The sequence below is a fragment of the Meriones unguiculatus genome, chromosome 10, assembly GCF_030254825.1.
Source record: "Meriones unguiculatus strain TT.TT164.6M chromosome 10, Bangor_MerUng_6.1, whole genome shotgun sequence".
Taxonomy (NCBI): Eukaryota; Metazoa; Chordata; class Mammalia; order Rodentia; family Muridae; genus Meriones; species Meriones unguiculatus.
Genome location: NC_083358.1, coordinates 8,220,223 through 8,361,589, shown reverse-complemented (window position 1 = coordinate 8,361,589; position 141,367 = coordinate 8,220,223). Strand labels below are relative to the sequence as shown.

The following is a 141,367-nucleotide window of genomic DNA, read 5'->3' as shown; positions in this document are numbered from 1 at the left end:
TCTGTGCGGCGAGAAGATGGCGGCGACGGGGGACGCGGCGTGAGGAGCCGGAGCAGCGCCGAGCCTCATTGAGACGGGTCGCCATGGCCCTCCACAATCCTCAGGTAGCGCGGGCTGCGTCCAGGTCGGGAGGTCTGGGCCTCTGGACTGCCTCGGGGCGGCGGGCGCGAAGTGCGCGCCGGGCGGGCGGTGGGGGAGGCGCCGGCACGCTGCCGGCCTAGGCCCGCGCCGCGCCCCTTAGCGCCGTGCTTCCCAGCGTCCGACGCCTCCCGAACTGCCCCGAGAGTGCCCGAGGCGCCCCGAGAGCGCCCGAGCCAGCCCGAGAGCCCTCGAGGCCGCAGGGAAGGCCTCCGCGTGCCGGGCCGGCAGCCGCCGAGTCCCGGGCGACGCTCCGGCCCAGCGGCTCGCGTGGCTGGTGCGCTGTGGCGCCGCGGGGACCCAGCCCTTGCCTCATGGACTCTGTAGCAAAGGAAACTGGGAACCACTAGGGGGGCACACTGTCTCGGCCGGGGACTGACACCTCTTGCAAGGAGGCGTCCCAGCCCGGGCTGGGTCGGGCCCCCGCAGGCCGGAGCGCCTTCTGCGTCTTCCACGGTGCCGGAGCTGCTCCCGCAGAGCTCCTGATGAGACGCACTTAGGAGAAGTGAGAAGTCAGCACGTGCTGCCATTTGGTGCTGCTTCTCTGGGCTGTTTTCAACCATGCGTTTGTTGAGGTCACAGCCCTAGACTAGAAATTGTCTCCTTTTATAATCCTCTCTGATATTTTCCTGCCAGACTGAGAAATAAAGTGACTCTTGGGAAACTGGTGGGGAGTAAACTCACTGCCTTTCTGAGGATGGTGGGTGCGTGTGTATACAGGCAGGCGAGGTCGATCTGGTTAGACCATTTTTTATTTTGGGGCAGAGTCTTTCTCTGTAGTCCAGGCTGGTCTCTAACTTGAGGTTTCTGTCTCAACCTCATGGGTTGCTGCAGACATGAGTCACCACGTGCTTTTGAACGATTGTTTTAATAACGGTTGCAATGAAGGTATGATGTGGGATTTAAACCTCGAAACCCCTTTTAATGAAAGGTTTGATCCTAGGAGAAACTGCCGTCCTATTAGGTGTTTCATAGATCAAGTCAGAACTTTGCCTGTTTGACCTTTCCCCTCCTTTTGTAAATTTACTTTTGTGTTTGGTGTAGTGAAATAGAAAGGCAATTCATAACTGTTGAATGTGTTTTTTGGACAAATGTGCTTCTAACTTTTTTTATTAGTTTTTTTTTATTTTTTTTAACGTTTTAGATATGTCTTCATTCTTTATTATACAGCCTTGCCTGGCTTGGAATTTAGACAGCTGCCTGCCTCTGCCTCCAAGGTGCCAGGGATTCGGGGTATTTACCGCCACAGCTGGCTCTATTCAGACTTTTATTTTTTAAGTTTTATGTGAATGAATGCGTTGCTTCATGTATGTGTGTTCCTGGTACCATTGAAATGAGAAAAAGGACATTGGATCTCCTGGAACTGGAATTTGAATGGTTGTCAGCCTCCGTATGATCCGTTGCAAGAGCAACCTCTTTGAGCTGGCTGTCCAGCCCCTCCTCGGAGATTTTAGCCTCTTGCTTAATTCAAATACGCCTTTAATCCCAGCACAAGGGAGGTAGAGGCAGGCAGATCGCTGTGAAATTGAGGCCAGCCTGGTCTACATAATGACAGCTAGAGGTACATAGATAAACATTGTCTCAAACAAACAAACAAACAAACAAACAAACAAAAAACCTGGTTGGCTACCTTGTTTTCTTTTTGGTCTGTAGGTTTCATTCTGAACTGAGCTGTAATGTAAATGCTATTTTTTGTGTGTGGCTTTCAGATGAAGAAAACGTGCTTAAGCGTAATTCGTGTTCTCAATCACCAGTAACAATATCAAGTTGATAAAAGTGCTAGTGATTCTTTGTAATTTCACTTGGGTCCATTGTCCTGGCATCTGTGTTTTGCAGGACATGATAGCATGTGCACATCTTCAGAAGTCAGACTAATTAGCAGTGCCTTGGGCATTGTAGTGATAGAATGGGGCAAAGCGATAGTTTGAGTCCTGTTTTATTTTAGTAGTGAAATAGTTGTGCAAGGCGGAGCATACCTGTAACCCTGGCATGGGAGAGGCTGGAGGCAGGAGGATCAGGAGTCCAAGATCAAACCCAGGCTACCCAGTAAGTTTTAGGCCAACTAGGTTATGAGAGGCAGTTTCTCTGTCTGTCTCTGTCTCTCCCTCACACATTAGAGATAAGCACACACAGAAAGAAGAAAGAAGACAGGATTTCATTCCTGGATCTGGCTTGAGTTCTGAGTATTTTAACACTTTGTTCATTTATTCATGAAATGCCAGCAGCTCACCATGTGCCGTGGTGTTCGTAGTGGTTGATGTTTGACTTTGCTTGGATTTGTTTTTGGAGACAGGGTCACTGTGAAGTCCAGGTTAGCTTTAGGCTCAGTTTTCTTGCCCCAGGCTCTCAGGGACTGGGATTTCAGGGCCTCCATAACTTTAGGTTTTTGTTGAAGTAACAGTCACAAGTTAACAGTTAAGGTTCAGTTGTCAGGGGACTTGCAGAGGTTACAGGTTAACTCTTTCATATAGATTGTAGCTTTTCTATGTTTTGGACTGTGCGCTTGAACCCTGTTTTGTGGAGTGCAGGAGAGCGGTGAACTTGGAAACACTCTGGGTGTGGGGTGTTTTCCTGTCCACCAGCTGAACCAGTTTAGAGATGTTCTCACCTGAGGTGGAAGTGGATCTGGCATCTGTGCTGTCAGAACTGGCGCAGTGAGCTGAGCAGATTAATTTGAAGCAACCAGCCTGCCTTATACTTAAAGGAAAGTTGGTTTTGAGGCTGCAGTGTTGTTTCTGTACCCAGGTGGATAGCATGCTGTTGCTGGTTTCTGTTGTCCTTTACACAGACCCCCACAGTTTTACATGCTGGGATTTTTGTTCGATTTTTTTTTTTAAGCACATGGCATAGTGTTATACTGTTTGGAAGTACACTTGTAACTGATGGCTAGGTTAGGGCAATTCTTTAAAAAAGATCATTTTTGGGGACAGTGTTTCAGTATGTAGCCCCTACTTGGCAGTCTCAGACTTCCTACTATTAGAATTCCTGCCTCAGTCTCCTGAGCGACCTTAGCCTGCTGCAAGATCAGAATCTTATAGGGCTTATGGGACTGAAGTAAACAACAGTTTTAAAGTAGCTGTGGGATATTTGGAGATATTTTTTTGTGCATAACAACAGTAAAACATTTCAGTCAACTCTTAAGACTGTATATTTAATGTGAAGAATAGGAGCAGGTAGTCCTCTGAGTGTTTATTACCGTATTTAGGGACTCACCCTCCTGTTCTTTCAGCTTACCTGTTGGGAACTCAGCACCCAAAGTCAGTGGACAGTCAGTGGACAGACTGGATTCTGGACTCTTCTCTAAGGTTTACAGTACAGTAGGTATTCTAGTTTAAATTAATTGTGTAAGAGAGTGATTTGAACAGTAGTGCACACAGGAAAATTGAAAGGACAAAGACATGCCGTAATTTGGTGACTGCCTCATGCAGGTTAGATTTTCAAGAATAGGGAAAAGCGGTCATCTTCATTGGGATGAGGTGTATCAAGTCATTATAGTTTTGCAAATTAAAAGTACTTCCGAGCAATGGATCAGGTTTTCAGGGTGCACTAGATGGGGCTGGGAGACACTTCTCATTGATAATTTACCAAAGTTCAGGAAATGGTTAGCAGAGCTTGCTTTTGAGTTGTCATTAGGGTAGAGCATTGCAGTTGACTGGCACACATGAAGTCACCGTCACAGAGCAGACACATGCATCTGCAGTGGAATTTGCTGGCCACGGGATGTTGGATTAGTGTCGTTTGTCTCTTAGTGCCACTTCAGCAGGGAACTATTCATTTCTAAGACTTGCATGTGCTTGGACTGCAGTTTTTCTGTCTGTGGAAGTGATCTCTCAAAAGGCCCTGTGTGACCATCCTGTCCCAGCAGGCTGGATTAAGAACTAGTGTTGGGGGCTGGAGAGATGCTTCTGTGGATAAGAGCACTTGCTGCTCTTGCAGAGAAGCTGGGTTTGATCCCACATGGTGGCTTGTCTGGAACTCCAGTCCCAGGATATTTGGCACCTTTTTCTGGCATTCTCAGGCACTGAATGCACACAAAACACATTCATAAAATTAAAGACAGAAAGAAGAAGAAAAAAGTAGCCAGGTGATGGTGGTACACGCCTTAATCCCAGTACTAGGGAAGCAGAGGCAGGTGGATTGCTGTGAGTTTTTTGAGGCCAACATGGTCTGCACAGACCAGGACAGTCCAGGCTACACAGAGAAACTCTGCCTCAACCCCTCCCCTCCCCAAAGAAAAGAAAAGAAAAGAAAAGAAAAGAAAAGAAAAGAAAAGGTCTTGTTTTTATTAAGCTCTGGGCTGGCTGGTTCAACTCAACTGTTTTGGCCCAGCTGACTTATTCAGTCTGGCTTTTCTCTTGGCCCCTGAATTGCTCTCTACTTGGCCTCAAACTAAGTCCAGCAATCTGCTCTAATTTCCTGGCTCCTTCTCTGGCTCATTTGGTCTTCAGCTGAGTTCTCTCTCTGCAACCTGTCTATTACTGTTCCTGGTAGAACTGCTTCTTTCCCTCTCTGCGTTGCATTTTTTTTTTTTAAATTTGCTTTCTTTTCCTCTATCCTCTATCTGTGTAGTCAGGGCTACATAGCAAAATCCTGTCTGAAGAAAAAAAAAAACAAAATGAACATAAATTAGAACATAAAGGTAGCCCACATGGCAAGTTTATGTATTTGTTTCAAAGATCAGAAAAATGTGTTTTTTTTAATTTTTTTCATAAGAAAAATGTGTTTTATAGTGAGTCTGGCTCTTCAGATTGTAGCTGCTCAAGCGTTGGTTATTTTGTTAGTATTGGAAACTCAGGCTTGATGCTGCTGTCATCTGAAAACCTAGGGGGAAATGAAAAGCTGTGCACCCCTGCCCTGCCCCTCTCACACCTACTGTGCCTCTCCTCAGTTACTCTTCTGGGAACGGGGCAGGCGAGCTGCTGGGACAGACGGGTGCAGGGTGGGACTGCTGTCAGAAGACTCAAGAACCTCTTTCTGGAGCTTACAGGGGAGTTGAGAGTATGCACAGGAGCACATGGGAATGGGGCTGCTCCCCAGTGTGTAGGTAGCTGCACGCATATGTGCATGGGGAGACTGGAGAATGACACCTGGGTGCTTCTCTGCCTCAGTCCCCTGAGGTGGGGTTTCTCACTGAAGCCAAAACTCTTGTTCCAGTTAGGCTGGCTTGATAAAGCTAGCCCAGATAGTCTTTTACACACCCCAAAGGTCATTACCTGGCTTCAAAATGCTTTTTTAAAACTTTCCTTTGCTTGGCAATGGTGGTGCACATCTTTAATCCCAGTGCTCAGAAGGCAGAAGTAGGCAAATCTCTGAGTTCAAGGCCAGCCTGTCTACAGTTTCGGGACAGCCAGGGCTACACAGAGAAACCTTCTCTCACAACACCCCTCCTCCCGTTACTATTATTTTTTTCTGTGTATTGGCTGCAGACACCGTTGTTTTTTTTTTTCTGCAGAGTTTGTGAGTGTGCATGCTTGTGTGCATGACTTTAAATGTAGCTAGGGTTGTCTCCGACCTTGCTACATAGGCAGGGATGACTTTTGAACTTACTATTTCTATCTTTCCAGTGCTGAGATCACAGAAGTGTGCTGTCGTGTGGTTTATGTGATTCTGGAGACCCAATCCAGAGCTTTGTGCATACACCAGTTGCCATCTAAGTGCTCCACAAAAAACTAGCTGGGCTGTGCTAGCGCATGCCTTTAATCCTAGCGCTCAGGAGGCAGAGCAGGTGGATCTTTTTGAATTAGGCCATCTTGGTCTACAAGAGATCCAGGACAGCCAAAGCCTTTACGCAGAGAAACCCTGTTTCAAAAACAATAGCCTGCAACATTAGCCATGCTGTAGGCCAGTTTGGGTGGGTGACCTGGCTGGGGTGGAAGACGCTGCCTGGTGAGGAGTGCCTGCTGAGGAGTGTAAGGACCCTGAGTCCTTACTTGGGGCTTTTAGTTGGGTGGCACATGGTTGGTACGGTTCAGTGTTCACTCACAGAGACAGAATTTGGAAGCCTAAGGTCTTGCTGTGGCACAGCTGCTGGCTAGGAACTTGTCCTCCTGAGTGCTGTGATCAGAGGTGTACACCATGCCCTGCAAAATTCATATTTATGTCTTAACATACACAGAATAAGGCTGAATTAATAGGGATTACATTTTGCAAGCCATGGACCTTGTCACCTAGACTGCCAAAGAGCATTTAATGGAATCCATTAGAAAACCTGCAATCACCGTTTGCAAAGGATCTGTGGATGCACTGCCGAGCTCTTGCACTAACACACTAGTGCCCCTGCTGGGATGGAAGCCATCCTCTTTGGCTCCATCACTTTCATCTGAGTGTTGTCAACCTGTTAGCTTATGGATTTATTGGTATTCTAGCAGCTGTCAAAAGGCTTTCTAGCATTTCTTTCTTTTTGTCTGCTGCATTAGGCAGCTTATCTCAGGAGAAGTAAAGCTAGGGCTTTACTTCTTCAGGTCTTCATCTTACATGTGTGAGGTGTGTTGGGGTTGGTTGTGTGTGGAAGCCAGAGGATAACTCTGTGGGGTCAGCTCTCCCCCCAAGACAGGGTTTCTCTGTATAGCCCTGGCTGCCCTGGAACTCACTCTGTAGACCGTGCTGGCCGCGAACTCCACAGAGATCCATCTGCTTCTTCCTCCAAAGTGCTGAGATTAAAGTAATGTATCATCGTATCTGGCTGTTTGTTTTTTTTTTTTTTTTCCTCTTTCAGAGTAGTTTTAGAGCTGGGTGTGGTGGTATACCCTTATAAACCCAGCACCCAGGGGAGGCAGAGGCAGGCAGATCTTTGAGTTCAAGGCTGGCTCAGTCTACAAAGCAAGTCCAGAACAGCCAAGGCAACACAGAGAAATCCTGTCTCTAAAGACAAAAACCAAAACAAACAAAAAAGTAGTTTTAGAATCACAACAAAATCAAGACAGTAAAGACATCTTGGTATTTTAAATAATGATTTTCTTTAGGTAGGTGCTAAGCCCATTTCTATTTAAGACCCAAAATAGGCTTCTTGGGTAGGTGTGATCATCGGCTAGGAAAGAGTTTACAGTATAATACTTAGCTTTGATGAGACATTGCAGTGGCTGGACACCGTGGTTTGTGTGGTCCCTACCTGGGTCTATGTGTCCTGTGTCAGTTGTCACATACTATTATCACCATCCCACACACATCATAGAAGAGAGGCAGGGCTAGGGCTGTAGGTCAGGGGGCTGATAAGACAGTGTTTAGGGACCACTGAGTTTTTCTACTTTGTGGAATTGTTTTTATAGAGGGTGTTAGGCCAGGGCCTGATGTCCACAGAGGGATGTTTATAGAGTTTCTCAAATGAAAGTTAGAATGAAGGAATGGACAGGACAGAGCTGGGCATGCTTGCAGGTGTGATTAATGTGTGGGGTATGTTTTGATAACAAAGACATGTGATTTTCTAAGCTATTTATCTCCTGCAAAGGATATGGGAAATTTAAAGTTAAAATAAAAGTCTCCTTGATTCTTCACTTTGTCATCTGAATGTTTTTGGTTAGACCTTTTTTTGTTTTGTTGTCTCTGAGTTGGCAGCCTGGGTAACTCAATGGATTTGGAAGGCGCTTTGTTGCCTAAACACAGGGGTCAGCGACTGGAGCTGCCACACTCCGTGGGCACACTCCTTGTGTGTGTGTGTGTGTGTACACATGCGAGTGTGCGGTTGATCTCTAGGAACTGGAGTTACAGATAGTTGTGAGCCACCGTGTGGGTGCTGGGAATTGAAGCTGAGTCTACTGGAAAAGTAGCCAGTGTTCTTAGTGGCTAAGCCATTTCTCCAGCCACATGTTCCACTCTTAACTGTAGCTCTGTGCTCCAGCTTTTTTTATACTATAAAAGAGGCGATTTTCCGTTCTTGTTGGTCTAGTACCTCTCCTAGGGGGTCCTGGAGGACAAACCCTTCATGGTTATGGTTTGGAAAGAGTGGTAAGTCATCTGCCTGAGTGACTAGAGAACACTCTGCTAGTTAATCTAAGTTGTTTCTTAAACATTGTTTTAAACATTTTTCCTTTATATTTATGGTTTTGCTTACACGTATATCTGTGCATATGTGCTGGTGGAGGCCAGAAGAGGGAGGTAGCGTGGGACTGAGCTACAGGCAGTCGTGAGCTACCTATGGGTCCTGGGAATGGAGCCCTGGCAGTCTGGGAAAGCAGCAGTTGCTCTCACCTGATGATCCATCTCCAGTCTCTTAACTCGAAGTGTTTCTGTCTTCTCTACTGTCATCTTCCTTTCTCTCTACCAGTGTCCTGCAGTGGTCAGATAAATAAAACACTCCTTACCATCCAAGTCTCAACTTTTTTTCCAGACTGGTACATTTACTCCTGACTCTAATAAAATGCAAAACTAGGGCTTCTGTCCCCACTGTGTAGCCCTGGCTACCCTAGAAGTCACTTTGTAGACTGGGCTGGCCTTAAGCTCACAGAGATGCAAAGCCACACAGTGGTGGTGTGGCTAATCTAATCCTAGCACTCTGGAGGCAGAGGCAGGTGGATCTCTGTGAGTTCAAGGACAGCCTGGTCTATAGAGTGAGTTCCAGGATAGACAGGGCTACACAGAGAAACTCTCTGGAAAAGGAACACACACACACACACACACACACACACACACACACACGCACCTGCTTTCGTCTCATGTGCTAGGATTAGAGCTGAGTGCCACCATCCTGTTTCAATGCCTGCAGTCTAGGGTGGGTATAAAAACACAGGCTTGTCCCCTCAGTGCTCCTGCCCACTTAGCAGTAGAGGAACTGGCCTGGAGGAGCTTGTAGTGTTGCCATTGAAGGTCTGTCTGTATGTTGGATCTCCAGAGTAGAATCTCAGTTTTATTTGTGGGTCATTATGTGACTGATATCCTTTGGCAAACATTTAACCAGGTTTGTTTTCTTTACTCTGTCTTTGTTGGGGTTCATTTGTTATAATCATAGGTGTCCTCCAGAGCCATGGCTGCTTCAGATCCTGTGTTAGGACCTCTGACACCGTGTTAACTGAACATGACTGCTTGAATTTGAAGCCACTGGGCTGGAATCACTCTGGAATTGCACAAAGCCTTGAGGGAGAGTCGTAGAGCCTGGGTAGCTCCTGGTCTGGGATGTTGTCTCTGGATTTTTACAGGTTGATGCTTCTGGTTCCTCTTCACTTCCTGACGGGCTTCTCCTGCTCCAGCATATTATGTCTTCAGCATCTGACATTTTGAATCTTAAAACTGTTTTCTCCAGATTTGGCTAGCTCCATTCCTGAGTTTGAGTTGCAGTCCATGCACTGTGTGTTAGCAGTGGCTGGTTGGAAGCCAATGGCTGGTGCTGTGTGTGGAGAAAATGGATACATGTACCTCTAGCTCTGTAGACCCTATGGACTATGATTCCTCTCTGCCCTGCATTCCCCCAGAAGCATTGAGCTCATGCAGGCCCTTTGCTGAGCTCATTGGAAGGACTTGGCCTGCCAAGTGGATTGTGTGTATAAGTGAAGGAAATGTGGTAGATGAATGGGGTGGTTACTGTCTTGATGGACTGATTAGGGTTCAGGAATATGTTTTGAAGATTTTCTTTTAGATGTGTGTGTGTGTGTGTGTGTGTGTGTGTGTGTATATGTATGTGTATGTTTGCCCACATGTATGTATGTGCCCAATCCCCATGGAGGGCTTTAGATCCCTTGGAACTGGAATTATGGAAAGGTGTGAGCTGCCATGTAGGTGGTGGAAATTGAACTTAGGTCCTTTGCAAAGACAACAAGTGCTATTTTAAACACTGAACTATCTAGTCCAAGATTGGTCTTTAAATATTTTTATTATACAGAGTTATATAAAGCCTTTTTTTTTTCAAGTGGATAATATGTGCTGAGCCTATCTCTTTGGCTCCCACTGCCTCCCCTTCTCCTTTGCCTTCCCATTAGGTGCCTTGTTTTCTAGTTTTTCTTCTTCCATCCTGTATCTGTAATGCTAGGGTCCACCAGTGAGCGAGAATGTGTGGTGTTTGTCTTTCTGAGATTGGCTTTATATGGTCTCCAGTAGCGTCCATTTCCCTGCAAGTGACATAGTTTTGTTCTTCCTCGTGGCTGAAGGATGTTCACTGTGTTTGTACACACTTTCTCTGTTTCTGCTGTGGGTACCTCGGTTGGTTTTTGCTTTTGAGGTAGCCCAGGTAGCTTTGAACTGTGCCTGAGAATGACCTTGAGTTTTTGACCAGTAGTGCTGGTATGGGCAGCCAAGTCCTGTTCTGTAGTGCTAAGGGTGGAACTCAGGACTTCCTGAATGTTATGCAAAGTCTCTCTACTTTACTGGGCTACATCCTCAGCTCCATGATTTTGTTGAGATAGGTCATAGCTCAGGCTGACCTTGAACTCCAAATCCTACTGTCTCACTTCCCAAATGTGTCACCATATCTGCCCTTTCCTTTTTTAAAATAAAAAAAATTTTTTTTGAGAGAGGGTCTCTGTGTAGTCCAGGCTGTACTGGAACTGTATTGACGATGCACAGAGATCCTCCTGCCTCTACTAGGATCAAAGGGGTACACCACCACTTCCAGCTCTGTTTTTAAGATGCACTTTCTCTTGTTTCTGTAGGCCAGGTAATAAGTGTCAGTATGTCATACTGCAGTTACTGTGTCATATTCCTCCTGTAGTCTCTGACAAGTGCAGTCCTGAGGGCTGGGTGAAAGACAGCACCCCCATAGTGCCAGCAAATGCAAGTGCTTGTTAGTGAGCATGCCAGTTCTTCTGTTGGCCTAGCTGGAGTAAAGGCAGTTGTCCCTGAAGCCTTAGGACCATGGGCTTTGTCCTTCCCAGTTAGAAAGAGCACTTCAGTTATCCATTTTCCCACACTGTCAGTGGTCCTGTTTTCTGAGTCTTTCTGACCACACCCTCCTCAACAGTGGCCTGGCTTTGGCTTTGTCTCCAGTATCTACCACCTTTTAATACCCATAGATCTGATATGGATGCTTTGCTCATTTTCTGTCTCTGTAAGCCTTGGGCAGGGGACATTTACTTATTCACCACCATGTCCTGGAGTCTACAGCATGGGACATTCAGTGAGTATGGCTAGGTTAGTGAGTGGAAGACATACTGTGACCTATGCTGGAAGCCTGGGGTCAAGTGTGGAGAAAGGCTCTGCAGATCAGCTACTCACACCTAGACGTGAGGGGTGCTGTCCCAAGAGGTGGTAGGACAAGATTCAGAAAGGGCTGCTAGGAGAACAGTTCACAGAGATCATTTCTACAGTGTCAAGAGTGACCCAGGCCGGAGGGTCCCAAGAGAAGGTCCAGCCTGTGCGGTGTGTGCAGGAGCAGGAGGCTGGAGTGTGGAGAGGCTCTGGAGCAGGGGCCTGGGTACACAGTGAGTCTGGTGGACAGCTCTTGAGAGCGTTTGTAGAATCACTGACCATCCTGAGAAGAGTTTTCCCAGGGAACCGCATGCACACTGGGAGAAAGAAAGCACTGTGTTGGACATGTGAAGTTTGAGGGTTGAAAGGCAAGTTTTTACAGAGACCCAGTGGAGAAGCACCAGAGACCCACAATGTTGGAAGTGAAGGCTCCCTGCAGAGGAGCTGGCGTCCTTGTAGCGGTGCCTGTGTGCAGTGATAGCCATTTTATTTCAATTTTTATTTTCATGGTCTTTTATTTGTTGGAAGGAATCTCAACTCTGTAGGTCAGGCCAACCAGAACTTTGTGTAGCCCAGGCTGGCTTTATCATCCCTCATTGGCCCCTCTGGCTTCCTGAATGAGGTGGCTGCTGTCTACCAGAGAGAACAGGGTCTGTCGGATCTGTTGCGGCCTCCCTTCCCAGCAGCACTTTTCTCCCTTTCTGAGTTTTTCCATTACTCTGCCTCCTGGCCTCCTCAGACTAGTCTTTTGTCCTTTCTCCTTTGTACAGCTCCTTGAAGCTCTCTGCTCCTTTACCTGTCTTACCTGGCAGGTGCTGCATAATTGTTCTGCCTTGAGGTCCCACCCCCTGCTGATCCTGTCCCTCCCATTTTCTTTACATCTTTATCAGTCCGTCCTATCAGATGCTAAAAGTTGTGCTTAAGCCTTAAGCTGTGAAACTTAGGTCTGAAACACATGGGCAGATCCCATAGGTGCTCGCACCATGAGGTGTGAGCAGTGCCTTCCCAGAAGTAGGTCTGAGAACCTCTCCAGGGATGTGTTGGTTGGGTGGGACCTTGAAGGTCAAGTGGAAATTCATCAGAAGAGCAAGGGGTGGGGGGGCGTCTGTATGAGGGATATAAGCAGAAGAGGTTTCTGAGCTACAAGGCTGGGTGGGTAGGTACAGGGGTAGCTCTCTACATCAAGCTCACTTCTTTATGCCCGACAGAGTGGTCATGGTGCCCTGCTTTGCAGCTTTCCACTACATTTAGTAACCTTTCTTTCACTTTGAAGTGTACTTTGACTAAATCAGATTGTTTAGAGGGATGGAGGTAGTTCTTTGTAGCAGAGTGCAGAGTAGTGCTTCTTTATAGTAAGGCCACAGAGCTGCACAGGCTTCGCCCAACAGGGCTGCTTCTGAGGTAAACAACCATTACTGTGCGCACCTAGACTCAGTAGGTCGTAGTTGGGCCCCAGAGCTGCATACATTTCTGCGTGAGGCCGACACTGCTGGCCCGTGAGTGTCTCCTTGAGTATCTGGTCAGGTAGAGCTCTGGGAACAGAAGAGGGTCTACACAGTTCTTGAAATCATGTGCCAAATGTGTGTATGTGTGTTCTTCAGGTAATGGACCTGGTGGCCTTATATTGGTTTCAGTGAGCGGGAACCATGTTTTAGTCACTAAGTATACTGCCCGTGCAAGTATGAGGACCTAGGGTCGGTCTCCAGCAGCTAAGTACAAAAAAGCTAGATGTGGCAGTGATTGCCTATAATCCCAGCTCTAGGGAGGTGGGTAGGAGTTCACTGGCTCTCCAGTCTAGCCAGCTCAGCATGCTCCAAGTTCAGTTAGAGTCCCTGTCCTAGGATGCCTGCCTCGGCTTCTTGAGTTCTGGGATTAGAGGTGTAGCACACCTACCATTATTTTGTAATTGATTACTTAATGACAGGGTCTCGCTGTTGGCCCAGACTGTCCTCAAACTCAACCATATAACCCAAACCCAAACTGGCCTGAAATTTAGCAGTCCTTTTGCTTCACCCTTCTACTTGCTGGGGTAAAAGGCCCTTGCCACTATACCTAGTTTTTAAAAAGTTTTTCCCCCCCATCTTTGTTAATGATCAAGAGGACTCAAAGATTCAGTTGGTGGGTCCATCCATTCATTGAATAAGTGGGCCAGATAACTATACAAAGAAGTAACCCTCCTTCCTTCCTGTTTCTATTTTGTTTTTCCCACTCAGTCAGGGACTGACAGTAGTAGAGATTTTTCTCAGGCTCTGGGATCACCCCCATTCGGAGACTCAGAATTCAAGAAAGTCAGATTCAGTCAGCACAGTGTGCTTAGAAGCAGGAATGAGGGTTGGACTCTACCCAACTGATCTAGTTGTTACAGGAATGGCCTAGTGTGCCCCAGTCTAAGAGGGGCTGGTTTCTTGCTTCTGTGCAGGAAGCAGCGCTGATGGCCAATTGGATCCTTCATTTTGAATGTTTGGGCCCCATATACTCCCTCTAGAGACTTCTTGAGGTTTCAGGTTACATTTTCTATGAAAAAATACTTTATATGTGTGGATGTTTTGTCTTCGTATTTGTCTGTGCACCATATGTGTGCCTGGTACTCTCTGAGGTCAGAAGAGGACATCCATGTACTCCCTGGAATAGAGTAGAGTCATGGGTGGCTGGTTGTGGGGCATCATGTTAGTGCTGGGAATTGAACTTGGGTTCTTTAAGAACAGCTAGTGATAATAACCATGGAGTCATATCTGCAGCCCCTTAAAAGAAAAAAAAATTTTTTTAAACATTCACTTATTTGCACCAGGGTGCTCAAAGGACAGCCTTGGGAGTTAGTTCCCTCCCTCTACTAGAAAGGTTAGGGAGGATTGAACTCAGGTTGTCAGGTGTGGCCACAAGGACCCCTAACTGCTGAGCTTTTGCCACCTCCACTGGGGAGATTCTATTTCGACTTCCTTCTTTCAGTGAGAAGAGGTGTGTACAGCCCACCCTGTGCTTCTTACTCAGCTGCTCTAAATTCTTGGGGTGTTTAAACAGACCTTTGGGGGGGAAGCTAGCAAGCTAGATCAGTTACCACCTTTGCCCTTCAAATGAAGGTTTATTGGTGTGACTTCCTAGCAAGCTGACTCAGCTGTTGAGTCGTTTGGTTCTAGCAATTCCTTTCAATGGGGAATCCTGTAGAACACAGGACACCTGCAAGTTTCTGCTTGTGCAGAATCAATTTCATGGTTTTGTTCAGCATGGTCAGTAGTTGTGAGGTATTGGCCTTGGGCTAGGGTAGGGATTTCAAGGAGAGCAGGTCACCACTGTAAACTAGCTAACAGCAAGTGCTAAGACACTGTCCCCTGTTGTTTTCCATTATTTATTTACACGCCTCTTCCATTTAGTTCTCCTTTCTTTTAAGATTAGCTCAAAAATAACTTGCAGTTAGGAAAATGAGTGGAACTTGCTTCCCAGCTTGTCCACTTTCGTGTTTGTTAACCGTTCTGGTATGAAGAGTGTGCCTTGTGAGTTTGTTCTATAGACAAGGAAAGCTGCTAACAGGGATTTTGTTACATGAATCATGGTTTCTAATTTTGAGATTGCATCTGTAGCAACAACTAAGCTCAATTTTTGAATGGAAGTACCAAGTACCAACAGCCAGCCTGTTGAAAGCCTGACAAATTTTAGTAGTTAGAATAAAATATGCAAACAAAGTAGACACCGAACTGAAACGCCACTTTCCAAAGCTGGGAGATGCTATCTGTGAGTGGCTTTGTAATGCTATTGGCTTTGTTCTCTTGTGCTCAGGAAAGCAAAGCAGGATTACTGCAGCTCAGTCAGGGAAGTTCCCCCAGCTCATCAGGCTGCAGTTAGCTTGCATTGTGACAACCTGTGAATGTTGTGATGTCCTGAGTCCTCAGTATCTGCTCAGGTCCTCAGTCTTACACAGTTAGTTCACCAGGGGTATCAATGAAACTCCTGGTTTTCATGGACTGAGCAGTGTCACCTTCAGGTGCCCCCAAGCAACCATAACACTCTCAGAGTGTGCTTTGTCTAGTGTGTTCATTGAAGCCAGCTAGCATAGACCTGGAAATGTACCAGTGCTTTCCCTTGGGAACAACTCAGCCTGAGTTTTACATCTGCTTAGAGGCTCATTGCAGCCTCTTGTGTGACAGTGATGTGACACTGTTCTGGAGGCATACATACACCACTACAAACCTTACACCAAGCAGTGGTTGCCCTGAATTGCTCCCTTTCTCTCTCCCTGGGAAGCCTGTCTACAATCTGTGTGCCAGTTCTGGACATACCATGTGAGTGGAGTCAGACAGGCAGTCAGCCTTGCTGTCTGGCTTTTTTCAGCTTTTGTTTTTGGGTTTTTTCCCGTCATACGGTCATTTTATTAATTTTTTTCCTCCTCCCAGATCCTCTCCATCTTCCTACGCAACGCACCCAACATCATGTTTGCTCCTTCTTTGTCTGTGCCCTAAACTAAAAAATTAAGTAAAAAAGAAAGAAAAGGAAAAGGAAAAAAAAGTTGACAAAAAACCAGACCAGTTTTGTGCTGGCCAAGTACTTCTGGACATGGGGAGTGAACAGTTTGTGATTGATAAAGCCACTGACACTCCATGGAGAAAACTGACTCTCCCTTTCCCAGCAGGTATCAATTGCAAATAGCTTCTTGGTTCAGGATGGAACTTAGCATCTTCTTCCCCTTTTTTCTTTTGCAGCTTTTTGAGGCAGGGTTTCTGTCCTGGCCCTCTTAGAACTCACTCTGTAGACCAGGCTGGCCTCAAACTCAGAGATTTGCCTGCCTCTGCCTCTCTGGTGCCAGTATTAAATGAGCCACTGTGCCTGTGGCTCATTTCCCTTTTTCGGTGCTGTGTTGTGTTTTTTGTTTGTTTGTTTGTTTGTTTCAGGTAAGGTCCAGAATGTTGAGCATGTAGGTGTTGGTATGTTTCCAGGTCCATGTTCCCCCTCCTTTCTGTTTTTTCCTTGTTTTGTTTTGTGTTTGCCATGCTTGGGGCACAGGTCAGAGCCTCACAAATGCCAAGCACACCCCGCCCCAGTCCTACTCATGGCTTAACTCTGGTGAGGTCCTGGAGCTCTTCCAGTTAGTGAAAGGTCTGCAGCTATGTGGCCCAGCTCATCCTCTGCAGAGAGGATGAGCTACAGATGCTCTCTCACAGCATCTGTTGCTTCGAAGGATGGTCCAACCCCCCAGGTAGCAGAAAGGCTGGCTCTCCTCTCCTGTGTTGGCTGTGGCACAGTTGTGCACTGCAGTGGGAGACTGTCCTCAGAGCTTGGTGTCTGCCCATCTCTCTCCCTTGAAATTGAGAGGTACTGAACAAAGCAAAGCATTAGCTGATTACCTGTTATCTCTCAAGTTACCAGGAACCCTTTCAAAAGGCCGAGAGCATTAATTTGGAGGCAGTAGACATACTCACTTTGAATTTCTAGAGATGAAGTCTTTGGAAGCTTAGGGGCTTAGAATGCTGATCTCCAGCGCCCTCTAGTGCCACGCAGTAATGGCAGTCCTTAAGTCTCCTGTGATACTGGGCTGTGCTCCTGCAGGTGAGCCTGGAGCATCTTCTTTACCTTCAGCGAGCTGAAACTTTCTGAGCAGGATGTCTCCCCTCCCCCCCACCCCTCGCTCTTCCTTTTCTTATATTTGTAACTTGTGTGCGCCACTCCCTGGAGCTTGGCATATTGTAATTTCCCTTTTCACCTTCTTGTAAGTGTAAACTGTTTTCAAGTTTGCTGTGTAAGCAGCACTCTGCAATAGTGTTAGTGATAAATATTTTCAACGTGACTCAAGTTTTTATTTCTGAGGTAGATTTTTAAATTCTTTTTTGTTTTTTTTTTTTTTGGCCTTTCAAGACAGGGTTTCTGTGTGTAATCTTTGTAGACCAGATTGGCATCAAGCTCACAGTGATCTGCCTGCCTCTGCCTCCCGGAGTGCAGGGATTACAGGCGAGTGTCACCATGCCTGGCTGTGACTCAAAAGTTTTTAATTTTTTTTATATATGTGGGTATTTTGCCTACATGTGTCTGTGGGCCATGTGCTTTTCAGGGGTCAGAAGAAGTAAAATCCCTTGGAACTAGGATTACAGATGCTTGTGAGCCGAAATGGGCTTGCTGGCAGTTGACCTCCATGTCTCTAGAAGAGCAGCCAGTGCTCTTACTTGCTGAGCCATCTCTAGAACGACTTTTTGAATGTGCACATGGTTGTAAAGCCCTTAAAGGGGGGTGACGTGTGATCTTTGTGCTTAACATGATTGTTGCATCATCCGGGGCAATTTTACATTTTAATATTTGTTTTATGTGTATGAGTGTTTTGCCTGCGTGCATATATGCACACCAAATATCTGCCTGGTACCTTCGGAGGCCAGAAGAAGAAGGCATTGGATTGCTTGGAAGTGGAGCTCCAGGTGGTTGTGAACTATCATGTGGATACTGGGAATGGAACTCAAGTTTTTTGGAAGAGCTGCAAGTGCGCTTTACCCCTGGGCTTCCTAGGGGATGTTTAACTGGCTACTTCGATTAGACAGATATATTTATGTATTCAGTACAATTATAGCCTTCACCCCCTATTTTTAATGAGTCCCCTGGCCTCAGATCTCAGTTTCGCATCTTTCCTGACATTTGACAGTGACTTCTCAAGCATCAAGGGTTCCGTTACACATTGGTACTGGGTCCCAGTAGATTGGTTTCTGTGTGAAGAAAACTGCATAGGAAAGGCCTATATGGATGCATTCACTATAGGAGGCAGAAACTCTGACTCGGGCTCCTCGAGTGATGCTGTGTGCTGATGTCAGAACCTCTTCTGCTGGTTTCAGCCACAAAACTGAAACAGGACTTACATACGGTGGTATAATGGTTCCCTTTCAAAACCTCATGAATATAGATTGCATTATAGCAGGAGGATTACTTTGTGTGTCTTGATGGAGCTGTTCATTGCTGTATGTGAACTCTAGTAGGAAGGGTGTCAGGATGGAGTTGCAAACAGCCCTGGCTATCCATTTATCAGTTGTTAAATGGTGTTTGTTGACACTCAGCTGCTAGTTGACAGTTCTCATGGTGTCCTTAGATGGATTCAGTGTCCGCAGTGTCAGCTGCGTAAGATCTTCACCCATGCACTGTAGGTGCCTGTGCAGTGGTAGATCTGAGCATGACCTGTGAATTCTGCTCTTATACCAACACGTCTTTGTTTTTTTTTTTTTTTGTTGTTGTTGTTTTGTTTTGCTTGTTTGTTTTTGTTTTTGAGATCGGTTCTCTATATATCCTGGCTGTCCTGGAACTCACCTTGTAGGCCAGGCTGACTTCAAACTCATAGAGATCCATCTGCCTCTGCCTTCCAAGTGTTATACTGACATATAATTAGTTTCAGTTTTGCCTACACACATGTCTCTGTAACATGAATATACTTGGTGCCTATGGAGGCCAGAAGAATGTATAGGATCCCCTGGACCTGAGGTTAGACAGTTGTATACCACTATGTGCGTTTTGGGAATTGAACCTAGGATGTTGGGAGTTGAACCTAGGTTCTTTACAAGAGCAGCCAGTGCTCTTAACCACGAAACCATCTTTCCAGCCCCTAATTAGTTTCTTGAATAAAACATGAAAAGAAAAATCGTGGGCCTGTAGAGATGGCTGAGTGGTTAAGAGCACTGTCTGTTCTTCCAAATGGACCCAGGTTCAATTCCCAGCACCCACATGGCAGCTCACAACTGTCTGTAATGCCAGTTCCAAAAGAACTGACACCTTCACACTGATGCACATAAAATGAAAATTATTTTTAAAAAGAGAGAAATCCTAAATAATACACCCTAATAACCCCACTCTGTCCCCCCCCACCCCCAGTCAACTGAACACCTCTATAGATCTCTATTGGACCAAACTGGGTCATAGGTTCAGAGCCTCTGTGAACAAAAATGCATTTTTATTTCTCATCACCATGGGGTAAGGGGGCTCCTTTGTTCAGCCTTATGTGGCTATCTGTCTGTCTGTAACAGGCCCTCTTGTCTGGCCTGAACTCAGAGATAGCTCATGCCTGTCTGCCTCGCCAGTGCTGGGATTAAAGGCATGTGCTACCACGTCCAGGTATGAATTTGTAAGAAAAACACTCGAGCAGACTTTTTCAAATGATACTGGACAAAAGATTAACTAAGTGAAAGTACCAGGAGAGATTTCACTGGGATCTTACTCAGTTAACCACCTATTTAAAAAAATTATTGTATACAGACACATTAGAAAGTGTGTTTAGAAGTGTAATTTAAATGAACATTTCTAGGCTGGAGAGATGGTTCAGTGGTTAGAAGGCTGCTCTTCCAGGTTTAGCTCCAGCAGCTAAGGCAGCTCACAGACACCCATGACTCCTTGCCTGAGAAGATCCAACATTGTTACATTGATTCAGTTCTCACCCATACATATCCTTCCGACATTGTGAGTCTACAGTCTGTCTTATTCCTAAGAAGATACAAAAGGGGATGGCTTTCTGAGTATCTCTTCTCCTGAGATGGATGTGTGCTTCTTCTCACTAGTTTCTCTGTGTTCCACGGACTCCTGCTTCCGTATCCTCCCTGTTTAGTTAATGGAATTTACAGACTGCACATAGATGTCAGGATGGTACCAGTTGATGTTGAACCCAGGCCTTATCTACTGTGCCACTGAACCACCACATCCCTGGTGCCTAAGAATGTTATATACCTTGTCCACTTGAGTAGAATATTTATAGGATGGGATTCTGTGGAAATGAATACCCTACCAGTCTAGGGAAAAGTACTCTCGTGAGTTTTCAAAACTGCCCTGTTGCTGTATACATCAGTTCTGCCACCAAAAACCAGTTGAGTTTTGAATTAGTAATTTGAATTTAGTGTAGTTTTCACTCCATTCTGTTCTCTGATAAGACAATTCCTTTTTTATTGTGGTTCTTCTGTTTCCTTTCCACTTTCCCGTGTTGTGAGCAATTGGTTTAATGTAGCAGTTGGTAAGAGGTTGAATTCCAGAGTGTTTTGCGGGAAGACTCCAAACCATCTGTGTGTCCACCATGACTGTCAGTCAGTCCACTGTCTCCTTGTGGACTTGGTCAGGGAGATGTGAGCATTATGTGCGGAGAGCCTTGTTTTCAGTGGCCTTTTGCATAATAAAGAGTATTATCTACTGTAATACTTAGTTATAGAACACAGGTTTGTAAAACTTCCCTGAAAGTCATTTCTAGATTTTAAGCAGCAGTAGAGCTGAAGACATAGCTCTCTTATACTCTGACCCTCAGTCCTGAGTTTTACATGTAGCACGGTACTGACTGACTGACTGAGGAAATCCCATGATGACATTTGTTAGTGGCAAACTTCTTGAAGCTCCTAGGAATTAGTGGCCACTTGGCAGGCTCACTTGTAGCTGTACCAGATCCTGTCAGCAAAGGTCACACCCAGCACTCTATGAAGCTAGAGGGCTGTGTCTGTGATGCGTGTTTGTGAGCCCTGTTCTAGTTTGTATTTATAATAAATGACACCTGTCTTTAAAGATTGTTAGTCAGGTTCATTGCCATTTTTATTTGGATTTTTCTGTAGTTTGCCAGGGAAAAATGAAATGGAGATAGGTGATGACATGACTCAGCAGAAAGCTAAATGGAGGTGAAAAGGTGAACCAGGAAGTTTTCCCAAAGGCAGGAGCCTACATGCCCTGTGACCACACTTGACTTGCTTCAAAATAAGCTTTTTCAACCTGTGTTGGACAATTTACAGAAAAGAGTAGGTGGCGTTTTCTTGCATGTCATGGGAAAATACTGGCTGCCCCTAGGAACCTTAGCTTGCAGCTTAAGGGCCCTCATTGTTTACTTGAAAAGGAGTTGGAAAATTTTAGTATAAATGTTTCATAAGACAAACACTGTAAAATATGTGGCTTTTAAAAAAATAAGCAATGTGTATATTGTATGTAATCAAATGTTCTTATTGTTTTCAGTATATTTTTGGCGATTTCAGCCCTGATGAATTCAATCAGTTTTTTGTGACTCCCCGCTCTTCAGTTGAGGTAAGCAAAATTGTTGTCATGTACATATTTCATTTTATTCTTTAAATTTTTAATTAATTAATTACAATTTATTCATTTTGTATCCTGGCTGTAGCCCCCTCCTTCTACTCTAACCTACCCTCCCTCTTTTCCCCCTGTGCCCCATCCTCAGTCCACTGATAGGAGAGGACCTCCTCCCCTTCTATCTGACTCTAGTCTATCAGGTCTCATCAGGGCTGGCTGCATCATTTTTCTCTGGCTGGTAAGGCTGTACCCCCAGGGGGAGGTGATCAAAGAGCTGGCCACTGAGTTTATGTCAGAGACAGCCTCTGCCCCCTTATTTGGGAACCCATTTGGAAACTGAGCAGCCTATGGGCTTCCTCTGAGCAGGGGGTTCTAGGTCCTCTTCACTTTCATTTTAATCAAGAATCCTAATTTGTAGATGAGTAAAGACTATACTGGGAGTGCGCTTTACCACACTTTTTGGCTCTTGTATTTATTTGCTTAGACTTTGAAGAAGAAGGTATAGTTGCACACACAGCTGAACTTGTATTGCTTCCTTCTTCCTGCTGGCCTTTCTCAGAGGTGCTGACTCTGGGTGGGCGGCACAGTCTGTCCCCGGAAGTATTGGGTGCCTTAAGTCATCCCTTTGCAGGTTACTCTAAGCTGATGCTGTATTCTCCGTGTTTGTGCATATTTGTTTTTGTTATTGTTATCATTTTTAAAGATTTGTTTTATGTGTATGAGTATTTTGCCTGTTACGTCTGTGCACCCCTTGCATGTCCATGGAGGTCAGAAGAGAGCATCAAATGCTGTGGTGCCTGAGTTATAGATGGTTATGAACCATGTTGTGAGTGCCCTCTGCAAGAACAGTAAGTGCTGAGCCAACCAGTTTTCTGATTTTTAATTGTTCCGTACAGTCCATCACACTGTAATTTATTTACTGTGCTATATTAGTGTGTGTGTGTTTAAAGATTTATTTATTTTTATTATATATACCATGTTCTGCCAGCATGTACACCTACCAGAAGAGGGCACTAGATCTCATGGTAGATGGTTGTGAGCCACATTGTGGTTGCTGGGAACTGAACTAGGACCTTTGGAAGAACAGCCAGTGCTCTTAACGTCTGAGCCATCTCTCCAGCCCGTGTATTTATTTTTGAGTGTTTAGGGGCTCTTTGGCTGGCTTAGTGGGTACCTGAGGAAGTATGTGGTGGTATCTCACTTCTATGGCCCTCTATTTTATAGATCCCATACATACACACACTTTTATTGAGTCAGAGTTTCACTGTGGCTTGGAAATTGTTAAGTAGACCAGGTTGGCCTTGAACTCACAGAGATCAACTTGTGTCTGCCTCCCTGTTCTGGGATTAAAGGCATGAGCCAGTACACACACTTTCATGTAGAATGCTGTACATGGTTCTGCCTATGGCTGTGGTGTAGCTTAGGATCTGGCTCTATTCTCTATATGCTGTGGGGATATTAAACATGCAGTGAAGCGCTTTCTTCTCTATCTGAGGTCAGGAGCTGAGGGCAGAAGGGGAGAGTGTTAGGGGTAAGCATTACAGCTGAGAGCTTTTGTGCCCATCTTAGGTCCTTGCTTATAGACTTGCTCCAGTAAGGTCAGTAGGGCACCAGGGAGAAGCAAACAGGTGAGTTCTCTGTATGATCTTAAATATTTGTTATTGTTGGTTTTTTGAGACAGGATTTCTCTGTGTAGCCTTGCTTGTCCTGGACTGGCTGTGTAGACCAGACTGGCTTTGAACTCACAGAGATTCACCTGCCTCTGCCTCCGGAAAGCTGGGATTACAGGTGTGTGCCACTGCACTGCACCCACGTGTGATCTTCATGTATTTGTAAGGATTGCTGATACTGCCAGGACTGGGCTCTAGTTTACAAGCAGTGGCTTGAAAATGGATCTCTGGTGGAGAACAGTAAGGTAATTTAATTGGTGTGTTTGAGCCCCAATTATAATCTTTTTACTGGTGCTTGGAAAATGATAATTCATTCCAAAGCTACTCAGTCAGATCTTAGTATTGGAAGCAACACACACATCAAGCTTTGCTGAAGAGATCACTCCTAGCAACATAACTCAGACTGTAGGTACAGGTGCAAATTTCTGATTTTGTTGTTGTCTTTTTTTTTTTTTTTTATGGTATTTTTTGGGGAAGGTGGTGGCCACAGATAAGGGTCTTAGTTGTCATTTAAGGGTTTGTTTTGAAACAGGGTCTCACTATGTACCTCTAAGTGTCCTGGTTGGCCTTGAACTCACGGAGATCCACCTGACTCTGCCTTCCAAGTGCTGAGATTAAAGTCATGCACCACTACACCTGGCCTTTAGGTTAATTTTTAATTACATGTGTATGTCTGCATGTGGTTTGTGTACTTGTGTGTACAGTGCCCACCGATGTAGTAGGTGTCAGGTCCCCTGGAGCTCGAGTTATAGGCTGTTGTGAACTGACTGATAGTGCGTCCCCTGCAAGACACCCTTAGTTGGTGTATTGGTGCTGGCGTTCAGATTATAGAGGCCTGCCTTTTAAGGCCTTTTGACTGAGTGGAGAGAAAGCTGGAAACATTACCCTGGACAGGGCCCAGACTTACACAGTTCACAGTGTAAGCTGATCCTGTTTGTGTTCAGCACACCTAGATTCTCGACTTTTTACATCTGTGTGGGGAGTTATAGTTTTGCTTTGATGTATAAGAGAAAAAAATTTGCTTCCTAGCCTAGGCTGGCCTGAAACTACTGTGTGTTTCAAATTGGGTTGGAGCTTGCTGTGATCCTCTTGCCTTAGCCTCTTGGCTGCTGGGATTCCAGGTGTAGACACTAAGTGCAGTAGTTTTTGTATTGTCACCAGCTGTATAATTGGGAACTTTGATCCATGTGGATAGTTCTCCTATTGTGCTTACTACATCGGCCAAGGGAAGGTCTTAATCAGGCCTCAGTTTAATTGGGTGAAAGGTGCCGCACGCCTGTAGAGCAAAAGTAATTAAGTTTTTGCCATGCTGGAGCACATCCTGGCTACAGTCATTCCACAGTTGTGATAGAAATGTATTACTATGTGCATATATAGTTTATTTTTAAAATCTCACTCTATAGTGAAAGCTGCCCTCAAATTCATAACAATCCTCCTGCCTCCCCAGAGTTTTTGCCTTTTGGATTCAGACGGTTTCTCAGTGTTGACAGTGATTTTTGTGTGAATGGATTGATTTATTATGTCTTTTTATGCTTCCAGACTATATAGATTTCTATCTGTCTACAGGGACCTCCCTGGTGCCATTGACAGAGCAGACATTCTGTGTAATTACCTTTCTTTTGTGACTAGAGACAGGCCTTTGCTGAGAAGCTTCCTTGATTTTGCTGCATCATACTTCTTCTGTGTGCTGTGAATAATGGCACGTGGAAGGGTTTGCCTGTGCGTCAAGGTGCTAAGTACTGGGCTGCCTCTTGGCACCAGGTCCCTCCTGAATGGTTGGGCTCTGTTCCAGTTACTGTGCTTGTCCTTGCTGTTTGTCATTACCATCCAGGGAGAGAACCAAACACTTTCCTTTGGGGGAAGTAAACTCGCCTCATTGTAAGTGCTGTATTAGCCAGCTAGAGTTCATTGGAAACATGAGCCTAGGAGGCCACAGTCATGGTGGACAGTGATTGGCATGAGCACCAACTAGAGGCTTCTGAAGCTGGCATGCTCAAGTCTCTACAGACTGTTGCACTTGTTCTGGGCTTCAGTGACCAGATAGAAACGCTGCAGCAAGGTGGTGTTTGGGGTTTTGTTGTGTCAGTCAGTTTACTCCCCAGGCAGACCCAAATCCTAAATATGGAATTGGCAGGAAGAACTGTTTGAGAGGTTCATAAAACTGTCTTGGTTTTTACAAAGTAGCCAGAGCGAAGATGTTTTCTTCCTTCCTTCCAAACAAGAAAGGGGACTTCAAACTATTAATTGATTTACATGGGACACTGTAAGACAGCCACAGTTCCCAGCCCTTTCTTCCTTGTGAGCTTTTTGTGCCCACATCCCCCTCTGCACTACTTTTCTACCTGTGCTGCCACAGGAGATGTACAGCGTGGGGACTGGGCTTACCACCGACTGGCATCCTAGGGAAGGAAGGTGGGCAGGCAGGCCGGATACGTGGGAAGGGTTTTGCTGTAGCCTGTGCACGTGTCATCAGGAGTGCGTTTTCAGTTTTCTAGCCTCATTTTCAATGTATTTAGCAGTGGTAAAATAAATAAATAAATAATTGAAAGTATTACTATACTGTTTGATTCAGATTTTACCAGATCTTTGTATCCTTTTGGGAAAGTGGTGTCATGAGAAGTTACTTCTGTGGAGCTTAAAGGAAGTGTTGAGTTAATACAGTGGCTTTTGTTGAGCTTTAATAATCTGTTGACTTAAGATTTGTTTTCTGGTTTCTTGTGCAGCTCCCTCCATACAGTGGGACTCTGTGTGGCATACAGGCTGAAGATGAACTGCCAGATGGTAAGCTGGGTCACGTGTGGCTGGGTGGGCATGAAACCTGCAAACGTGTCCTCCGTGGGTTCTTTTGTTGTTGTTCACTTAAGATTTTATTCATTTGTTCATTTGGGGTAGGCTGTGAAGTGTGAGTATATTGGACTGTGCTTTGTGTGTGCAGGTCAGAGATCTTTTCCGTGGGTTCTGGGGATTCAATAGAGATCATCAGGCTCGTGCAGCAAGTGCCTGTACTTGCTGAGCTGTCTCTGAGCTGTCTCCTGTGCATATCCTTGCAGCCTATCTTCTCCAGCCCAGCAGGCTTAAATCTGTGAGCTTAGCTCAGCGTCCCTAGAAGCTGGGGAGCCTCAGGCCTGCAGTACCAGGCCAGCTTGAGTCACCATTTCCGGAGAGCTTGAAGCTGCTTCTGTGAACTGCAGCTCACTTAATTACCAAGTCACTCTGACGGACATGTGCTTTTAAGTTTGTGCTGTGCCCCAGAACACTTGAGCATGCTAAGTTTTGGTAAGGAGCAAGGTGCTCCGTTTGCTGCCTCTGCCACCCTTCCTCTTGTGAATGTGTCACTTCGCATGGCTGCACTCAAGTCTCCTGGGTTCAGGGCTGGCTGTGAGCCTGCTTGTTGTCAGCCAAGGGCCTTGCGGAGCTGTTGTAGCAGTTGGTGTTTGTGTCCTGTCTGTCCCAGATGAGTGGCCGGTTAGGTCCCTTTTCACCTCCTGTTCGCTCCTGTCCTGTCTCCAGCGCTGCCCTGGTGATGGCTCCGGGTAGTGCTCACCAGGGTGCAGCAGGGTTGGCGGCTGATGAGTGTTGAGCACATCTTGGCAGTGCGCTCATCGCAGGCCCAAACTTGATCGTTTCTAGTTAGGGTTGTTTAAGATTCTTGGCTTCCAAGAAAAAGAGCTGTTTGTTTAGAGCCAGGGATTAGAGCCCGTGTTTACTTAGTGTGTCAGACCTGTGATACGGTGTGAATTATAATTCAGGCTCATGTACATACTTGAAAAGACTAAGCAAGCCTTATCTACCATAACATCTCAAGAAGTGAGTAAGAGAAATGTTAGCAATTCTGCAGTTGGCTGTGATAGGAGATCTAAAGAGAAAGGCAGGTTTAGTACAATTTAGTACAGGCTCAGTACAATTAGCAAAATGAACAGAACTCTAGAAGCAAGCTGCTCTTTAATCTGCTGGTGTCCAGTTCCATGTATCTGGGTCCCTGGGGCATCTCTGTTTCCACTTTGCATGTAGTGCCCACCAATGTTTGAACTTGGGATGGTCTGTTCTTTCCCCTGTGTGCTACTTCTTTCTTCCTGCTTGTCAGTGGCCTTGGTGTAAGCAGGAGACAAGTCTGCTCATTGCTACTTGGCTCCTCTCCATTCTCTGTTGCTCTCTTTATAAAGTCTGGCTTTAGTTTTGCTGGAAATGCTTCCAGAGTCTTACTGCTTGCTTGTCACATGTTGTCACTTAAAGGCTCCTTTTCTCTAAAGTCTGCTTAGTTTTCTTTTGTTCTTTTTCCATAAAGCAGTGGGTCGCATCCTGTGGGTTGTGACTATTTGGGGGTTGAACGACTATCACAGGGGTCTCATCTGATAGTCTGCACATCACATGTTTACATTATGATTTATAATAGTAGCAAAATTACAGTTATAAAGTAGCAACAAAATAATTTTAAAGCTGAGATAACTGTAACATGAGGAACTGTGTTGAAGGGTTTTACAGCATTAGGAAGGTTGAGAACCACTGCCTTCCATACTATTATAATGAATCTGCCTCCTTTAAGACTGCTCAGCAGTACATGGCAGGGACCACATTCATTTCTGAATGCCTGTCATTGCCTGGTGTCTTTTTAGACCCGTCAGTCTGTGTGTGAATGAGTAAGTGCTTCCTTCTTCTCTGCCTCCCAGCATAGACAGTTACAGGAGGCGACCTCTGGGCTGAACTTTAAAGCAGTGTCCTTGCTGTCCATCCAGTTAACTGTTGAATTTCTGCTCTTCGCATGGCTTCCGTGGGAATTGAGCACAATGCTGGGATTAAAGGGTGTCACCACACACCATTGGAACAGTATTTTCATAAGATGTTCACAGTCTTGCACTAGCCAGTCGGCTTCCCACTGAGCCACATCCGCAGTTCCTCTTGTCTTTCTTTTGCACCGTTGATCACTTGGTCTCCCCAGTAAATGTGAACTCCTCAGGAGGAACCTTGCCGTCCCTGCTTGGGAAATCTCTTGCACGCCATGGACGTGTGTGTACTTGATGGAACTCACTTTGAGAAATGTTGCCTTATGCATTGTTGGGTCAGTCAGAGTCACGTTAGTAGGCCTCTTTTTTTCTTTACCTGAAGGGTAAGTCTCAGTCTAACCTTTATGCTGTCAGTGTGTGTACCCTTGTGAGAATAAGAGGAACTGTCGTGAAATCTCACATTGGGTAGATTTTGAAGTGTTCCTCTGGATAGCAGATTATACCCTAGACACTGTTGAGCTTGGTGTGAAGGCACTTGCTTCTGTGGTTAAGCAGTCTGGTGTAAGCGTCACAGTGATTCTGAATATGACTTGACAGTACAGTCTCAAAGTGGAGTCTCCAAGCACAGGCACGTCAGTGCGTGGCTGGTAGCTCCAAGCATCATGGATTAGATGGTACCTGGCAGCAGCATGGAATAATGGACGCTAGACCCTGGTATAATAGAAGCCATTGCTCTTTGGTAATCCATTTCAGACTGAGGAAACAAAAGAACAGCTCAGTGGCCAGCTGCAGACAGATGCAAACCTGCTGAAGTCTTATAGTCACCATTTGGGGCGGGACTGCCTTTCGTTCCACCCCAGCCATAGACATCCTTCTCCCGTCTCTGTTAGCATGTCATTGGCTTGCCCCTGAACCTGCATTTTCCCCTTTCCCATGCCCTCCAGGATAAAACATATTGAGAACGTAATTTTGGGGCTATAATTCTGTCCTTGAAATGCAGGACTTAAAAACTATTGCTACCTTGTACCACACTTGAAGGCATGTTTCCTTTAATTAATTTCAGATGCATGGCCATTTCACCAAATTCGAAACAACAGTGGTCTTCCATGTTGTTGAAGGACACAGTTGGTTGATTCTAGTAACCTGCTTTCAGAGATGTAGACTAAGATACACTATCGGCCTTGACGTGTACAGGAGGTGCAGGCTGAGGTTAACTGGAAAGAGCACGTATTGGAGCTCACGGTAGGAGCTTTACAAGGCCAAAGCCCGGGACAGGTGCGGTGTTGCTTGCCTGTGATACTTGGGCCTTTAGCAGGCTGCACAGTGAACCCTGCCTCAGTACCCCAGGTTCAGTCCTAATTTTGTTTTTGTAGGCTTGGAAAGTGGTTTCACCACTTCTGGGGTCAATCAAGTCTGAATTGAGTTACTAACTAGCTGCAGTTAGGGCAAGGGCCACATCTAGACCTCAGGTGTTCAGTGGAGGAATCCAAGACAGCGAGAGAAGGGTACTGGGAGGGACCCCTCACATGTAACTTTAAACACAGACTGCCTAGGGGCTTGTGGTTCTGCAGCTTCTAGCAGAAGCTCATGTAACAATGTCTCGGGTTGTGCCATCAGAACCTACTTTTTTTTTTTTTTTTTTTTTTTTCAGCTCAGGCATAAAGCAAGCATGAGAATTGCAGGGGGTGACAGGGTCTCACTGTAGTCCAGCCTGGGACTTGACTTCTCATACCTCAGCTCTGTGTGCTGGGATGCTAGGTGTGAGCCTGCATGTTTTTTGTTTTTGTTTGTTTTTTAAAATAAGGCCCGGCAAGCATGCTGTCTACACTGAATTGTATTTTTGAGGAATATTTTTAAGCAATGAGATGCTGTTTGTTTGTTTGTATAGTGAGGATGCCATGGAATGGAGGGTGACCTTGACCACTTCATCCTGGGATTACATGCCCCAATAATTTTTTAATTACAAATTTAATTTTTACCCTCCTTTTTTTGTTTGTTTGTTTATTTGTTTGTTTTGAAGGTCTTAGTTACCCAGATAACCAAAGGTAAGGACAAGCTTTTATTTTTTATAACTCCAATTTATTCTTGTTTTATAGATATCATTTTCAATAGATTTAGGCACAAAGCTTGTCATGGCTAGGTTAGAAAAGAATATAAGGTGTATCTCTCAAAGAGGACGAAAGGTTTGGGTACTGTGTAGCTTGCACCCTGTGCTCAGAACGGATAGTGTGCACTGACCGATCGTTTCTTCTCAGCAGGACAAGAACATCAGAGGATTGAGTTCGGTGTTGATGAAGTCATCAAACCAAGTGATGGTTTGCCAAGAACCCCTAGCTACAGTATTTCAAGTACCTTGAACCCTCAGGCACCTGAGTTTATTCTTGGTTGTACAACTTCCAAAAAGACCCCTGATGGCATAGAAAAAGATGAGACCTACAGCTCCATTGACCAGTATCCTGCCTCGGCCTTGGCTCTGGAAAACAGCTCTAATGTGGAAGCAGAAGCCTTAGAGAACGATGGTGGCGCTGGTGGTCTTGGTCAAAGGGAGCGTAAAAAGAAGAAGAAGCGGCCCCCTGGATACTACAGTTACCTGAAAGATGGTGGTGATGAGAGTGTTTCCCCAGCTGCCCTGGTCAACGGCCATGCCAGTTCAGTGGTCGCAAACAGCGAGGGTATGGAGGACACAGAGTTCATGGTGGATATGCTTCCTTCAGTCATGCCCAGGACTTGTGACAGCCCTCAGAATTCCATGGACTTCATCAGTGACCCTGTCCCTGACAGTCCTTTCCCCAGAACACTAGGTGGTGATGCCAGGACTGCAGGGCTGCCTGAGGGCTGCCATGCCACTGACTTTGAGCAATCCTGCCTCCCTGCAGACACCCTGCTAAGGACAGCTGTGACACAGCCATATGTTGGCACCGATACTACTGAGAATCTCGCAGTTACTAATGGAAAAATACTTGAATCCTTGGGCGAGGACACTGCTGCCAATGGGGTAGAGTTGCACACTGAGGAGAGCGCAGACTTGGACCCTGCAAAGCCTGAGAGCCAGTCACCTCCTGCCGAAAGTGCGCTCTCTGCGTCTGGCGCCATTCCTGTTAGTCAGCCTGCAAAGTCATGGGCTAGCCTCTTTCATGATTCTAAGCCCTCTTCCTCCTCGCCCATGGCATATGTGGAAACTAAGTGTTCCCCCCCAGTCCCATCTCCCCTGGCCTCTGAAAAGCAGGTGGAAGTCAAAGAAGGGCTTGTTCCAGTTTCAGAGGATCCCGTAGCCATAAAGATTGCAGGTACAGTTAAACAGACAGGTTGACTGGAGGTGGGAGCAGGCCTCAGGACTGCATACTGTATAGTCTCTTGGTACCCACAGTGGTGGTAGCTGAACTGTGTGGTAACAGGAGGTAAAGGGCACGTATGCATTAACATAATCCAGAAGTAAACCAGGATGCATAGGAAGACAGATGGAGAGAGTGCTAGCGTCTATGGAAGTGGGAAAACCCCACGTTCATTGTGAGTTGGTTCTTACTGACAAACTGTTTCTTGGAACTATATGGTTGGAATGTATGGCATATGTGCCCTGTGCTGTAGCTAGGGTATGCTTTGAGTTGCAGTGATCCTCCTCAGTTCATACTCACTTGTACTCTTTTCCTGTAGCAATACAGAAAAAGACATTGTAATACTGTAACCCTTCGCCCTTCCCTTAGTAACTTTGTGTTGAATGATGGATTTCATTCAGAATTGTAGCAGCATGGTAGGAAGTCAGAGACAGGAGCTGGTTGCTTAGGTGTAGAAGCAGGTCTTGAGGTCCCCAGTTCCTGAGACTTCTGCCATGTGCCCTTGGAGTGCTCAGAGTCCCAGCAGATGTTAAAGGCATATCCTTTTGATGGCTGGTGGTGACAACAGGTCATGGCTTTTAAACATCACATTGCAAACCTGGACCTGTAATTCCAGTTCTCAGGAGGCTAAGGCAGGAGGAGTGGCAGTTTGAGGCCAGCTTGGCTTCAGTAGCAAGACCTTGTCTCCAAAAGCCACCAGAACAAAGATGAGAGCATTTTATTCTGTCTGTGTGGGAAACAATTCTGAGTGTTAGTGTTTGAAGTCCCTTCAGATGAGAAAATTAACAGGATTTTTTCCTTGTTTTTTAAATTTTAATTTTTTTATATTAATTACAGTTTACAGTATCCCAGCTGTAGCTCTCTCACTAGTTCCCTCCCAATCTCACCCTCCCTCTCTCCCTTATCTCCTCCCATGCCCTTCTCCAAGTCTACTAATAGGGTAGGTCCTCCTCCCCTTCCATCTGACCCTATCAGGTCTCATCAGGACTAGCTGCATAGTCTTCTTTTGTGGCCTGGCAAGGCTGCGCCCCTCTCAGGGGGAGGTGTTCAAAGAGCCAGCCACTGAGTTCATGACAGAGACAGTCCCTGTTCCCCTTACTAGGAAACCCACTTGGAGACTGAGCTGCCATGGGCTACATCTTTGCAGGGGTTCTAGGTTATCTCCATGCATGATCTTGGAGTATCAGTTTCAGACCCTTATACCCAGATTTTTTTGGTTCTGTTGCTCTCCTTGTGGAACTCCTGTCCCCTCCAGGTCTTTCTTTCTCCCCCTTCTTTCCTAAGATTCCCGCACTCTGCCCAAAGTTTGGTTATGAGCCTCAGCATCTGCTTTGATGCACTGCTGGGTAGAGTAGGATTTTTTATTTGTATTGCTTTTGGGCTTCGTATGTATGCTTTGTTTTTGGTATAAACAAAAATTTGTTTGACTTGTCACATAGCCCAGGCTGTCTTCTACCTCCAGGGTGCTGGATCACAATGTATGCCACTGTTTTCCACTGGGATAATTTATTTAATATGTTTTAAGGTTTATGTGTATGGGTGTTTTGTCTTCATGTATGTCTGAGCAACACTTGTATGTCTGTTCCAGCAGATGCCAAAAGAGCATATCAAATCCCCTAGAACTAGGTTTACAGTCTGTTGTATGTTGTAAACCTTAGGTGGGTGCTGGAAGTCAAACACTGGTCTTCTGGAATAGCAGCTGTTGCTGTTAACCACCGAGGATGGTAGTTTTAAAGTAAAGTGATTTTATTCTCTGGAGTCCCCCCTCATACTTTTTTCTTTTAATTTTAATTAAAAACTTTAAATTTTATTTTATGTGTGTTTTGCCTGCATGTGCGCCATGCGTGGGTGCTGGGAATTGAACCCACATCGTCTACAAGAGCAACAAGTGCACTTAACCTCCTAGCCATCTCTCTAGCCCATTTTTTGTTTCTTTACAGAGAGTTTCACTTTGTAGTCCAGGCTTTTCACAAATTCTAAAGTCCTGCTGCCATTCTCCCAAGTGCTGGGATGGGATCTACATGCACACCTCTGTGTCCTGATTTCTTTACTGTATATTAGATATAGTTCTTCTAGAATGTGTTTATTGAAGGACTGAGATAAGGCTTTAGTATTTAACAACACTTGACATGCAGGCATATGGATCTGAGTTTGAATCTCCAGCATACATGTAAAAAGGACAGATAAGGCTTATGTACCTGTAACTCCATCATTACAGTAGATTCAGAGACAAGGAAATTCTGGGAGCTTTTTGGCAAGCAACCTGACCTAGCAGGCGAATCTCTATGACTTCTAGGCCAAGCCAGGGCAAATCGTAACAGGTAAAGAAGTACCAGTTATAACCAGATAGGTCTGAGGGGAGGAGAAACATTCATGCTTCTGTTTATTCTTCATGTCACTCTTAAGTACACATAGGCCTTTCTTGGTACAGAGCAGGAGCAGTGGGTATGGAGGCTTTGATCTTTTTCCTTTTTCTTTTTTTCCTTTCTTTTTTGTTTTTTTTCAAGACAGGGTTTCTCTGTGTAGCCTTGGCTGTCCTCGAACTCACTCTGTAGACCAGGATGGCCTCGAACTCACAGAGAGCTACATTCCTCTGCCTCCTGAGTACTGGGACTACCCACCTACTCACTGCTGAGGCTTTGATCCTAACCTTAAGATATACAACTGGAATCAGTTTTATAGCCACTCATTTCTTTTGAAATAGAACTTTCTGTTACACAGCTATAAAATGTTCAAAAATTCTGGTTTTGGAGACTATAGATTACTTTTTGTTTTTTGAAGCTTGGCATGGTACCACAGGCCTGTAATCCCAGCACTCTGGGAGGCAGAAGCAGTTGGATCTCTGTGAGTTTGAGGCCAGCTAGGCCTACAGAGTGAGTCCAGGACAGCCAAGGCTACACAGAGAAACTCTGTCTTGAAACAACAACAAAAAAAGGTGTTTTCGCAAACCCTGTATACTGTTTTCCTTCTCAGGTAGATTGCCTTTTTAAAAAAGATTATTTTATTTCCCTCCCTCTCTCTCTTTTGAGAAGGGGGTTATTATGTAGCTTTGGTTGTCCTGGAACTCACAAGGTAAACCAGACTGGCATTGAACTCATGGGAATCCACCTGCCTCTGCCTTGTGCATACTGGAATTAGCAGTGTGCCCCGCCCGCCGCACATAGCTGGATTGCTTTGTTCTTATTTTACGTGTATGTGTGTGTTGCCTGCATGTGTGTCCGTGTACCGCGCGTGTGCAGTGTCCAAGGAGTCTAGAAGAGAGTGTGGCGTCCTCTCAAACTGGAGCTGTAGATAGCTGTCAGGGGTGTGTGGTTGGGAGCTGAACCTGGGTCCTCCGCAAGAGCAAGTGCTCTTAACCACTGAGCTGTCTACATTTCATGATTTATTTTTATGTGTGTGTACACATGTACAAGCATGTGGGTACCTAAACACAAGTGTCACAGTGAGGGGGCAACCTGGGAACTGATTCTTTGCTCTCCTGTGTGGATCCGAGGGTTGAACTTAGACTTGACAGAAACTGAGCCACTTACCGGCTCTATGCTTGTGGTTTCCAGGGATGTATTATTTAGGTCATTGAATCTGTTTGAGAAGGAGCTAAAGGCACCTCCTGAGAGCCACAGGGTGAACCCAGCTCCTTGGTTTGGATGCCCAGGCTCTTGTTTGTTCTTTGTTTGCTTGTGGCCGTGGCACCTTTGTGGAGGCCAGAGGATCAACTTTTGGGAGTCAGCTTTCCTTCCACTGTGTGTTTCAGGTAATCAGGCCTAGTGGCAACAGCCTTTACCTGCCAAGCCTTCTCGCCAGCCCGAGTTTTCCCGACTGTGAGATAAAGAAGTTGTTTAAGATCTGTTGGGCGGTTTCTGACGAACTGGAGTGGATTTGTGTGCCCACACCAAATCTTGACAGCGGTCTAGATAGTATGCACTGTGTGTCTAATGTAGGGCAGGAAGGACGGATGGGCTGTGTCCTGTTTAAGGTGTGAAATAAGGAACAGATAGGGGCTGGGGGAGTTAAAAGCATGGCTGCACTTCCAGAGGGCCCAGGTTCAGTTCCCAGCACCCACATGGCAACTCACCACTGTCTGTAACTCCTGCTCCAGGAATTCTGACACCTCCACACAGGCACACATGCAGGCAAAACACCGACAAACATAAAATAAATAATTTTTTTTTGAATGAGAGAGAGACAGCAACCAGGCTCCCAGCAGGGTTGGGGCAGCAGTCTGAGGACAAAGGGCATAAGGACTTCTGCTGGTAACGACCAGCTTTAGGGTCTTGTTTTTAGAGAACTTTGAATCCAGGAAGAGATTTGTCAGTGATACAAAGCTCTAAGGTGCTGAGCCATGTCTCCCAACACCCAAGAAAGGAATAGAATGATTTTTATGAAAAGCAGTATCTAATCTCTTCTGTGACTGTCTGTGAAGGGTCACCCTGCACCTGAGGATTGTACCAAAGGGCAAAGGCCACAACAGTTAGCACTGCCTGCTGTACATCCTGGTTTGTAGTGGGTGTCTGCATGCTTGCAGGTGCTGGTCACACCACCGGGTGGTGCTAAGAGGCAAGCTTGCTCTCTTGCAAGGAAAATGGAAATTGCCTTTTGACCTCCTGGCTCTTCCAGGGAGGGGCAGTGCAGAAAACAACTTTGAGCATGTAGTTTCCCAGTAAATGTCAGAGGGGAGTCCATGGCTGGCGCCGGGATTGGGTGTGTTCTCAGGGCCGCAGAGCTCTGCTGTCTGGAAGCACCCAGGCTCCTCAGATCACCCACAGTGCTCTTGGGAAAAACGAAAGCAGCTTATTCTAGGGCTTAGTGTGGCCAGCGTGCCTCCTTCCCTTTGAAAGTAATTAGCTTTGTCCTGGTAAGGCTGGGTATCTTAAACTGATGCAGCTCCCTCAGAACACTAATCACAGTGTTCTCACGTATGGCGTGTGTGAGTGGGTGTGCGGGCCTGCTAACGGCATCTTGGGGGGTGGTCAGAAGAGAACTTTTAGGAAGTTGGTTCTTACCTCTATTTGCTTTGTTTTTAAAGTAGAGTATTTTGTTTCTGCCACTTCACTGCATACTATATCCTGGTTAGGTGGCCCACAGCTTTGGGGTGATTCTCCTCTCAGCCTGCAGTCTCTCCATAGGAATGCTGGGATTTTGTGTGTTTGAGGCAGAGCTTCTCCACGTAGCCCTGGAACTTGTTGTGTAGTGATTGTAAATTTGCAGGTACCCACTGGCCTCTGCCTCCCAAGTACTGGGATTAAAGGCAAGCATATTCCAATATCCCACTTTTTAAAAATGGATTTCCTGGCTCACTTTTCTAAAGTGTAGATTCTGGGGATCTGAATGTAATCCTTTGGGCTCGTGCCCTCTCCCTGCCGCTGCAGTTTACAGTTGAGGCTGCTCAGAACAGTGAGCATAAACAGGAAGAAGGCTCATGTGGCTCTGTATGCCTTTCCCTTGTCTTTCTGCTTCCTCCAGAATAAGCTGCTTTCGTTTTTCCCAAGAGCACCTGTACAGTGGAGAGGAAAGAGCCAGGCAGGTAGATCCACAGTTGCATCTGATTCAGTACCATGACTCAGTTTTCTCATCTATGTGATGGGGTGTCAGAGGGCCTCATTGGAAAAGTCAATTTGAAGTTGAATGTTAATGGGAGCACCAGGTGCTGGCGGGAGGCATCAGCCCGTGTCTTCAAGCCCTAGATTTATACCTCTTACTAAGAGATGGCGGGCTTTGCACACTTGTTTTCACTGGATGTGTTCTACTCCTTCTCTCAAACCTGTAATGGCTTGTTTTCTCAAAGATGAGCCATGGAAAACTATTCACTGTGCTCCCTCAGCTGGAGAGAAGGGAAGGAGGCGGTGATTGTACATATATTTAAGCTATGCAAATGAATGTCCTTATCTGACTTTTGGACACCAGTCTAGGACTGGGCACTACAGCTGTTTTGTGGTTCTTGTTTGTTGTTGAGAATGGTGGTAAATATCACATGAGCCCATTAGTGTTTCCTTTCTTTCCAGTGAAACAGGAGGCACCATGGCGTGCCCTGAATTAGAGCCTAGATTGTATTAGTCACAGGCAAAATTGTTTGTAGGCAGAAAGCAGACAAATGATGCTCCTAGATGAGCCGAGTTGGGTCCCACCAGTTACCACTCCCAGGTTGTAAAGAACAGATAGAGTATAGGGAACATGTTCACTGTGGCCATTACTGTTAAAAGATTCATGTGGGATGTAGGAAGAGCCTGGAACTTGTGTAGATCAGGCTCGCCTCAAACTCAAAGAGGCCTGCCTGCCATTGCCTGTTGAGTGCGTGTATTAGAGGATACAACACCGGGGCAGGGTAGGTTTGTTTTTGAGATGACTCTCATGAGTTCATGCCAGTCTAGAACTTAACTGGATAGGCTGAGGCTGGCTTTGAACTCCTGATCCTTCTGTGTCCCAAGTGCTGCAACTACTAGTGTCACCAATTATGACCTCCTTGTCTTTGTTTTAAAATGAATTTCTAGTTAGGCCTAATGGCATGTGTTTATAATCTCAGTGCTGAAGGAGTTTGAGGTTAGTTTGGGCTACAAATTACCAGGCTAACCAAAGCTACATAGTAAGACCTTGTCTCAATCCAATGATGATGAAGTTGATTAATTGTAGCAAATGATGACCCATAGTTTTGTTTGTTTCTTTCTTTTTAAGACAGGGTCTCACTATGTAGCTTTGGCTGGCCTCACCGACATATATATCAGTCTCTAAATGTGTACCACCATACCTGGCTTCATAGTTTTCTTAAAACTGGAAAAAGTGGTTTCAGGGTCTGAAACCTGCTTCTGAATGGAGTGAGGAGTCAGAGTGCAGAGTGAATGAATCGCTGACCTGATGTCTGATGGAAACTGACTGGCAGGAGTAGTTGTCACTGAATGTGTGGCCTTCGAGCACCCACTGAGATACTCTGGCTTAGGGTTAAGGCTCCTTCTGCTCCTGAGTCCCTTGGAGGCGGGGGAAGCATGCTGTCCGCCCTGGTGGAGAAGCCAGTGCCTTCCACGTCTGTCCTCTGCTGCTAAGGACTGTGTCGGGGTTTCTGTGCTTCCCAATATACAGTCAGACGATCAGTAAATTTTGATGTTTGGAGCAAAATAACTATTTTGAAAAAACAATTCAGTAACAAAGCTGGTGTTGAAGTAAGTGAAGCTGTAAAAAATAAGGGCTTTGGAGGGCATATGCTCTCCCGAAGGAAGCTCTCAGCACTTCGGAAATGCTGCTGACTGGTATGTTGTTAATGTCTTCCTTTGCTTCTTCACTCTTGCAGAGTTACTGGAGACTGTAACCCTAATACATAAGCCAGTGTCATTGCAACCTCGCGGGCTGATCAATAAAGGAAACTGGTGCTACATTAATGCCGTATCCTTCCTGGATGCTGTTCCTAGGCCTGGCCACCATGGTGCTCTTCACTCTGGGTGTATTTGACTTAGTGCAACTTTCACAGGGCAGCTGGCCTGGACTGTGACCATGGAGACTGGGCCATCACTTGGTCTGCCTGCCTCATAGTCGGTGGTACTTGTGAGCCCCACTTCTCCACCCTCTGTACAGGATTGATCTGTTGACCTGTGAAGGACAGAATGAGACATTTTTTTGGCCTCATTGATGTGGTCATGGATAGTAGGACAGAGAGCTGGAAGCCCTGCTCTGACAAGTGGTTTAGCTAGGTTCTTAAATGTCACCCTGGCAGACAGTGGATCCTTACATGGCCTTACAAGGTAGCAAACTTTTTATGGGTTTCTTTCTTTTTGTGTTTACATATCAAAGTAGTCAGTGTCCTTGGCCTATCTTGTTTTTATATACCTTTAGAAAGTTTGCTGTTTCTGTTTTATTTCCTTTACACTTCCTTACTGCAACGTTTAGACCCTGCAGGCATTGGTGGCTTGCCCTCCGATGTATCACCTGATGAAGTTCATTCCTCTGTACTCAAAAGTGCAAAGGCCTTGCACGTCAACGCCCATGATAGATAGCTTGTAAGTAAAGTGCTCCCACATGCCGGCGGTTGGGGGATTTCCCTGTGGTGATGGGTTCTTGAACAGTTTGGCAAGGCAGGTGCTTTCTGAGCTGACTCCAGCCCTCATCTGTAGAAAATCAAGAGCCGAGGGCTGGTCTCCCTGCTCTGCTTTTAAGTTTTATGTTTATGGGTGTTTTTCCTGCATACATGTAAGTGTACCACGTGTGTGCATTGTCCATGGAGCTCAGAAGAGGACTTCAGATTCCCTGGATCTGGAGTTACAGTCAGTTGTGAGCTGCCAGTGGGTGCTGAGAGCTGAACCCCTCCTTGTCCCTTGCAAGAGCAGCAAGTGCCACCTCTCTAGCTCTGGAATGCTCTTTTAAAGGAAGATACCTTTGGGATTGTCTATGGGAGTTTACCTGAAGTACAATGAGATTGTGCTTTTCTGTCCTTCAGATTCAGTAGAAAACTTACTGTTTACCAGCTTAAAATGACATTTAAAAATATTTCTGAAATACTTTAGCTTTAAAGTAGGAACCCCCTAGGTGCTGATATGTTGACTGACATCGGTGGCACAGTTTCTGTTTAGTGCGCTGTTGTGCCAAGGCTCGTTCCTAATGTGTGCTCTCCTTCCCTTTTTCTCTGTTTAGTGTCCGGCTGATGAATGAGTTTACTAATATGCCAGTACCTCCCAAACCCCGCCAAGGTGAGTCACCTTGAGTGAGAAGCTGCGGTCCTTGTCACTGGGCACACGGAACAAGCGTGTGGTAAATGTCTTGTTGAAAAGACAATGTCCTTTTACATCTGAGTGTTTGCCCTGTGCAAATCTCAGCCTCCTGTGGTGTGAGTTCGGGTGACTTTGCTTTCTATCCTTTATGCTGTCTCTTTAGTTACCAGAATCTGTTTGTTTTTCTTGCAGCTCTCGGGGATAAAGTCGTGAGAGATATCCGCCCTGGAGCCGCCTTTGAACCCACATACATTTACAGACTCCTGACAGTTATCAAGTCGAGCCTGTCCGAAAAGGTCTGGGGTGCTTTGTGGTAGCCATAGAGAATACTCCCATGAGCTGGGAAAGGGCACATGCCTGTAGTTTTATCGTGTAGGGCGCTGAGGCAAGAGGCCCTCTGGGAATTCAGGCCTAGTCTGTGCTACAGAGCAAGTTGCAGATGAGCCTGAACCACTGTCAGTGGTTATTGCTGCTGTTTGTGTGTGCCACGTGCCCTGTTCCGTAGTTTATAGTGGAGTCAGTTGATGAGTTAGAATGTGCCAGCTACCCACGTATAACAGCACAAGTGCCAAGGACTGAGTCTCACTAGCTCTGCTAACCTGTGAGTCCAAACTGGTGATAGGTAAAGCCTGGCTTCCGAGTCTGTCCCTTATTCCTGCACTACACTTGGAGAGTCCTGGTCCGGGAGTACCCAGCCTCCATCTTATTCATGCTCAGGCCACAGCAACTAGTTCATCAACTTGGCTCTTGGTTCTTGTTTTTTCCTAAATACTGTGTATTGCCTTACTAAGGGCAGTTGAGCAAAGCAGCCAGGACTCTTCCTTATGCATGGCCTTGAGAGCTGCTGAGTGACTGAGGCATTTGTCTAGAGCATTCAGCTGGTCATCCCAGTTCCAAGTCTGCAATACAATGGCAGGAGCAGTTCATATTCAGGTAAAGGAGGTTTGTTCAGACAGGAAAAATAGTTAAGAAAAATGCCATGTAGCTTCCAGGAATACAAGAGAACCCAGCTGCACAGGTGTTTGTTTGTTTGTTTGTTTGTTTTAGGCGGGGTTTCTCTGTGTGTCTTTGTCCTGGAACTCATTCTGGAGACCAGACCAGCCTTGAACTCAGAGATCCGCCTGCCTCTGCCTCCATAGTGCTGGAGTTAAAGGCATGAGCCACCACTGCCCAGCCAGCTTTGGCTTTTTAAATGCCTGTGATAACAGCTTTTCTTGTTGTTTTGGAGTTTCCCACTACTTGGGATTCGGGATGTGAGGGATGCTCTGCCAAGGTTGGGGATTAGAAACAACAGACAACATAAAGAGAAGTGACAATGTGCAGATGCTGTAGAACCTGAGGAGGCCGGGTGGCCGTGGAGCAGAGGTAGAGAGGTGCTCAAGGACCTTCCTGAAGCTGAGCCCCTCTGGAAATGTGTCGAAAAGAATGCTTGTGAATAAAGCCCTTTAGAAGTTAACATCTGAGTTAAGTGGAGCTAGAGCTTTAAGGCCAACTTCAGGCTTGGTGATTTCCTAGCAGGAGCTGAAGCAGCTGTTGTGTTGTGGGCATAGTTCTGCAGCAGATAGATTGAGAGCAAAACCATGCACATAGCCCATTTGTGCCGCCCCCAGTGGCCAGCCCTGATACTGCCCATGGATTTCTTCTGTATTGCATGCTGTCCCACGTGGTTGGATAAGACTCTTGGGGTGTTTAGACACAGTTCCTTATCCATTCGTGGAGTGATGGAAGCCTGTCTGAAGTCCAGGTTCTTAGATACCAAATGAGGGTCAGCCTAGCAAGCAGGCCTTTCCTGGTAGTGGGTTCCCATGCCTGCAGTGTGAGCTTTGCTGTGCCACGGCCTGTGTGTGTGTCAGTTTGTTTGTGCATGAATGCATGTGCCGGGTTTTGGTTGTGCTGGGGAGTGAGTCCTTGCAAGATAAGCATAAGCAAGCAGCAGCACCTGAGCTGTAGCCCCTAGCCCCAGTCTCACTGAGTTGCCCAGGCTGGCCTTGAATTGATGATCCTCCTGTGTCAGCATCCTGAGTAGCTTGTGTCCGCATGCCTGGTGGGTTGTACCTTTTGCCGCACATATGCAGAGTGCAGCAGCAGTGTTACCATGCCTACAGATCCGTTGGGAGAACGTGTAGTAAATGTGTGTGCTCCACCCAGAAGCCCTAGCAGATGGCTGGCTGTGCAAGTCCCGATAGATGGCCAGAGGCTACCAGAGCTTCGTGGCCTGTAGTTGGTGACTTTGCTGTCTCTAAATGGCTTTGCTGGTGGCTACTCGGAGTTGTAGCTTTTTCACTTGTGACTTGAGTCCTTTCCAGTGGTTCCTGCCCAGAGAGTGTGGATGGGCATGGGGCTGCCAATCATTGCTGAGTGTGAATGGTGACTCGGGCCTTGTGTTGTGAAGTGGCCCTCAATGTCTTGTTCATGGGGTACATATTTTGTTGTTTGTTTGTTTGTTTTGAGACAGTGTCTCACTTTGTAGCACTAGCTGGCTTAGAATTAACTGTGTGGACCAGGCTGTCCTGGAACCCACAGACAGCCACCCACTACTACCTCCTAAGTACTGGGATCAACGTATGCACCACTGTGCCTGGCTATTTTTATTATTTTTTTAACACTATAAAGTAAAATGTATGCTTAGGAATTGAGCTACAAAAGCACAGAAAAACTCAGGGCAACTCTTGGGATTTGCTTGCGCTGGTCTGGAATGCTTTGACAGAGGTGTTTGTTCCAGGCCCTGCCTCACTGCAGTTGGTTGGAATTAATGTAACCGTGTCTGTCCTCAGGGCCGGCAGGAAGATGCCGAGGAGTACCTAGGTTTCATCCTGAATGGACTCCATGAGGAGATGCTAAGCCTGAAGAAGCTCCTCTCACCCACGCAAGAAAGTAGGTGCTTCTGTATGAGATTGCTTGCCTGGCAGCAGCTAAAAGGAAGGTTGCATGCCCGTGTTATACACACACACTCACCAGAAGTCACCTGTTGATCAGCAGTGCTTTGGGTACCTTAATAACTAGTTATTTTTCATTATCTTTAGTTTAGCAGTGAGAAAGTTAGGCTTGGGTAACTGGAATTTATTCAGCTTCGTGCTGTTTTGCTTCAGTTTTTACTCAGAGAGATTGAGGCCTTAGTTATTCTGTTGCTGTAGTAAAACATGGGATGAAAGGGTTTACTTTGGCTCAGGGTTCCAGATGAGTAGAGTCCATTACAGTGGAGGAGCATAGTGGCAAGCCAGATGACCACATTTCATCTACTCACAGGAAGCAGAGAGTGGGAAGAACATAGAGCCAGGCTGAATACCCTCAGAGCTTAGCCCTAGTGATGCCCTTCCCCCCAGCCTCTACTGCCTGAAGGGTCCATATCCTTCCTGAGCAGTGTCACCAGCTGAGAATTAAGTGTTGCGCTACATGAGCCTGTGGGCTGCATTTCACATTCAAGTGGCACCTGAAATACAGAAAAGCTGAACAAGTAGCTGCGGGTCCCATGTGGGCATCGGCTCACTCTACATGTGTGCATTTTTCTTTAGGGATGGGAAGTTGGAGGAAAAAAATAGTTGAGTTGTTGCTTTGTGCTAAAAACACCCTCTGAGGATGAAGCTCTTCCTTCAGAACTCCAGTGCTACAGCCACTCTCCAGAGTGTCTTCAACTTCTCCACTTGTCCAGAGAATGCCTCTGTAGCTCTGGCTGCCTGGAACCCTTGTCTTTGTTCCTTGGCCTATCTCAGTGCTAGGGCAATAGGTGTGGCCCACCGTGCTTGGCTTTTACAGGTTTCTCTGAGCATGTCTGTCATAGTGGCCACTGCAGCCCAGTATGCAGTGTAGCTGTCTGCTTTAATTGGTTACTGTGATTTTAAGTGTAGAGCAGAACTATAATTTTTTTATGTGTGCTTTTTTTTTCTAGACAGGGTTTTTCTGTGTGTAGTTTTGGCTATCCTGGAACTCACTCTGTAGAGCAGGCTGTCCTTGAACTCACAGATATGTCTGTCTTTGCCCCCCAAGCGGGATTAAAGGTGTACATCACCACTCCCTGCTATGGAGTTTGGGGTTTTTGTTTTCTTGTTTTGTTTTGGTTTATGACATGTATTCATTGGGGGGGGGTGTGGAGGGGTGTGTGTGTGTGTGTGCAGAGTTCCATAGCAAAGTGAAACTCAGAGGGTAGTGTCTGGAAAGATGGCTCATCGGTTAAGGGTACTAACTGCTCTTCTAGAGGATCTGGGTTCAAATCTCCCCAGCACTACATGGAAGCTCACGACTGTCTATAACTACAAGATCTGATACTGTCACATAGTATCATGCAGGCAAAACACCAATTATTTAAACACCAATTTATTTAAAGATAAATAAATTTTAAAAAGAAAGTCAGGGGATAATTTCTGAGAGTCAGTTCTCTTCATCATCTGGTACCGGAAATCAAAGTCATGTTGTCGGGCCTAGGGCCTGTGGCTTTATGTGTGGCCCTCTCATCTGGCCCTGATGACTCTGTTTAGACAGTTCTTAATAGAATCTGTGCTTGCTTAGCTTGGACTGTTTGCTCTTGAAAATGTAGCCTAAGCAGACCCTCTCCTTTTCAGAACTTACTGTTGCCAATGGGCCCAGAAGCCACCTGATAGAGGACGAAGAGCAGGAAGACACAGGAGAAGGGAGCGAGGACGAGTGGGAGCAAGTGGGTCCCAAGAATAAGACGTCGGTCACCCGACAGGCGGATTTCGTTCAGACACCCATCACTGGCATTTTCGGTGGACACATCAGGTTTATGCTTTTCCATGTTGCCACAGGGGGAGGTGTGAGAATGTCCGGATTCTTCCTGCCATCTGCTTTGCCTGCTCTTCACTTGCTCTTCCTAATGCCCTGCCACCAGGGGCTGTGCCTCAGTGACGGTCTCTGGCCGTCACTCACTGTTGATAGTCAGAAAGCCAACTGACTTGTTTGTTCTGGTAAAAGAGACTCGTGTCTGACTGGAGGCATTGTACCGCTGTATTTTAATAAATGCATTGCTGTGTTTAAGTCTATAGCATGATGTTCTCAAACATGGTAGAGGTGGCCCTGGAGAACTGGTCAGCACACACACCACCTCCCATGGTACCCCTCTCCCTGTTAGACGAGAGCAGCTGTGCTCTGCTCATTTAGTGTGAGTTAGGATACACAGCAGCTACAGTCTCCCGTCACCCATACTCCTGCACCTTCTGTTTTCTCCCCGACTTTGCTGTGGCGAGGTCTCTGTGACTGACTTCCCTGTTTAAATCTATAGCGGCATGAGCACAGGCAGTTTTTCTTCTGTGTCTAGCTCAGTTCATTTAGTATAATGTCTTCCAAGTCCATCCATATCCTGGCAAATTTCAGGACCTCCTTTCCCAAGGCTGAATAATATTCCTTTGTATATTACCACCAAGGTGGTTTTATCCATTTGTTTTCAATGAACACACAGGTTGTTTATCTAGGAAATAATTGTGAATGGACTAGACGAATTCAGACACCAGAACCTCATAAGCTAGAAAATAAAGTGAACAAGGAGACACTGGCTCAGGAGGACATGTGACCTTGAATGTGCACCAGTCCTTCACCTTCAGTCAGCTTTCTGCTCATTCACATCATCCTTCTAAAAGGATTATTATTATTATTATTTTTTACACATTTACATTGGAGCCTTTCAGTATTCAGGGTTTTCTCCTAAAGCCCCAAGGTGATGTTCAAGGATGATGTCCTGGGCTTCAGTGTGTGGCGTCTCCTGGGTGCTGTATTGAAAGAGCTCTCTTTTCAGGATCCAGTGCCAAGCAGGTCTGCTCTGCAGCGCATTGAACAGCTCAGCAGAAAGTCTGCAGTTTCTGTGGCTCCCCATGAGGAGGGCTGAGGAGCCAGCTGAGCCCCCCATGACATTACATAGGCCTCTTTTCCTTTGGTGTTCTCTGTGGAGCCATGCTCTTAGGTGTGGTCTGGGGAATGTGTGTCCTGCCCATTGCCACTGTGACTTGTCTTGGTAGACAGGCCCCCACCCCTGAGATGAGCCATGGTGGCAGTAGTAGCCAGTAGCAAGAAGCCAGGTTGGTGAGCGCCAGCGACACATAACTCCCCTTTGCTGTACTTGCCATCCAGCCTGGACTTCTAGCTGTTGAACATGCCCCAAGACAGTGAGGGACAGTGAGAGTCCAGGCTGCCATAACACATGCTTTGCACTAGGCAGTACGAGCTGGAGGGGCCGCAGCCAGCATGACAGATCTCCAGTGTGCCCACAAGTGACAACAGGAAAACCAGGGGCTCCCCTTGAGGAAACTGCTGTCATGGCTGCATGTTAATTTGGGGGTGGGGGTGGGAGAGCTCCAGACAGGGTTTCTCTCTGTAGCCTTAGCTGTCCTGGACTTTGTAGACCAGGCTGGCCTCAGAGACCCACCTGCCTCTGGGATTAAAGGCGTGCACCACCACATGGGACTTGCTGTTTGGTTTTTGTTTTAGTCAGGGTCTCATGAATTCGGGCTGACTTTGAACTCACAGTGTAGGTACAGCCAAGGATGACTGAGTTCCGACCCTTGCTCCTCTGCCTCTCAAGTGCTGAGATTAAAGGCACGTACCACCACTGCCCAGCTTTACTTCATTAATGTTTTTAACTTCCTGTTGGGGACCCAAGGACCATCAGTCATTGCCTTCACAGTCAGGAGGAAGTTGGGACATTAGACCTTGACAAAGGATTTCAGCTGCTTCTTTCTCATGGTGTCTGTCCCATGATGTCCAAGTGGCCTCCCACCAGCTTTTCTCTGCTCATAAACTAGGCTGCACAAACAAGGTCTTTTGTTGAATCTTAGAATGTTTCCAGGATGAGGTTAAATGAGATGAGGTGAGCTTACAGTTTTTATTCAGAAGACCTTTAAAAAAGAAAAATGAAGGAAAACAACTAAAAAACAAAAACAAAATTAAGTTGGCGCCCTACCCACAAAGCTGGTTGGCTGGTTGCCTCTCTTCCTGGACTGCTAACATGGTTTTTTATTATCCTCAGCTTGCTCCCATTCCTCCTCCTGTTGTTTTTATAGACCAAAAGCAGCATTAAAAGCCCTGTTCCCCTGGGGATTTCCTCCATTTCATTAGAACGAGCTGTGACCATCTGTTACAGCCTTCTAGGTGGCCGAATTTATTAGTTGGTGCACGCTGTACACAGGTGTGCAAGTGAAGAATTTGGAAGTGGAAACCTAACCCTGAGTACGCCGGAGAGATGTATGATCAGTTGCTAATCACAGAAGCTGGTAGTCAGCAGAGTTATTTTTAAACTCAGGGTGGTTTGGGCTTTTTTGCTGTCTCTGGTCTTTCGGGATTGATACTGAATAAACATATTTTGGGTGTTTGTGCCTTCTCTGTTAGTTAATCGTTAGGGAAAGTGACACAGTGGCCTCTTACGTCTTTTTTGTTTCTAATTGCAATCCTTAGGTCTGTGGTTTACCAACAGAGTTCCAAAGAATCTGCCACTTTGCAGCCGTTTTTCACACTGCAGTTGGACATCCAGTCTGACAAGATCCGCACAGTCCAGGATGCATTGGAAAGCTTGGTGGCAAGAGAGTCTGTCCAAGGATACACCACCAAAACCAAGCAGGAGGTATGTTCCTAGCCGGACGGAGCAGAACAAGGATGTGGGAGGCTGACTTGAGTCTGCACACCAGTTACTTAGCTTTGCTGAAAAGCCCCAGGTTTTCAGGATGAAGTAGTTGAAACAGATGGTCCCACAGCTGCGCCACTGGCTCTTGTGACCCAAGGAAATGTCTCTCTCCTGCCCTTGACCCTGCTCTGCTTTTCATTTTCTGGCAGTCTAATCCTAGTATCCCAATGTTGCCCACCTCCAGCAGAGGCTGACTTAGGTTGCCCACCTCCAGCAAAGGGGGTTCTGGACACACATCTGTGTTGCTAGATCATTAAGGATTCTGACGGTCAGACAGACTGTTCAGATGCCGAGGATAAAGTCTTGGGTCTCCGTCCTGAGCTGTTAGGAACTTGCGGAGAGAAGCTGGTGCCTGTTATGCTCTGCAGTAGAGGCCATCTTCTCTGTAATGTCTTTTGTAGACTGTGGCATTGAGGTCACAAGGCTGTCATGCAAGGTGAATACTGGCTGGTGAGCATGGCACTTTTCTGAAGAGTTCCTGGTATTGGGAAGCTATGAACACCTAGTGGCGTGTAGCGGCTACAATGTTAAAGGAAAGTTCCCGGCACAAACCTGTCTTTATGTGATTCGTGCGCTGGGTAGAGAAGAGATCCAGCCTCAACTGTCCTTGAGGCCTCCTGCCCTAGGTGGCCTTACCATGATCTGGGGATCTGCAGAGGGAAGGTCTAGGGCTCCACCATGATGTCTAATTTGGTTCTGGTGGTTGGTTTTGCTTAAAAACAGTTAAGTACCAGGAGCCAGAGGAGGAAGTCAGCCAGCCTGGTAGCCAGCCTGAGTAAGACGTGGCCACCTGAGGCCCTTCATGCAAGAGACAGCAGCAGAGGTGTCTGTGTGGGGAGGTTGGTTAAGTTTGGTCTAGCTGTGGGCAGCTAGCAGCTGGTTCAGCCTGTTCCTGGGACTCTGCAAAGTTGGATTGCTGTCTTTCAGATAACTATCCCTCTCTTCAAGTAAATAATGGGGCTTCAAGGAAAGGAATGACCAACTAAAGATACATTTGATGTTCTCCAAACAAACCCTAACACCAGGCATAGCCTGGGAACAGTACCGGCTGGGCAGAAAGGTCATAGCTTGGTCTCCTGGGACTCATGCTCTGTTATATAATATAATTAGTGCCTCTTCAGGATTCTTAAAAGCATTCAGGAGGCCGGGAGAACACTAGGGCCATGTTGACCTGTTCGTGGGTTTATAACAAGATTGAAAAGACAGGCTGGTGTGTACCAGTTCCAGCTTTCCTCAGTCAGCCTGTGTTCTTTGCCAAGGTCTTCACCCGGAGGCCACAGATGGGCTCTTTTGCAGGTGTCTGTAGGGGTGCGGGTATGGCTAGGGATGGGCAGCAGCTGTGGAGCCCCACGGCGCTGCTGCAGGCAGGCCTGTGAACCCTGGCCTCTCTGTCACAGGTGGAAGTCAGCCGCAGAGTGACTCTGGAGAAGCTCCCCCCTGTCCTCGTGCTGCATCTGAAGCGCTTCGTCTATGAGAAGACGGGTGGGTGTCAGAAGCTGGTCAAGAACATTGACTACCCCGTGGACTTGGAGATCAGCAGAGGTAATGCTGGCCCCGTGCTCATGACAGTGCGACACCAAGTCAGGGCTCTACTTGTTTTAGATTTATTGACATTTGGGAATATTTATACTGAAATTCTCATTAGAGGTTGTTTTGCCTACATGTATGATTGTGCACTGTGTGCATGCCTGGTGCTGGCAGAGGCCAGAAGAGGGCATTGGATACCCTGAGGTTGGACGCACAGATGGCTGTCAGCTGCCATATTGGTTCTGGAAATAGGTCCTCTAACGGAGTAGCCCGTATTAACCATTGAGCCCTCTTTCCAGCCCCCTATTTTGTTTTATATTTTAGTTGAGTTTATTGTTTTAAAGCAGGGTCTCACTATGCCGTGCAGGCTGGCCTGGAGCTCACTGTATAAACCAGGCTGGCCCTGAACTCTTAGAGATCTGCCTGTCTCAGCCTCCTGAGTGCTTGCCATAGATAGAGAAAAAGCTGAAACAAAACATAATTTGACCAGATGAGAAAAGTAGAAGAGCAGCTGTTGTCAGTGGAGTATGTCCTCTGCCCCTGGACAGTGCCACTCAGCAACGTTAGCACATTGTTTTTTAAAAGTTTTAAGTGTGTAAGTGTTTTATCTATATGTGTTTGCACCAGATACCTGCCTGGTGCCCCCAGATATCAGAATATCATGTCGGGTTCCCAGCCGTGGATGGCTGTGAGCCACCATGTGGGTGTTAAAGCCAGACCCAGGTCCTCTGCAAGAGCAGCCAGTGCTCTAGCTGCCGAGCCTTCTCCACCCAGTTCTGACATCACATTTTGAAGAGCTCCAGGAGATAGGGACCCTACTATGTAGTGGAGGTTGAAAAAAAACCTTTTGTTTCTTAAAGGCTTATTGTGTATGTTTTGATGCGTGGGTAGGCATGCGTGCCAGAACACGTGTGGGCTCAGAGGTCATCTCGCACCTTTTATTTGGGATCTGGCCATAGAACCTGGGTCGCCCAGCTTGCATAGCAGGAACCTGTTACCTGGTGAGCTGTCTCCTTTCTTTTCTCCATTTTTTCCCTGCTACATTTAAAATAGTTTGTGTGTACCCATGCACGTGTTCTGGCATTCACATGGAAGCCAGAAGACACATGTGGGTGTTCTTCCAGATGACCCAGGTTCAATTCCCAGCACCCATATGGCCATCTGTAACTCCAGTACCAGGGGATCCGAAACCTTCACATAGACATACATGCAGGCAAAACATCAATGTCCATAAAGTAAAAAATCTAAGATAGTTTGTGTGTACCCATGCACATGTTCTGGCATTCACATGGAAGCAGGAAGACACCATGTGGGTTCTGGTAGTCCTCGAACTCTTGGTGGCAGGCACCTTTACACACTGAGCTGCCGTGCCAGCACAGAACAACTGCTCTGAAGCCTCACAGTTGTGACAAACATCTCAGAGAGTGCTGGAACCTGACTGAGAGTGTGGCAAGCCCAGGCGGTCCCTGGAATACAGGACTCTGGGAAACAGAAAGGCAGCAATGCCTTCCCTCCTGATCTTGGGGAGATCTTTCTCCGTCCCAGGGCTGCACACTCAGATTCCTCTCCAGTAGTGCAGGAGCTGGCTGGGCCACGGCCTCCTCTGCCTTGTGCTTGTCAGCACCTTCAGGTTCCGTTCTGACACAGGCCTGGGCCGGGGCTGCCTGTCCTTGCTCTGATCCTCGAACAGGTGGCCGTTGTTAGGTGGAGGCTGTCAACAGCCAGTGCTGCTGTTCTGCAGAGACTTTGTTGAAGTGTTGATGTTTTCCTTTTCAGAACTTCTTTCTCCAGGAGTCAAAAATAAGAATTTTAAATGCCACAGAACCTACAGGCTGTTTGCAGGTAAGTGTGTTTGCCCACTGCTCACAACCACAGTGAGCGGCGAGCCTATGTGGTACCTAGGCCGAATTCTGCTGGAGCGCACTATCCCAGAGAGTGGGCCCTGGGAGAGCTTGAATGTCCCGGTTTGCCCTGAATTGGGGCTGATACAGAGAGGGTTCTCACAGTGTGTGAGTAACCGCCTGAGTCAGTCCTCCCTTGGGGACAATTAGCTGGGGCCCTGTGGCAGTGGGGCTGAGGGTGGGGGTCTGTGGCAGTGGCGGTGAGAGGCTTTTCTCATGCGTTGCCTGCTGGGTGCTGTCTTCCAGTGGTCTACCATCATGGCAACAGCGCCACGGGCGGCCACTACACTACAGACGTCTTCCAGATTGGGCTTAATGGCTGGCTGCGAATCGATGACCAAACGGTCAAGGTTATTAACCAGTACCAGGTGGTGAAGCCAACTGCTGACCGCACAGCCTACCTCCTGTATTACCGCCGTGTGGACCTGCTGTAGCCGTGCCCGTGTGCCTGTGTGTGTGCCTGACGCTGCTTCCTACAACTCCCGACTCACTAACTACCCACCTCTCTAGTGGCTCTGTAGAGAGAATCTCTCCCTCTGCGCCAGTGGGCTTGGATGAAAGGACATGTCTGGGGGATCTGCACAGCGCGCGCAGCTCATGCTGACTCTGACATCAAAGACTGGACTGTTGCTTGACCGAGGAAATAAATACACAAGAGCCAGCGCTTCTGAAGTTGGTTCCTGAGCCGAACAGGCAGTTTGCACTGTGTCCCAGTCTGATTGCATAGTGGAATAAGTCCCGCACCAGCAGCTCTTGTAAATTTGTGAAAATGAATTTTATCTTTCCTTAAAAAATAATTTTTTTAATTCATCACACTTTCCTCCTTTACCCTTTAGTTTTTGATAAATGATAAAATGAGCCAGTTACCAGAGATGAGATAGTTCTTACTTCAAGAGGAAATAAATACAAAAAATATGTTGCTGGTTCCTAACAGGAAACACATTTTAACAATTGTGAGATGAAAACTGCTGACGTATACACTGCGGGTCAGACATTTGGGGTGCAGACGTCAGGCTACAGAGGTGGTGATTGTAACTTTATTACCATGAAAAGATTTCAAATTGCATTCATGCTCTGTGTACACATGAAGAAAAGTGGGCAAAATAATGAAGATTGCCATTTCCCAATGTCTGCTGTGTAATCCTGCCACGCCTCTCTGATGCCGTGTCCCTAATTGTACACAGTGTAGTGGTTCCTAGGAGTATAAAGTTGTCACCTGTCAATAAAGATCACAAAGTTGGTTTAAAGCTGTTTGTTTCTTGGTGTGGTGAGCCTCGGTGAACTCATCCAGGACTCTGGCCTGCTGGGTTAGAGTGCCTGTTGCTATGGGAGAGGAGCTGTCTCTTAGTTTTGCTCCCTCTGATCCTGTTGCAGGTCAAGGCCAAATCTTACCTGAGTGTTTCTGAGTGCCCTCAGCTCCTGGCAGAGATGAAGAAGTCATCGGCAATAGGAAGTCTGCATTTGTGGCCCTGTGTGCTGGCTCCACAGGTCAGGGCCTGCAGTGGGGAAAAACCTTTCTCTCTCAAGCTCCTTCTTTTTGTGAAGTGGCAGTGTTCTTCCCAAGTCCTGCTCAACTTCCTGTCAAGATGTGGAATTTTGTGGCTCCCATGCATTCTGGAAACCGGTTGACAGGCTAAGGGACTGGTGCCTGTTCCTCCTCCGTGTGGTGTTGGTAGTGATTGGGTCCTCTACTGTACTCGGAGCAAATCTGGCCAGAACACACCCATTCCACAACTGGGCTTGTGCTGTCTCGGCAATGCATCTAAAAAGCCAGAGCAAGAGGCCAATAGATGCTTTCCTAACATACAGTCATCCTGCGTGTATACTGGTGACATTTTCCCCTCCAGTGTCATTGTTATTTGTCTTGTCCTGAGTCATGTGTGTTTGGTGTAACACAAAAGAAATGACTTAAATGTTGGGGCTCCATCTGAAGACCTTGAACAGAGAGCAGAGATGGAGTCCAATGGGGTGCCTGGGCATCTTGGTCAGCTGGTGCTAGTGACTTCTCCCTTCTCAGGGGCCTGTCCCTTATGTGGTGGCTGCTTTGCTGCCAGCGCAGGATTCTGCTCCCTTTCCGATGGTCAGTGTTGTTCCCTAGGACGAAAGCTGGCATTGGAGGGCCCAGTGCTTAATTTAACCTTTCCTGTTTGGACTGCTGTAACAGATACCATAGACAACATCAGGTCCTATGTCCACCGATGGCTTATAGACACGTCCACTGTGAACTCTACCTTTCTCTCACAAGGCCACGTTACTTCTGGATCCTTTTCTAGCTATTAGCCTAATCCCAATGGTCCCCCTGGAACCCTAATAGCGTCCTTCCTGGGGTGTCAGGTTCTGGCATGCTGGCATTGGAGAGAGGTGAACATAGTTGGTGGACCCCGCACTGCTTAATGCAAGATGCTTTTACATTTTTTATGCATACCAGCGCATTGTCTGTGAGCACTTTATGGGTACCACATCCATACCTTGGAACTGGGGTACTGTAGATGCCCTGGAACTGCAGTTACAGGTAGTTGTATGGATGCTATGAGCTGAATGCAGTCCCTCTACAAGAACAGCAAGAGCTCTTCACTGAGCCATCTCTCCAACCCCAGATTATACTTTTGATAGCCTCTCAATTTTGTATTGTCTAAGCTGCATAGTGCACAGCCAGTTGCAGATTGGTGAGCAGAGCCGGGGCGGATGAGACGGACCAGCCCGGAATGAATAGCCGTCAGCGCTTCGTCTCTGACCATGAACAGTGGTCCATTGATAGAGTGAGGCTGGGTCTCTTGTGATAACTTACTTTGGAGTCTAGTTGCTCTGAAGCTTCCTGCTGACCTTCCCTGCATTTGGGTCATCCGTGCTCAGAACTTACCTGTGAACTGCCATCAGCGCTTTTGATGTAGATATTTTTCTAACTTTGTGTTCAGAGTGTAGATGTCTTTAAGTCAAGGTGAATGCTGAGGTGACGTCAGCCACGCCCCTCCGGGTCAGACATTCAGGATTGGAAGCTTGACACACTGAAGCCTCAAAGCCCATCCAGAGGTGTGTTGGTTTGCAGTGTTGGGCTGGGTGGTAGGGCCTCCAGCATGCTCTCTGGAGTCCTAGATCAGGGTCTCTGTAAATCTGACCTCGGGCTCCTAGCCTGTACTTTAAAAAAATACTTTTATGTGTATGGGTGTTGTGCCTGTGTGTAAGCATGCCTGTGCACTAAATGAGTGCCCAGTGTACGTAGGGCCCAGGAGAGGGCATCAGAGCCCCTGGAATCAAACCTCTGCAAGAGCAGCCAGCACTCCTAACTGAGCTGAACCGTCCCGCCAGCTTCCTCCTAGCCTATTTTGTCAGATTTTTCCCCTAATATTTATTTTTTTCTGTTAAAATGCATGAGATCTGAGCGCCTGGACTCTAGCCTGAGACAGCACCTTTGGACTCATGGACACCACAGGCCTGTCCCTGTGGCTAAGCATCTATTGCATCTTGATACTGTATGCTGCTGTGAGGCTGTCAAGACCTCCACATCCGGGATTTACATCCTAGGTGTTTGTACATGGTTTAAAGTAGCCTGTGTTCTGCAGAGAAAAGATGGCACGTCTGCCCTGCAGTGACATTTACTGACATGCTTCCCTGTGAGGTCGGCCTGGGCCATTACATCCAGTGTTGGCGAGCCAGGTCAGAGCGCACCAGTGGCTGGCACCCCCTCTGGGCACCCCCCGCATGTTCCTACCTGGTACCCTCCAGCTCTCCTGCCTCCCTCCCCACTTCAGGACACTGCTGCTGCTCTGACTGAAGAAAGCTCCACGAGGGCTGTTCCTGTAAGCAGGCTTCAGTGCTTGTGAGATCTGGTCAGACCTTGTGCCCTAAGGCTATCGCCAGTAGCATCAGCTTGTGTGGGTGTACAGGGACTTGGCTCCATCCTGCCTGTGAGCCCGTGCTGGTCACTCCTGTTGTGCTGAGGACAAGTACTCAACCCCTTTCAGACCCCAGCCCATTGAGGGGGCCAGTGACCGCCTGCCATGAGTCAAATGGTATTCAGAGGCCTGTGATTGTCGCAGAGAGACAACATGGGCAGGAGTCTCCAGAGCTGTATTGTTCCCGAGTACAGTGGTGACTGAAGACGGGCGCAGAGCCCACCCGGCCAAGCTGGAATATACATCTGAGCAGCACCCACTTCCCGCCGCCTGTGATGTCACTGTGAGCTCAGTGATTCTCTGGCTTTTGTGCGTGAGCTGGGGCACAGTGCTGTAGGGCTGTGACTGCTGTGTCTCCTTCCAGGAAGGAGCCAGCTCACTACCACACGAACACTAGGTGACGCTAGAGACCCATCGCCTCCATGGTGCACTGACGCCAGAGCAATGGACACTCAGCAGCTGGCATGATGACCACGGTGTTCCCATAAGGCCATTCCTGTGCAGGACATTTGCAGGGAAGCCAGGTCAACAGGCCCTTATCCTTGGTAAATGCATTCCCAGGCCTGAGGCTGGAACCAGCACTGGCAATTGGCTCCCCCACCTTTAGAAAAAAAAGGGGGGGGGTGTTTCTCTAGCCTTGCAGCTATTCTGCCTCAGCCTGGATGGCCTGGGTTTCAAAGCTGTGTCTTTTCTGCCATGATCTCTAACCTGTTTGCCCATTCCCTCCCTTGCTGATATCATCCTGTTCATTCTGGACGCTTCACTGAAAACAGTGTAGCTCAGGGAGATAGACCTTGGCTGCTGGGTGCTTTTCAAGTGTTTGGGATGGAACCCACATGCTAGGCAAGTGCCCTACCATTGAGCTACATTCCCAGCTGCTACTAAGAAGTAGTGTGAGGGCCTGTGTGCTAGACAGCCCCACCAAGGCAGCCCAGAGCAGTTGCTATGCAGTGTAGGGTCTGGAACTCTAGCCTTCCAGCCTTTCAATGCCCAGACGTGAGCCAGCTGCGGGGCTGCTTGTCATTATTATTATTATTTTGCCTTTATAGCTACACCATGAGCTTTCTAGAAGTTTCTGGGGCACAGAAATAACTCAGGCAGAGGCTGAGTCCAGCCTGAGATGAGACTCCGCAGCAGGGAGAACGCTGCTGCTTATCCATGTTGGCAGCCCTGCACAGCGCGTGTTTCCAGACGGGGCAAGAATATGCTCTCATTCTTCACGGAGGCCAGGTAAGTGGGCAGAAGTGGCCCTGGGGCAGGAAAAGCAGGCGTCGAAGGTTGTGAGAAGGAGGGGGGTAACAGTCAAGAAGGGGGGTGGAGAAACAAAGCAGGATGTGACAAATGCCTTCGTTCTGCCCTGGTGTTAATACTGCTGCATTCCTACAGACAAGGCCACTCACCACTATTGGCCACGGAAGCTGACCCGTCCAGCTCTCCCCGTCTCACCGCTATGGGCCATGCTAGTCACCACTTCTGGAATTTACAGTCTGGCCTTGAGTTGATGCTGTCTCTGCATCCGAATCCTGGTGGTGTCAGGGCTGTGGCTGGAGGTTCAGGGCTGGTAGTGCTGCCCTCTCCATCCTGGGCATTGTCTGTAGCAGAGCTCCTTCACTTGGAGGTTGCACTGCTAACTACCCCTCCCTTCCTCTTTTGAAACTATAACTACCTCAGCACCCCTGGTTTGAGTTGGAGGTCTCTTTGTGTAGCCCAGGCTGGCCTTGAACTCATGATCCTCCTGCCTTAGGCTCTGAATGCTAGTTCAGGTGGTAACTACCATACCTGGCTCTCGAGATTGATTCTAGCAGTGATGACCAATATTGCCACCCAAGGAGGAAATAGGCCCTATGGGAAATCACAAAATAAGTGGATGAGCCAGGCGTGGTGGGTCACGCCTTTAATGCCAGCACTCAGGGAGGCAGAGGCAGGCGGATCGCTGTGAGTTCGAGGCCAGCCTGGTGTACAAAGCAAGTCCAGGACATCTAAGGCTACACAGAGAAACTCTGTCTCGAAAAACTTTAAAGAAACAAACACAGGCGGATGGATACTTGTCCTACTTGGGCACAAGGCTAAGCTTACTCTTCATGGAATTTATTGCCAGGGCCTCACGTCACCCATTTTGCCCTGAGCTATACAGAGTGGCTGAAGGCTGGCATAAACCACAGTCCTAGCTTTGATAGACTGGCCTTCTGGCCCACCATGTAGATGTCTTTGAGTATTAACCAGTTGTTGACATCTCTAGGCAGCCGTTGGCTGAGACCAGGGGCTGGCACCTTTCTTGTGGAAAGGTTGAACTTTGGAAGGTTTGTTGCCAGGGTGATGATATGTGCCTGCTGGCTCCAAGGCAGCAGTTTGGAAAACACCATGAAGAAGACCAAAGCAGCTACCCTGACTGCATGTTCGAGTTCCTGTTTGCCTTGGAATACCAGAGCCCGACCCTTGATTTGCTACAGAAGATGAGATAGGCTGGCTCATATGTCCTGTCACCTTAAGGACTTTCCTGAGCCCCGGCATGTCTCGCCGTCTCTCTCAGCCTACATTCTATTGGCTTTAGGAGCATTCTCCAAATGGGCACTAGCATCTCTGCCCTGGAGCATCTACATGCCACAGGGGAACCACTCAAAATGTCTCCACAGGGGCTGGCGAGATGGCTCGGCAGTTAAGAGCACTGGCTACTCTTCCAGAGGACCCAGGTTCAATTCCCAGCACCCACATAGCAGCTTACAACTGTTCTGGATTTCTAGTTTCAGGGGATCTGACACCTTCACACAGACATACATGCAGGTAAAACACCAAAGCACATTAAGACAAAAAAAAAAAAAATCATTAAAAAAAATTTCTCCAGACATTGCCAGATACCCCTGGGGCTTCATTTCCCCAGGTAAGCCGAAGATGGATTTGGATTTTGGTTTCTATCAGCACCGTCCGCAGTCTGCACACTCGTCATTGCTTGGACATTCACAGTGTCCCTTTTGGCTGCTGAAGAGTGTCCCCACATTTCTGTGTCCTCGTGCAGGGATGGACTTGCCACCAGCGAGGGCCGCTCTGGGTGTTATTCGGCCCTTTGTGGGCCACACAGTGTTTTGGCAGGAAGGCTCAGGAGTGGACCCACAGCCTGGGGCTCGCAGGCACTGCTGTGTCCAGGGTTCTTAGCATCCCCATCTCAATAGTCGCAGTGGGGAGCTGGTCAGGAGCTGAAACCTGCTGCGGGGTAGGACGAGCCCCACGAGGTCAGCTTGACTCTCAGGCCCTGCAGCTCCTGGACACAAAGAGGTCCCAGGCCTGCCATCACCTTGCGGTATCTCCTGGTTCTGAACCGTGTTGTCCCATCTTCTTGGCTGCTGCTCGCTGACAGTCGCCTAGCCAACTGGTGCTGGGCTGAGCAGCCGAGACTGCATGACAGAGGGGCGGGTGCCATATTTGACAAGGGAGGATTCCGAAGTCCCTGTCTTTTGCCTACCTTTGTATGCCCCCCCCCCCCACTGCTCTCCTTGACTTGCCTCTGCTCAACTTCTGCCACCACTGCAAAGAGCAGAGACCTCAGGTGCCTCCGTGGAGGAGGTGGCTAGGAGTGGAGGTGCACTGGCCTTGGGGTGCTGGTTCCTGCTCCCCTGTGGTTTGGGCCACCCAGCCTCTCCCTCTGTGCCCTGTAAGTTTTCTTAGCAGGACCAGCAGGTGACATGCTACAGAGACCCATCCTTTCAACCTCATGCCCAGCACCTCCAGAGCCACCTCTGAGGGTGCAGGAGAGGACAGTAGAATGCCAGTGCCAGCCAAGCCAGAATGTCTGTGTTTTGCTCTGTGTCTATGTTGTAGATTTCCATGGTGGGCACTTTTTGCTTTTTTTTTTTGAGACAGGATGGTTAGTAGCCCAGGCTGGCCGTGAACTTAGAAAAAGCTCAGTCTGACCTTGGCTTCCTCTGCTTTCTAAACTCTGGGCATGTGCCCTCACACCAGCCACCTTTCACTTTGATCTGCAAAGCTTGCCTCTCTAGTTTCCGTGGCCAGGGTAGCCGCTATTGCCTCCTGCCCACTCTCCTTCTTACAGGAGCTCAGCCACCCTTCTCCAAGGCCTGAGATTTCTCCTCATCACAAACCCAGGAGACTTAGCCGGGAGCACACTGGCCTAGTCTGTGGCCTCTCGAAAGGCGAGCGTGGAGTTCTGGATTGAAAGTTAGCCTGACCGTCTTGTGCCCATAAGACGCAAGGATCCAATTCCATGTCTACAGCACAGGGCACAGAGACTTCTTGGGCGCCGAGTGCCATTCCGTTTGGGTGACCTAAGCATGAACAGATCCGAACCCTGAGGATTAAGTTCCCCCTTAAATTCTTGTGGGTTTCGAACTTCGGGGGAAGTTTGCTTGGGAATGCTGTCTTGGGATTTCATCAAACACTTGGAAAAGACTCTGAAAACATATTTCTGAACCCTCCACGGTCTCAGCCTGAGTCCTAGTTGGTTTTTAATAAGCATAGCAATAGCTGCTGGGGCTTCATCATGCCCTTATGCCGGACTGGCTCAGGAGATGGCTTTCCTGAGAGTTCAAGGTGGTATGCATTGACTCATGGACCCCCTGGGCCATCTGGCAGGCTCCAGTGCACACTTGAGCTTTCAGAAATAGCTGCCCTAAATCTGATGTCAGAATCAGGTGGTGGCTTGTTTTCAAATGTGCATGTTTATTCAGTCATCAGACACAGACTGAGCACCCTTTCTGTACCTTGCTTGTACTTGCAAGGAAACTCAGGAGGTTAGGGTTTTTTTTTTTGTTTTTTGATTTTTAGGTTTTATTTATTTAGTTTATGTATGGGTGCTCTATCTGCATGTATGTCTGCATGCCAGAAGAGGGCACCAGATCTCATTATAGATAGTTTTGAACTAACATGTGGTTGCTGGGAATTGAACTCAGGACCTCTAGAGGAGCAGACAGTGCTCTGAGCCATCTCTCCAGCCCCAGAGGTGAGATTTTTGACTATATTCTTCTTCTTCTCCACCTCTTTCTCCTTCCTTTTCTTCTCCCTCTTTTTCTTTCTCCTCCTTCTCTTTTCCCCCAGTACTGAGGATTGAACCCAGGGCCTCGGCAAGTGAGGCAAACTCTCTATCACTGACCTATGAGACGTCTCCATACCCTTTTCTAATATATAGAAAAAATATATAATTTTTTAAAGCATGGTTTCATTAAGTTGCCCAGGAATGCCTTGAATTCACCCTGTAGCCGATGGAGCATCTTGAGATCCTCCTGCCTCAGCCTTTCACATAACTGGGATGATAGTCTGAGCCAGCATTCCCTACCTGACCACTGCTGTTTTGGAGAGCTCACAGCCAGTGGGAAAACCAACAGGCCCAGGCACCTGGAACCGTATGCCATGTAACCTTACCGTTCAAGCTCACACCAGAAAGCCCTGTTTAGCTCTGCTCACAGCATTTTAGGACTTCTCCGGCACCCAGCTACAAGCTCTTGCATGCTCTTCCGAAGGCCTTGGAGCCACCTGGTCAGGTGTATCACAGCGATGACCCTACTTCTTGACACCACTTTCTTAGTTACTTATCTGACTGTTACAGCCAAACTCCCATGTGAAAGAAAACGGTCCCCCTAGGCCCATAGGGAGGTTTGGCAGTGTTGGGTAGGTGCTGCCTAGTTGGAGGAAGTGGTCATGGAGGTGAGCTTTAACGTCTTAAATGCTCAAGCCGCTCCCCTCCACCCCCCACTGTGGCCCTGCTGCCTTCCTATCTGAAAGCAGAACTTTCAGCTCTCTCTCCAGCACCGCCCCTGCATACCGCCATGCTTCTGACCATGTTGATAATGGAATAAACCTCTGGAACTGTAAACCAGCTCCAATTAAATGTTTTCCTTTATACTCTGTAGACCAGGCTGGCCTTGAACTCACAGAGATCCAGCTGCCCCTGCCTCTAGAACTCTGGGATCAAAGGTGTGCGCCTTTCTTATTTGAGCCTTCCTCAGATGACTCAAGCTTTTGTCAATTAAGCGAAGTCAAATCAGCCAGCAGACTATGTGCAGTGCCTGAGGAGGCCAGCAGGGGGCATCAGATCCCCTGTAACTACAGTTACAGAGGGTTGTGAACTGCCATGTGGGTACTGGGAATTGAAGCCCTGTCCAAAGCAAGAGCAGCCAGTGCCCTAACCACTGAGCCGTTCTCCAGCCTGGCTTCCTGTCCCCCTGTCCTTCCCTGCCTAGGTCTCCTGATAACATGGGAGCTGGGAGTTCAAGTGTGAGAGTCACCATTTCAGGACCTTTTGAGATGGCGTCTGCCTTTTCCCAGAGTGTGAAGTCACCTGCGGATTTCACTTGTGTCCTTTGCCAGATTTGAGGAGTATTCTCTTATTCTCTCTGCTTTTCCAGAGTTTTCATTTGTTTGTTTTGTTTTTCTTCTTTGGAGACAGCTTCAGCCTGTAGCCCAGACGGGCCCGGGAGTCCCTGCCTCAGCTCCTGAATGCTGGATTGCAGGTATGGCCCGCTACGACCAGCCACCATTTACTTTTCCACAGAAATAATGCACACAGGATCCAGCCGTCCTCCTTTCAACAGCCAGGGGGCCACCTGAGGTGCCAGTCGCTTTCCAGCTGCTTGTGCCCCTCATCGTGATTTTGCCTGCTGTGTGACTCTGTCCTCTTCCTCACTGGGAAAGTAAAGATTGGCAAGTTTACCACAGCCAATCATGGACCAGCTTGTCAATCAGCTTTCTGCACTGTGACAAAATGCCTGAGATAAACGCCTTATACGGAAGGAAGGTTCATCCCTGCCTGTGTTTATGGTGTGGAGCATGGCCAGCTGAGGCCTGTTCACTTCTTAGTGGCTTAGAAACAGAAGGGGGAGGGGGCAGGAAGGTGCTAGGGCCCAGTTCCCCATCCAAGGGCACGCACGGCTCTACCACCATCCAAGTCTTCAACACATGGGCGTTTAGGGCCAGCACACATGGAGAGTCAGGGGACATAAAGACGACGTGTGTGCCTCTAATTATGGCGGCGCTGAGAGCCGCGCCTCAGCCCCTGCCGTTTGTGATTCTGGGCAGTGGTAAACAGAGCCTCACCCAGCCCACAGTGATGGAGGGAGAGAGGGTGGTGTAGACCAGCGGGTCGTTCTTCAGGGACAGGGCCCTGAGAGAGAACCAGGACATCAGGCGATAGAGGATGAAGACAGAGAGAGAAGGTGGGAAAGTCCGGGGTCCGGAGGTCTTGAACATGCTAAGTCTTATGCTAAGCATGTTCCTTCTCCATGTGTCAGGGCCTCAGGGAAAGCCTTGGTTGATCAGCCATCAACAGCAAGGTGGAGGGGAGAGTGCTGGATGGCTTGCGTCAGGCGCACGCAGCCAGTAACCTCTATTTTATTCGGTTTCATTGCTTTTCTTTTTACTTTTTGCTTACTCTGACCTGTAAGTACCTTTAAAAAATTTAAACACTTCTCTGAGAATTTTGCATGACATGTTTCCGATCACACGTGCGTGGCTCCCCAATTCTTTTCTTAGCTTCTTATACCCCCACCCCAGCCCACCAAGTTTAGTCTGTGCCACCCAGGCAGTCTTGGATGGAGTGTGGGTTGACTCAACTGGCCTTTCCTCTCCCGGAAGCTGTTGGTCACTCCTCTTCTAGGGGTAGGATTCCGTGGCCGGAGCTTTCACAGGTCTTGAGGTTGCCGTGGCAACTGCTGTGACTTCTTTTGTGCAGCTGCCCTGCAGTGACCGGAAGACAGTTTCCTTACGGCCATCCACAGCCCGTGGCTCTTACACTCCTTCTGCCCCCTCTTCCGGAAAGGTCCCTGGGGCTCGGGGTGGGAGGCTATGATACAGATGTCCGCGCTAGGGCTGGGCCCTCCACAGTGTCTCATTCTCTGCACCATGGCCAGTGGTGTTCATCACCTGTTACTACGAATAGAACCTTCTCTGTGAGGATTGAGAGACACACCTGTCTCCAGAACACCAGGAGCCTGTATTTTAAATGCCCGTAAGCTGCCACTGATAAACAAGGGCACTGAGTACCAACCATGGACCTGGCATCTTACACATCCCCCGCCCAGCACCCCAGGCCAGGGGCTTTATTTACTGTCCTCATTTACAGGACCCAGAAGGGGCAGACAGCAGGGTGCTCAGCAGGGATTCAAACCCAGGCCAACTCAAATTGTGCACCTTCTCTGTGTCAGCAAACTCTGGGCCCAGGAACGCAGGGCCCGGGAGCCTCAGAGCCATGGGGTCTTGGCAATGTGAGAAAAGCTAGTCAAGAGTGGTTTCCCTCAGAACTCACAAGGTTGGAGCATTCTGTTTTGGTTAAGAGTTCTGGGAAGCCCGAGTTCTTTCTGAGCTGCTGTCCCCACTCCCAAGAGTTCTGGCTCCCTCCTGCCCGTGGGAACCGGGCGACTGCAGCCAGCAGCCAGCAGGCCTGACTCACGGCCCTTCCCCAGCCCTGGCAGGCAGGAGGTGTAGGTTCCAGCTGCTGCATGAGGACCCCTCCTCGGCCACAGTCCTCCCTGCACAGGCCTCAGTGATCATAACTTCCCTTGGAACCCACAGTGACGGTCCCAGCCTTCCTCCCCACTGAGGTCGTGCAGTGATTGCCATTCTGGTCACAGGTGCCAGTTCCTGGGAAGGTGACATTGCGTCTCCCTGTGCCACTCACTCTTGAAGAACACTCGGCTCTTAGGCTGCCACAGTGTGGACAGTCCGCCCTGGACCACTGATATCCAGGGCCTGTCAGGGCAGGCTCCTGCTGGCTCCTGCTGGCCTCTTGCCCCACCCTCCCCGGCTTCAGGACTCCCTGCTCTCCCTCTAGTACTCCCCTCCCTCCTGTCTCACACTTTTCTTTCTTGTTCCCATCTCTCATCCCTCGCATGTGCTCATGCAGACATTCCTGTCCTGAAACAGCAGAAGAACCGGCCACCCGGCTCCTTCTGTACCTCACGTGTTTGCTCTCAGCCTTTGTAATGTCCCCTCTTTTCTTCACGTTGGGTTCTGTGCCAGTGACCCAGTGTTGTGCTCTTCTGGTTTTGCTCAGTCTGCTTAATAATTCTCTCTTGGCTCCTGGAGAGTCATGTTGGTGAGGCCCTCAGGACTCCAGTGAGCGCCTCACAACCTAGTAGGAGTTACTTGGGGTGAAGCAGGAGCCTCACACTACACCATGCCCATCTGCCCTGACGGTACTGCTCTGTATTCTATTCCATATAGCGTCGGGGTGTGCTTTAGGCAATGGCTGGGGTGTCCAGGGGAGCTCGCAGTCCCTTGGTTTTCTTGGGAGCTTCTTTGGAGGCTCTAACTGCGAGCGCAGCTACTCACACAGCCTTGACCAAAGTCCTGTCTCCAGGGAAGGTCTCCCCTTACCAAAGTAGACAATAGACCACCTCCCGAACGTTGGGAATAAGGTCACTCGCCAGTACACCCGGCCTTTTAACAGGAGTTTCACGTTTTTACAATAACGTCTGAGTGTTTGCTCGCTTGCTGTATGTGTGGGGTTCATGCACAAGGGAACACATGTCACACATTGGTAGTCTAGCCAGCCAGGTGCCTCACAGGGTTTCCTGTCTCTTCCCCAAGGGTGGAGGTTGCAGGTCACCACCTCTTGGCTTGTATGTGGCTTCTAGGGATCCAAACTGTGGTCTTCACGATGAGCTGTCCTGTCTCTCCAGCCCCTGAGGCTCTGTATGTGCCTGTCTGAGCTTTCAGTGACATTTCTCAAGCACCTCCACCTGTTTTTGAGACAAGGTCTGTCTGGCTTGGAGATTCCGGTTAGGCTGAAGGGGCCTGTGAGCCCCAGAGTGTGTCTGTCCCCACCAGGCCCAGCCCTTTGCCTCTGGAGATTGGCATCCGGCCCTTGTGTTTGCATGGCAGGCGCTTTCTAGACTAAGTTGTCTCTGTACTCCTCTCTGTTATCAGCCAATCATATAGACGCCCATCTGGATCAACCTGTGGGCGTCGCAAGGCAACAGAATGGAGGCTGAGCTGATGTCAAGTGTCTTTTCCTATCCTGAGACATGAGAGGACCAGGCTGTGAGTCCTGGGTCACAGGGTTCAGCCTCCCCTCTCAGTGGCTGGGCCCTCTCTGGAGCTGTGTTTACACTGTAGACCTCTAGTTTAGTGGGGCTTTCTCCAGGAAGTGCTTCCCAAGATGCTGCTGGGGGCTGACGCTGTTCATCACTGAAGGAAGTCAAGACAGGAACTCAAACAGGGTAGGGACCTGGAGGAGGGAGCTGATGCAGAGGTTGTGGAGGGGTGCTGCTTACTGGCCTGCTCCTCATGGCTTGTTCAGCTTGCTTTCTTATAGAACCCAAGACCACCAGCCCAGGCATGGCCCCACCCAGTGCCCATCACTCACTAATTAAGAAAGTGCTCTACAGGCTTGCCCACAGTCCAATCTTATGGAGTCGTTTTTCTAAGAATGGGTCCCTCTTCTCAGATTACTTTATCTTATGTCAAGGTGACATAAAATTACCCAGCACAATTGACCCCTTGTGGACTTGACACAAACACTTCATCATTAAACCACACCTTACTTTCTCATTCATCCCCAAGACCTTACATTAAAAACATAAATAATTTTAAAAATCCTACAGTCTCTACAAATTCAAACACAACAAAAGTTGTGTCTCAGGGGAGGAGGACCTCCTCTATCATTGGACTAGGGGAGGGGCATAGGAGAAGAAGAGGGAGGGAGGGTGGGATTGGGAGGGGATGGAGAGGGAGCTACAGCTGGGATAAAAGTGAATAATTAATAAAAATAAAATTAAAAAGAGTTCTGTCTCTTCATAATATCTAGTTTCTTTAAAAACCCAAAATCTCTATCTCTTTTTCTCGTTTTTGAGATAGGGTTTCTCTGTGTAGCCTTGGCTGTCCTGGACTCACTTTGTAGACCAGGCTGGCCTGGAACTCACAGAGGTCGGCCTGCCTTTGCCTCCCTGAGTGCCGGGATCACATATGTGCGCCACCAGGCTCAGCTCCAAAATCTCTTTTAAAAGTCCAGAGTCTTTCAGCTGTGGGCTCCTGTAAAAATAAAAATTAATCTAAATACTTTCTTCAAGAAGGAAGAACCAGCGTACAGTCACAATCTGAACCTAAGAGTGTAAATAATTCCATGTCCAATTATGGGGGATTCACCCACAATCCTCTGGCTCTCTTCCTGGTGCCAAGCTTCAACTTCTCTGCTTCAACCCCATCAGTCCTGGCTCTTCAGCTGCCACTGGGTCTTCAGCTGCACCTTCACCAATGGCCTCTTCTGGCCTCTCACAGTGCCAAGCCTCAGCCGCTCTCCATGCCTTCAAAACCAGCACCACCTGGATGACTCTTACACATTACCAAGTTCAGCTTCCAGTAACCTTGGCCGCCTCTGGAACACAGCTTCTCTGTGCTCTCAGGAGACGCTTCCCAGAAGATTTCACCTCAGTGATGCCGGTTTCTTCACTTATTTCTCAGCTCCAGCCGGCCAGCAGGAGCTGATGCAAGGATGTGGTGGTTTGAATAGGTTTGGCCCCATAGACTCATGTGTCTGAATGCTTGGCCCATAAGGAGTAGCGCTATTAGGAGGCCTTGTTGGAGTAGGTGTGGCCTTGCTGAAGGAAGTGCCATTGTCAGGGCAGGCTTTGAGGTCTGCTATGCTCAAGCTAAGCCCAGTGTGGCACACCGTCTCCCTCTGCTGCCTGCAGATCCAGATGTAGAACTCTCAGCTCCTTCTCCAGCACCGTGTCTGCCTGAGTGCCGCCATGCTTCCCACCATGATGATAATGGATTAAACCTCTGAAACTCTTTATAAGGGTTGTCATGGTGTCTCTTCACAAATAAAATCCAAAGTAAGACAGGGGTTATGGAGGAGTGCTGCTTTCTGGCCTGCTCTCCATGGCTGGTCCTGTAGAACCCAGGACCACCAGTCCAGGGATGGCATGACCCACAGTGGTTTACAGAGTTCCAGGACAGCCAGGGCTACACAAAGAAACCCTGCCTCACAAAACCAAAGAAGAAGAAAAAGTTCCTACAGGCTTGCTTACAGCCCAGTCTTATGGAGGCGTTTTCTCAGCTGAGGGTCCCTCCACGCAGATGGCTTTAGCCTGCGTCAAGTTAACATAAAACTAACGGCACAGATGCCGACTGGCTGCAGTGTGGAGCACACAGAAGAGCATCACTGGGACTTACTGCTGTGGGCTGTGACACCATGCCGGTGGCAGGAGGGGGAAGTGGCTCAGTGTGACCCAAGCCCAAGGACCTTACTTCCGATCCCCAGCATCCATGGAGAAGCCGGGCATTATCTTGGGGTGTCTATAACCACAGTCCTAAGGAGGCAGAGACTGGCGGAGCCATGGGCTCACTGCCCACCATCCTCATTGAAGAATGGACTCCAGGTTTACTGAGGGACCAACCCTGTCTTTAAAAAAAGTCAGTGATAGAGGAAGAAGCTCCAACATCAACCTCCACATGCATGTGCATGGGCGTGCCCCCCGCCCCCACCGACACACCCATCCAGACCACATACACACACAGAAATGCCATGGCCGGGCTGTGGCTTGGTGGGGCATCCATGTAGCATGAGTGAGCCCGAGTTCCCATCTCTGGCACCGAGAAAAGGGCACTTCCTAGTCTAGTCGTCTCCGACAAGCTGGCAGAGTGTTGATTGTTTTCCATTCGAAATGAATGTCCTTCCCGGAGGACATTAAAGGACTTAAAAGGGAAGCCCCGGTGGCCCTCAGTGCCTACTGTGCATGCCTCTGCCACTCTTCAGTCCCACGGGGCTTTTGCAGGCATTCAGAGCCCCTCTGGTCATCCCCAAGTCTCCTGTGTGGGCTGCCCCTACCTGGCAGTCTGAGACTGGCCACTGGCCAGCTTGTCCATCTGGGATGTATTAATTGATGGCTCGAAAAATAAGTAGGGTAATCGCATTTCTGGTAAAGAGGCTTGAATAGGTACCCTCTTGGAGAGCCAGATGACTAGGGCCACGCCTAGTGGTGTGTGGTCTGGGTGCCTCTGGCTACCTTGCCCTTTCGAGGCTCTGCCCAGAAACTGCTGGCAGCGCTGTGGGCTGATTTATGGTGGTTTCCTGTGGAGCCCGAGGCCCCAGTCTGCGGCCTCTCTGCCACCCTCACAGACAGAGCTAGCCGTGGGTCCGTGTATGAGTCCCCTGTGGTTGCTGTAACAAATGACCACAAGCTGAGTCGCTTTAAACAGTATAAACTTACTGCTTTAGTCTCAGAGGGCAGAGTCTCAGATCTGCCTCAGTGGGGGAAGGTATAGGTGAGGAGGGGCTGGCTCCTGAAGGCTCCTGAAGGCTCCTGAAGGTTAGTCCCTTTATCTTCCCTTTCCAGATACTGGTGGCGGTGCCGGCATTTCATTCTCTGTCCTCTGCGTTTCCCTCAAGCCCTGCTCCTGCCATCACATCCTTCTCCCTGGCTTTTCCCTCCCACTCCCCCGTTAGAGGTGATGTGTAGGATTTTGCCTGGCCCACTGTTTTCTTTAGGACAGTCTTTCTGACCCTTAGTCACTGCACATTTGACAGCGTCTGCAAACACTTGTAGCCAGCAGGCATACAGCGAGGGGCTCCTTAAGCTCTGCATATGGAGGTGCCTTTGTGTCCAAAGCTTTTCTTTTTAATGTGTGTGTTTGTGTGTGTGTTTGTACTATTGTAGCACAGTGCACCTGTGGAGCAAAGGATACCTTTGGTGGGGTGGGGGTGGGATGGGGTGGGAGTGGGTTTGAGTGGGGGTGGGGTGGGGCAGGGGTGGGGTGGGGTGGGGGGTGGGGGTGGGATGGGGTGGGAGTGGGTTTGAGTGGGGGTGGGGTGGGGCAGAGGTGGGGTGGGGTGGGGGTGGGATGGGGTGGGAGTGGGATGGAGTGGGGTGGGGCAGGGGTGGGGTGGGGCGGGGGGTGGGATGGAGTGGGGGTGGGATGGAGTGGGGGTGGGGCAGGGGTGGGGTGGGGTGGGTGGGGCAGGGGTGGGATGAGGTGGGGTGGGGTGGGGTGGGGTGTGTCTCTCTTGTTTCTGCCACTCTGCCTGCTACTCTCAGCTTGCTGGCCTATGAGCTTCTGGCTGATTCTCCTATCTCCTCCTCCCACCTTTCCATAGGAATTCTGGGATTATAGATGTGTGGGACTCAGGGTCAAACGTAGGTCATCAGGCTTTCATAGCTACATCTGGAGCTCTGCTCCATGGTGAGTCATCCTTCTAGCCCTCACACATTTTTTTAAACTTCCACACATGTGTATATATTGTAGGTACACAAAAATACACTGACAAAAACTCATAAAGAGAATAATTTTGAAACAAGTTTTAAAATTATTTGTTAATTTTATGTACATGGGTGTTTTGTCTTGTATGTATGTCTGTGTGAGGGTGTCAAAAAAAAAAACAACAAACCTTGGAACTATATATAGTTTTCCCATTGAAGACTAAGGTAAGCTTGTATACTCGTGTGAGTATATACGGGTTTGTTTTGCATAAAGCACTAAGTCTTAGCTGGATACTCAATGCTGTGGAGCAGACCTCCATAACATTCTTTGGACTGACCCGCGTTCTGACCTTACCTTTGTGTAAACCATAGTACACAGCAGCAGAACTGCATTTAGGGCCATTTCAGAAACCCCTGTCTTACTCTCAAGTGCAATTAAACATTAAATCATGAGGTTTTGTTATTGCTTTTTTTTTTTTAAGCTGGGTGATGGTGGTGCACACCTTTAATTCCAGCAGAGGCAGAGGCAGGAGGATCTCTGTGAATTTGAGACCAGCCTAGTCAACAGAACTAGTTCCAGGACAACTAGAGTTACATAGAGAAACCCTGTCTCAAAAAAACCAAGTAATAATTTATACATACATATATATATATATATATATATATATATATATATATATATATACTTTTAAAAGTAAAACTCAAGCTGGCAACTCAAACTGATTTTAAAAATTGAATCTTTTACAACAATACAATTGAAAGAGATAGGAACTTGATATATATGCACTGAGGAATGATGGTTAAAAAATACTGGAAGTCTCTCTCCTCGGTAACAAAACCCTTATGCTTCTGTGAGAGCAGAAAGGAACCTTTAGGGCAGGGTACAGGGGACCGTGTCTTGAACCTGCGCTAGCTGCATAGGGAGCTACAGGCCCAAGTTGTGTGGTGCGGCGGGACGTACAGATCAGAGCGTGAACCAGTGAGTTTAGAGCCAGGCTTCAGGGGTCACGTGACACAACTCGGCTAACGAATCTTTTGCCGACCCACAGTTTAAGAAGTTTTAGATTGTGCTCTTGTTTGGAGCCGGGGTCCTTCCAGGTGTGCTCAAGTTAAGGCCATACTTGCTCCCAAGAGGTCGCACAGCTGTAAGTGGGGTTTTCGAAAGAGAGATATGGACACAGGCACACCGAAAATGCCACAGGACAGTGCTGGGGTTTGGATGTGGTCACAAGGCAAGGAAGGCTGAGGACCCCAGCCATCACTAGAGGCTGAGAGAAGGATGGTGGGTGGTGCTCACCTCCACCCAGGCCTGTGATCTTCAGGACCAGGGGAGAGAACATTGGTCTCTCCTTAAAGTCAGCAGCTCTCGTGGCCTCGCAGACGGCACTGGGCTCCAGGGACAGTGCATGGCACGTAGCTGCCATTGTTCAGCAGGGAACCTGGGCACAGAGGAGAAGCTGCTGGGGAGGGGCTGCCCACCTCAGTCAGGTTGACACAGTTCCAGGGGACAGTGCCTGGCACGTGGTAAGCCTGCCGGGCGCCTGGAGGAGAAAGCGGCTTTGCGAACAAGGCTGCATCCGCGGATGTTGCGCAACCAGGTGGCCTCTGCCCTGGAGTTGTCATCTGGATTCCTGACTTTCCACTTCCCAGCTGTGAGCACCTGAGATGGCAGGGCAGACCCTCAGGGGCCTGGCTGTCACAGGCAGGGGGTGAATGGGCCACATAGCCACTGTTCCGGCTGCGGAGCCCCACGGGTGAGCACGGACTCGGCCTCCGGAGCGTGCCGGCAGCATCTAGAGTAGCGGAGCTCAACCTTCCTAATGCTGTGACCCTTTAGTACAGTTCCTCGTGCCGTGGCGACCCCCAACCAACAATTATTTTCGTTGCACTTCCTAACTGTAATTTTTCTATTGTTATGAGTCGTAATGTAAATTATTTTTGGAGGTGAGGTTTGCCAAAGGGGTCAAAGCTCACATGTTGAGAACCTTGGATTTACAGTGTCAGGTAGACTCAAGACAACTGTTCTCACCCTTGTGGGTGATCGGCTGCGCTGAGAAAGATACAGCACCTCGACAGAGCTGGCAGGGACAGTCCATCTGGGGGCAGGAAGAGCTTTGCGGAGGCCAATGGAGGGGCTGAGCTAGCTCCCTGTCCACATCAGGTTAAGGCTCCACTCAAAGGTGCAGTACCACAGAGGCAGAAAGGCTGCCTTCCCCAAAGGCCTGTGCCAGAGACACAAAGGCACCATGTTCTTTTCTGCGCCTCAGACTGGAAACCTCAGAGGCTGATGTTCCTTTCTTGTCTTGGCTTCCTGAGACTGTGGCAAAATACCCTGAGGAAAGTAAACTCGGGGGTGAAAGGGTAGTGCTGGCTCACGGTTTGCCATGGAAGGAAGTCAAGGAGGCAGGCTGGCTCCTGCGGCAGCTGCTCTCAAGGATCTACGATCACAGAGCAGAGTGGTGAATGCAAACTAGTGTTCTCTTTCTCTGTATCATTCAGCCAGGGTGCCCTAGTCTGTGGTCCCATCCACAGTTAAAATGGATCTTCCCTTGTGAATTAATGTAATCAAAAGAATGCTCCCCCAACCCCCTCCCACCCCACGTGGCCCGAGGCCTATCTTCCATGTGGTTCTGGCTTCTGTTCATTTAACAGCACTGTCACCCAGCTTCTCAGTTCTGGGGAGCTGAGTGTGCAGTGGGGTACAGGCTGGAAGATTGCTGTGATGACACCCACCTGGGCTTTCTGGTAGCCTATCCTTGGGTATCTCCATCCCCTGCCCTGGGTGTGACACTGGTCAGTTCAGGCTAGGGGCCCACGTATGACCTCCTCTGGTCTAGTGTCCCTCCGTGCAAACAGCCTCATCCTCAGCTCCTGGGACTGGACAGGAAATTCGAGAACTCAAAGTCAGTGACAACAGAAGTATAGAACATTCTCCAGTGTGTGTGTGTGTGTGTGTGTGTGTGTGTGTGTGTGTGTGAGTCTGTGGGTGCAGGGTCACATTCATGTGTGTACATGTATGTGTAGAGGCCCGAGGTTGACCCCAGGTGTCTTTCTCCATCATTTAATAGGTTATTTAATGAGGTCAGTGAGGCTGGGCTCTGATCCTGGAACTGGCTGACGGCACTAGTCTAACCTGGGGGTCCGTGACTCAGCCTCTCTGTGCTGGGATTACAAGCAAGCTAGCGGCCATGCCAGCCTGGCTCCTGTGGGATCTAGGCATCCGAGCTCAGCCTTCCCTTGCTGAGCCATCTCCTCACACCCTCCTCAGAGTTCTAAAGTGCAGAACTGGCCGTGTTGAGAGGGACATGAAGCTTCCAGAGCATTCTGTCCCCAGTGTGGTTTGTGGTCACATGTTATGGTCCTAGTTCCCAGACTGTACATACCGAAACCTCAACAAGTGCTCATGTTCGGAGGCTGGGAACCTTTGGTCCCTCTGCTGGTCTCACCAGGGCTCTTCATGCTGCTGCCAGTTAGCTGGGGTGGGGGTGGGGGACCCACAGCGGCTCCTTGGACACAGTGACTGGTTCTGGCTGTCAGTGCAGGCAGCATGTTGGCCAGAAGGACACAGAGGTCCCTTGAGAGCCTGAGCCAAGGCGCAAGTGCTCCTGTTTCAAGCCGGGAGCTGACGCATGCTTATTCCATTGCATTCTGTGGGCCAAAGTCTCACGGCCTTTGTGGACACGGGGGATGGGTGGGGGGGCCACACGGCAAAGGATGGAGGAAGTAGAGGCAGGATGTCTCAGGGTATCTCTCTGATGGATCATGCAATCACTCATCCCTGGAAGAGACAACACCGGCCTCGGTGAGCACAGACGGAGCTGTGGGGCTCCATGACTGATGGCAGTAGCAATCTGCAGCAAACACACAGGATGAGCAGGTGGCGTCATCCTAAATTCTCCAGGCCAGACCTGTGACCTCAGGCCATTTACTCACACTGCCTTCCCAGAGCCCATCCATCTTAGCTTGTTCCTACTTAACCGGAAGGATAGCTGGAACCTGGAGCCTGGGTCAGGGGACAACCTAGAGAAACTGGTTCTCTCCTTTTGCCATGTGTTTTTGCACTGGTCTTACCCTTCCTTTAATACAGCTCCTCATGTCACGGTGACCCCCAACCGTACAATTATTTTGTTGCTACTTCATAACTGTGATTTTGCTGCTGTCATGAATTGTAATGTAAATGTCTGATATGCAGGAGATCTGACTTGTGACCGCCGTGAAAGCGGCGGTCGACCCCCAGAGGAGTCTCCACCCATAGACTGAGAACCACAGTTCCAGGAGATCGCTTTTAGGCTATCAGGCTTGACAGCGAGCATTCACGGTCCCCTGAGCCATCTTGCTGGTCCTGCACACACTTCCTACTATAGAAAATGACTATTTGTCCTTCTGAGTTTGGCTAATTTCTTTTAACTTGGTGATTTCTGGTTCCATCCATTTTCCTGAAAATGACAGGATCTTTCTTGAATAAGACTCCACTGTGGCCAGCAGTGGTGGTACACACCTTTAATCCCAGCCCTTGGGGAGGCAGAGGCAGGTGGGTCTCTGTGAGTTCGAGGCCTGCCTGGTCGACAAGAGGAGATCCAGGCTACAAAGAAACCCTGTCTCAGAAAACAAAACAAAAACCGAAAAACACACAATTTGTATACATGTTCGTGTTCTCTCGTCCACTTGCCTGTTGAAAAACATCTAGGCTGGTTCCATTTCCTGACTACCATGCATGCATGCAGCAGCAACCACAGCGAATGCACAGGATGTGAAGGGTGCCTGCGTGGCGCTGACTTGGGTCCTTTGGCAGCATTGGTAGCTGGGTCAGGGGTGGTTCTATTTTTAGTTATGTTTTCTTTCCGAGTCTCCATACTGACTTCTGTAGCGGCTGGGCCGGCTTACATTCTGGGGCCGTCTTTTATTTAATTTAAAAGTGTTATTTTATGTTACATGTATAGGTGCTTTGCCTGTATGTAAGTCTGTGTGTTACATGTATGCAGTGCTCACACAGGCCAGAGGAGGACGGGGGTGATTCGGACACAAGCTGAGATGTGTCAGGACTGAGGGCCACCTCCAGGACTGACAGCTGCCTGGCCGAAGGTCAAGGGCAGACTCCTGGTCCCAGAACTGAAGGGAAGCACAGCGGTGATGCTTTTTGGGTATAGGGAGTGGACTCCAGCATGGATGCTGGGGCAGTCTCAGAGCACAGGCTGTGCTTGTCATTTCTTTCTCTGTGGTGAGGTGTGCGGGGTCTCACCTGGTGGTTAGTCCTAGAGCTTTGACCTCTCAGAGGTCAAAGAGAAAGGAGACATATCAGGGCTGAAGAATTCTCAGTACTAGCCCAAACAGTACCTGGCTTTGGGTGGAGAATCTTTTTGTTTGTTTGTTTTGTTGAGACAATGTCTCACTATGAAGCCATGGCTAGCCTGGAATTCACCGTATAGATCAGGCTGGCCTCCAGGTCAAAGCTCTACCTGCTTCCACTCCCTGAGTGCTGACAGTAGAAGTGTGAGCCTGGCTCTTGGGAAGTACTCTCTGTTTTCCAGATTTGGGGGCGAGGGTGTGGGAGAGAGAGCGGCAGCAAGGCTTGGTCAGTGTCTTAAGCCCAGAAGTGGCCAAACTGTCTCTAGGCCTTAAGGGACCTAGAAACTGATTCCTAGTGGCAGCTTGAGGGAGGCGTTTCCTTCCCATCCTAAGCCTGGACAGGAAGGGTTCTGGCTGATTAGTCAGAGGGCCTGGGTCATATCCTAGGGCCAAAGATGGAGCCCAAATCAGAAGTGCAGTGTTGCACAGGTTTAGGCCTGTAACCTAGGAACAAAAGGTCATTGTGAAACTCAAGGCCATCCCTCCTCAGCAGAGCCTCCTGCTGGCCCAGGCAGAGCTGCAACAATCACGCTGGCTGGCCAGAGGGGCGGGAACTGGGGCGCCTTCCAGTGGACTCAACACCTGTCCTCATCCTGCCTGACAGGTGTTGGGGCTCAAGAGACAGAGATGGGGACTTTTCTGGAAGGCATGAGTCCAGGTGCATTTTCTGTAGGAGCTGAAGCTGTACCAGGTGACTGGCCAGAGGCAGCATGAGCTAGGAGCTGGGATTTCCCAAGCCACCACTCCTCTCTGTGGAGATACAATCAGATTTCCGTTCTGTGATTTCTCCTGAGGATGAAAACACAGAACGAGGAGTCCAAGGGAAAACACAGAAACAGGAAAAGAAAACCACTTTTCAAACACAAGACAGTTTTCCACTTTTAAAAAACATTTGTAAGTTTGTGTGTGTGATTCTGCGGAGGTAAGTGTATGCCAGGTGTGTGAGAGCCACAGAAGCCATAAAAAGGTGTCAGGTCCCCTGAACCCAGGGTTACAGGTAGTTGTAAGCTGTCATGTCATGCTGCTGCCAGGAATCAAACCTGGGTCCCTTGCAAGAGCAGCAAGGGCCCTTTATGGCTGAGCCACCACTCTAGCCCCAATTATCACTATTTTGAAGACAGGATCTCACTTTGTAGCACAGGCTACCCTTAAGCTCACTGTGGAGTCCAAGCTGGTTTCAAAGTCATGGAGAGCCACCTGCCTCAGCCTCTTGAGTGCTGAGATCAGGGGAGTTTGGTAGAACAAACAGACTGTGCAGTGCTGAAGATCAAACTCAATTGCACGTTACGCCAGACCAACACTTTCTAGACTGAGCCAGACCCGAGCCTATTCTCACCTTTAAAAGTGTATCAGGATTAGCCATGCTGAGTAAGAAAGACTCCCCACACCCCATTCCCCTCCATCTGACTAGGGGTAGACATTTTCTCTCCCTCATTTGCCCAAACCGCTCTCCTTAGCATGCAGATCCAGACAGAGAACAAGGATGTCAGGGACTAATGACCCTCCTCTTCAAGACTTCTGGTTCCCTAGCACCTCACGTATGCTTTCCAGGTATTCAGGAAGCAACGAAGGCCATGTCACCTCCTCTCTTTTGAGGAGAAGTCTCGAGGCTGGGGAGATGGCTCAGAGGTTAAGGGGACTTGCCAAGCCTGATGACCTAAGCTCAATCCTCCGGAGCCTGCTTGGTGGAAGGAGAGGCCCAGTCTCCTGCAAGTTGTCCCCTGATCTCCATGTGAGCACCACCACCTGCACGTGTGCACCCCAAAAATGAAAGAACACTTTAAAGAGCTAGACATAGGGTGCATGCTTGTAATCCTGGCACACTGCGGGTCTGAGGCTGCATAGTGAGTTCCAGGCCAGCCAGGGCCACACAGTGAGGCCCTGTCTGTAAGTGTCGGTAAACAGAATGTGTCCCAGTCCTGGGAGATGACTCAGGTGGAGTTTGGCTCCTCAGAACCCAAAGGCTAGGTGGGCATGCAGGTCATGTGTAATCCCAGCACTCAGGACAAAAGAAAAGAGATCCCCAAACAAGCTGCTCAACTAAACCCACCAAGCCTTTGAGTTCGGGGTTCAAGCGAGAGACCCATTAAAAAGACACCCGGCATCAACTTCTGGCCTCTACCACACACACATGTGCACACATATGTCCACATGTACCCTAGCATATTTGAACACACTTGCACATATGTACAGACACACAAACAGGCACACTGCACACATGCAAACAAAGCAAAACACAACCATTCCATTCTGGCTTTGCACTAATACTTCGTTTCAGAGATGGGAGCAGCTGAAAGGTCAACAAGTAAACAGGTGTGTGTGCGAGTTAGGAAACAGGCGACCATCCAAAAGCAGCCCTGGCAGCCTCACCACTCTTTCCGGGTTGAGGCACTTTTGGGGGGAGGGGAGATCACAGGGTTTTTTGTTTTTTTGTTTTTGTTTTTGTTTTGTTTTGTTTAGGCAAAGTTTCTCTTTGTAGCCCTGGCTCTCCTGAACTTGCTTTGTAGACCAGGCTGGCCTCGAACTCAAAGTGATCTGCCTGCCTCTGCCTCCCTGAGTGCTGGGATTAAAGGTGTGCACCACCGCACCCAGCTAGAGGTCGTGATTTTTAATCTTAAGTCTCGCTCTTGTCTTACTGGTGTCCCTTGTAAGGAGCCAGCCGCCCTCTCTGCGTGACTGCTGACTTCCTCCTCCAGGCCGTTCTCGCTTCCGCCTTGTGTCTGTCAGCGCGTCACCCCACAGGCAGCACACACTCAGCAGATACTCATCGAGAACACCAACGCATGCTTGAGCGTCCTCAGAGCATCCCTTGACTTCCGGGGTCCCCTCCTCAAGCTCTGGGCCTTTGTCCCGGTTCCGATTCCAGTAGCAGACCCTGAGCTGAGGATGTGGGGTCACCTGGAATGGGGAGATGGGCAAGGATACGGGGAGTGAGCAAGAGCTGATGTGACGGAGTGCCTGGCTCTGGAATCTCCGGGGAGTCAGGAAACACTGTACTCCTCCAGCCATGGACGAGGCACACCTCAGTGATGCCGGGCCACTGTTAATTAAGGTTCTGGAGAAAATTAAACCCCAGTCACTGGGGCCATCATGCTGTGAGTTGTCTTTTTACTGTTTTTGCTGCTAAAACAAAAACACCAGAGACTAGACACTTGAAGTGTGTTCAAGATCTATCTATTTTCATTAATAAGATATGTGTGTGTGTGCACATACTTGCCTGAGAGTGCCTATGAGACCAGAAGAGGGTCTCCGATTCCCCTGGACCTAGAATTACAGGTGAACCGCCAGATGTGGGTGCTCAGAACTGAACTCAGGTCCTCCACAAAGCAGCTAAGTACTTAATCTCTGAGCCATCCACAAAGCAGCTAAGTACTTAATCTCTGAGCCATCTCTCCAGATGCCAGAAGTTTATTTTTTTAATTAATTTATTTTTTCATGTATTATTTGGTGTTGGGCCTACATGTTTGTCTGTGTGAGGGAGTAAGATCCACTGGAATTTGAGTTGCAGAAAGGCGTGAGCTGCCAGGTACGTGCTGGGAATTGAACCAGTGACCTCTGGAAGAATGAACACCCAGTGCTCTTAACCACTGAGCCATCTCTCCAGCCCCAGAAGTTTATTTTTTAGTTAATTTTTAAAAATGACATTGGAGATTGAACCAAAGGCCTCACACATACGAGGCCAGTGCTCTACCACTGAACTCCACTCCCAGCCTCACCAACGGTACACATGTACTTCCCATACTTCTGAGGTCCGAGAAGGCCCAATCAAGGCCGTCTGGTGGGGTTTGCCTGTGGCTTCCAAGGTGATAACCTTGTTGCTAAGTGCTCCCTTGTGATGGATGACAAAAGGCATGAACCCTTTTCCTGAACCCTTTGGAAGGTCCCTGCTCTCAGCCCCTGACGACTCTGCCTCTGCCTCCTAATTCTTCCCCCCTTGCTGGTTTAAATTTTGGCATCTGGAAGGATCTCAGGGCCTCGGGCACCTGTCTGGGACCACCTCTGGTCCTGGGAGTGTCTTGGTGGGCTTGGACTCCCTGCTGTCCTGCATCCTCTCTGTGGCCGCACTGTGAAGCTTACTCAAGGGTTTCCGGCATTTGAAACTTCGAATTCGTAGGAGCTTGGTCCCAATGTCCTCCGAGCTCCTGTCACAGTGAGCTGTGGACCCCACTTGTACCCTCCTCCCCATCCAGCCAGTATCAGTGTCACCCAGAGGAACAAGCACCAAGGATGCAGAGGCTCAGCATCTCATCATCTTTCCCGCTCTTCCTGAGCTGTACCCATCACAAAGTGGTACCCCATGTCCTTTAACGCCAATCGTTAGTGGTCTTTGACGCAGTTGTGGCCGGTGACGTTCTGTAGCTGCTCGTTGGTGCACAGAAACCAGTGAGCAGAGGAACTCCCTGGCCTTGGTGCTCCGTGTCCAGCTCAAAAAACTCCGATAAAAATAGCTGGTGGATAAGAACTCAGCGGGATATGAGCCAGCAGCCAGAGACTGACACAGGGTCAGGAGAGTCTGCGTCTTTTGCTCTCAAGCATCAGATCACTGGACCACTGCCCACCTCCATCTCACAGCCTGATGTGGCCCCTCATCTGCTCACTTGGTCCTTAGGAGGGGAGAGTGGGCTCAGGGTCTGCTCGTTAGGCCTGAGCAGACCTTTCCAGATCCGGCTCCCTCAGGCCTGGAAGGACTTTCCCTCTTGTCTCAACTTTCCCCAGAACCCAACCCTCTCCCAGGTCACAAGGGCACTCCTGCTAGGATTTCCCAGGATGTCTGTGGCCAGTCCCTCCCCTGGGGACAACTACACGCATCTTGGCCCTTTCTCTTTGGAAGCCTCCCAGGCATTCGCAACACCCACGTTACCATTACTCAAATACAAAGGCTGTAAATTTTCTCTTTTCCTTTTCAAAGAAACTACATCTAGAGGTTGCAAAATGATGGGAAATTTGACTAGAGCTGAGCCAGAAAGAGCCTTGTGGCCCTGGCAGCACCTATGTTAACCCCTGATGTCACATCCTGCTCCACTGGTTTCCACATTAACCATTTAGTGATTTAAGAAACATGGTAGGGGTAGGCTGTGGCTGTGATGGTCACCATTGGACACCTTAGCACAGAAATTAGCAACTTTCTCAAGGCAACAGATGGAAGCTGCTGGGGTTTGAACTTGCGCTGACTGGCTCAGGATGACACCAACCAACAAGCCAAGGATGCCATTTGCCCCATTGGTGTTCCTCAGGTCAGGTGACTTCAGCTGAGGCACACAGCTAGGGCATGAGAACTGACCCTCAAAACTCCTATGACTCGTGATGGTGCTCATTACTGTTAGGTTCTCAGCCCCTAGGACTGCCAGCTTGTTTTTAATTGAGTGGCCATATGGCTCCTGGTCATCCTCAGAAGGTTCTCTTGAGAACTCTGCAAAGGCCTTCATTTCCACTTGTGTAGATGGTTTGTGCCTCTCTCCTTGAAGCTGATTAGGCTCTGTGGTTTCAGCAACAGAGCAAGGCACACCTCCCACACCAGGTCATCAAAGGCCTCGCAAGACATCTGGTTCTGGTTCTCGAGGATGCTAGCTGTAGGCGCAGCTAGGACCCCCGGGAAAAGTCTGACCGCCTAACAGGGTCCACTGGAAAGGCTGGGGCTGCCACAGCCAGCAGCCCAGCTGGCCTCCCTCCCGCCCTACAGCCAATATCAAATACCATCCTCGCGTCTAGCCCCAGTCAACAGCTGACTGCAGCCAACGAGGGGACCACATCTTTCCAGATTCCCTCATCTAGTGCATTATAGGCCAAGTGGGGGGAGGGGGAAGGCTGCTAAAGATGTTGTGTGTGTGTGTGTGTGTGTGTGTATGTGTGTGTGTATCATGACATAATGCTGGCTATCAAAACATATATATGAACACACTCGCATATATCATTAGCACTAAATAACCACTGTACAAACGGAACATCCCCAGCCAAGACACTAGAATATAGGGCAGTTTGTTATACAGCAGTACGAACTGTGACATTCCATTTGAGACATTTGTTTAGCTTCCCTGATAGATTAACAAGAAGTGAAATAGTTCTGAAGTGTCCAGTGTGCTCATCTTGTATAAATACAAAATCCCTAATCTGCTCCAGCCGCATGACTTAGAGGCCAAGGTTATAGGTTGCTCTGGTCCCTTTGGGCTGCTCAGACTAAGTGCCACTAGCTGATGGGTTTATACACAGTGGAGCCTGGGAAGTGAGGCTGTCAAAGGCTGCTGAGTTCATAGATATAGATGGCCTTTACACCATGCTCGCACAAGTGGAAGGGGCAACGGAACTCTCAGGTCCTCTTTACAAGTCCTGAGGATCTCACCAGGTCCCCCACCCCCATATCTTCCCTGGGTAATTAGGTGTCAGTGTGGCAGTCTTGTCGAGACACGGTACGGGCTCTGGCACAGGCTTCCTGGGTTGGGGTCCCAGCCCTACCAGTGAACAACTGGGTGACCCTGGACAAGTGTCTTCACCTACGTGTTCCCAGCGTCCCCATGTGTAAGCCTGTGAGAAGCTGACCAGAAGATGCCCTTGAAGTTCCCTTGCATAGCTCCTGACATTACAGAAACAATCTTTGGTGAAGGAAGGAGGAGAACTGGGGCGGGTTAGGTGAGAAGGCCACAGAGGGAAGGGAAAGGGGAAACTGAGGGAGAGCAGGAGGGAGATCTGAAGGTTCCGGATCTGGGGCTGGGATGGCTCAGGCTGAGGGAGACTTGGCATGGCAATTTGACCTGAAGATGACCGGAAGCTTGTAGGATGCTTGGGTGGGAAGGGAGTGTCTAAGGGCCACACCGGGGCCACCAAGGAGCTTTTCAAGGTTGCCCCGAAAAGCATCAGTAGTGAGGTGTTCTGGGGCCTGGCCAGAGCCTGGGACTCCTTATTACTAACAATCTCCTCCCATCCAAATGTCGGGGGTGCCACAGAAGAAGAACCCTGCCCCTCATCACTTCCCATTCCTGGGCGGATGTGGAACTAGGACCCAGTTTATCCTGTTCCCCTGCATCCAAGGCTTAATGGTCAGATAATGGCAACAGAGCGGGTCTGAGCACTTTGGATGCCTGTGACTCAGGGATGTGTCCAGGGATCTCTGTGCTGGTCAGTCCCTTCATCTAGAATGATGGCGACAGCACCCGTGTTTGAGGGCAGTCAGGCTGAGGTCCTCGACACCCCGAGAGCAGCATGTGGAACACGGAAGGCTGTTTCCGAGCCCTTTTATTCAGCACTGACTCCTCAGGTACTTGGAAGAGTCTGGCTGGTAGTGTCAGGTATTGGATGATTGATTTCGGGTCAGAGGATGCTTCCAAAACTGGGAGCAGAAAGGAAGGACATAAAAAAAAAAAAAAAAGATTCTACCATAAATTTAAATCTTTATCTGCACAGTGCTGCACCAAAATCTTGAGCAAAGATCTCTGGTGGGAATCCGGGTACGCCTGACGACCCCAGACCTGAGTTGCTAGGGGGGTCCTCTGCCTCTGCTCCTGGCAGTATTGTGGAGGTGTTAGTGGAGGCTGTCCTGGTAAGCGGGCTAATGCTAGCTCTCAGTGGACTTCATGTGACTGAGAGTGCTCTGGGATGTCTCTTAGCTCTCGGGGCCTTTTGCTCACTTGCCCTGAAGGGTTTGGGAGTCAACCGTACCTAAAGTAATTTCCCGGATTCTGACCTCTGGATACTTGCCTCAGGCGCCAAATACCCAGCGGCACCTGGTACTAAACTTGCTGGAACCTGCCTCGGGGCTCTTGAGGAGGAGAGACAACCTCTCCACAAGAAATGGGATGCTGCCTCCTCCCTGGATTGCTGGGAACCCCGAGATCCTGTGTTTCCGGCTCCTAGTCTGGGAGCTGGTAGTGATAAAAAAATGCGCACACCGGGTTCAGCACGCGCCTCCCGGTAATCCGTCCTGTCCTTCACTTGAGTGGCAGAGCGGGGTGGAGTCCGCGGGCCACCGCCTGTCCGACGGAGTGCCCGGCCCGCCGCCGGTAGTAAGCACTCAATGAAAACGACTTTTATGGTCACGGCTAGGGGCCGCGCTCTCCTTGCGCACCGTGGTCCTCAGCGCCTCCTCCGGCACGGGGCGGGGCGGGGCCGGCGCCGCGCGGTCCAATCAGCGCTGCCCGTGGCCCCGTGGGCGTGGCCCAGGATGCTCCAAGAAGCTACTAGGCGCCGAGCGCCTGGTCTAGGACCCACTCTCAGCGCCTAGCATCGGCCAGAGTCCCAGCTCCGCAGTTCGCTCGCCCAGCGCTGCCCAGGTGGAGTCCAGAGTCTCGCGAAGGTGAGAGGGACTCTGTCCCGCTGCTCTTTTGTTTATATGAGAACAGGTCTCGCCGCGTAGCCTAGGCTGTCCTGAGTTCTTAGCCACCCACCCCCTGCCTCAGCTGCTCTTTCCCTGCCTAGGGCAGATGCGGTGCTGCAGGGCTGGGTGCCGGCGGCGGCGTTCCGCTGAGCTCCTTAAAGCGCTTTTCAGACGAAGAAACTGAGGCTCAGCCACGAAACCTTCTGGCTGGGACTGACTCAAGGTTAAGAAGCCCAGTCGGGGAAACCGGGGATCCTAGCCTGGCAGCGCTGGGCTCCACGCTCCACGGAGCCGCGCGTGATCTTTTGCTCTTTCAGTGCAGTTTGTCACCATTTAGGGCGATGGTGTGTTGTCAGTGGGCGCCGATAGCTGGAACACCGAGAGCGTGGTTGCATTTGAGAGCTGTTTCACCCTGTGTGGAGAGGGTCCACAGTGATCACAGGAGCGGGTAGGAGCCTTTCGGTCCAAGTTACAGAGCCACGCCCCTTTACGGCTCGTTGGCAACAGGATGCGGCGAGGTCCCTTTCAGATAAAAGTCCTGAGGGTCAGGAAAGTGAAGTGAGCTGTCCAGCAGAAACAGGACTGCAACCTCCAAAGTTTCACACGGATGTGACTAGGTGTAGCGCAGCCTGGCCTCCAACTCAAAGTAGTCCTCCTGTCTCAGTGTCCTGAGTGTTGGGATTGACGGCAGCTGTTCTAGAGAATATTTTAGGGAGCGCATTCCAAGGTCTTTTCCTAGAGTGGGCATCTTGAATAACTCCTCCTGTCAGGAGAATTGGCGCCGGATGAGGAAAGCCAAGGGCAGCTCATTATAGGGTACAGACCCAGTGCCAGCTGCCAGCTGCTGCAGTCCAACTTGAACTGGCCATCTTTCCAGGGAAAGGTGAGTTGCTAGGGCAACTGAAGTCGGTGTGAGAGGCTGTCTGGTTGCCCAGCTCTCCTGGAGCCAAGAGTGGGCTGGGAATGTCCACTGTTAGCCCCGGACTCCTTGCCCAGGTGAAGCAGGGTAGGCCTGCCTTCTCCAAATGCTCTCACACCGCACACATCAATCCTGGAGCCTGCAGCCCCGCAGAACAAGGGTGGGCCATTCCCCTACCGCCCCCGACAGGCTGAGGGGAGTGTAGCATGCTTCTGGCCTTCTGCTTCTGCCACCATCTCCACTCCAACCGCAGGAGGAACAGCAAGCAGGTGTGGGGCTATGTTGCCTGCGCTGATGGCTGTGCCTGAGGACCCAGGTCAGTGCTAGCTCAGCACCCTGACCCCGGGCTGGAAGTGGGGAGGGGCTTGTGATGCTACCACCCTAGCTGGGCTTGGCTCCAGACTCCAACCTCCACAACTGTAGCCCTGCCTTTTTAAAAGACAGCTGTCTGTCCGCTGCTGCCCCTGCCTCTCAGCCCAACTCTCACTGGGGTGGGAGGGCTTTATCTAAGGGGTCCAAGAAAAACAGCCGAACAAGCCTCCAAGAGAGGAGAGATGAAGAGGGAGGCTTTGATTCTTACACAGAATGGCAGTGGCAATTACTCTTAGGCTGGTGCCTGATACTTCTCTGGAGCATCTCATGGCCAGCTATATCCAGGGCTTCCTTTAGCAATCTCTCAGACTGCCCCACGAGCAGGCATGCTTCATCCACTGATGCTCAAAGCACACACATGTGCAGAATACAAAACGGCTGGGGCCCAGATAGGGGCCCCACCCTCGGTTCAGAGGAAGGTGCTATACCAGGTGACAAATGTGACTGTCACACAGAGTGTGGCACTGGCTTCTCTCATGCTGTAAGGGTGCTTTTAGCATCTCCAGGTGCCTGGGCCCCAGGTGGAGTGTGTGTGTGGGGGTGTAGGGCAAGACGGGGCAGCACGGACAGGGCTTTTCACCAGGGTAGGGTTGGTTGGCACACTGAAAGCCTTTTCTGGTGACCTGGGTCAGTGAGGCTCCCAGAGCTGGGCTGCTGGGCTGCAGAGGGGCGGGGTTGAGCTGCAGGAGCAGGGGGAGGACTTCGGTGGAGGGAGGGGGGTTGTGAGGCCCTTCAGAGCCCCTATATGGCAACTTTCTTGCATGGACTTCACTGAAGTGTCTGAAGTCAGGCCCCTGGTGCTGACCTTGGCTTTGTGGGAGCTGGAGCAAGGCTCTCCTCTGTCACCAGTGTGATTTGTGAGCAGGGGAGGTACCTCTGTGTCTGCTACTCTGGGAACTGCAGACTTAAGTTTTTTTTTTTTTTTTTTTTTTTTTAAAGCTCACTGCATTTGATGAGTCCCAGATGTCCAGGGCCCGCGTCAGTCAAAGGGGTTGATGGTTTAATGGCTCTTCAGGATGGGAAACCTCAGTGCTGCCAGAACGCCATCATTTCACTTTGTGGAGAGTTCCTTCAGCTGGGGGACATAGGGCACTTTATGATGTTTCCAGCAGAGCACCCTGCAAGCAGAGCAGGCCAGGATGGCCACAGAAGTGTGGACAGCGTCCAGGGTGCTCAGGGCCAGCCGTGTTGTTTCTGTTTTGTTCTTTCTTGAAAAGGTATAAAACAACCCAGGCATGGTGGCGTACACATTTAATCCCAGCACTCAGGGAGGCAGGGGCAGGCAGATCGATGTGAGGCCAGCCTGGTCTGCAAAGTGAGTCCAGGACAGCCAAGGCTACACAGAGAAACCCTGCCTCAAAAAGAAAACAAACAAACAAACAAATAACCTCCAAAAAGAAAAAAAAATACATACACATAAAATCTACCATTTTTGTGTTTTAGTTTAAAATTCATATTTATTCATTTATTTAGTGTGTGTGTGTGCGTGTGTGTGCATGTAGGTATGTACATGCTGTGGGGGATGTGCAGAAGTCAGAGAATGACAGCTCACAGGAATCTTTCTCTTTTATCATTGTGGATCCAAGGAAGTGATTGAACCTAGGTTTCTGGGCTTGGTGGCCAGTGCCCTTACCCACGACTCATTTCAATGCCCCCAAACGCACTACCTGAAAAATCCTTAGTTAGTTAGTTAGTTATGCATCTGTGTCTGTCAGCATTGGGTTTGTGCTTGTGATGGTGCCGCACGAGGAGGACACAGAAGCGACAGATCCCCCAGAACTGGAGTTACAGGTGGTCCCGAGCCACCAGACTCGGGTCCTTTGCAAGAACAGCAAGTGCTCCTTCTCAACTGCAGAGCTGTCTCCTCAGCCCCCCCCCCCCCACTTACCACTTTAAAATGCACGGTTGAGGGGCATTTAGTACATTGGCAGCCTTGTATGGCCAACGCACCGTCTCGTTTCAGAACACAGAACCATCCTGTGTTCATGAGCGGTTATGCCTCAGGCTTCTCCTCCAGCCTTTGCTTGCTCATCTCCCTGGTGGCTTTAAACATTCTCTTGTTCTAGACATTTCTCAGGTGGAATCCTGTGGCATGTGGTCTTTGTGCCTGGATATTTTCAAAATCCATCCAGGATTTGTATATATCTGAATATTTTTAATACATCTTTTCTTTTCTTTTCTTTTCTTTTCTTTTCTTTTCTTTTCTTTTCTTTTCTTTTCTTTTCTTTTCTTTTCTTTTCTTTTCTTTTCTTTTCTTTTCTTTTCTTTTCTTTTCTTTTCCTTTCCTTTCCTTTTCCTTTTCTTTTCTTTTCCCTTTCCTTTCCTTTCCTTTCCTTTCCTTTCCTTTCCTTCTTTCCTTTCCTTTCCTTTCCCTTCTTCCCTCCCTCCATTCCTCCCTCCCTCCCTTCCTTCCTTTCTTTCTTTCTTTTTTTTTTGAGACAAAGTTTCACAATGTAACTTGGTTGGCCTAGAACTTACTCTGTGGACCAGCCTGGTCTCTGACTCAGCAATCACCTGCTTCTGCTTCTGAGTGCTGGGATTAAAGCCATGCATGCACCAACAACCAGGCTTTCATGCATTTTTTTTTTTTTTTTTTTTTAGTATGCAAAGTGGTGGATTCATTACAACACTTTTTTTTCTTTTCCTTTTGAGAAGAGGGTCTTGCTGTGTGGCCCCAGCTAGCCTGGAACTCATGCTGATACAGCCCACACTGGCTTCAGTCCTCTCATTTCTTGGATTATAGCTGAACCATCCCCGTGCCTGTCTCTTTTTTTTTTTTTTTTTGTGCTGGGGCTATAACAAGGCATTGTGCATGCAAGGCCAGTGCTCTACTACCAAGCCACACCCCAGCTCCTCACTGGGGGATTCTAGGCAGATGTTCTACCTCTGACTTGTAGATCCCACTCTCCGTAGTGTACAGTTTCTTTCTCATACAGCTACAAATGCCCTGCTTAGTTTTTTGGGGACACTGTGCATGTGGCTCTGTGGATGTGTACAGAGGAGACAGCAGGTCAAATGTTTGTTAGATGTGTCATGGTGCGGAAGCTGCCTCCTTCTTCCTCTGTGAGGAAGCAATGGCTGGTTTGCTTTCACCCAGATGGCAGAGAGCTCTTCCGTGGTGCAGACAGACAGACACTGTTGCCTGGGCTTCTGTGGCAGGGCTGACGTCTTGCCCTGAGTCACGGAAACCCACTGAGAATTGTGTCTGAGACATTGCCCTGGGGGAGCCCTGCTCTGTTCCCCACCCCCAGCTTGCAACTGTGGTACTTTCGGGCAGATACCCCCCTTTTCCAGGACATGGGGACATGATGATCCAGCCAGAGGGAGGTTTGCCTGGCCTCTAGTGCTGTGTCAGCTTAGGAAAAACCCACAAAATTGTCGGGGGGAAAGGCCTAATGAGGGATTTTGCAACTTCTGGCCCATCATAAAAAAACTTACAAACTACGAAAGCCCACGTTTTCCATCCAGTTTCTGGAATGTGTCATGTTTTGATGCTGAATGATGAGATTCCAGAAGAAAAGGCAGCCGCGTTTCCATTTTGCTTGTAGGTCAGAGATCCCAGAGCTAAGCCTGGCTCCAAATCCTTCAGGCAGAAAAACTGCCACTTGCTCTCAAGGGCTAGGAGCTGGCATCAAGCCCGCGTCTTCTGACCCTTCGTGGAGTGGGCCCAGGACACCAGACCAAAGAAAAGGAAAAGCAGGCTGAGGAGAGCTGCCGACTGTACCAGGCAGAGCTGCACATGGCTCCACAGGCCTGGAGTGGAAATGGCCAGGGTGGAGGGTCAACTCGGGATAGCAGGGTTGATCTTGCTGCCATGGGTTGCACCACTGAGCCACTACTACCTAGGAACAAGTCATGAAGGAGATGGAGGCATTTGCCCTGGGATATAGCCTAGAATTATGTTCTAGAATAAACTGTGTTGCCAAAGTGAGGGTACCCCAGGGTCCTGTGCTTATAGGAGGGACAAAAGCACCAGGTAGGACCATCTGGGCCTCCCATCAGGCTATGCTCTGATTGCCTTTGCCAACAAAGAGCAAGTCCTCTGTAACTGACCTCAGACCCATATTATGCCCGGCTGACCTGCATGTTTGCTGCGGTCTGATTTTATTCCTGATGATTCTTCATGGCAGAAGCCATTAGAGTCTTCATGAGTGGCAAGAACAAAAAAAAAAAAAAAAAGACTTGAAAATATACATTTTTTGAAACACTAAAAGCAATCCTTCCTACATAAACTATGAAGTGCATTCTAGCATAGGCACATGGCAAGGAGGTGACCTTGACTCTGGAAGTGCAGGGTTAGGGTCGGGGAGGTGGGGCTGGGGCTGTGACTCAGTTGCTGGAGCACTTGCTGGGCATTTGTGAAGCCCCGAGTTCTAGTCCCAGCACCCCACCAACAGGACATGGTGGCCCACAACTCTAATCCTAGGGCCAGAGATGGAAGCAGGAGGATCAGGAGTTCAAGGTCATCCTCAACTATGTGGTGAGTTCGAGGCTAGCTCAGGCTGTGTGAGATCCTGCCCCAAGCAAACAAATAACACAACAAACCGGAAGGTGGGGAATGAGGAGAGAGGCAGACTCCTTAGAACAGGGCTTCTCCGAGTGGGGTCCTCAGATCAGCATCAATCTTTGCGACTTCAACAGAAGCAGGTACCAGGTCCTCCCTGAACCAGGGGCAGCCAGCATCCTGTTCGTGTCTTGGAGATACGTATTGCCATGTAGCCGAGTCCGGCCTTGAATCTGCCAGCCCTCCTGTCTCTGAAGGAGCTTGGTTGCTGAAACATTCCTGTAACCCCAAGCGGAGGAACAGGGTGTGCGGGACCAGGGTTCCCCTCAGCTGTACAGCACGTGGGAGGCCTGGTTTAGCAGCAACCGATAAGCCAAAACCAAAAGCTTTGTTGGGAAGCACGCCCCGCCTGGCAGTGCTCCTTGTGCAGGGCTGAGTCCAGATGCCCCAGCAAGCACCACAAGGATCTTGGCATCTTTCTGGAACACGTGTAGTGCCTGAGTGCCAGGCACTCGCTGGGTGCATCTACCTACGTGCTCTGGCCAGCCCTGCACCAGCTATGAGCTGCTCCAGCTGTAGGGCTGTGGAGGTGGCTCAGCTGGCAAAGTGCTTGTCATTCAAGCCCAAGGACCTGAGTTCAGTCCCAAGAACCCATGTGAAAATGCGGGGCGTGGTGGCACGGGCCTGTGACTCCAGCACTTTGGCTTGCTGGCCAGCCAGCCTAGCTGAATCTGCACATCACAGGCCAGCGAGAGATCCTGTTTCAAAAATGTAAATAAATAAATAAGGTATATGACTCCTGAAGGGCATCAACATACACAGACAGACAGACACCACACACACACACACACACACAGACAGAAACACATAGATACACACACAGTGAGTGACACACATAAACATACATAGACACTTACACACACAGACATACACACACCACACACACAGCGACACACACATAGACACTCATACACAGATGCATACACACCACACATACACAGTGACATACACCACACACACAGACACACACACACATAAACACTCACACACATAGATACACACACCACACACAGATACACACATAGACACTCACACACGTAGATACACACACCACACCACACACAGACACACACATAGGCACATATACATATAGACACACACACATACAGCACCCCTTCCCCCCCATCCTGGCTGTCCCCCTCCACGGCTGAACACACTATTTATTCCCAGGACCTTGGCAGTCTGGCTAGCACCAAGAGATATTTTCATCAGGGCCTTGGCAATGTGGGACAAAGTGCCCTGCCAGCCGGGGGATGAACCCGGCCCTGTCTGGGTGAGGTTCCACGCCGCCTGGCTGGCCCTTATCTGGACTCCTTCCTCTTGGTTTACTTTGCAGGGCTGTTGGGGCCAGAGCCTAGAGGCTCTGGAGGGGCCGCCTTGGGTGGGTGCGAGTCTCGCCTGCGTGTGGCTGAGGTTCATGCCCCCTGTAAGCCATTCTTCAGCAGTCTGAGCAATTTCAAACTTAAAATAAGCCCAGCTTTCACTGAGGCTCAACCTCTAAGACAGGAGCGTCGCTCATCCGGTCAGGTGAATCTCCTTGTAGAGGAGGCTGCAGGGCCCAGCCGGCCTCCAGAGGTCTCTCAGGGCCTCCTGCCACCCCACCCTCAGGGCAGCGGCGTCCAGACTCCTAAAGGCGCAGGCCAGGCTTGGACTTCACATGGAGGAACTGTGTGTGTTTAATTCTCAGAGTCTGGCTGGCTACGCGCCACACGCAAAGGTGAGGCTCTGCTCGCCAGTTGCGCATGGACAGGCTTTCGAAGTGAAGCCAGAACTCACCCAGCACTTACTTCCTGCAGGGGCTCCTCTCTGCACTGGGCAGAAAGCAGGACTCCCCATGGTGGCCTTCAGAACCTGGCCCTGGCTCCCCCGGACCCCGCCCCTTTTCCGTGCTTGACTTTGGTGCACGCAGATGGCATCCCTTCCACACCGTCATCCTTCACCCACCACAACCACAGGGGCCACAGTCTCACCACTGCCTTTTCCAGCCTAGCTCAAGACACCAGTGCTGGCTGCGTGTCACCTTCCTTCCTGGGCAGGATCCCAGGCCTTCCTTCTTCTCCTCGGGGCCCTACTGAGCAGACTCCACACCCAGGCCCGGGCTTGGCCTCGCTGAAGCTGTTCTGCCTTCTAGGGGCATTGCACTGAGGCTGTGCAGCTCGGCCAGGTTGCAGCCTGACTCTCAGAGCAAAGGCCATCTGGGATTGGAAATCCACCCCGAAGGAAAAGGGAAAGATGCACTATGAGAGGCGGTGATCTGTGTGGCCTTCACACCTGTCCTGGCCCAGCCCTGCCATAATGCCTGAGGAACAAGAGCTGTGGTGAGGTGATGACCCTCTGGGTAGCCCGCAGCTTTGGCCGAGGGTAGGATTTGAACCCAGGTCTGACTCAGATATGTTCCCGCACTACTCATGACTCTGGCAACAGTCATTTCCTTTTTCACGGAGGAGGAGGGCTCCTGTTCTTTATCCAGACTTTGATGTGAATTGTTGCCAGGGAAACCTTCCCACAGCAGCAGAACAAAGTCAGGCCTAGTAGTTGTGCATGGGTTATTTTAAGAATACATTAAATTGTTATCCGGGCACTTAATTTGGCTTAAAACAAAACAAAACAAAACAAAACAAAACCAAAAACATATTATCTTGGCCTGCATGAAACATACTTAGTTTTAGCACGAAGTGGTTCGAATGTTTGTTGACTGAGTATTCTGTTTGTCCAGAATTAGTCTAGCGTAGTGTTTTGGGCCTTTGATCCCAGCCACTGGAAAGACTGAGTGGGAGGATCACAAGTTCAAAGCCAGCCTATGCGTCTTAGCGAGACCCTGGTTCAAAATAGAAAGTAAACACCAGGCTAGAGGTGGAGCTCAGCGGTAACGGGCTTGACCAACGCGAGAGAGGCGTTGCTGGAATCTGCTGCCCAGCACAACACACACCATTTTCAAAGCAGCTTAGCCTGTTGTGTGAGCATCTGAGTTAGTACCACGAGTCCCCTGAGGACTGTGTCTCCTGCTGGGGGCACAGAGGTGGGGAGCCTGGATGCTGTAGCACCCAGCACCCAGCAGGGACAGAGCCAGCCTCTCACCTCCTCTGGGTCTGACCTTGATCCTGTCAAAAAAAAAAAAAAAAAAAAAGCAGACAGGATCCAGAGAGGAGGGGAGGCGCCACTGCCGCCTGTAACGGGACGTTCCCTGCCCAGCCCTGGGATCGCTGCAGTCTGCTTGGGGGTGGGGTAGGGGGGGCCCTCCCCCCAGCCGCACTTCATTCCCGGGATTTCTGGGTGGTTTGTGGCTATGACTCTGATCGTCCTTGGCTTCTTACTCAGACGTAAGCTCCCGCTTGTTAGATTTGAGGGGCGGCAGAGCCGGGGAAGCCCCCGGCTGTGTGGGGTCAGTGGGTGTCCAGTGTGGGGGCTCCGGGCTCAGGCATCACCTCGATGTGGGGCAGTGGGGTGGAGTTGCTGCCTGGATAAGGGAGGCACGATGGAGACCAGAGTCTGACGAGTTACTCGTCCCTGCCCCCACGCCTTCTCTGTGACCGTGACCGGGCTGTTTAGGATCCTTGTTTACTATCTTCCATTTCCTCATCTGTGAAATGGGGCTGATAGAGCCAGTGAGCCCGTCCTTGTGGAGGTGATGACACACGAGGTTCCAGGAAGGAAGGGACTCATCCACGGCTGGGTGTCACACCTCGGCCCCGTGGAAGTGGACTTGGATGTGCTGGGGCTGGCGCATCGCCTTGTGGGGACTGACAGCTCAATCTTCTGATAGGTCACAGACCGGAGAGCAGATCTAGCTGTTAAGGCCAAATCTACAGAAAGGAAGTCGCACTTGAATGAAAGACTGAGACCTTCCAGACTGCTTCTCGCTGTCTATGCGCTGAGGTGGCTGATGGCCAGCGGGCAATTGCAGTGGTTTTTCCTACAGACGCTGTCTTTAGCGGCCTCACATGGGTTGGTGGCTTGGAACTGGCCTCAGCGGGATGTGTACGCCAGGGGAATGGGCGAGCACTACAGAACAGACTGTATGCTTGGGTGTCGCTCACCTAGGTTCCTGTGCACAAGGAAGCTCATTGTGAGCAGCTGGCGGGAGCCATGCCGAGCCACCAGACCCAGGACTGGGTGCCGGTTCCCAGACAGTCAGGCCTGTGACACAGAGGAGAGGGAACTTCAAAGGAGCCCTATCCGTGCACAGTTGGCTGGACGGTTACCAGTGAGAGGGCTAACATTGACCCTCCAGCCTTATGTCCTGGGACCTTTCTCCCCAATGAAGCCAAGTTGCCCAGGCAAAAGGCCACCGAGCCAAGTGTCCTGGGGTTTCATTTCTCTTAAGTGCCAGATGGTTAAAGTTGTATATTGCTAAGGCAAAGGTGAGATTTTTGAACTAAGAGCTGCAGGAGGAACTATCCTCTTAGCTGCATGCCCTTGGTCCCTGCACCCCTCTTCTGTTTGTTTGTTTGTTTGTTTGTTTGTTTGAGATTGGGTCTCAGGTAGCCCAGGCTAGCCTCAGACTCACTGCGTAGCTGAGGATGGCCTTTGAACTCCTGCTCTTCCTGCCTCCACCTCCTGATCGCACCACCAGCGGTGGGGGTGGAAGGGAGAGCTCTGTGCATGCGAGGCTCCCCACTGACAGAGCCAAGTCCCAAACCCCGCTTCCAGCCTTTCAACCTCGTTGCATCGTCATTTCCACTAGGATTAACTCATTATCTTGAGTGATGAAGAGCGCTCACAACTGTGGGGCTTCAAGCACCGCACCCCCACCCCCGGGGAAGGCAGAAAAGTTGAATGCTCTGAGGCCACACAGCTGGCGAGGGGCAATGGCAGGGGTCAAACCCAGGTTCTGTGTCCCTGAGAGCCTAGGATGCAGCCCGCAGAGAGGCCACCATGGACCACAGCCCTTGTATGGCTGTCCTGATCCAGAACAGCGGAGGTATGCCCCTCCCTCGTCATTCCATAAATATTTATTGAACAGAGATGTGTCAGACAGATGCTGGGACTCAGCGGGGAGTGGGCTGACAGGTCTGTGGAATGATTAATTCCCACAAGGCTTTCCAGGAAGGGGAGACCATGGTGAGCGGAGGTTCACCGGCGGGCCTGGCAGCGGGCACTCTGGGGTCAGGGGCTGGGTGCAGGAACAGCGTGTGGGCAGGCGGGGCCAGCAGCCGGAGTCTCAGCCCTGATGTCCTCTTGGCAGGCTTCCCCAACACAGAGCAGCTGGGCCACGTGACGCAACAACCTTCCCTTGGGCCCCTCATTTCTGGACCAGGAGCTTTGCCCGCTTTTCAACAAATCTGCTTCTAGACCCCTAAACGGCATCACGTGCCGTCCAGTGCTGGTGGGGTCCCTGGATACGATGGTGACCGTGTTAAGTCCCCACGCCGTCAGAAGGCAGGGTTTCCATCCTTGGCTCACCCTCCAACTGGCTGCCTGCTGATGTGTGCAGGACTCAGTTTTGTCTGCTGTAAAATGGGGCTGCCGAGTCTTCCAGCCCCAGTCATGATCCAGTGCATGCCACAGCCCTAGCAATGGAGGCACTCCAGGAGAGCTGATTTCACAGTCGAAATCTCACCATTGACCCTAGGAGCCAAGAGTATTGTCCAAGCTCCCTGTACCCCTCTGCTGATTCTTGTGGGAGCCCTAGCTGGCTTGGGTCTCCTGCGTTCTCTTCTGTAACTCTGGCAAAAGAGAATGAAATCTTTCTTTTGTCTGTTTTTTTTTTTTTTTTTTTTCATGTCAGGCTTTCTCTGTGTAGCCTTGGCTGTCGTGGACTCACTTTGTAGACCAGGCTGGCCTGGAACTCACAGGGATCCACCTGCCTCTGCCTCCCTGGGCGCTGGGATTAAAGGCATTTGCCACCATTGCCTGGTTATTTTATTTTTGTTTGTTATTGTTGTTGTTTGTTCCAGGACAGCCAGAGCTACACAGAGAAACCCTATCTCGAAAAAACAAAACCAAAATAAAAACCATGTTTAGATTCAGAGGGATGACTCGTTGTGTAAACAGATTCCTGAGCAAGTGTCAGGACCAGGGTTCAGGTGGCTAGAACCCCTTTAAAATTGGGGTGGGTGTGGTGGACACCTGTAATTCCAGCATACAGGAGACAGAGGCGGCATCCCTGGAGCGAGTGGCTCCCTAGACCAGATGAGACAGTGAGAGGCTCCGCCTCTACATATCAGGTGCAGAGTGATTGAGGAAGACAGGTGACGTGAACCTCTGGCCTCCACATGCAAGCACACACCTGAGGTATACATGCAAGCTTTCAGGGACACGGCTGTTCACACGTGCCCCATACACAGAAAAGAAGAGAAAAGAAAAGAAAAACAGAGAAAAAGAAAAAAAGAAAAAAAGCAAAGATTTTGAATTTGGCAAGGCCATAAAGAATCAGGTGAGAGAGTGGAGCCCAGGAGTGCAGGCCTTACTCCAGAAACTTAGGGGATCTGAGGCCCAGGCCCCCACTGTGAGCCGCTGAAAGGTGGAGGGAAATGATAGGGCTGCAGCTGGAGAGGGCAGGTCACGCAGAGTGGCAAGGACACAGCACAGGTGGTTCTGCACGTGTGTTTCCAAGGGGCTGCGTGTCCTGGGTAAGTATCCCAGAGGCCTTGTTTGTCTCCCTGGAGTGACACAGCAGGGAATCCTCATCTACAGTGTCACCACTGGACCAGCCTCTCAGCATCCTTCCCGGGACACAGGACGGATGCCAGCCCCTCAGAGCCAGACCTTGTTGTCTGGCTTTTGCACCTGACCTTGAGTCTAGGTGTGTTGGTATTCTCAAGTCAAAGGGAAGCCCTTATGGAGAGTGTCATGAAAGAGAGTGAACAACCCTTTGCACCAAGAACACACCACTAACCCCAAGAGCACCCCTCTAGCCCCAGCTGCTGTCTCTGGCTGGCCAACGTTGGGCAGCGACCTCAACTCAGGCTCTGTGCCAATTGTAGGATGGGAGCCTAGGATCACACTTCCGGGTAATGGAGCGCCATGGCAGCCAGGTGCTCACTAGGGAAGGGTAGGATTCCTTCAAGCAGCCCCCAAGACACTGTCAGGATCAGCTCGGTCATCGCTAAGCTCTGGGCAACTGGGACAGCATGCACAACTCCTTCACAAAAGGTTTTTGGGCCAATGAGATGCTTTAGTCAGTGAGTAAAAAAGGTCTTGCCAGCCACCGAGCCTGATGACCTACCTACTGTTGATCCCCTCCACCCACAGCGACTCCAGCAAGTTATTTTCTGACCTCTGTGTGCACCGCATGAAAAGCGTATATCACACACACACATACACACATTAAAACGGCAGAAAAGGCAGACACACACGTGCAGTGCTGAGAGGGAGCTTGGTCCCACCCAGTCCAACCCTTTGAACTTTTTATCATAATTTTCAAGATTAGATTTGTTTATGTCTTCATGCTTTTTTGCCTTCAGTATGTTTGCATGCCACATGCATGCCTGGTGCCCACGGAGGTCAGAAGAGGGCATCTGACCACCTGGAGCTGGAGTTATGTAGGATCTAACCTGGTTCCTCTGCAAGAGCATCAAGTGTCTTAACTACTGAGCCATCTCTCCAGCCATTATTATTATTATTATTGTTGTTGTTATTATTTGACACAAGGTCTTGCCAAGTTGTGTAGGTTGGGCCGGAACTGACCATGTACTCCAGGCTGGCCTTGACCTTGTGATCTTCTGGCCTCAGCCTTGGAATACAGGAGCATGCTGGCACATCTGGCCCTGGCTCTAGTGTTGATACAGATGTGTGGGCAGTGGATGGTGAATGCTGGACACCTCACCGTGAGCCATGCTCCAGCTTGTAGCTTACTGCTTTGACAGCAAGCCCCAAGCCCCACGGGTTCTAGTCCTCCCCCCTCCCTCTTGTTCCTTAACCTGCCCAGGAACTCCCGGAACATCCCACCTCTTCTTGCTCCTGGATTACCTGGTGTGTAGCGCCTCTGCTGTTCACATGGCAGCTGTAGTGCCAGAGACTGGGAGCTGTGGGTAGGGCTGGCTCCTCCTCTGGCTGGCAGGTGGTAGTCTGTCCCCGTGCCCTCCCATGCCTGTCCCCTCTACTTGTGTTTGTGCCACGATCTCTTTCTCTTTTTTGAAGTTTATTTATTTATAGTATGATGTGTACGTTTTGTGTATGTGTCTGGGTGTATGGGTCTATGCGTGTATGTGTACAAGTATATATGTTTTTGTGTGTAGAAATGTATAATGTGTTTATGTGTATATGTCTGTGTGTGGGTGTGTCTGTGTGTCTATGTGTGCATATGTGTGTGTATGTCTGTGTGTATATGTTGTGTGTGTCTTTGTGTGTGTGTGTATGTGTATTTGACCGTGTGTGTATGTTGTCTCTTTCTGTCTATCCTTTTCCAGCTCTAGGAATGGAAGGTGGCCAGGCAGCCCACTGCTGAGCTGTAGCCCCAGGCCCCACATTGCAAACACACAGGCAGCACCACCTCTACCAGTTTTTACACTTACCACTCTGCCATATTTATTAAGACAAAAGCATAACCCTTGTCAGCTCCTTTTTCCTGCTGTATAAGTCTCTACCCCATTTTCTCTCTCCCATCGCCAGTCAGTTAGCCATTTCCCCAGCGGATTGCCTCTGATTGCGTCTGTCTCAGCTAGGTCTAGGTTTTCTCATCTGCTTGGGCATAGCAGGGTCAAATGACAGTTAATGCTTTGGGCCGTGGGGCCCGCCCTTCACACCACTCAAGCACAAAGTAACATAGGTGGGGCATTGCCATGATCCCAGGGCGGAGAAGCCGTGACACCTTTTTTTGCCGTGTCACTTTGACCTGACTCTGCAACTAGGGGTGTGCATATATGGTGTGACTGACCCGACAGCGCTCCGGCATGCTGAAACTCTGCATTCTTGCTGTGCCTTCCGGCTGGGCCATTGCGTACAGTGGGCATTCCACGGTCCCCTGGGCTCTGCCCCTGAGGCCTCCTTCCTTGGTGCAGGACAAGGCTTGGCTATGGTATACTGGAGAGCAGCTGAGCCCCGCCTCTCTGCATTGTGCCTTTGGTCTCGCACAGGCTTGGTTGGGACCCTGGAAGGGCTCCAGGGCAGGAGGTGAGAACTGTGCCTTTCTCAGAGCACTCTGGCTCTGCCCTGCCTCCTGCAACAGCGAGCAGCTCGCTCTAGAACTCTGCCTCATCTTCTACTCCCTCCCTATCTCTGCCCACCTTGTCCCAAGCCCATGGGACAGTTACACACCTGGCATTTCTGTGTGAGCAAAGACTAGGGGAGACTTTGGCTGAAGGGACAGAGCCCCCTCCCTATTCTGATGTGGTGGCATTCACTGGGCATGGCTGACTTAGTTCTAACTTGCTGTCTCCTACTTCCTCTTTTCCTTCCAGAACCTTCCGGTGCCCAGCCCTGCTCCAGGAGCCCAGGCTGCCCCATCCCCTTAGCTGTGGCTGCAGGTGTGGGGCCATGAGCTGCCTTCTGAACAGTGTGGTCCCAATGGGGCTGGCTCTGTTGGTCTGCGGAGCACAGGCCTTTCTCCTTCCCAACATCACGAGCCTGGAGAAGCTGCTGAGCAAGTACCAGCAGGCAGAGCCACACTCACGAGTGCGTAGAGCCATCCCCATGTCCGACCGCCAGGAAATCCTCATGCTGCACAACAAGCTTCGAGGCCAGGTGTATCCCCCTGCCTCCAACATGGAGTATATGGTGAGCACCCCCACTCCTGTGCCCCTTCCCTAGGGGTGATGGCAGGCCCAGGGCTGGTGCAGTGTCTGATGGTTTTGTTGAGAGGTCTCATGTAGCCCAGGCCGTCCTTGAACTCACTGTGTAGCGGAGGCTAACTCTGACCCACCTGCATCCAAGCTCGTAAGTGTTGGGGTTACTGATGTGCCTGGTTCCCTTTCCGACCGCATAGGCTGCCTCCAAACTCTCTAGTAGTCAAGGATGGCCTTGGACTTCTGATCGTCTGCTCTGTCTCCCGTTTGCTAGGACTACAGGTGTCTGCCACCGTGCCCAGTTTATGGATGCTGGGGATGGAGCCCAGGGTTGTGTGCATGCCAGGCAAGCACTCTGCCAACTGAGCTACCAACTCTACCAACTCAGCGACAGGCTCTCTTCTAACTAAGATTCAAGGCCTCTACCCAACTGAATCACACCGCTACCTCAGCCTTTCCCTTCTTATCTCTCATTTCTCTCTTTCCTTCAGGGAGCCCAGGCCTAGCTTCTCTCCCTGTTCAGCCCTGTTTAGGTTCTTGTCCCTGGGAGACAGGCCCATCTCTGAAATTGTTCAGACTTCTATGTCCGCCCCAGCTCTGAATAATGACATGGAGGCTTATATTTATTTATAATCGCTTTAGGTCCTAACTTACTCTAGTCCCCAACTAGCTCTTAAAACTCATGTTCGTCTGTGTTCTGCCACGCGGCTCTTTACCGCTCCTCAGTTTCCTGTGTCCAGCTTCCTCTGTGTCCTGTAGGCAAATCTTTTCATTCTTCTTTCTTTCTCAGAGTTCCCATCTCTCCAGAAGTCTTGCCTCATTCTCTCCTGCCTTTGCTGTAGGCCGTTCAGCTCTTTATCCAACCAATCAGAAGGGGATGGAGAACAATGTTTACAAAACATTAAGGCAGATGATGCTTAACGATGCCAAAGTCCAGTCTGTATTCAGCTCTGTGCTGCCACAGAAATCAGCGCTTAAAGATACAAGCTTTACACAGTGCACAAAAACATCACTCCAACATCTCCCCCTTTTAGTCCACTAAAAGGCTCTTTCTCTTACGTTAATAAACTCTATACAGTAAGAACAATTATGAAATCTATCAGGTAAGAATTACATTCATAATGTCTAGTCCATTTGTATTTGGCAACCTTGGAGAAAGTAGTCCATTCCCTATCTTATCTTGGTGAATTTAAAGTTCTCTATTTAAACACTTTCTATCTGAACTTGTTTTTATCAACTTAAAAACATTTTTTAGGCCTTAAAACATTTTTTTAAATCCTAAACAACTTAAGCTTAATTGTGAGACTACAACTATCTAGTCTTTAACCGCATCAGGGACCTGAGAAGGATAAATTGTACCTGAGTAGACAGGAAGTTCAAAGCAAGGAGCTTCTGAAACGATAGAAATGACAGAGGTTGCTGGCTACCTGGACAGTCACCCAAGATTCCTCTGTCATGTTGGAGCATCCATTTCTTCAGCCTGCTGGCCCGTATCTGACAGAGTTTTCTGTAAAGCATGAATTATGAAGGACTTGCCTTGCCTACCTTGTCCTGGTAAAGTTTGGCCATTGATTTCTTTTGTGTCCTGCTTGTCCAGAGCTTGGACAGCATGCTATCAGCAGTTGAGACAAGGCCAGTTTTTTGTTTTTTGTTTTTTTTTTTTTTTTTCCTCTCCGATGGCTAGCTTGCCACAAATGAGGCAAACTCCATATAGGGATTCTTCAGTGTCCATCATCTTCTTTGAAGTAGTATGGGAGTGTTGCCAGGAACAGTCATGTCACTCTGTCAAAACAAACAAACAAACAAACAAACAACTTTTATTATGAAAACATCTTTAAATGCCACATTCTGTAGATCTCTTTTGGAACAATGGCCAAGTCCTGGGAGAGCTAGCTGTATTGTTGCCTAGTCTCTGCGTGATGGGAAAGTGCAGGGCTTGACTGAAGTCCTAGCTGGAATGGTCTGTGAGGCTGGAGCATCTAGCCAGCCATTTTGAAGTTGTATCAGATGCAAAGTTTTAGAGAGACAGCTATTGAGGCAGACTGTGAGGCTGGGCCACAAGGGCTACTTGTCCTGTCTTCTTTGGTGTCTGGTTCTTTTGCTCTGTCCGCACACACACTTTTAAAGGTAGTGTACACTTCTCATTAAACATGTCAAACATGCACGGGATGTGTGGTGGGCATAAATAACTAAAGATGAGTCTCTGCTCTATGTTTGAGCAGGAAAGGCATCGAACTTTCCTAAGTCCTTTTGAACTGTGGAACCAAACTGTAATATAGATCTCCATCCATGACATATGAAAGGATGGCATGTAAAAATAACTCATGAGGACTCCTTAGCCAACAAGATTTATTGGCTACAAAGAGACCTATTCATGTTTCAACCAGTCTGAGAGCTGTTCCCATATAGAGGGATCAGCATATATGTCACCTGTTTTGTTGTTCTTGTTTTTCTCCCCTTTGTGTCTAAAGGCAAGATTTTTAGGAGGTCTTCCCTGGTCAAATCTGATCTTTATTGATTTTGAAGGAATCCATAGCTTTTCTTCTCCTGTGGAAACAAAGGCAAAACCTCTCCCCCAATGCAACTCATTTCTTGCTTTCCATTCTGAAGTTAAGACATTCTTATAATATATAGGCTACTCTAATTCAGCAGTTTTTAACACAACCCAACATCCCTCAGCAGCTCTGCCATCTGTCTCATTGACATTTGAAAGAATTTAAAGTCAATAAAGCATTATTTAATCTAATCTCTGGGAGACTCTATATCTTCCTTCTGTTCTATGAACATTTTCTTTATATTTCTCCACAATTGCTTGTCCTATGGGATTGTAAGACATATCTGTAGCATTAAAATATTGTTGTATTTATTGGATATCAGCTTCAATCTGTGAAGGCATCTCCAAGATAGCCATCACCTCTAATTAATGTGCAACCTCAGAATCATTCCTTTCAGAACTCCAGGCAGAAGCACATTAGAATTCTGAATGTATATCTATGGTATGGCACACATGCTTAATTTTCTAAACTCTACAGAGTGAAACACCTGAACTACTGTATGACATTGCTCTAAGGTGGCCTCACTGAGCAGAGTCTGTGCTTTTAACTCAGCATGTAAACCTTCACCTGGAACTGATCCTTGACATTATTAATATAACGTCTATTCTGAAGCTTCTTTATAGCATCTGTATGACCTGCCGCTCTACAATCTCCTTAAGCCTTTGTGCATTTCTCTCATTGGGGACTACCATTCTGCTGGTGCTGTCGGTTCCAGATATATCCCTCCGAAGATCCTTTATTCTGAATCAAAGGATTTTCCGATCTCTCTTCTACCACCTCCATTCTAGCATTTAATTTTTCAGTCTTTTCCTTCTCTAAGTCGGCTTATTCTGAAATTGTAATCATTACTGAAAATATAATTATTTGTTTACTGATAATCAAAACAAAATTATACAGGGTCCAAGTGCACTCTGTCATTGTATTCTTCCTTTTTTTAAACACAGAAAATATTTTTATTTTTAATTTTTCCTTCTCTCTCCTTCCTTTGGAGACTTTATTTTTTATATTCAAAGTCAGTATTTTTTTCTATGACTCTCTTTTTTCAGTTTCTTTACTTTCTTTAGCATCTGTGTACCTTTCAAATAATTTTTTGTCTTTTTTTCTTTCCTTCTTTCCTTCAGAGACATTACTTTCTGTGCATATTTATTTATTTTTCCTTTACTGCTTTCTAATTTAATATCTATTTAATTTTCTATTTAACTTTCTCTAAACTCTTTCCCATCCTTACATAGTTTATTCTTTTTATGTTATCTAACTCTCTCTTTAAGGGCTTTTCCAGGTATCTTACCAAATCTGAAGCTGGTGTGATGATGATGATGATGATGATGATGATGATGATGATGATGATGATGATGATGATTTTGAGTGCTGTTCAGCTTGGCACCTGATGGTGGCTTCTGGCTTTACCCCTAGGGTTGGTCCAGCCTTCTGCCCCACTCTGGCTGCAGATCTGCTAGCTTGCCTGTACTCTGAATTGCCCCAGCTCTGAGCTGCCAAGGTGCCTCCTCCATGGTGTGAGAAGCACAGTATGAACCCATATCTTTTTCCTCTGGAAATCTGTGCATTTTTCCAAGATGTTAGCCCATGGAATGGCTGTGGTTTTTTTGTTTGTTTATTTGTTTGTTTTTTGTTTGTTTGTTTGTTTGTTTTTGTTAGAAACATAAAACCTCATGGCAGAGTTCTTGGGCAGGTTCTTTCAGCTGCTCAGTCTGTGGCTGATGCCTCTCTTTGTCAAGGATTAGAGAAACCAGAGAGGCCAGCCCCTCTGAGCTCTTGCTCCAAGCTGTTTGGGGTAGCCAGGTGAAATGGCCATTTGTCCCCGAGTTCCAGGGTGGAAATGTCCTCCTTGGCTGGTTTCCAGAATTGGGGGTGGGGTGGGTTGAGGCAGATCACACACCACAGTGTCACGGGTTGCACCTTGCCCCAGAACCTCTACCTCTGTAGCTTTTACCCCTACAGACACTGATGCCCACTGCTCCTCAGGCACTGCCCAGGGTGCCTGGGCACCGTTCTCACAGGCATGGGGCCTCAATGGACTGCTCATGGAGGCTATGTTGTCAAGCTTCAGACTTCCCTCATCTCCCCACCGTCTGCCAAGGTGGAGATAGCTCCTGCCTGGGGACCATGTCCCAGCAGTGCTCCCTGGGAAGGTGGTGGGGAGTGTGGAGCATCTTCCCAACAGAGCTGCCACGGAGAACTGGATTGGGGGTGGGAGCACGGGGACCTGAGGGACCCTGCTGGGAACCTGGGAGAACAGGAAGTACTAACCCCAATCTGCAGATGGGGTGAGACTCAGAGAGGCTCATCGGGAAGGGGCTGGCTCTTGACATACATGGTGCCAAGAGGGAACAACATGGTGAAACCTCACTGCCTCCCACATCTCGTTCCTTAAAGGAAGCAAGCATGGTGCCTGGATTTCTGCTTTCTCTGACAACATATCATGGCACTCCTTGAGAGTCAGGTATCCCCAGAGGGTCCCACAGGCCTAGTACCAGGGCCTAGCTCTAAGACTATCTGTGTATGAGCCTGTGAGCCAATGAGACCGTGAGGCAGTGGCCTGGCTTCTCACAGCCTCCGTTCAAGAAGAGCACTCTCCGGACTGTACCAGAAAGGCAGGGAGAGACTCACGTGCATGCAGAGCTGGCACTGGAGGGTGTGGGTGGGCTCTCGGCTCCTAAGAATGGCCTGTGAGTGACCAGGAACTTACCTGCCCTCTATATGTCTGATTACTGTCATTTGGCATTTCCCAGTTTTGGACTGAAGGGGGCTTCTCCAAGGTTTGAGGCACAGCCAGAGCGCTGACATCCCCAGGGCTGGGGTTTCTGCTCCATCCTCCTGACCTCTGCTGCCGCCTCTCTCCCCTGCAGACTTGGGATGAGGAGCTGGAGAGGTCTGCAGCAGCATGGGCACAGGAGTGCCTGTGGGAGCATGGGCCCGCCAGCCTATTGGTGTCCATCGGGCAGAACCTGGCCGTGCACTGGGGCAGGTAAGGTCAGCTGGCGCCCTGATCTGCAGCGTCTTCCACTTGAGTTGATCAGGCCGCTGCAGCACGGGCCGCTGCCATGGAGACATTTGGGAGAACGCCGTGTATCTTGTGCATTATCCCTGTGCGTTATCGTGGTGTGGGGTGGTAGAACGTTTGCCTGATAGGTTCGAGGCTCTGGGTTCCATCCCCCAAAATAACTGCAGCTCTGACAGGCTCAGCTCTTCATTCATTTACAGCCTGCCACTTGGCTGGGCCCCAATGTGTTCTTACAAAATTCCAATTAATTGCAGCCCAGACTACCACCCTGGCCGGCATCCCTTTTCCTTCTATCAGCCCCCTTTCTTCTAGAGTCATGGTGGCTCCTTGGGTGAAGATGGTCTGTCCATTGCACAGCCCCACACGAAGCCTTTCTGTCCCCGTGGCTTTCATTTGGTGCTTGGCTCTGTCCTGAGGCCCTTCGGTCATCCCTCCAGGGGCCCTAGGACAGGGATGGGATCCTCCTGGGTGGGTAGGATCCTCCCCTAAGGCATCCTGGCATGGCTAGGAGTGACAGGCAGGCTGGCTTCTGCCCCAGCTCCTCATGGCACGTGTCTCCTAGGCCCTGGGGGGAGGTGGTGTCCTGGGGCTCGCTGACCGCGGCTGCTGGTGCTGGGCCTGGGCAGTAATTGTTACAAGACCTCAAACTGCCTGGCTGACCACAAAGCTGTCACAAACGGTCATTTTGCTGGAGACATCATTCCCTGTGAACCACTCTGTTTACACTTGCTGGTGACCAAGGGACTGCGGGTTCACAGACAAGTTACAGTTTCTCTTCCTGATTGAAACAAAATAGAACAATGAATGCATAGCAGTTCACACCTGGAATCCCAGCACCCACTAAGAGGAGGCAGGAGAATCTTGAGTTCAAGGCCAAGCTGGGACAGTGGTCGCAGACCAATGGCCCCACCACAGTGTCATAGCTGTGTGTCATGCATCAGCCATTTTCTTAATGTTTGCTGGTCTTTCTTTGTATTAGCTTTAAGTGAATCTACAATACACATCTACCCATCTACCCTTTATCTTTACCCACCTCTGTCTCCTTGCACAGTCCATCTGCTTGGCCCTGATCCATTTTTTTCTCTCTCTCTTATTCTCTCTCCCCACCCTCCCTCTTTCTCTCTCTCTGGAACCTCCCACATGCAATGGCTACTGCTGAGCCTCACCCTACCTCTTTTCACTTTTGTTTTGAGTCAAGCTCTGGGTTGTCCAGTGAGTTCACTCCGTAGCCCAGGCTGACTTGACATCCTCCTGCCTCAACCTCCTGAGTAGCCACAGTTCCTCTCCCTACCTGCATGCATTCAATCCACATGGTCTCAGCTGCGGTGTCTGAAACCTTGGGTTCTTGAGTTGCTAGTCTTTAATTGCAAACACACAATTAAGGGGACAAAAGCAAATGTCCCCCGCACACACAGGTAGCGTGGAGGCCATCCAGGACGGGGTGGTTTCAGGCAGGTGCTGGTGGGGCTGGGTGCCTGGGTGCTGATCTGGGGACCACCCACCACTTCCGTCCCTGTAGGTACCGCTCTCCGGCGTTCCACGTGCAGTCCTGGTATGACGAGGTGAAGGATTACACCTACCCCTACCCCCACGAGTGCAACCCGTGGTGCCCAGAGCGCTGCTCAGGGGCCATGTGTACCCACTACACACAGGTAAAGCAGGCGTTGCCCTCCGCTCAGCCTGTGCCCAGACCTGGGCAGTGTGGTTGGAAGTGAACGCTTGTGTGCTTACTGCCCGAGGCCTTTGCTTTAATTTAGCGCACCTCAGAGCACACTGGGTTGGGTCCTGCTGTCTGCCGTGCTCCCGTGTTCCCAGGATGAGAGCGTTGGCGTGAGCCCAGCTCTGTCAGCTTCTGTGGTGGTTTTACATTGCTGAGGTTTTTAAATCTCTCCCCACCAACATTGTGTGCACATAGCTTGTATTTTTTTTTTTAAGACGTGCCCTCCCTTAGTGGGTGGTTTACCCTTCTCTGGTGCCCTACCTACCAGTGTCGCTCTGGGGCACCCTACCTCGGAGCTGCAACACAGCGCTGTCTTTTCAGATGGTTTGGGCCACCACCAACAAGATTGGCTGCGCTGTGCACACCTGTCGGAACATGAACGTCTGGGGAGACATTTGGGAGAACGCCGTATATCTTGTCTGCAATTATTCTCCAAAGTAAGACCACGTCGTCCTGGTCACACACAAAGAGTCTAGAAATCGCTGCTTCTGGGTTGTCTCCTCTGGCATTCCCTGCACAGAATGTCATTGGCCAGAATGAGATCAATCATAAAAGGGGGTGTGCAGACCACAATTGCTCCAACTGGTTTTATGAGCCATCTCTTGAGGCCACTTGTACAAGCAAAAGAAGTCTGGTGGGGGGGTGGGGTGGAACAGATCGGAGAAAGAGGATGGGAGCGAGGAGAGAGTGGAAAGAGAGGGGAGAGAGACTGTCTGATTTGTATCAGGTTCTATTCCCTGCCTGAACAGGCCACACAGGGTCTGCCCGGAGCAGCCGCCCTCTCCTCAGAGCATCCGGGTCACAGTGCGTCACTCACCGGATGGCTCAGTGCACAGATATGTATGTGCAGAGCACAGGGCCACATAACCGTTTGCAGCCTGTGGTTTGAACAGTGATGCTGGCGGCCATCCCAGCACGGGGACAGGCGGCTGTGGTGGGCTCCCTGACACACTTATCATTTACAGGAGGAATGAAGCAGGTCCCAGGAGGTGGAGCGCGGTGGGGATGGGGAGCTGGGGGCTGGGAGGGGAAAAGACTGGAGAACCCTGGAGCTTTGGGCAGCAGTTGAATAGCCACACTCCGGCAGGCTTCGGTCCCGGGACTGTTCCTCGCTCGGCTGAAGGGAGAGAATGGGATTAAATCTTCATGTTTAAAAACCACTGGCCCCTCTAATCAGAAACATAACTCTTGGGGCCAGTGTGGAGCCCCAGCGGGTAAAGGGGCTTGCCTGCAAGCCTAATGAACCTGAGTTCGAGCCCCCGAACCCACACAGTAGAAAGAGAAAACCAACTCCCACATGCACGCACACATACCTACTAAGTAAAAAAAGGAAAAGGATGTTTTAACAGAAATTATTTTCCTTCCCTGGCACTGTTCGCTCCCCTTTCTTGGTAAAGTTACCATATTGTCACCATCTTCTGCTCAACCAGCCTAGGACCCAGAGTGCACACTTCAAGCTAGGACCTAATGGCAGACACGTGCCTGTTTGGGAGGGTAGACATCTAGGATAAAGGCCTGGAGACATCGATTGCAGGGAAATCTCTCTGGCTCGCAGTCATGCATCTTTCTGCTGTGTGCCCACGTGGCTATGAGAGAGAGCAGGGAGTGGGCATTTGTTTTGGGACTCTTCTGACGAGGGTACCGGTCCTATGGGAGCAGGCCCCCACTCTCCTGATTGCAATAACCTTAATTACTCTCCCAAAGGCCTGTACTGAAATGTGGCCACAGGGGAGGGTGGGTCTCCATGGGAACGGGGGCAGGTCAGGCGCTGGTCAGTTTGTATGCTAGTTACTTTTGCCTGTGGTTTAATAGTCCTTCCCATGGCCTTTTCCTTCAAGAGGTGTTCCCAGCCTCTTAGCTGGTCAGGACACCATCATTGAGCCAGGGAGGGAACAATGAGCCAGAGGCTGAGAATGATGCAAGATGTGCCTGGCTCTTGTCCCCATGGCCTCATGTGTGAAGAGAGGACCATCCATGGACTGGTCAGAGGTTTGGGAACCTAGCCTTCTGCTGTCCAGCTGGAGAGGCCAGCCCGCTCAGTGAACACTGGTCTCTGCCCTTATGGGCCTGGAAGCCTGGAGGTGCAGTCTGTCTTAAGGAAATAGAGTCCGCTATAGAGGAGATAGAGGAAAACTGGTCTTGGGGAGCAAGATGAACCCCCGCAGGGCCTCGGTTGTCTGCGGAGACCATCAGGCTCTCTCGTGAACAGCTGGGGGCATTTCAGGCCATGCCTGATGTCCCAAGGGAGCTCATCCAGTGGCCCCTACTGTGCATCCCCGACTCAAATTGAGGGGTTAGAACTGTGAGGTCCACAGCAATGCCCAGAGACTGTCCCAGCTGTCCAGGTGGAACTGTAGAGAGGAGGGCCTGCTGGGACGGTGGCAGAGGAAGAGGCAAGCTCCCCAATGCGGACTACCTCCCTCCCTGGCTTGGTGTCATGACTCTTTGGCCATTGCAGTGGGACACCGAGGACATAGAGGTGTCTGCGGCACATCTCGTTCGCTCTAGCAGAAACCCCTGCCTCCCTGGAAAACCACCACAGACCACCCTGGTGGACCTCTCTGCTTTATAGATCCTGTCAAGAGCCTTGACCAAGGGCTTGTCCTGGTGGCTACCCACTGAATAAATAATGAACCAAGGCCCGCTGGGTTAGGGGACCCGAGGTTGCTCCGATGGGTCTGGGACTCCATATATCACCCAGGGAGCCATCACTAATACAGTGCTCAGTGACAGGGTCTCATCATAGTGCCCAGAGCTCCCTGGCTCACTGGCACGGGCAGGGGAGGCCAAGCAGCTGCCTGTCCCTTACCCAGGGCCTTGTCTTTCTCTTAACGTCAGGGACTTGGTTTGAGGGCTCCCTGGTGACCTCCTTCACAGCGTTTCTGCTCTGTCTCTAGGGGGAACTGGATTGGCGAGGCCCCCTACAAGCACGGCCCTCCCTGCTCTGAGTGCCCGCCCAGCTATGGAGGCAGCTGCCGAAACAACCTGTGCTACCGAGGTAGGTGGCGCACCGGCCCCAGCCTCTGTGTGGCTTCCAGCACTCTGAGCCACAGACCGTGAGGGATGACGTGGAAATGACGTCAGATTCAGACTCACCCCTGCAGCCACCCCTGACACACTCTGGGTCTGAGCCCTTCTGCTCTCTGCATTCAGTCCCTGCCACCTGCAGACCCCGATGTCCTGAGACACGCCCCCCCCCGCCACCCATCCACCCAGGCAGCTCCTTGGCTTGGCCCCAGTGGGCAGTGGACATGGCCTTGACCTGTGACCCCCCTCACCTCTCTTAGCATGCTCAGCCTGCTTAAAATAGATGGTTGTAAGAGGCGGTGGCTCACACCTCTTATCATCCTGGCACTTGGGCAGTTGAGACAGGGGGATTGCCACGAATTTGGGACCAGTGTAAGTTACATAGCAATACTTTCACCTCCTCGGATCTCCCCCCAAACAAAACCTCCAGGTGGTTGAACGGTTCCCAATCAGCCCCAGGCCCTAGCAGCCTCATCCTGAACGCATGTTCTAGAGAGTGACGGCTCTCAAGGCTGCCTGGGGCCAGAGCATCTGAGGCTGTGGCTGCCTGGGGCCAGAGCAGCTGTTGGCTTACTCTGGGCTGCTTAGGAAACATCCATTTTTCTCTCCACTGTAAAAACCGCACCTTCTCACCCCCAACGTGCTCTCCTGGCTTTCAGAAGTCATGTCTCAGAAGAGACACAGGGAGTCCCCAGAGGAGCAGACATCTGGGGTTGAGATTTGTGCTCTGGGTGGTTCCCACAGCTGGCCGGGGCTGACAGGGGAGGGAGGGGGCTCCGCTGCACCAACGGTGGGCATGCAGTAGTGACCCTCTTGCCTGTAGTGTCCCTGAGGTGGGCACGGGGTCAGTCTGTTGGACCCTGGGATGTGGAAGAGCAGAGGTCCTAGATCCCAGAAGGCCAGGCTCTCAGCTATCCAGCTAACTGAAGTGAGGGATGCGATAGGAGCAGGAACAATTTCCACCCCGCCTGCGGTCCATCCCATGCACGGTGACAGCTCTTCAGGGAGCTCTCTGAAGGCCAGACAGACAGGCACCTGCCACCGTGTTCTCGTGACCCCCAGACTCCTCAAGCACCTGGTCGCCCTGTTATTACAGCTGCTGGCGCACTCCAGGGTGCCGGGCAGGTGCGTCCTGCGTGCTGGTGAGTAAACAGACCCTCAGCTCCACAGAGGGCTCTTTCAAGCAGCCAGGGCACACAGAGGCCCCAGACACAGGCTTACCCATCCCACGGAGTCCATGTGCTTAGGTCTTTATTTGTGGTGGAAAACACCCAACTCTGCTTGGCAGGCGCTGTTGGTTTCTCAGCTAGCCCTGAAGAAAACCTCCCCTAACTCAGCTTATCTGCATAAGCCACTAAATAAGGGTGTGCCGTGGCACCCTTAAGGCCATGACCTATAATGGGGACACAAGGATTTAGGGATAAGGATAGAAGTTTCCTTCCATCCGGCACTTGTGGGGGATAACAGGCTAGGGAGAAACTCAGCTCTCTGCCCAGCCACATCCCAGCTCTGTGAGTTCTGATGAGTCCTTTTCCAAAAAGTTATTTATTTTTATTTTATGTACATTGGTGTTTGCCTGCATGTGAAGGTGTCAGGTCCCCTGGAACAGGAGTTACGGACAGTTGTGAGCTGTCATGTGGGTGCTGGGAATTGAACTCAGGTCCTCTGGAAGAGCAGTCAGTGCTCCTAAATGCTGAGCCATCTCTCCAGCCCCTCTGATGGGTCCCTTCGTCTCTCTCAGCTTCAGCATCCTTGTGTGTGACGTGGTTGCCATGTCCCTTATAACAGCAGGATGAGAAGTTGGGGGAGGGCCTGAATGCTCAGTTGTCACCAGTCACAGAGCCAGGGGGACCTGGAGCACACTGTGTGTTGAATATCCTGGGAGTGAGCAGAGCCTGGGCTATGCAGGGATGGTCACCAGGAAGTGGCCAAGTCCCTTTGGGTCACACATCCCTCCGGCACCTCTTGGGAGGGGTTGGGTCCATGGCATTTCAGCTTTCCATTTTTATGCGTGGGGCTAGGGACCAGGACTGTCCACCCACATTCTGAAAGAGTGAGCCCCCTCAGACCCTTCCAAACCAGATTTGGCTCAGTGAAGCTGGGCTTTTGAGTCATCCTGCCTTAAAGCCAATGGAAGAAACCCAGCCCGTGCCCAGACGGCAAGGGGGCCGTGAATGGCTGCATTGACGGGATAGGCATTGAGGCTGCCTGTGCAGCTCGGGGGTTCTGTGGAGGTTCCTCCCAGAGCTGGTGCTACTGTGCTTTGGGAACCTTAGACCTTGCTGCTGGGCATTCTTGTTCCTTGGCTCTCGTGTGTGTGTGTGTGTGTGTGTGTGTGTGTGTGTGTGGCAGGGGCGGGGGAGACACGTGCTTGAGTCACTTGTTCCTTGGGATTTTGGTGAGCTTCTCCTGTGTACAGAGTGCTGGGGGTTTGGTGGGCCATGAAGCTGGAACCCCTGGTGACACAGATGAAATTACAGCCAGACATGCATAGTCTTTCACCTCTGTCTTCCCTGTCCTTCTCCTCTCAGGCCAGGGCTAGCCCGGCATGAGTCAGTTCCCACCCACTGCGCAGCTCCCCACCTAGAACGACAGGGGCACCTCACTTGTTGACCCTTCTTTTGGATACCTGTCATGGTGGTGCAGGACATCAAGACCCGGGCTGCTACTCTCTGAAGACAGCTCGTGGGGAAGAAGGGCCTCTGTGGAATTAGAGATGCCTGTGGGTGCTTCATTTTTTCTTCTTGAAATAGTCTTGGCCCAAACAGTCCGACTCTGGCCCCGGAGACAGCATTTTCTTAGGAAGCAGACTGCCAGCCTGGGGGGTTGGGGTGGACGGGGACTCGTCTCCCTATTGGCCAATAGGAGCACTAATCAGCAAGGTTAGGCTGTTGGGCAGAGCTGCAAAGGGGCATGAGGGAGGTGTGCTCAGCACGTTCTTTGGACATCAGGGAGCCCCATGGGTTCTCCTTTGAGGTGTGTTTCCGGAAGGGTGCTTCCTGGCTCTGCCATACAGACTCCTGTGGAGAACCGTGGTCCTCAGTGGGGCCACCTAGGGGCTCAGTGTGGGCAAAGGCAGCATAGGAAAGCCAGCTCACCCTCAGGCTCTGCTTTGCTGTAGGTCAGAGTCTGGTGTCCCGGCGGTCCACCATCCTGGATGAGAGTGGGGATTAATGAGGCCAAGGGGCACAATTCGTCCCATAAAATGATGCTTTGAAAGGGGGAGGTCATGATGAAGGAGAAGGGATAGTATAGGATGGCTTGGGTGGAGAAAGATTGAGAGCAAGTAAGCAGCAATCTTTTAAACCAGGAGCTGAGGTTTTGCAAAGTTCTGTGTACCAGGGCTAATGCTTTTTGAGAGAGAGCGTACTGGTTAGGGCTTTTTTTGGGGGGTGGTCTCATGTTGACACAAACTAGTGTCATCTGAGAAGAAGGAACCTCAACTGAGAAAATGCTTCCATCAGCTTGGCCAGCAGGCGAGTCTGTGGGGGTATTTTCTTGATTAATGATTGACATGGGAGGGCCCAGCCCACTGTGGGTGGAACCACCCCTGGGCAGGTGGTCTTGAGTTGTACAAGCAGGCTGAGCAAGCCATGGAGAGTGAGGCAGCAAGCAGTGTTCCTCCATAGCCTCTGCTTCAGTTCCTGCCTCCAGGTTCCTGCTCTGGTTCCCCTCACTGAACTGTAATCCGTTTAAGCTGAATAAACTCTTTCCTCCCCACTGTCCTTTTGGCCGTGATATTTATCACATCAATAGGAAGCCAGCTAGGGCATAGGGTCTCATAATGTAGCCTAGATTGTCATGTTACTCACTATATAGGCAGGCTGGCCGTGAACTTGAAGCAGTCCTCCTGCTTCAGTCTCCTGCATGCTGAGATTACAGGTATGAGCCACTATGCCCAGCCAGGTCCAATGTTAAGGCAGCAAATCTCCATTGCCAAGCCATGGCTTGAGCAGGGTGAGTGGTCCCTGTCACTAGGGGTCAAAGTGTGGCATGAGTCTTTGGGACTATAGCCCAACAAAACCAGGAAGCCGAGGGACCTCAGAGAGAGCTACAGCTCTGAGGCTATGGTTAAGGACGGGGACAGACGGTTGTGTGGAAGATGAGGAGGGACAAATGACTATTCTGACCTCCAGGCGTGGCTGCTGCACCTTACTCTAAGCCCAGGCTGCCTCTCTGAGGTCCAAAGCAAACATGGAAATGAGCTGACTGCCTGTCCCCAACATAACCTTCTCACTGTGCTTGAAACGACTCTTTGTGAAGCCAAATCTCAAATCAGTTTAGTCCCTATTTTGGGGATGGATTTGGTGGTGCACACCTTTAACCCTAGCATTTGGGAGCCAGGGACAAGTGGATCTCCATGAGTTTGAAGCCAGCCTGGTGTATACAGCAAGATTCTATCTATCTCAAAAACAAAACGAAGGGCATTGTATTGGCTAGGTTTTGTGTGTGTGTGTGTGTGTGTGTGTGTGTGTGTTTTGTCAAGTTAACACAAACTGGAGTCATCAGGGAGGGAGGAGCTCAGTTGAGGAAATGCCTTCATGAGATCCATGCATAAAGCATTTTTCTCAATTAGTGATCAATGGAGGAGGGCCCAGCCCATGGTGGGTGGTGCCATCCTGGGCTGGTGGTCCTGGGGTCTGTAAGAAAGCAGGCTGAGCAAGCCTGGGGAAACAAGCCATTAAGCAGCACCCCTCCTTGGCCTCTGCATCAGTTCCTGCCTCCAGGTTCCGGCCCTGCTTGAGTTCCTGTCCTGAGTTCCTCTAATGATGGATGTACAAGTCAAATAAACCCTTTCCTCCCCAACTTGCTTTCTGGTCATGGTATTTCATCACAGAAATAGAAACCCTAACTAAGACAGGCATTCTGGGTGAATTCAGCGTGTTTTCTTTCTCACCCTTAACCACCCACCAGAAGAGCCTTACAATCAGAAGCCGGAAGCTGACGAGACGAACGAGGTGGAATCACCCCCTGCTCCTGAGGAAACACATGTCTGGGTTCAGCCCAGGGTTGTCAGACCCTCGAAGCCCAAGAAGACCCCAGTGGTCAACTTCATGAGTGAGTTGGTGTCCCCAGCCTCTGGGTGCCTGCGTCCCCCCAAGCCACCTTTGATAGGGGATGGTGGAGGAGGGGAGCTGGGTATTCTGTAACAGGAAGAGGATGGGCTGGAGCTGGCTACAGTGCAACCCTAAGTCTTGTTTGCCAACGAAGCTTTTAGGTCACAGAAGTAAGCCTTGAGGGAGGATGGTGGGCGGCTCTATTCTCCAGGCGGGATATTTGTTTGTTTGAAGGCAGAATCTCACGGAGCCAAGAGTGCTCTTGAACTTGGTGTGTAGCTGAGGATGACCTTGAACTCCTCACCTTTGTGCTTGCACATGCACCATACCTAATTTATGTGGTACCCACGATAGAACCCAGGGCTTCCTGCAAGCTACCTAGGCAAACGATGTACCCACTGAGCTACACTTCCCAGAGCAGATTTTTTAATAGTTTGTTTTTATTTTATGTGCATTGGTTGTTTTGTCTGTGCGAGGGTATCGGATCCCACTAAGCCATCTCTCCAGCCCCTCCCCGAGGGAGATATTTTAATGTTAGATTTTCCTGAGACTTTCAAAGGGAATCTGGGAGGAAGTTGGGTTCTCTAGGGTTTGCTGGCCACTCAGAAATCAGTCAGTGCATACCACATCCAGGCTAGTTCCAGGATGGTCCACACATCCTTCCCCAGTCTCCAGGATCAGCCCCTTCCTTGACTCATTTGCTCATCCATACAAGGAGGGTGACCATAGCTGTGACTGCCTGACTGCAAAGATGGCTTGCAGCAGCATGAGCCAGCCACCCAGAGTCAGTGGATGGTTCCCAGTGCTGAGACCAGTATGAATTGCTTCCAATCCCCACCCTTTGGGTGGACATTGGCTATTTCCAGAGACTTAGAAATCCCGAAATGAGGACTGTTCCAAACTCACCTCTTGTCTTCTCCGTCCCTGGACACCTCACCTCCTAAGGCTTACTTGCTTCCCTGCCCAGCTAGAGCTCAGCCCCTATCTGGTTGGTGTGTAGGCACAGGCTGTTGGGTGTTTCCCACAGCAGGGCCACTGGTCACACTGAATGCCTGGAGTTTCCTGTCTCTCAGCATTAGAGAAGACAACAGTGGACTTGCCAGGGGAAGGTGTGTCCACTCTCCTCAGACACCCAAGACTCTTTCCCTACAGGAGGCTCTCTCTTCTTTTGGCCTTCAAACATGCCCAGCCTGCAGTGACCGCATAGCTGGCTTAGCCAGAAAGTGGGCTGGTGCCCTGGCTGTCCTGACAGTGCCAGTTTTAATACTGCAAAATTACAGTCTCGCTCATCTCTTTTTCAGATTTATTTTGATTGTGTTTAATTGTGTGTTTACCTGTGTGTGGTTATGTGCACATGAATGCAGTGCCCCTCCCCCCTCAGGATGTCAGATCCTCTGGATCTGGAGTTACAGACGGTTGTGAACTGCCCGACCTTGGGTGCTGGGAACTGAGTTCCAGTCCTCTGCAAGAACAGTATATGCTCTTAAATACTGGGTCATCTGTCCAGCCTCTTGTTAGGTGTTAGGTTTTTCTTTCTTTCTTTCTTTCTTTCTTTCTTTCTTTCTTTCTTTCTTTCTTTCTTTCTTTCTTTCTTTTTTTTTTTTGGCAGGGTTTCTCTGTGTAACAGCCTGGGCTATCCTGGAATTCTCTTTGTAGACCAGGCTGGCCTCGAACTCAGAGATCTACCTGTCTCTGCCTCCCGAGTGCTGGGATTAAAGGCATGTGCCACCACACCGTTTGTTAGTTTTTTCTTAACACTGCTCCCAGTGTGGAAATGGTTGGCAAATGGTTGCGAGGGATATAATGTGGATAAGAATAACCAGGATCCCTATGTCCAGGCTGGAATGAGGGCTCGTGCAAACCCTGCTGCCTAAAAATTCACCCACCCACCCCACTCCTCTGTATATTCCGCCTCTTGCAAGCCATACCCCTTGGACAGCCCACCCCTTTGTAAGCCTTACCTTCTCAGAGCCAGGTAGAGCTGTGGGCATTGAGTGTGTGTGTGTCAGGCAACCATCATGGTCACATGATTTATTTCCTTCCGTCCTTATTTATTTTTATCTAATGCTCATAAGAATCTTTGGAGGTGGGCACTGCTGTGTCTACCTTGTTTGAGGGTGGTAATTGAGTCTCAGTGGAAAATAACTTATGCCAGGCTACAACTGCCCCTGTCTAAAGTGACAAGTAAGGCTGGAGCTGGGCATAGCGATAGGGGCTCATCATCCCAGCATTCTGGAGGCTGAGTCAGGAGGATTTCAAGTGAGGCCAGCCTGTGCTGATTGTGAAAACCTGTCTTAGAAATGACAAGAAGCTGGGAGGTGGCGGCACATCCCTTTAATCCCAGCATTCAGGAGGCAGAGGCAGGTAAAGCTCTGAGTTCGAGGATAGCCTGGTCTACAGAGTGAGTTCCAGGACAGCCTGGACCATTAAGAGAATTCCAGAATGTCCCTTGGAATGATGGAGGAGTCCTTCTAGCCAGGATTCACCCTCCTGATCTCATAGTCCCATTCTCATGTCTCTCCTAGCCCAAGTGGTCCACTGTGACACCAAGATGAAGGACACATGCAAAGGATCCACATGTAACAGGTGAGGGCCCCGCTGGGCTGGGCTGGGCTGGGCTGGGCTGGGCTGGGCTAGCTGCCCTTAGGACCCTCCTGAGGCACATGTCAAGCCACATGATTTTCTAAAGCCTTGCTTCCTACTCTGAGCCTCCTGGAAAGATGTGGGGGCTATACCGCTCCTACTGTTAGCACAGCATACCATATGCGCCATGTTCCAGTCTGACCGTGACACTCCTCTGTCCCCCTGATGGTGGTGGCCTGCTGTCCCCAAACCACAACATCCACTGTCACCCCTGACCACTGCCTCAGACTGAGCACATGTCACCAGCATTTCTCAACTGTCACTCCTGGGGCACATGAAACAATGAGGTGGGGCATCTGGTATATTATGGAATGTTGAGCAAACTCCCCGACCTTGATCTCCACCAAATGCCAGTGGGGACAACCAAAACTGTTCCCAGACATCAGCCAGCGCATCCTAACCTAACCCTACGAGGCACGTGTTACTGCCAGGTGCTTTGTCTCTGGTCCAGAGAAGGGTCCCCGTGATTATGGGAGTGATAGACATGGAGCCTCTTATTATAAAAAACAAAAACAAAAACAGAAAAACAAAAACAGTATCTCGACCCTGATGGGTTTTGGCAGACCAGCTCTCACTCCAGTTTGTGGCCGACCCCTTGGTGTGAGGCCTGCCTTTGGAGCTGGCTTCCAGATTTAGCCTGAGGTTTAGCTGAAAGCGTGCAGTCTCTGAGGATTTAGCAGCGTGGTGCTCTGCCCAGGCAGAACATGAACCCTGCTCCCTGAGGGGGTGATAGTGTCATCTAGGAGAGTGTTTAGAAAGTGTCACTCAGGGCCTCTGCTCAGGGACGCTGGCATGGTGTGAGTCTGTTGAGAGCTGAGTGAGTTATTTGAAGCATCCATTAGAAGGAGAAGGTGGCTCTTCCTATCACCCGAGGGACCTGTAGTCCAGTTGGTGGGACAGCCTTCACTCACATGGGTCTGAGTGAACAAGGAACAGAGTAGCCAAGATGTGGCTGTCCCAGGGGGACACCCATTGGGTGCCCTGTGCAGCTGTGGGAACCTCTGAAGATGTTCCTCTAGAGGAAATCACTGAGTGTTGGTGCCACAAGCCAAATGGTGTGAAATGTCACACCCAAACCCAGGGCGCACACCTGTAATCCCAGCACTCAGAGAGGCAGAGGCAGGTGGATCCCTGTGAGTCTGAAGTCAGCATGGGTCTACGAAGAAGTTCAGGACAGCCAGGGCTACACAGAGAAACAAACAAAACAAATCCATTTGGCCGTGTCTTTGTCCTGGTACAGTTGATGTGCAGCTGGGGTGAGTTGCCGTCTTTGTGCTGGGCATGTTCATATTTACAAGGGAAGTTGGAGAGTCTGTGGACGTGAACTTGAAGGCTTTCCCATAGGTTAGGTTTTGGTCTGTGGTGAACAGGAGCCTCATTGTTCTATGTTAACCTCATTAAACAAGAAGAAGAAGCCTTGGGCTGGGAGACAGCTGCCTGGCACCCAGGTAAAGCTGGTTGGGGGTCTGCACCCCAGCGCTGGAGGGAGGAAACAGAGGCAGGTGGAGCCCAAGGAGGCCGTGGCCAGTCAGCCTAACCGAACCGGTGAGCCCAAGGTTCAAAGAGAGTTACCTTAAAACACAAGGCGGGGAGGGATCGAGGAAGAAGACATCCAGCATTGACCTTTGGCCGCCACACTCATGCACCATGTATATGCACACACACACACACACACACACACACACACACACACACACACACTGGGTAGTGTGCGCCTGTCATCCTAACACTGAGGAGGCAAAGGCAAGAGGATTGTCACAAATTTGAAGCCATAATCAATTCCAGGTCATCCTGGGCCACAAAGTAAGGCTCGATCTCACAACGAACAAATCGGCTGGTGAGATGGCTCGGCAGTTGAGAATGGTTGTTGCTGGGTGTGGAGACCAGGGCTTGAATTCCAGCCCTCACAAAAGCCTCTCCTGGGAACTAACCAGCTCTCCTGGAATCTGCAGGCACCCACACCCGTCCATGCCCCTACACCTGTGCATACAGATGGGGACACGCACAATTTTCATAGCGGTGGAATCCGTCAGTGACATATTTACAAAATTCAAGAAAGCTCGTGAGGAAAATTGGCGATGTCGCTGGGAAGTTTCACCAGCGAGCTTTTCTTTATTCACCCATCAGGTACCAGTGCCCCGCAGGCTGTCTGAACAACAAGGCGAAGGTTTTCGGATCTCTGTTTTACGAAAGCGTGAGTGTGGCCAGTGCTTCTGTACATGGCAAGTGGGAAGCCCCCCTTAAAGCAAGCGGGGGCTCATGGAGACCGGCGTTCTCTCTCCTGGCTCAACCTGGAATGTCCGAATGGACTGGTCTGAATGGCCCCGTGCCTCAAAAGCTCCTGAGACCATTTCTGGGAAAGGGGACTGAAGGTCATTGAGGGACTGGGACCAACATGCTCAGCTGGAAAGGGCTTAAGCGGCCAGGATGAGCTCTTAAGCCATCCAGGAACAGGATGTGGCCAAGGTCGGCCACATGTGAATGGTCGGGTGGGGTGTGTTTTGGTTTTTTGGTTTTGGTTGGCCGGGGACAAGTGGCTCAGATGGCTCTGGGAAAGGAGCTCTGTCCATCTGTGGCCTCTTTTCTGCTCGTAGTCTTCCAGCCTATGTCGAGCTGCCATCCACCATGGTGTCATTGACGACCGAGGTGGCCTGGTGGATGTCACCAGGAATGGGATGGTACCCTTCTTTGTCAAGTCTCAGAAAAATGGCATGGAGTCCCTGAGGTACCTGTCTTGTGGGGATGGGGGGGTGGGAGTGAGGGCGGGCGAGGGCCCTGACAGAGTTTGCTTATTGTAGAAGCATTTTTGAGGGCTGGACATATGTAAAGTGCTTACCATGCAAACATGAGGACCTGAGTCTGATCTATTTGTGATCCTGGCACTGGGGAGGCAGAGACAGGAGGGTACCACGTCCACATATGACTGAAACTTTGAGAAGCGTCTAAGAAAACAGGAAAACGAAAGACAACCCATGTTCCACAGCTGACTGTCCTGTGGGCCACCAGCTGCTCCAGTCCGGGTCTCCTAGGGCTGGGCCACCTGGTTGAACTCTGTATCTTAACCTCTGGCCACCGGCCTGGCTTCATCTTATGCATTTAAGAACCTTATTTTTTATTTTTATTTTTTCTGGCTGAGGCAGGATTACCGTGGGTTTGAGGTTAGTGAGTTCCAGCCCCTCTAGAACATGTATCAAGAAACCAAAAAAGAGAAATGTGTTATTCTAAGAAGGGGTCCGAGGGCTTTGCTAGGCTGCTGGAAGAGTCCCACTCTGGAATATTCTAAGCTTTTCGGTTCCCCTGCTTCATGCAGGGCAGTGTGAGGTGCGTGGGTTGTTGGGGGCACATACACTGACTCACGTTTTCCCTTCCAGCAAATACAAGCCTTCCAGCTCCTTCACCGTGTCAAAAGTGAAAGGTAAGTGGGCCAGGCCCCAAGGGAACAGAATGTGCGTGGGCTGGCTGGGATTGCCCGGGAAGTCCCCCTTCCTCTGATCCTTTCTTTGTAGTTATCATTTTGGCCTGAGGCATTGTTCCCAGAAAGGCTGTCAGGAGGGTCCTGAAGAGCCCCTTCCCTTACTGCTTTCTAAGCACATCTGGGTTTGAACTTGGCTGTCAATGGCTGAGTCAGAACCACTGGGGCATGGCTGACTACCACAGACGTGGTCAGTGTAGGTCTGCTGTTTAAAGGCCTTGATGGGCGGAGTCACTGTCCTGGCACGGATAGATGCCAGGGAGATCAGAAACGGAAGCAGGAGCCACTGCGGTCCCTCGGCTTCTCCATGTGTAGACACAGAGTCACACCTGGGATGGTCAGAGATGGCAGGGCAGGGCACGAGTTTCAAAAGCAAGCATCAGTATCCAAATGGCGAGTACGAGCAGCATCCCGTGGGGAGACCAAGGGAGGTGTGAGCCTGCAGACATGCTGGACTGCGGGCCTGTCTGCACACTGTGAGTGAGAACACGCAGCCTGAACTGTGAGCCACGACCTGACACTTCCTGTCTCTCGTTCTAGAGACGGCAGTGGACTGCTATACCACAGTGGCACAGCTCTGCCCCTTCGAGAAGCCGGCCAGCCACTGCCCGAGGTAGGAGGCACTGAGGATTCTCTCCTGCCCTGCTGTCTTCTTGCGCTGGCCTGTCTGGGTCTGGGCATGCACAGGAGGCTCTGTGCCGGGCGGGGCCCGGAAGTCAGTCTTTTATGCTAAGCTAGCAATGTGTAACTCCTTCCCCAAGTCCCTCTACTCTGTGTCAGTGTCAAGTTAAGGCTGTTACATACCTGGGGTGCCCCCACACCCCAGGGCCTCGGGGGAGAGCTTTGAGCTTGGAAGCTTCCCTGCCCCAGCTTTGGTGAACATAACAGAAAGTAACCTTGTCTCTTGAGCCTGACTCACCAGAGAGGGGTTCTCCTTGTCCTAGGGACCCCTTGTCTCTGAAGTTGCCATAGAGCCCCTTGGAAGGGGACATGGAAACGTCCCCCTTCCTGGACTCAGTAGAGCCTGGACACACTCACCTGTCACAGGTTGTTCCCCTGTCAGAAAACACAACAAAGAGAAGCTGACCTCTGGCCAGTGCAGGACTCAGCCACACTATAGCTGTGACCTCCCCCTCCCCCACAGCTGACAGCCCTGGGCTAGACAGCCTTCGGTTAAATGCAGTCACCTCTGGTGCTGAGTGACAGGCTGTCTGTCCCAGGAACCCCGGGGCCTGAAGACTGGACTCTGGAAGGAGTAGAAGGTGGACCTCCACCCTGTGTCTCTCTACTTAGTGTTCTCTGGCACCCCCCCCCCAGGGGGAACCATTGTGTGCACAGAAGAAAGCCTACAGAGGCATTGTTAGGGGGGTGACACTGGCCCCAGCAAGCGTTCAAGGGCCGTCAGACAACTTTAGTGGATTTCTTGAGTGTCACAGAGAAACAGAAGGAAAGTGGCAGGGAGCACAAACAAACACTTTGTCAGGCTCCACGTGTCCATGCAACTTCCCGACCTCACACCAGGAGCAGGTTTGAGAGTTCGTAGACTGGACGATTGTGTTTTTAAAAAACTACATCTACACACCCACATCAGATACACACATATACACACCACACACCACACACACATACCTTACATGCACACCACTCCACAAAACACACATACCACAAATACCATACACACTCACCACACACACACACACAGCACACAGCACACATACCTTCCTATAACACACACACACACACACACACACACACACACCACAATCCCCCCCCCACTCTTCCCCTGCCTGCTCCTTCTGTTCTTCCACAGAGCTCCCTCGGTCTGCCTGATTAGCTTCCTTCCTGCCAAGCATCCTGTCTGTGTCTGGGCCAGGTGGCTTCCGGCAGCCATCTTGGCTTCCAGGTCCCTGGACTCGGCCTGTGGTAAACTGTGCCAGACAGACACAAAAGGCCTTTTCTTAGGCAAAGCTCATGTTCGTGTGGGGCTTGCCAGCCAGTGGGGCCCACCTATTTCCAGTCCAGGAGCCCTCTTCGGCCCTGGGGCCACCAGTTGGGCTGAGGCCATTGTTCCATAGTAATCTAACCCTTTCTACCTCAAGAGATCTGTGCCCTTCTTGGAACATTCCGAGTCATTGAGGTGAGGGCCCTCCACCCTTCCTCGCCACATAGGGAAGTAGCCTTAAAAACTCCGTTGATAACGATCTCCAATCTGTGCTCACAGCACACCCCGCCAATACCCAGGTAAGGAAGGCACAATCCCACAGCTCAGCGCGCCTCTCCTGGGACCTCGTTGCTCTTTGCTTTATTTTTCTGTGGGATTTTCAAGCTCTACATGCATGGTTAACTAAAGACAAGGATGTGTTTACCATCAAGGAGACAATTGCCCCCTTTCCTTCTGCTAGAGCTGGGCTTGACCCAAGGCCACGGAAGTGCTCCTCCCCTAAGCTGTGATTCCCAGGCCTCTGTGCAAATTGCAGACTAGCAAGATGGCTCAGTGGGTGGAACACCTGTTGCCAAGCCTGGCAGCCTGAGTTCCAGCCCCGGGACCCATGTGGTGAGAGAACCAACGCTTGCAGGTTGTCTTCTGACGTATACACATAAACCATGGCATGTATGAGTTCACATACACACACACACACATAGAGAAAGAGAGAGAGAGAGAGAGAGAGAGAGAGAGAGAGAGAGAGAGAGAGAGAGAAAAGTGATAATGCGAGAGAACAAGAAAGTATGGTAGTTTTCTTTCCCCTGAAAATTCAGACAAGGAGTGAGCCCGGGGTACCATGTCCTACTGGACCCACGCCACTCCTTACTATAATTGCTTCTCATTTCTAGAGTCCGGTGTCCTGCACGTTGCGGAGAGGAGCCGTCCTATTGGGCCCCTGTGTTTGGAACCAACATCTACGCTGATGTGAGTAGCCACCTTAGAAAGCCAGACCAAGGTGTGGGAGCCGTGAGCTGAGATCCCACGCCGTAGCCTGTGGCTGCACCTAGCCTGCCAGTTCCTGCAGCCACAGCCTCAGTGTCCCACTCACAGATGGGTCTGGCTCCCACTGTTTGTGTTTGTGAATGAAAGCTCTAGATCTTCTCCTCTCCCCTAGATGGTCGTTGTGGTTTGAAGGTCACTCTTTCACAGGCTTCATTTCCTCTATAGTTAATCACTCCCATCGTTAGGGCTTCTGTTGCTGTCACAAGCTTTTGGAGGAAAGGGTTTATTTCAATTAACAATCCTCGGGTCACAGTCCGTCACTGAGAAAAGTCAGGGCAGGATTCAAGGCAGGAACCTGGAGGCAGCAATTGCCTGAACACTGCGTACTGGCTGCTTCCCATGGCTTGCTTTGTTTGGTTTGTTTTGTTTTTCTATACAGGGTTTCTCTGTGTAGCCTTGGCTGTCCTGAACTCACTTTGTAGACTGTGCTGGCCTCAAATTCAGAGATCCTCCAGCCTCTGCCTTCCAGAGTGCTGGGATCACAGGCATGCCCCACATTGTCTGGCTTCACTTGCTTTCTTACATAGTTCAGGACCCTCTGCCCAGGAGGGGCACTGATCCTGGTGACCTGGGTCCTCCCACACCAATCACTGAGTCAAGAAAAGACCCTATACACTTGCCTACAGGCCAGTTTGATGGAGGCATTTTCTCAGCTGAGACTCCATCTTCCCAGATGACCCTAGCTTGTACCACATTGACAGAGAACTGGCCAGCTCTGTCACCTTTCCATTTCTCTGTATTCTTTCTATATGTGCAGTTTCAGCTTACTCACTGTTTCTTTTTGCCTTGCATGCTCTTAGCTGTAAGCACATAGAAAAAAAAAAAAAGCAAAACAAATCCTCTATGGCGAGACCCCAGTATTCCCATCAGCCCTTGTCTCCTTGTCTTCCCTCCTAACTCAGACGTGAAGGCTCAGTTTTCTTTTGTTGATTTTCAGGGATTAGCCTGTTTCCTCCAGTGTCCAGGGCGTAGGGCCACCATGACCCAGAAGGTGCAAGCATGTGTAACCCCTCTGAGTTCTTTTCTTTTTTTTGAGTGGAAATCCCAGGCCCAGCCAGCCTTGCCCAGCCAAGGGTATCTTCTACCTTGAAACCTTGCCAGCTGCTCGTATCATTTGTCTCCAGCTGAGGCATCACTCACACTTTCCCCACCTCTGTAAATGGCCTTTTTCCCTCGTCACCACCATCTTTGCTTCCATCTGCCTTCAATTGTCCCAGATTCCTGTACCCGTGAAGTCACTTAGTTCCATAAGGCCAAAGTGGCCTTCATGACTAAGCGTTTTTCCTTGTCTTTTTTTCCTTATGAGCCTAAAAACTTCTGGAAAGCTGTTTAGCTGAAATTAAGTTCTAAAAGTTAGAGCATTTATGGAGAAGTGAAATGCCATGTATTGATTGTTATAGTTCACCTAATATGAAGTCCTGAGTGCTGTCCTCAGAACTGAGAGAAAAGAAAAAAAAAAAATAATGAAAGAAAGGGGGGGGGGGAGCCCCAGACTGTGATTTTAAAATGTTTAAAATGAAAAAAAATTTTTTTGAAATGTTTTCAAAATAAAAGAATGGACAAAACTATTTCAACCATACACAAGCCATTTAAAAAGTTACCATGTTACTAGCTGATAAAATACAATTCAAATTTAAAAGTGGTGAGTGGAACAAAACAATTCTTCAGGCAAGGGCACAAGAGATGCAGACTTTAAGAAAGCAGATTTTCATGCAAAGATATGAAGATCAAATCTGTATGCACCAAATAACAGAACAACTAAACACATAAAGCAAAAGTTAGGAGTTCAAAACAAAGGTGCTCTACTCTTTTTCTCCCCTCCACGGGGCCGTGTGATAGTAATACAACCAAGTTTTTTATTCAGTATCTGTATGTTCTGCGTTTCAAGTTTTTAAAAAAATGCCTTGTTTAGGAATCCTTATCATTTTGCAAAGGGGGAAAACAAGGCTCAGAACAGCCTGATCCATGTGCCACAGCAAATGCATGGCAAAGTGAGATGGTGCATCCTCTCTCACTTTTCTCTTATTCTGCCTTCTTTCTGCTTATCTGTGCCTGCGCTGACAGGAGCAGGCATGTTGGTGAATGAAGCCTTTAATGAATGCACCTACGTGGGCTGCGATCCTTGGAAATGGCGGGGCTTCTGTCTGGGGCCTGGCATGCAGTAATGGCTCAGTATTTGTTGGAGGAAAAGATACTGCAGTTGTTGATGCTAAAAATGCTTCAAAAAGAAGGAGAGAGGAGAAGAGAGAGGGGGAGGGTGGCATAGGCAAGAAGAGGGAGCAAGAGTGTGCCTCCATCCCTAGGCTCTCCTGGCTTGTGTTTCTAGGTCACTTTGTATTCTGGGAAATGATGCTGCCTCTTGGAAAATGTCTGTTTAGCTAAGAGATTTATTTTGGGAGTGTAGTCTCCAGACCTTTGACGGGCCTCCGAGTGCCACGGATACAGCCGTTTGCAGAGTGCCTGTCCTGGCGGCAGCTCCCTTTGTGGTGAGCTGCAGGCAGGACTGTCGGGGTGTGGCTCAGACAGCAGAGCCGAGGTCAGGAGGCCCAAGCTGGCCCCAGCCAGGGGAATTACCCATGTGGATTTCTTTCCCCAGCTGGGCCTCAGTTTCCATCCTCCTGGCCTCATCTGCTGCTCCAACAAACTCCCGTTGTGTGGGCATCAGGATCCCAGAGGGGAGCGGTGGTTTTAGACAGGCCCTCTGCAGCTGTCCTGATCCAGTGGACCCGAACAGAGCTGCAGAACCTGCATTTGAACACGTTCCCAGGAGGCATGGCTGCTGGTGGCTGTGGTCTGATGCTGAAGGTCCTTGGTAGTCAAGGACAGTCCTTGAGAGTTCAGGGTCCTGGTGATGGTGACAGAGGCTTTGGCAGTTGGTGGCCTTTGCCTATGACAGTTACTGTGTACCAGGTCAGGCGCAGCCCTGAACCTCGCTTTGAGGAACACAGCAGCCTTTATTCTTCTTCACTGATTCCCACTGTCCATGGGATCATGGCCTCTCTGTCCCTGAGTGACCATGGGCAGGTTGTTTAGCTCCTGGCCCCCAATCTCACATCCGCTGAGAGGGATTCATAGTGACCAGTGACCCCAATGACCTTGTGGGCTCATGATGCCAGGGTAAGCGACAGGCTGGGCCCAGCTCTAGTGTCACCTATGCTGGTGCCCCTGGACAATTAGCAATGGGTACAGGTCATCCTGGTCTCAGAGCTACCCAATGCCAGGGCTGGCTGACGAGCTTCAAGGATCATAGGGGTTGTTACGAAATGTCTGTGAATTGATGTTACACTAGCATGAACAGACAGTGAACGCCCCCTACGTGTGGCAGGGGAGGCAGGGGAAGGATGCAGGGAGAGGGAAGGAGAAAGAATACTTGTCTATCAATAGTCGGAGATGTGAGCATCACCAGGCATGAGATGTGAGAGCAGCCTGCCATGCATGAATGTTTCATCCTGGAAATGTGGGTGTCACGGTATCTGCAGCAACTCCAGGGAGGGGATGAAGGGCACAACCACAGAGACTCTCCTGGTCTCTGGGGAAGATGCACCTCCCATGGTGTGAGTGTGCAACTCCAGGGGACTTAAGGAATACTCGGAAGCCTTTCCTGGCACCAGCGGAAACTGATGCCTTGCTCCTGGAAATGGCAGTCCCTATACAGGATGAGCAGCGACACCATGACTGGCCAGTTACCTGTCGGAATAGGAAGCGTGTGGTGTCCACTCATCTAGCATGCCTCTGAGAGGTGGCTTCTGGGGATTCTGAAACTGAAGAATGGTTTGATGTCACCAGTGTCCCCACCCATCTTAGAGACAAATGTGGGTCTGTTGCCTCTTAACCTTTCAAAGCACAAACCTCTTCAGGAATTGGACGTTGTGGATCCTTCTTCAGGGGAAGAAAATAAAAAGTGCTTCTCTGCAAAGACAGGGTAACTGGCCATCCTGCCCTGCTCAGGATTGGAACCAGATGCTGCCAGTCACCAACCTTTCCTGGCCTGGTAGGCCACTATCCAGGACCACCTGGGGCCAAGGATCCAGTTTGCATCGTTTGTTGATGGAAGAAGACAAGACATGTCTCCCTGGCATTGAAGACCAGGCCTTTGGTTTTTGAGCCTTGGGTATGGGAGTGTTGGGGTGGCTCCTGGACTCTCCAGCCTTTGGCTTTTCCTGAGGAGACCATGATGTGTTGATTCTGCCAGCCAGGAAGGATACCCATAGACCAAAGAAAGAATTCCATCCAGGTTCATCTTGGCAAACCAGTGAGTTTACTGGAGGTACTCTGGGGGCTGTGGGTGATTCACAGGCCACCAGGAAGTCCCAGGGATGGTGTTTCAGCAGCCACACCATTGAAGAGTCCCCCTGGGTGACTCACAATTATACAGGAAGAGACCCCACCCAGTCAACTCTTTCATCTTCTAAATAATCTCAAGATGCAGGGTGTCTCTAAGGATCCTGGGTGCCCCTTCCCTTATGGGGCGCTGCCCAGAGGCCGGATCATGTGAGGGTCTCACGGAATAGTCACAGCTGCTCTGACTGAGGATGGCAATGGTCAGTCCAACCTGGAGGAAATGCTCACACACCTCCTCAGGTATCAGTGACTCTTGACTGTCATGGTTTCGGAGGATAGACATCAACCAGCCTGAAGGAGGCCCTTTAGGGAGTACCTTGGTTCACAGTTCTGAGATGCAGCACTCCAGGGCATGATCATCCATTCAGGCACCTCTGGAGACTTCGGGGTATGTAGCTGACTCCATTCTTCAGTGTGGAGAGAGGACAACAAACAGAGCCAGTGCCCTGGCCTCTGCTAGTCTCCCCAGGCCACCCGCACGCCTTGGTTCCTGGCTTCTTCAGTGTCAGCAATGGCCAGGGCAGTCTTACATGTTCCAGCTCTGAGCGCCACCCCCACCTCGTTACAGGACACTGTGATGTTACTGGGCCTTTGGCATAAACCCGGTAATCTCCTGTCCCAACATCCTTAACTTAATCCCATCTGCAAAACCCCTTCTGCTGTTCACAGGTCTGGGGATTAGGCTGTGGTCACTTCTGGGGACCATTGTTATGCCAAACCCGTCCTCACCCTGGCTTCAGTTGGCGTCGACAATTCTCAAGTGGCTTTGGCAACGTGACTGACCCTGTGTGCCCAGCTTGCTGGCTTGAGAAGTAGGAATAATGGTTACCGCCCACCTCATTAAATCAAATAGGATCATAGGCCATAGCCAGGACTAAGATTCGGTCAGGGGCAGTGTGTGCTCATACTAGGCAGGTACTCCCCATGCCAATCAACTCAGCTCCAGTATGTGCAGCTGAGACCTCCAGGAAGGATGTTAAGACACTTGGACACCATCTTCCTAAAAAGACTGTAGCTGTTCCCATGGTACAGCAAAGATGGAGACCACAGCCTGGGGTGCAGTTCCGAGGCTGGGCACTGGCTGGTGTGCACTAGGCTTCGGGTTCCATCTTGAGCACACAGGAAACAAAGGTGGAATCCACAGTCTAAACTGCAAAGCTGACACCACCCGGAAGGCACCATGGACAAGGCCAAGGAGGTGACAGAGCAGACCTCAGCCTTAAATGATACCCTGGTCCTTGCCTGGGACCACCCTGGATGGCCCTACTGCCGGATGAAAAGTAAAAGGATGTGTCCCACCCATTTTCTATCGGATGAGCCTTGAGCTCAGAGCCTCATCACTCAGGCCCCGAGTCACCCGAGGTCTAGAAAGCAGCACACCCCCACACCAGCCTGAGCCCCGGTGCCCAGTGGGCATCTGAGAGTGCCCACCTGTGTCCACGCTGGCCGAGTCGCTGCATCCCAGCCACTCCAGCCTTCTTTCTCCTCCTGGGATACGGTGTGTCCACTCCTACTTCGGGGCCTTTGCACAGCCTGCTCCCACTGCCTAGAATGCTTTTCCCTTACAGACATCCATATAGATGTGGCAGGAACGCCTCTGACGCTCGTCTGCACACCACTGCTCTGAAGCAGCCTCTCCCGGCCCTCTCCCGACCTGGTTTTGTTTTCCTCACAGACCTTGCTTGTGTGTTTGTATATTCACCTCCTTGACTCCATGGAAGCATTTGGCCTTCATTTGGTCTCTGCTAAATCCCCCAGGGTCAGGCACACAGTGTGACTGCTCTGAAGGCTATTTGTAGAGCGAGAGTGGAATTTGTGAACGAGCGATGACGGCGAGACGGTGATGACGGACATCCGGGAGCTGAGGTGGTGCGGGAGGTTTTCTGGGGTCATTGTGGTCGGCTGCACCAGGACCTGGCATTGACACAGCCCCCTGTCCTTACAGACCTCCAGCATTTGCAAGGCGGCCGTGCACGCGGGTGTCGTCAGCGATGAGACTGGTGGCTATGCAGACGTGATGCCTGTGGACAAAAAGAAGAGCTACACGGGCTCGCTCAGGAACGGGGTGGAGTCGGAGAGGTAGGGCTGGCCCTCGGGCCTTTTTCCTTACTTTTCAAAGCTGGCTTGTTCACTGTCAGCACAGCATCCAGGTCAAGCCTGCGATCCTCTCTCCTTGATACTTTTATTTTCCGAGAAATTGATTTTTTTTTTCTATTTCTGACACTCGCTCTGTGGAAAATGTCGAAATATTAGATATGTCCAGGGCATAGCATCTGTCTGCTACCTATCACCTGGGAAACTAATGGGCATGTATGTGTGTGTGTGTGTGTGTGTATGTGTGTGTGTGTGTGTTTAGTTTCCTAGCTCTTTTTCCTCACGTGTGCACGTGTGCATGCATACGCGTCTGTGTGTTCGTATGTGCATGCATATGTGTGTATGAGCGTGTATGTGTGTGTGTGTGTGTGTGTGTGTGTGTGTTTACTCATTCCATAAGACACAGCTAGCTCCCCAACAGCTCTGAAAGCTGCATACCAACTACAGAAATGGTCCCTGAAAATACAGTCTTGACAGCTGCACAGGAATGCAGAGCCCCCGGGGCTTTCCCTGTCTCCAGTGGTGTCGGCAGCCGGCACCGGTCACCTCAGCCTGGAGGTTGGTTGTTTTCAATCTCCGTGAGGTGAGCACACAGGACCAAGGGACTGTGACTCCCACCCCTCCTGCAGCGGTGACTGTGTCTGGTAGTTCTGCCGGCTTCCCCAACCTCATGGCACTGATGACAAGAGTCACTGAGACAGGTGGTGACAGGCAGGAAGTTAGGAGCGTGCTGACAGCTCTGGGGTTTCTCTTATGTAATCACAGGGCTAACTTCCTGTCCCAGCATCTAGATGTCCCCGCCGTCCCTGCTGGCTGCAGTGTGGGGCAGCGTTTGATACACATGGCTCTGGGTGCCATTCCCACTTTGAGGCTTGAGAAATACATAGTGATGAGCACCCTACTTGGGAGACGTTGGCACATCCTTCAGGTATACTCTCAGATGCCCAGCTGACCTCTGAGCCCTTAGCATGGCTTTCCAGAATGTTCTCCAGGATGGCCTCTGTTTGGGGCTGCGAGGCTGTTTTACTCACGTGACCCTCTTCTGTGGGTGAATTGCAAAGACTCATTTCCCCTGTGGTTTCCTCCTGGGGGCCCTGCTTTCCACCCCCACCCAACCCCAGCTTTGGCCTGTAAAGTGTGAGGGATTGTCAAGAGACCTTCTGGGGCAGAGAGGGCCTGGCTCACACGAGTGCACTCTTGCTGCCATGACCTTTCTTTCTCACGATTCTGGAGGCCACAGACATGTGGACATACTCTGTCTTGGGAGGCCGTGGACAGCTGCTTGCTTGTGTTCTTGCACATTCCAATCTGTGTCTCTTCTAGGCTGTGGGAGGGGCCTAGTGAATCCTGTAACTCTCAGGAGCTTCCTAAGCCTCATGAGGCTGCTTCCTCCCTCCAGGAGAGAAAGCTCCGATTGGGAATCAAAAGCTACAGCAGAGTGGCCCCTACCAGGTGGATGACGAGGCCCAGCAGCCCTGGCTGCTCTCTCCAGTTGTCCCAACCCCTGAGAAACTGGTTCTTTTTTTACAGTGCCAGGTAGCTCCATTCATGTGGTAGAGCCACATGAATTGGCTCTCAGACAGGCACAACACTCTTACAGTTCCCTCCTCCTGACGCCAGTGGGCTCTTCAGTTCCTACTCACCCACGTGGCCTCCTCCACACAGGAAGCCCGCACATTCCCAGGCACAGTGTGAAGCTGGACCTCCATCCTGGAGTGTGGGCCTGGCCACCTGGTAGGGACAGATGGAGATGAGGCCCAGAGGCAGGGCAGATTATTGAAGCCTGGACCCTCCTTGGCCATGAGGTTCTACCAGAAATGCTTTGAGCATGGCAGTGCCCTGACCTCTTCCGTGTGTCACGAGACCTCAGCCATCCTTCATGTGTGGAGTGATGTGGCTGGGAAGTCTCTCGGAACCCTGCCCCAGTGAACTGCAGGGACCGGTTTCAGAGCCAGAGGATAGGTCTTTTCCCCGTGACTGTTGATGTCCTGGATAGGTCAGAGATGATCCCAATGGTCATTAAGGTATACGACATTCTATGGCCAGAGTGTTCCAAATAGCATTTTGTTTCCAATTAAAATACATTTTATCTATTCTTAGATTTATTGTGTGTGTGTACACGCACATGTAACCCAATAGCATGTAGAGGTCAGAGGGCAACTTTTGAGAGTCAGTTCTCTCCTCCACCATGTGGGTCCCAGGGATGGAGCTCATGCTGCCAGGCTTGGCAGCCAGCACCTTCACCTGCTGAGCCATCTCACTGGGCCCCGTTATTTTCATTTTGTTTATCTGCTGTGGGGTCTCGTGTAAACCAGGGTGGCCTCCAACTGACTATGTGGCTGAGGATGACCTTGAACTTCTAATCTTCCTGCCCCGACTTCCCAAGCACTGGGACTCTATAGGCCATGCCACCACTCCTAGCTTGTTAAATGGCATTTTAAATCCCTAGTGCTGTGGGCCAGGCTGGCTGACATGACAGCTTTGATTTCACAATGGTCTTCTTGGTGAAGGAGGTTTCCTGGAAGTTGTGAAAGGTGGGTGCGTAGAAGTGAGGCTCTCCGGGACAGCCTGTTCCCTCTCAGATGTGCTAAACAGCACCCTCATAGAGAGCAGACACCCAGAGAGATGCCTGTCAGCCTAGGACTTCTTAGACCAGGCCCATTCCCGGGCAAGGTCGTGACCTGTCGCCAGGGGTGGACTTGTCAGTCGACAGTAGGAGCAGCTCTCCATGCTGGACACTGACCTGGGGCGGAGGAAGGGCGGGGGTGGTAGAAACACAGAATCTCCCTCCTAACTGGCCAGCACACACACCGTGAGCCACACGGGGCCCAGCAGCTGTAGGAGCCACAGTAAAAACTGAAGAAGAGAGACTTGCCTTTGATTTTAAGCCCAGTGTGTGTTGTGCCTCTCAGGAGCCGGGTGCTTTGGCAAACTTGGATTTTCAAAAGTGGAAACTGAGGCTCAGAAAGAGGGATGCAAATGAGGGCTGATTCTGGGTCTGCCTCAGTTTTGTTTGTTTGTTTTCCTAAGGAAGGACCTTAGTATGTAAGGCCAGCCTTGAGTTTATGATCCTCCTCCCTCAGCCTCCCAAGTGCAAATTCTGGCAGTTTCCATCACTACTGGGGTGAGACTTGACAGAGCAGAGGAGATCTACATGCAGTGTGTACAGCAATGGCTTCCTCCCTTCCCATTTCCCTCCCTCCCTTACTACGTTGGGTTGAACCCAGGGGCTCACCATGCTAGGCCAGCACATCTCCAGCCCCTCCTTTTGCACTTTAGTTTTGAGACAGAGGCTCACTAAGTTTTGCAGGCTGAGCTTGAATATGCTCTGCAGCCTGACAGGAGGCCTTAAACATCCTTCCAATGTAGCCTCCGGAGTAGCTGAGAAGACAGGCCTGCACATTAGGTCCAACTTCAGCATCTGTTAGCAACGAGAGGGTGACCCCTCCTCCCAGAGTCGCAGATCCCTTCGTGTCCCAGAATTCCATGACTCCCCGAGGCCAGCCGCCAAGCCATGGAGGCACAGGTCATGCTGCTCCGGAACCAGCTGTCCTCTCTCTCACTTCATGCTGTGCTGGAAGGTCCCAGATGGCAAGAGCTCCTTCTTTCAGATGGAAGATGGGCTGGGCTACTCCGCCTGCCCTGAGGGAGGCCTGATGCTGAGTGCCTTTTCAGAGCCCCAGAGCAGCTGTGCCCTGGCCTGGGAAGGACCTCCCTGCCCCCTCCTGCCTCCTCTTTTGAGTTCTGGAGGCTTTAAAGAGATAGTAAAAATCCTGTGTGTGTGTGTGTGTGTGTGTGTGTGTGTGTGTTCAGAGGACAGATGCAGGGAACCAGTTCTCTCCTTCCACCTTGCTGAGGCAGGGTCTCACCTGTTTGTGCTGATTTGCATACTGGGCTGGGAGCTTCCAGAGAATTCCCCAATCTCTACCTCCTGTCTAGCTGTAGAAGTGCTGGGATTATGGATAAATTCCAGCACATTGGTTTCTTACTTGGGTTCTAGGGATCAACCTCAGGTTACCAGGCTCATGCAGCTAGCTCTCTTTCCTGCTGAGCCATCTCCTGGGCTCTGGTAGGGAAAATATTTTTATGTTTTAGACAGGGTCTTACTGTATAGCCCTGGTTGGCCTAGAACTGCCTGTGTAGACCAAGCTGGCTTCATATTCAGAAATCTGTTGGTCTTCGCCTCTGGAATGCTAGGAAATGGGTATGCCACTATGCCCAGCCCACACTTGTTCTTGAGAGGGGATGGGCACTGGCAGCAAGGCTGAGCACAGTGTTTCGCCATACTGCCTCCTGGGAGGCTCATGGCTGTTTGTTTACTGTGGTGGCGTCATCTCCAGCTGCTTCCTTCCCCATTTGGTTTTCTGTACTAAGCAGGGGCATCTCTGTGTAGTCCCTATTCCCAGCAGGTCCCTCAGGTGGCTTCCTCTTAGAGAAAGGCCACAGCCATCATGGTGCCCTCGTGCTGTCATGTCTGCCTCTGAACCCACTTCCTGTGGGGCCCTTCCCACCAGTGGTTTCCTGCTGTGCTGGGAACAGAACCCACCTGCCAGTGCCCAGACACGCCCGCTCCACTGTGAAGCCCTGCCCCCTGGCACCTCACCCCCACACTTCCACTTTCCCCCCTGTTTCTGGAACATGTGGAGGCACTGGCTGTCTTCTGAGCCAGAGCCTTCTGGGCTCCTGCGTGGCTGTAGCTGATCCTTCCTGCCATTCAGATCTGAAGACAAGTGCTGCCTCCCTGGGAGGCACGCTTCTCCCTCCTCCAGACCCAGCTTGCCTGCTTCTTTCCCAAGTCATCACTCTGTGAAATCTCCTTGCACGTGTTTGTGTGGTGTAGGCACCTTGAAGGCCAGAATCCATCCATCTTGTTACCACCCCATCCCCAACATACGAACCCAGAGCCTGGCATGTGCTAAGTATGCAGCGGACAGTATATGAATGATAGACAAACCTTTGAATCCAGCAAGACCTTTAAAACTGGCTGAGAGATTTTTGATGCTTTTTTTTTTTTCAAAATTAAATTCTTTAATGCCCTTTATGAAAGCCAGTTATCCCAAGGACTCAGGAGATGGTCACATAGGTAAAGTGTGCAAGCATGAGGACCCGAGTTCAGATCCCAGCACCTACATAAAGCTCAGCATGGTGTTACGTGTCATGAAGAAGGTGAAGAGAGGCACATCCCGGAGGCTTGCGGACCACCTAAGCCCAGCCAAAAGGCTAACTCCAGAGACATATGTGGGGGCTGCAAGCTGACCTATCAAGAGCAGCTGAGGGCGGGTTTGGGAAAGACCGGGGTGAGGAGAGATTACTTTATGATTTATCACCCCCTACACACCTTCCTCAGACACACAGCAGGCAGCTGACCTGCTTGTTAAGCTCAGTGAGTGTTGTGGTTTCAGGAAGAGAGCAGAGGGACCATCATCCGCATGGACCCCTCTGCTCGGCTCTCTGCTGCAAGGCGTGCTGAATGCTCTAAAGAGCTCCCTAGTTCCAGGCAAGATTCTGGGTGCTCCAGCCTGGTCGGCAGCCTCGGGGCTGCCTTGCCAGGGTCGTGTGTATCAGCATCCAGCAAAACTCTTTCCAGTTCCCTTCTTTCTTCCCCCACGTGGCTTGCTCACACGTGGGGCAGACAGGGAGCACGTGGCCCTGGGTGGCTCTCCTGGCTACTCAGTGGACAGAGCCCTGGTATCGCTTAAGCCGGAAACCCAAGGAGCAGAAGGCACTTTCAGGAAACCAGCCGAGCTGCTGAGTGAGCCTGGCCCCCGGGCAGCTGCTCTTCTCCCCCTGCTTGGCCCTGACAGCCCCCGGGAGTATCCCGCTGTGTCCTGGTCTCACACCTCCCAGAGGCACCCTGTCACTGAGCGGGTCTATGGGATACGTTTTTCCAGGGTTCAACCCTGGGGTAGCCAAGAGCGTGAGGCTGCCACAGGGAAGGCAGAAAAACAAGCTGGAATTCCAAGCAGCTGTTCCTGTAGGACGTAGCTCCCTGGACCGCCCAGGGCCTGGCCTGCTGTCAGGTCTAGGGGCTTGGTCCAATCTGGGTTCTTCTGCTCCCAGCGGAGATCCTGCCGGAAATGGCGTTGATAAGTTGTGTCCAGGCTGTCCAGGCACTTTCGTAAGATGCAGTGTGCGTGCTGTAACTGTGGACCCTTCCCCACTGAGAATAGGACCTCACAGGTTAACCGGCCACCCAGCGCGCCTGCTCCAGGAGGTATCAATTAGTGCAATGTTTACAAGAAACACCTTGGGCAGCTACCACAATCCCGGACGCACCCAGGCTTTTAATTTATTGTTATTATTATAATTATTAACTTTTTTGTGGTGCTGAGGATAGAACCCAGAGCCTTGCGCAAAGTGCTCTGTCATGAACTGTATTCCCACGTCCCTCGTACTCATGCCTTCTTTACCCCTTGGGAACAGAACCTTGCTCTGTAGCCCATGCTGGCTTGGAATTCGTGGTCCTCCTGCCTCAGCCTTCCACGTTACAGGCTATAGGCATGTGCCCCTACATTCAGCTCCGTACTTTGATCCGACAATCCCGTTCCCGGGGGCTTCAGGACTCGAAAGTGGGTACACAAAACTGCTGGACAGTGATGTCTGCCCGTGAAATGATGACTAGAAACAGTGCTGTCCCCGTCTATAGAGTCCCAAATGCAACTTCAACCTATCAGAGTACCCTGCAGCTGAGAAAACAGAGTAAGAACATTCTGGCAAGGTATGGTGGCCCATTCTTGTGACCCTAGTACATTTGAGGCTCGGGTAGGAGGTTTGCCATAGGTTTGAGGCCAACCTGGGTTACACAGCCAGAATCCGTCTCCAAAAACAAACAAAAGTTCTAAGTTACATTATTAAGTGAAGAAAGCAGGAGTTGGATCAGTGTGCGCTGCGGTTTGTGTGTGGTCGCATCTACTCCTTTCTACGGAGTGGGTGGGATACGGCAACCTAAGTGGCAGAGGCTTTAGGGGCGCTCACTGTAGAGCACCGAGACCAGAAAGGACGCATTTCCCTCCTTTACAGTTTATAGCTGTGTAGAGGGTGTCCCACACAAGGGCTAGGACTCCGCTTTTCCATTAAATAGTTTATTTCATGTGTGCATGTGTGTGTGTGTGTATGTGTGTGTGTGTGTGTGTGTGTGTGTGTGTGTGTGTGCAGATCTCTGAGCTGTAGGCTATCCTGGTCTACAGAAAGAGTTCCAGGACAGCCAGGGCTACACAGAGACACTGTCTCAGAAAACAACAACAAAATCCTGACTGTAGTCAAAGAGAGCGAGCGGCCTTACTGGAGAGCTGTGTGACTGAGCCCCAGACCATTGAGAAGGAAAGGAAGGGAGAGGTGGAGTCGGGGCTCTGCAGGGAGGGAGGGTAGCAAGGCTGGCTACAGAATGGGAGAACAGTTTTGCGAGTTGTAGGAAGGGATTTCACAGCCGCAGCATGCATGTTTGTGTCGGGGGGGGCATGTGTGTGCCTGCACACGGGCACACCTGTGTGTAAGCTCTTACGACTCTACATTGAGATAACCCAGTTGGGGTCTTGGTAGATGGGGCCATGGGCTGCAGCTTGGTAGCGGAGCGGTTGCCTGACATGCACAAGGCCTCCGGTGCCATCCCCACCACCGCATTAAAAGAATTGCCCGCACTAGGAGATCCTTCTGCCCAGCCACGTTCCGGGGACAGCCGCTGAGCGGGGGAGAGTCACCCCGCACACTCAATGACGGGAGACACAGGTTCCAGCCAGAGTCCCCAGAACATCCAGACGAAGGCCACAAGACAACTGCGGGTGTCAGGGGGACTGTGGAGCCTCCAAAATACTCAGAGCGTTGTGGGTGGGCACGGACATGAGGTGGCCACTTGGGAAGGCGTTGAAGTTTTTAAAAGGTGGGTGTAGTTTAACAGCAGGCCACCTCCCAGCTGGATGCCTCTATGGATAGAAAGCGCCGGTCTTCCAGACCAGGCAAGTCCACAGAGGTGGAGGTGCCAGCCTGGAAGGAAGGGGGTGGGTTGGCAGAAGGACCTACATGAGCGTTTATCCATCTCGTGTGTGTCCACACCATGGAGCTGGTGCAGAGGTCAGAGAACATGGCTGGATTTCACAGGGTGTTATATTTCTGTTAAGCTGTTTTAAAAATCTGGTTGTGGGCCGGGGATGTAGCTCAGTGGGATAGCGCTTGCTGAGCTGGCCTAGCAGGCATGAAGCCCGGGGTTCGAGGCCCAGCACTGCATAAAGTAGGTGTGGTTGCACTTGGGAGGTGGAGGCAGCAGGATCAGGAGTTCAGGGGCACCCTCATCTGTCTAACAAGTTCAAGATCAGCCTAGGATGCCTAAGACCCCGTCTCCAAAGACAAACAAAAAGCCCTGAAGGATTTGAATCCCGTCCGAAGAGCCTGGTTTTGATTAACTCTGTGACTCTGGGTTGTTCTCTTGATTCCTTGCTGTCTGTGTTTCCCACCTGTATGTACAGACAGTAACAGCAGCCCTGCCTTGGAAAAGGCTAGCGGGCCCAGGACAGAAGATTTGGGAAGCATTCCAATGTATGTTCCCCTTTAAATCATCAACCGGATGTCTGAGACAGATGTCAGCAAAACCCGTGTGTAGCGTGTGTGTGTATGTGTGAGAGAGAGAGGTAGAGAGAGAGAGAGAGATACAGAGAGAAACGGAGAGCTCAGATCCAGGGCCCAGAAACCTTTGAGTCAGAATGTCGCTTCGCAGACCCAGCATGGACTCCCACTGCAGCCTCCTGTCAGTGTGAGTGGGCTTGTCCGGCTGGGTGTGACTTCTCTGGGTTCTGTCCTCACCATAATGATCCTGTCAGCCATCCCCCTGCCCACGGCTCTTGTAACCTCCTCCTCCCTCTTCTCTTACAGCCTGAGTGCTCCTCAGAATGGAAACGCCTTCCGGATCTTTGCCGTCAGACAGTGAATGTGGACACTTGGGGAGAAGGGGGTGTCATCTTCCGGGTTCTGGGGTCCTGCTTTTGATCTGTACTCTGTCCTTTGGGGGTGGGGGGTTACAGAGAGTCAGGAATCTTTCTTTCAGTGACATTGAACGTCCTGTCCCTCTGTGGCCTTTGGCGAGGGTGACAGAGCACCATCCCTCATGCCATGGAGTCTTGCCTGGACACCGGTGCCCAGACTGGCCAGGTCGAGGCCCCCATGCGGTCACTCATCTCCTCTTAGGAGCTGCTCACTGAGACACTCCTTGCCACTTTTTCTTTGGCAGGTGGACGGGGAGGCTTTCAAACCCTTGAGGATACAGGTTTGAGATGTGTCGTGAATGGGACTCTTGTTTGGATGACTAGAGTTGACATCCCTAAGGTTACAGTCCGTCCTACCAACAGAGAAATAGGTTCTGTGTTTGCTGGTCAGACAGATGGGCCGCAGGGAGAGCCCCGGGACAAAACCTGGGCTCTGTCCTGTTGGTGTCCTTACTGGTGTCCCCAACCCTCTTGACAGTCACATGCATATATGTCCAGCAGAGCTGGTCTATTTAAAGTTGGTAGCATCCAGAGATTTATCTTGTCTTTGTCTTTGTCCTTGTCTGTGTGGCCTGTTCTCACATGACCTTTGGTCTCATGGAGGACCGATGTATCAGGAGCCTTCCTACCCCCATTTTGTGACCCTGTGGCTTCTGCCCCCCACCCCAGGCTGGTCTAGGTGTCCTCCTCTGGGGCTTGGCTTTGCAAAAGACTCCAAGTCTTAGGTATCTGCTCACTCCTTAGAATAAGGGCTGTCTCACCGCTGCTGTTAGAGTGACAACTCAGTGTCGCCTTGCCCCTGGCTTGGATGACCTAGTTTTTAGCTGTGGGAGAAATGGATCCCTGGCACATTCCTCATAGAGGTTAACGGCGTGGCCTGTGGTTATGAAACCATCCATGACACCAGCAGGGAGAGGGGCCGGGGCACACAGGAAGGCCTCCTGTTCCTATTGGTGCAGTTCGGCCCTTGCCAGCATCCTCAGGCTCCAAGAATGTGGCGAGCCCTGGCTTCCATCACTTAGGAGCCCGGCCCAAACCCACTGTAAAACGAAACATGCTTTTGTAAACAGCTTACTCTAGAGAAGGTGAAATCCCACCCCGGCCCTGGGGGTGTTACAGATTGCCCGTGAGTGCTGGCCTCAAATGGGGCTTCGTGTTCCAGCCAAATATTTCCTAGGCAAAAAAATAAAAATAAAAAATAAAAAAGTAGAAAATAAAACAAAACACCACCCCTCCCCCAAGCAAAGGGCTGGGGAGACAGCTTGGTGGTTAGCAGCTCTTGTGGCTCTACCAGAGGACCTGAGTTCAATTCCCACCACTCACAGGCTGTTTGTTGGCCACCTATAAGTAACTCCAGAAAGTCTGTGATCTTCACAAGTGCCTCACACATACACACAGGTAAAAGCACAAATAGCTCTTTAAAAAAACAAAACAAAACAAAACAAAAAACCAAAAAAACAAAACTAAACAAAAACTAAGGGAGTCTGAACAAAGCCTTCCCCACAGGGAGCCACCGGATGTAGTTGGGCAAAATGTTTGTTTGAGACAGAGTTTCACTGTGTTTCCCAAGCTGGCCTTGACTCATTATGTAGCCCAGGTTGGCCTCCTGAATGCCGCCATAGCTTTCCCCAGATCCATCCCTCCCAGGAATGTTTATAAGGAGTTTATAAAAAGCACACAACCTTGAACTAGCACTAGCTGGCCTTCCACCAGTCTGTTTCCACCTCACCCGCGTGGGCACGGCGTCTTTGCAGGCATAAACTCTTCCACTCCAGATGTGCGAACAGACATCTGCTCGGCCTGTGGAGGGGAACTTCTGGTTGCTACCAAACATCTGAGAAATTTCCAGGTCCAGGCAGTGCTGTGGGACTCTTCACTCAGCCTGCACGGCAAGGCTGAGATGGTTTGGAAAATCGCACCCCTCCTGGATTTCCAGAATGAGCAACCAATCCCATCTCCAGGGGAGGTTGCTCTGTGAGTCTGGACTGGGGTCCTCAGTGCTCACTGGCCGTCATCCACCATCCACAGAGGCCTCTCGCAGAGCCTGGCCTAGCAGCCTTGCTCATCTTCACCAATAGTTTGAAACTGGAAGCCTTTACCTTATTAAAAAAAAAAAAAAAAATGGAAGCAAAACTACAAATGACAAGACCATGATGTCAGCGACCTTCTGACCCTGTGTGTCCATCGGCCCTCCTAGGTTTAAGGGGACCACTCCCACGCCAGCTGCATCCCCGACTGCCCTCCGATCGTTTCCATTTGCTTCCAAGCTGTGCCCTGTTTGCTCAGAGGGGTGTGCTACCTCTCCATGATCTGTAGGCTCTCTTGGCCCGCAGTTTACCGTGTGCTTTTTTCTATGAAAAATGACGTATTTTACAACTTCCTATGTACAAAAGTTTATCGTAAGTTTTTGTGCTTCGCGTGAACAGGGCCACACTGGTTGTTGCTATGGTTTCAATAAAACTGATTTGATTTGTGACACATCCCGGTAGAGCGTCTTCACTGGTGAACTCGTTTGCCTCGACCCACAAGCTCCAAGCAGCTAGCAGGCCCAGGTGGCATTGTAGGAGACCTCAGAGACATTCCTAGGAAGCATGGTCGGGAGACTAGTGACCTAACAAAATATAGGTTCTGGCATGGAAAGCAAGTATGGGACTTGAGATGTTTACCAAAAGCCCAAAGACTGCTATAGGCACTAGTTTTTAAAAACTATTTTATTTAGGATTTTATTTAGGATTCCTTAAGCCTCTACCTTCCTTCCAACCCCCCAACCCCCTTGGTAGGAGAGAAAGAAGGTTAGAAGGGAAAGGGGACATAGACCTCTCTAGACTTATTCGGTTGGTTAGGGTCGTCGGGTTCTTTTGGAAAATAACCAATCTCAGTGGTCAGGATACCTAGCAGCCTGACAAGCGGCAAATGACAAACAGAAGCAGCACAAACAAGTAGCCTTTTTCCTCCTCTGTCCATCTCCTCCAAGCCCTTTTGTGGGCTCTTGTAGTTATACCCTCTCAGAGTCCTCAGAATCCCATTATCCGCAGCTGGCAATGACCACACCCCTCTCTGAGTCAAAGGAGGCTGTTACCAGCTTGCAAAGGCCACAGACCACATGAGGCAATTATCACCTGTAGACAAACTAAGGCAGTCCCATATGCCACAGTTGGGATTAAGACAAAAATGTACATAACTGAGTTTTTAAGGAAACCAAAACTTCCACTACAGACTGCACTTTGAGCAGTGATGACCACTGGGTCTTTTGTCAAGGACCTGTCAGTGAGACCTATAGTGACAAGATTGAAGACTGGGTAGGTGGCTTTGATAAGAGAAGTGGGGTGGGTGTCCACAGTCAAGGTGTGGGTAGGGCTGGCTTCCTGAAGACCTGTTCACAGTTTGTATCCTCTCGCTATGCCCTCCATGGCAGGGCCTCTGTGTGTGCCCCTGGCACCTCCCACATATCTATAAGTACAGGTCATATCACATCCCTACCTCCTCATATGCCCACTTCAGGGGTTAGAAATCCAACAGAGGAATCTAGGACAGGATGTGACGAAATCTAAAACTGGCCTGCTCTTCAAAG

At 49.9% G+C, this 141,367-nt stretch overlaps 2 protein-coding genes across 3 annotated transcripts in view; both read left to right on the top strand.

Annotated features, from left to right (window-relative positions):
- Positions 1-51,949, top strand: part of Usp10 (ubiquitin specific peptidase 10) — a 52,414-nt gene extending 465 nt beyond the window's left edge. The window contains exons 1-14 of one of the 2 annotated variants that reach the window (XM_021654467.2): positions 1-104; positions 21,172-21,240; positions 25,637-25,694; positions 29,893-30,921; positions 38,243-38,334; positions 38,836-38,945; positions 39,577-39,632; positions 39,846-39,949; positions 42,428-42,527; positions 44,210-44,387; positions 47,049-47,214; positions 48,672-48,816; positions 50,578-50,643; positions 50,949-51,949. The exon at positions 1-104 is cut by the window's left edge and continues 465 nt beyond it. In XM_021654467.2, the coding sequence (XP_021510142.1) occupies positions 84-104; positions 21,172-21,240; positions 25,637-25,694; positions 29,893-30,921; positions 38,243-38,334; positions 38,836-38,945; positions 39,577-39,632; positions 39,846-39,949; positions 42,428-42,527; positions 44,210-44,387; positions 47,049-47,214; positions 48,672-48,816; positions 50,578-50,643; positions 50,949-51,136 (2,382 nt within the window). In that variant the 5' untranslated portion in view covers positions 1-83 and the 3' untranslated portion in view covers positions 51,137-51,949. Of the gene's footprint in view, positions 105-21,171; positions 21,241-25,636; positions 25,695-29,889; positions 30,922-38,242; positions 38,335-38,835; positions 38,946-39,576; positions 39,633-39,845; positions 39,950-42,427; positions 42,528-44,209; positions 44,388-47,048; positions 47,215-48,671; positions 48,817-50,577; positions 50,644-50,948 lie in introns of both variants that reach the window. The other variant, XM_021654466.2, reaches the window with a different exon arrangement.
- A 30,313-nt stretch (positions 51,950-82,262) lies between these two features.
- Positions 82,263-140,276, top strand: Crispld2 (cysteine rich secretory protein LCCL domain containing 2). The gene is made up of 15 exons (XM_021654472.2): positions 82,263-82,366; positions 97,584-97,899; positions 103,330-103,448; positions 105,004-105,136; positions 105,526-105,641; positions 108,102-108,202; positions 113,146-113,289; positions 115,814-115,874; positions 118,059-118,125; positions 118,526-118,656; positions 119,303-119,346; positions 119,944-120,016; positions 122,236-122,311; positions 128,676-128,809; positions 137,687-140,276. The coding sequence occupies exons 2-15, from the start codon at positions 97,660-97,662 to the stop codon at positions 137,739-137,741; spliced, it is 1,494 nt and encodes a 497-aa protein (XP_021510147.1). The 5' UTR covers positions 82,263-82,366; positions 97,584-97,659; the 3' UTR covers positions 137,742-140,276.
- Positions 140,277-141,367: the final 1,091 nt, after the last annotated feature.

Excerpts from the sequence above, each read along its gene's own strand:
- Crispld2 (XM_021654472.2), top strand. The coding sequence starts at position 97,660 with ATGAGCTGCCTTCTGAACAGTGTGGTCCCAATGGGGCTGGCTCTGTTG. Across the intron at positions 118,126-118,525 it reads GATCTCTGTTTTACGAAAGC|TCTTCCAGCCTATGTCGAGC; the intron begins GTGAGTGTGGCC and ends TTCTGCTCGTAG. Across the intron at positions 118,657-119,302 it reads AATGGCATGGAGTCCCTGAG|CAAATACAAGCCTTCCAGCT; the intron begins GTACCTGTCTTG and ends TTTCCCTTCCAG.